Raw genomic sequence first — 144179 nt, 5'->3', positions numbered from 1 at the left:
TATGTCCTTTGCTCTGTTCTGAATATTAAAAATTGCTTACTTGAACAGCTTAATGCTGTCTGTAACGCCAACACAATGTCATTGAACTCAAACCAAGACAGGAAAGCAGCAAATAAAGAACTAAATCACAAGTCTCAAAAAAAACCCAAAGGAAATCTGGAAACTTATAATAATATTAAAGTTTATTTATTAGTGTCACAAGTAGGCTTGCATCAACTCTACAATGAAATTACTGTGAAAATCCCCTTGTCGCCAAACTCCAGCGCCTTTTTGGGTACACTGAGAGAGAATTTAGCACGGCCAATGCACCCTAACCAGCACGTCTTTCAGAGCACCCGGAGGAAACCCACGCAGACACGGGGGGAATGTGCGAACTCCACGCAGACAATGACCCAAGCCAGGAATTGAAGCCAGGTCCACCATCTGCCATGATGGGATTCGAACTCGAATCCCTGAATATTAGCTGAGTTTCTGGATTAATAGTCTGTTGATAATACCACTAGTCCAACACCTCCCTAATCGTCCTTGAGAAGGTACTGGTGAGCTGCCTTCTTGAACTGCTGCAGCCCCTGTGGTGTAGGTACACATGATGTGGAGATGCCGGCGTTGGACTGGGGTAAGCACAGTAAGAAGTCTCACAACACCAGGTTAAAGTCCAACAGGTTTATTTGGTAGCAAATACCATAAGCTTTCGGAGCGCTGCCCCTTCGTCAGATGGAGTGAAAATCTGTTCTCCAACAGTGCACAGAGACACAACATCAAGTTACAGAATACTAATTAGAATGCAAATCTCTACAGCCAGCCAGGTCTTAAAGGTACAGACAATGTGGGTGGAGGGAACATTAAACACAGGTTAAAGAGATGTGTATTGTCTCCAGACAGAACAGCTAGTGAGATTCTGCAAGATCAGGAGGCAAGCTGGGGGGGTTACTGATAATGTGACATAAATCCAACATCCCGGTTTAGGCCGTCCTCATGTAGGTACACCCACAGTGCTATTCGGGAAGGAGTTTCAGGAGTTTTACCTAATGACAGCGAAGGATCGGTGATATATTTTCAAGTCAGGATGGTGCGTGGCTTGGAGAGGAATTTGCAGATAGTAATGTTCTCATGCAGCTGCTCCTCGTCCTTCTGGATGGTAGAGATCGTGGCTTTAGTAGGCGCGGTTGAAGAAGCCTGGGCGAGTTGCTGCAGTGCAGCTTGATGGAGTCTGGGTGATAGTAGCTGTGGCATCCAGAAGCAAGTGTCCAGTTTGGGTCTCGCCCCTGAGGTTCACTTTGCCTTTCACTGGGCTGTGAGAAAGAGTACTGAGTGGAAACAAGAAAATCTCCATGTCAGAGTGAGCAATGCGGCCTATCTGGAACCTGTAGTCCTCCAGACCTGACCTGACCTGACCATCCCAGACAGACAAGGATGTGTAGGGATGTAGGAGTCCGGAGAATAACCCAAAGACCAATTGAAACAAGCACCCAGGTGAACGAATAAAGGACCTGTCATTGAAACTGGGAATCTTAGCCTTGGCCACCGCTATTCCTGCAGACTATCTCCAGGAAGCTCATTCAACTCCAGTGTCCCATGTTGTAATTGGGAACAAAGAATAGGAAAGTAAATTTGTGCTTCCTAAGTGGTGTGATTCGGATCAGAAGATGTCAGATAGTTAGCGACTACAACGTCTTTAAGGTTAAAGAGAAGAAAACCACGTCTGACCACGACTGAGTGCCGGCCCCCACGCTCCGGACAACATGCCATAACCTGCTACTTCACAGAATACTACAGTGCAGAAGAGGCCCTTCAGCCCATCGAGTCTGCACCGACGCATGGAAGGCCCTGACCTGCCCACCTAATCCCACTTGGCCCATAGCCTTGAATGTTCTGGCGTGACAAGTGCTCATCCAGGTACTTTTTAAAGGATGTGAGGCATCCCGCCTCCACCACCCTCCTAGGCAGTGCATTCCAGACCCCCACCACCCTCTGGGTAAAAACGTTTTTCCTCAAATCCCCCCTAAACCTCCCACCCCTCACTTTTAACTTGTGTCCCCTGGTGACTGACCCTTCACCAAAGGGGAACAGCTGCTCCCTATCCACCCTGTCCATGCCCCTCATAATCTTGAACACCTCAATCAGGTCGCCCCCTCAGTCTTCTCTGCTCCAGAGAAAACAACCCAAGCCTATCCAGCTTCTCTTCATAATTTAAATGTCCCATCCCAGGCAGCATCCTGGTGAATCTCTTCACTTGTTGGGTTGTGAATGTTGGGTGAGGATTGCAATAGCTTCAGGTGCAATGCCCCCTCCACAATAAATAGTTTGCAGCCGTTCACAGCCTGGGCCAGTGATGGGCAACCCGGGCCAGTGATGGGCAACCCAGGCTAGTGAGTGGGCCTCCTTCACCTCAGTGAGCTGCAAGGTTGAAATTGGGCTCATTCACTAACCGTGAATAAGATTAAATACATTTAATACACAGGGAGTATCTCTTCATGAGTTATAGAAAATGCTTCATCACTTATCCATTAGTACAACCATCATCAACTTCAAATGGTAAAAACAAAAGCAATATTTGCACTTTGGAAGCAAAAGGAGTGCATGGCTCTCGCAGCCAATATTGTGAGCAATCATCATCGAATCCCTACAGTGCAAAAGGAGGCCATTTGGCCCATTGAGTCTGCACCAACTCTCCGAGACAGCATCTTATCCAGGGTCACTCCCCTGCCCTATCCCCGAACGCTGCACATGTATCCAACTTACGCACCTTTGGGCACCAAGGGGCAATTTAGCACGGCCAATCCATCGAAACCTGCACATCTTTGGACTGTGGGAGGAAACCCACGCAGACACAGGGAGAATGTGCCAACTCCACACAGAGACTCACCCGAGATCGGAATTGAACTTGAGTGTCTGGCGCTGTGAGGCAACAGCGCTAACCACTGTGCCACCCGTGGCATACCAGCTTGGAAGGCCCTTTTTCAGCTTTACACTTCATGTTACAGTTAAGAAAGCCCACCAAAACCTTTACTTTCTCAGACGACTAAGGAAATTTGACATGTCAGCTACGACTCTCACCAACATTTACAGATGCACCATCCCCTACACTCTGGTGCCTGTTTGGGTCCACTAAGGGGGCAATTTACCACGGCCAAGGCACCTAACCAGCACATCTTTCGGACTGTGGGAGGAAACCGGAGCAACCGGAGGAAACCCACGCAGACACTGGGAGAACGTGCAAACTCCACACAGACAGTGACCCAAGCCGGGAATCGAACCCAGGTCCCTGGCACTGTGAGGCAGCAGTGCTAACCACTGTGCCACCCATAGTACGCACCTCTCTTCACTTGCCCTTGCTTTACGTGCAAATTACTTTAATGGTTAGAAAACAAAAAGCTACAAGGGTGGAAACAAGCGGAATCTGGCAGCTCTGTACGTGAGCAATGGTTAACACATGTGGGCCGCACTCAGATCCAGATGGGCTGCGTGTGCCCCCCCCTGTCCTCCCCCCAGGCCACTGGTTGTCCACCACTGATCTAGCCTCACTCACTCCCTCACTCTCCTCCCACCACCTGGCTGCTGATGCTACCAACCAGGCCGTGCCTTCCTAAGAGAGGAGAAGTGAAAAGTATAAAGAAAACTGAAGCTTACTGACACTGAGCCAAGCGTTTGAAGTTAAATTTGAGTCCGGTGTTTGAGGTGCCTTGGAAGATCCCATCGACCGGCCTGGGGGAAGTTAATTGTGTTTTAAGAATAAATAGCGAATTACAGCATAAAAATCTATATATTCATTTTGGGTTACAACATTAGTTGATCAATTGAAAGAGCACTGAAGGAAAGCTCATCAATTATAAATAAGAAGCTGACTGGATGGGAACATGTCTGGGGAATCACACAAATAGCACAGAACTTCACTGGCAAAAGGCATATTGTCTATTGTCAGATTATTGGAAGCCGCATCTGGAGACAGAGTCTGCCTCTGGTTGGAGATGCAGCAATAACACTATAGTCAAGAAAGCCCACCAACGCCTTTACTTTCTCAGACGGCTGAGGAAATTTGGCATGTCAGCTACGCCTCTCACCAGCATTTACAGATGCACCATCCCCTACACTCTGTTCGGGTACACTGAGGGAGAATTTAGCACGGCCGATGCACCCTAACCAGCACGTCCTTCAGACTGTGGGAGGAATCCGGAGCAGACACGGGGAGAACATGCAGACCTCACACAGACAGTGACCCAAGTCGGGAATCAAACCCGGGTCCCTGGTGCTGTGAGGCAGCAGTGCTAACCCACTGTGCCACCAGAATTCATCAATAGCTCCACTATTATTGTACCATACAACTACCAGAACTGTGGAAGACAAACGAGATGGATCTTGGTCTTTTATCATCTCAATATTCTCCATGTTCTTAATATGTAAAACATTCATTAACTGAGCTATTAATCCATTTTGTTTTCAACATGTAATATCTCCATTCATGTAACAGATAGAAGAGTGTGGTCGGATTTAATTCCATTTGTTTACCAGCATCTGCTAACAGTCATTTCTCCCTTTTGAGTTTCCTTATGTCTAAACCTTGGACGCCTAAAGGATACTGGTCACAGCACACAACCCAACAATGTTGTGTTTAAACCTCTCGCAACTGCCTCACATTCCTGTTTCTTCCTGAATCAAATGACACCCATTGTGGAAGTTGACACGAGTTTGATAAAAACTTCTAATTGCCTGGTCTGTTTCCGAGAATCATAGAATCCCTACAGTGCAGAAGGAGGCCATTCAGCCCATCCAATATGCACCGACAACAATCCCACCCAGGCGCCATCCCCACAATCCCACGTATTTACCCCGTTCCTGACACTAAGGGACAATTTAGCATGGCCACTCAGCCTAATCTACACATCTTTGGAGTATGGGAGGAAGCCGGAGCACCTGGAGGAAACCCACGCAGACATGGGGAGAACGTGCAGAGTACACACACAAGTGACGCAAACCAGGAATTAAACCCGGGTCCCTGACGCTGTGAGGCAGCAGTGCTCGCCACAATGTTTCTACATCATTGAATCATAGAATCCCTACAGTGCAGAAGAGGCCATTCAGCCCATCGCGTCTGCACCGACTCTCTGACAGGGTATGTTACCCAGGCCCTCTCCCCTGCCCTATCCCTGTAACCCCACACATCTAAGCTACCTAATCCAGCTAACCTGTACATCTTTCAACACCAAGGGGCAATTTAGCATAGCCAATCCACCTAACCCGCACATCTTTGGACTGTGGGAGGAAACCGGAGCACCCGGAGGAAACCCACGCAGACCACGGGGAGAACGTGCAGACTCCGCACAGACAGTGACCCAAGCCGGGAATCGAACCCGGGTCCCTGGCGTTGCGAGGCAGCAGTGCTAACCACTGTGCCGCCCACACGACCTTGGACATTCACTCAGCCCAAGCAGTGGGGATCCAGCACTTCTTAATGGAGGAGGGAGCGCCGGACAGTTGGTGAGCTCCTCAGGACCATCGGGGGGGGGGGAGTTTTCCCAGTCACCCTGTTGCTTTGAGAAGTGATGTATGCCGGAGAGGAGAGAGTGTGTGAAAAAGGTGGCCCTTGAGGGATATTAAATTTTTAAAAATCTAAACCCGTAGGTTAAAATTGAACAAACCGCGACTCTGCGAATGCTGACAATCGCACATTGCATTGTCAGGTCTGCAAACCTTGTTTTCCCCTTTCGCTAACAGAAAATAAGTGGCCAATAATCGGTTTTGAATAACTTGCGCACTGGTATGTGGCTGGGAATTAAATAGTAATTTTCCTATTGTTGTTGGTAATTACAGCCTCAATTATCACCAGGTACTCGCGAGCGGAGTTGGAACTCATAACCGGGTAATCGCTGCTCTGACTGGTACTGTAGAACTGAATGCTTTTGTTTATCGATTGATAGTAGAGAAATGTCGGGCACATACGACCAAGGATGACTCACCGCTGACCTAACTGTGCAAGTTAGAAGGCATTTAATAATGCTCAAATCTGGATTCCTGATTAGAGCGCAGCTTTACTGCGATTAAAATTTAATTAAGATGGGATGTTCCCTCCCATTACTGGACAGACAGGGATTAACCTGGATGTTTACTGTGAGAACTACCTGTTTGCCATTAAAAAAGCATCGACTTGACTAGCATATTTCCCTGAAGTAATAACAACCCTGCCTTTTAATATTCCTCCACCGCAGGTTACAGATGGGAACGACATCTTGTCCTTTGTCAAGAGCTAAGCAGAAACAGCGCGCTGTCGGGGAAGCAGAGGAAGAGGTTGCCTGCAGTCACGGCACTGGCCATCTCGAGGTAAGTCTTGCCTTTCTAGAGGGCAGAGAGTGCATCTCAGGACCACGAGGTCGCAACCACACTGCGACCTCAGGGACTGAACATCACTTCTGCCAGTTCTGTATCCCACGTCCTGTTTCATAGAATCCCGACAGTGCAGAAGGAGGTCACTTGACCCATCGAGTCTATCTCTATCACCCCATGCATTTACCCTAAGCTACTCCCCCTGACACTAAGGGGCAATTTGGCATGGCCAATCCACCTAACCCACACATCTTTTGGACTGTGGGAGGAAACTGGAGCACCCGGAGGAAACCCACACAGACACGGGGAGAACGTGCAAACTCCACACAGACAGTGACCCAACCTGGGTCCCTGGCGCTGTGAGGCAGCAATGGTGGCACAGTGGTTAGCACTGCTGCCTCACAGCGCCAGGGACCTGGGTTCGATTCCTGGCTTGGGTCACTGTCTATGCGGAGACTGCACATTCTCCCCATGTCTACATGGGTTTCCTCCGGGTGCTCCAGTTTCCTCCCACAGTCTGAAAGACGTGCTGGTTCGGTGCATTGACCATGCTAAATTCTCCCTCAGTGTGCCCGAACAGGCGCCAGAGTGTGGCGACTAGGAGATTTTCACAGTAACTTCATTGCCGTGTTAATGTAAGCCTGCTTGTGACTAATAAATAAACGGTTCGACCACCGTGCCACCCACAATTAGTGGGAAAGTTTTATCACCATCTAGAATGAAGAGAAACATAAATCTAATTTTCCTTCCAAGTCAAGTGTTGTTCAGAATGCGGTCATTGGTATTTCTTCAATTGGTTTGCCATGTCAGAGCCTACTGAATTTGAGAATTGACCATGCAGCGAACTTCAATCCCAAAATTCAGCCTCTTCTGCAGGGAGTGGTCAATGTTTCTTGAGGTACCGCTACTCCTTTCCCTCTTTTGGAGTCAAGAGCAGAAGATGCACTAACAGCTCACAGTTAATTGCTTGACCAGGTGGGTGGCACACAGACATCACATGCAAATCATAGAAACCCTACGGTGCAGAAGGAGGCCATTCGGCCCATCAAGTCTTCACCAACCACAACCCCACCCAGGCCCTATCCCCACAACCCCACATATTCACCCCACTAATCCTTCCAACCTACGCATCCCAGGACACTTAGGGGCAATTTAGCACGGCCAATGCACCTAACCCGCACATCTTTGGACTGTGGGAGGAAACCGGAGCACCCTGACGAAACCTACACAGACACGGGGAGGACGTGCAAACCCGCGCAGAAAGTGACCCAAGCTGGGAATTGAACCCAGAACCCTGGCTCTGTGAGGCAGCAGTGCTAACCACTGTGCCACCCCAGATGACGTGGAGAGTTTATTGTGAGAGTTGAACAGCTTTTTGAAGGAATTGGATTGAGGGATATTGGTTTCTGGAGTGATCCACGCACACATGCACGCGACATAGTTCCCTATACAGAAGGGCCAATGCCACATACAACAACCACCCTCCAGAACTGCTTACCAAGTGGCTGTCTTTTTTTTTATTCATTCGTGGGACATGGGCGTCACTGGCTGGCCAGCATTTATTGCCCATTCCCTAGTTGCCCGAGAGCAGTTGAGAGTCAACCACATTGCTATGGCTCTGGAGTCACATGTAGGCCAGACCAGGTAAGGACGGCAGATTTCCTTCCCTAAAGGACATTAGTGAACCAGATGGGTTTTTCCAACAATCGACAATGGTTTCATGGTCATCGGTAGATTCTTAATTCCAGATATTTTTTGATGAATTCAAATTCCACCATCTGCCGTGGCGGGATTCGAACCCGGGTCCCCAGAACACTAGCTGAGTTTCTGGATTAATAGCCTCACGATAATACCACGAGGCCATCGCCTCCCCCTTCTTCACGTAGGAATGCCCAGAGCTGCTGGACAATTGCAGGGTGGCATCATCAGATCCAAATACCACATTCCAGCAATGCCCATAGATAATCAGGAGCAGCCACCTTGGCTGATCATTTCTCTCCTCCTCCTCCCAGGGTTCCTGGAAGCAAATTGTACAACCCCCTGCCTGAGATCAATTAACTCAGCATAACCTGGGATCTTTCTGCCCTTCCATGGTTCAGCATCCGCCAAATAACCTCTGTGGGGAGACAGGCAACTTCAGCCGGCAACAAGCAGACAGCTGAGTGGCATAGAATCATAGCATTCCAACAGTGCAGGAGGAGGCCGTTCGGCCCATCGAGCCTGGTCAGCAACAATCCCACCCAGGTCCTGTCCTCGTAACACCTAATTACCCTGCCAATTCCCCTGACACCGAGGGGTAATTTACCATGGCCAATCCACCTAACCCGCACATCTTTGGACATTGAGGGGCAATTTACCATGGCCAATCCATCTAACCTGCACATCTTTGGACACTAAGGGGCAATTTAACATGGCCAATCAACCAAACCCGCACATCTTTGGACTGTGGGAGGAAACTGGAGGAAACCCATGCAGACACGGAGAATGTGCCAACTTCACACAGACAGTCATCCAAGGTCGGAATTGAACCCGGGTCCCTGGAGCTGTGAGGCAGCAGTGCCAACCATTGTGCCACTGTGCTGCCATGGCATACCAGCTTGGAAGGCCTTTTTCAGTTTTACACTTCATGCTCAATATGGTCTGATCTTTTCCTGGTGGCATCCGTTTAAAGGTTGCAAATGATGGACGAGTTCTTCTCATCGTGGGCGGCACAGTGGTTAGCACTGCTGCCTCACAGCGCCAGGGACCCGGGTTCGATTCCTGGCTTGGCCCCGTGTCTGCAGGGGTTTCCTCCGGGTGCTCCGGTTTCCTCTCACAGTCCAAAGATATGCAGGTTAGGTGGATTGGCCATGGTAAATTGCCCCTTGGTGTCGGGGGATAAGCAGAGTAAATACGCAGGGTTACGGGGATAAGCTGGGATTGTTGTCGGTGCAGACTCGATGGGCCGAATGGCCTCCCTCTGCACCAGAGGGACTCTACGATCCCACTCTGGTTTCCCAGTGATGGATCCTGTCCTGAATGCATTCCTTACGTTGAACAGTCCTGTTGCAGAGACGATATAGAACGGGAAGTCTAAATGGGAAAATAGTCGAGCTTGAACTAAACTTCCAGTATAAGGAACGCTTTCTCCAGGTTGCTGAGGAGCTAGTTTGTTGGAATAAACTGGAGCTCAGAGCATCGCAAAAATGTTGATGTTTCAAGTGAAAAATGAGAGATCTTTGAGCCGCAGTGCCATCATTCAACTTGATGCGTTTGGGTAGTGTTAATAGTCTCTGACTTCTTCCTTACAGGAATCATGCAAAGTTACTTGCGGGTGATTCATGGGGCAGAGTCTACTGTTGGTCTGTGGAAGGCTGAAATAATAACTGCGACGGGGAGATCGATGATGATGGATTCCATAAAGGCGAAAACTGCCTCCAGTGAAGAATATATTGGCTGAAGAAGCATCTGCTCCGAGAATTTCCCGCTGCGTGACTGAATTGGCAGACGTTCGGGGTAAAATATTCATTTGAACTGGCCCAGATGCAAAGTTTCGTCAATTGTACAATCATTTTTAAGCATTGGAATTTGTTAGCACCTTACTGGAAGTGAAGACTTTACGCACTGGAACATTTTACACGTACACAAGTTCACAGATCTTAGAGCGCACCGTCTTGCGGATTGGACTTCTCCGGGATGTAAGGCGGAGGAGAACAGTGCTGAGAATTCCTGACTTGACTTGTGGAATTCCCTGGCCTCCCGTTGCTGTGACACTGAAGGTGTCGCCAGTTGAACTCGCCACCAGTGTGGTCCTGCCTAGTGAGAATGCAGTTGGTGGCAACAGCCCTCGGGATAATACGGTGCATGTTGGTGCAACTCCATCTGAATGGACGTACATGCATTTTGGACCTTGAAGCTTAACAGGGACATGGTCCGCTGGGATATCACCCACTGGGACTGCGATGCATAGCATGTATATATGGATCAAAGGCAAAAGTTTAAGTAGAGCTACTAAGTTGTAAAGTAGCATTTTATCAGCTTCTGCACTCAGTTGCTTGTTGCGATTTAGACTTCACACTTAATTGTATTCCATAGAATCCCTACAGTGCAGAAGGAGGCCATTCGGCCCATTGAGTCTGCAAATCCGCACATATATACCCTACCAGTCCCCCCTGACAGTAAGTGGCAATATAACATGGCCAATCAACCTGACCCGCACATCTTTTAACTGTGGGAGGAAACCGGAGCACCCGGAGGAAATCCACGCAGACACGGGGAGAATGTGCAGATTCTGCACAGACAGTGACCCAAGCCGGGAATCGAACCCGGGTCCCTGGCGCTGAGAGGCAGCAGCGCTAACCACTGTGCCACCGTGCCGCCCTATCCCTGTAACCACACACATCTATAGCTAATCCATCTATTGTCGAACAGATGTATTGACAGGGAGGCTCATCTGGAGGGTGAGGAATTTATTTCACATTTTTAAGACAGTGAAGTTCCCTCCAGCTGTCGAAACAAATTCTATTTTTCCTTTGGCTGTTTTGGAGTGCGTCTTGGAGTGACATCAGTTCCTGTGCCGGCAGCCCACTGGGATCTGAAAATCAGCAGGATTAATCGTGTCCTCCAGGCATTCGTGTTAAAAGGCAAAATTTGCCAACGTTTGGGCCCACAGATTATGTAATAAAGTTCCCGATTCAGGAGAACAGATGTCCCCGTGGTAATATCGGACGTGGGGGCGGGAAGGACAATTATTCTGAGGAGAGATTTTATTCTGACCATCGGGATCGGCTAGGTATTTGAAATCAGGATTGTAATTGGTCAAAAAGCTTAATGAGTTAAAGTGCCAGATTCGCTTTTTTTTTTGCCACTGGAAGATGGGGTGGTGAGAATTTGGGAGTGTCACCGTGGATTTAATTTGTCCTCCCTCAATTTTATCATTTAGCAGTAAGGAGTATATCCAGCTGATGTTTCATTTGGCTCCTCCTCGCCAGCTATGGTCTTCAGGGAGATCGCACTCGTGTTTGTGTTCGTACCTCGATAGAATTCCATTGTCTGTAATCGTGTAAATACAGATGATCAAATAAAGTTTGGCGAAGCAGGAAGAGATTGCGAACACAAATTAGCTTTGTTCTTTTTCTCTTTGCAGATGTTGGGGTCTGTGGTTTTGGAGAGTACAGCATTTCTCTGTGATATGTGTTTTCAATTAGGGTTGTACATTAACCCGTAACAGTTTAATATAACAAAACATGGCCAAATGTCTCATTCCTCCCATCATTTAAGAATAGAATGAAAATTATTAGCACATGTTTTCAGAAAAAAGGACCATTCCACTGGCTTTTATTTTAATAGTCTATCTGATCCACTACTTTTATTAAGGGGTCTGCCCAGCTCTCATTCTGCTCTCTCTGACTTTGTGTACGTCACAAAGGGATTAGCCAGTTCATTGTGGGCCTGTACAATTCTCACAGGTTTGTAATGGGTCTGTCCAGTTCTCACTGCTTTAGAATAGATCTGTCCGGTTCTCACTGCTTTAGAATAGATCTGTCCAATTTTCACTGGTTTGGAATAGGTCTGTACAATTCTCACTGTTTTAGAATAGATCTGTACAATTCTCACTGCTTTGGAATAGATCCACACAATTTTCATTGCTTTATAAGTGGCCTGTGCCACGCTTATTCTGAGATGATAAGAAATAGGAGCAGACTTCTCTCTTGCACACATTCTCTCTTCCACCTTCTTCCGTCAGGAAAAAGATACAAAAGTCTGAGGTCGCGTACCAACTGACTCAAGAACAGCTTCTTCCCTGCTGCCATCAGACTTTTGAATGGTCCTACCTTATATTAAGTTGACCTTTCTCTACACCCTAGCTTATGACTGTAACATTATATTCTGCACCCTCTCCTTTTTTTCCTCCCCTGTGTACTCTATGAACTATACGCTTTGTCTGTATAGTGCGCAAGAAACAATACTTTTCACTGTACACTAATACATGTGACAATAATAAATCAAATCACATTACAATGTTCCTTTGACTTGATCGAGGGCCTCTCCAACTTTCACTCCATTGTATCCTCACTCTAGTTCATAAAGAATTTGTACTATTCTTCATAGAAACCCTACAATGCAGAAAGAGGCCATTTGGCCCATCGGGTCTGCACCAACCACAATCCCACCCAGACCCTATCCCCATATCCCTACATATTTTACCCACTAATCCTTCTAACCTACGCATCTCAGGACACTAAGGGGCAGTTTAGCATGGCCAATCAACCTAACCCACACATCTTTGGACTGTGGGAGGAAACCGGAGCACCCGGAGGAAACCCACGCAGACACGAGGAGGATGTGCAAACTCCACACAGACAGTGACCCAAGCTGGGAATCGAACCCAGGTCCCTGGAGCTGTGAAGCAGCAGTGCTAACCACTGTGCTACTGTGCCACCCATAAGTGTTAAGTGTTTGCCCAACTTTTATTTTAGTTTATACAGAATTGATGCCATTTCTACTCCATGTCATCAAAAAATGTGCTTCACTCTCACTCAGTTTTAGAAAGAGTACATCAAGTCTCTATTTCACTTTTGTCCGTGCTCTCTGCATCATATGTTCAGGAATGTGCTTGAATCATCCAATGTTTCATTATATTGTAACATAATTCAAGACTAAAGTTTATTTATTAGGTCATAAGTTGGCTTACATTAACACTGCAATGAAGTTACTGTGAAAATCCCCCAGTCGCCACACTCCGGCGCCTGTTCGGAGGGAGAATTTAGTGTGACCAATTCGCCTGACCAGCACGTCTTTCGGACTGCGGGAGGGAAACAGAGCACCCGGAGGAAACCCACGCAGACACGGGGAGAACGTGCAGACTCTACACAGACAGTGACCCGAGCTGGGAATCGAACCCGGGTCCCTGGCGCAGTGAGGCAGCAGTGCTAACCACTGTGCCACCGTGCCGCCCATAACAATAAGCATAACAATAGCATCGTATTGTCGATCTGAATTGATTGCTGAGACGTGGGCCGGAATTCTACCCCCCCAAAAAATTCTAAGTGTCAAATTTGCGTGAAAACTGGAGTAAATCCCGCTGTTTTTTTTTCCCAGTGGGAGTTTTGAAATGAATCTTCCACTGCAGAGTGCACTGGCGTGAATCATGCTGAAAATCTGTGGGTGGGAGCTATTCCTGTTGGAGAGGCTGGCCATGATGTGGAGATGCCGGCGTTGGACTGGGGTAAACACAGAGGTTTAACAACACCAGGTTAAACAGCAGAGCGCTGAGTGGGCCACTGCGCGTGCGCTGTTCTGACAGAGTGGAGATCAGCGCGTGCTCAGTGGCCCCTGTCTGCCAGCCTCCCGCTTGCTGGCCAGCCCCGCGACTCCCCCCAGCTCTCCGCACCCCCCCACGGCCCGATCCCTGGCCCACCGACCATGTCCGGGTCCGGCCACAACACCCCCTCCCCTCCCCAATCTCATCCCCTGTGATTTCCCTCCTCCCCCCCCACCCCACCGGCAGTCCCGAACCAACCCCCCCTCCCATGCAGTCCCGACCCCCCCCTCCCCCCACCCCCACCCCCTCAGCAGGCTGACCCACCCCACCTCGCCCCGGTGGCCAGGCCTGATCGCTGGTCTCCCTTCCCTCCCCCACCTATCCCTATGCAGAGTGGCAGTGGGATGCCCCACCCACACCGACTGCCCTGCCCCCTAGGCCCCACCCCCTTGGCACTGCCCATTGCCCGATGGGCAGTGACATGGTCGATGCAGGAAGGATATTTCCTCTGGCTGTGGGGGGGGGGGGGGGAGGGGCGATCGAAAACCAGGAGATGCAGTCTCAGAATAGACGATTGAGATGAGGAGGAAGTCCTTCACTCAGCGTGAGGTGAATCGTTACCTCAGCGGGCTGCGGAGTCACTGAATATATTCAAGACAAGAGATTGATAGATCTCAAGATATTAAAACTGTGAAGGGATATGGGGATAATGCGAATGGTGTTAAGACAGATCGACCATGATCTACATCAATGGCAGAGCAGGCTCGAGGGGCTGAATGGCCTACTCCTGCTCCTATTTCCTATGATCCAAGGGCCCTAAACTTAAGTTGAGACAGTTTGCCCTTGCTGAAGTGGTTGCCTCGGAGAATGGTTGCCTCATTAGACAGACAGATGTTACAGTTGTTACACCGGCGGGACTTTCTCATCCTGCTGCAATGAACGGAGATTTGGCTGGGTCTCCGACCTCGCTGGAGCAGGAGCGTGGCGTGAACGGCTGGTCAGATCACACCCTTCTACTTTCATCTCTGTCTTTATTCCTTTCCCGTTTGCCTCTGCCCATGTGGAGCTGAGGGTCTGTCTTCCCTGTGCAGAGTCTCATCAGTACCACCGGGACTGGTTGCCATCCCTCACTTTGTGTGTGGGGATTCCCGCGTGGAAGCGTTCCTCAAATCCAGCCATTTCCCAGGGGCAATCATTGAGAGAGCAAGACAATCGTCCAACAATTCCAGCCGAGTCCCCGTGATGAGTGACAACTCATCGAGGTTTCGATTGCTTTTCCTTCTCACGGCGGGGGGTGGTAAACACAGGAGCTCTTGTCCAAAACAGGACACTCGCAGATCCGGTAAAGGCATCAAATGGAACAGCACGAGATACTGGGAAAGAAGCATACCGGGAGGGGGAGCGAGGGAGACATAACGCAACAGCAGAATTCGACATTTCCCTGCTAATTCTTCGCAGGGTTTATAAAACATTGGAAAGGTGCCAAGTGTAAGAATTCATGCCACGAGGATGCAGCACTTTTATTTTGTGGGTCTTTGGATGAAGATTAAAAAGCAACAAACCTGAGATTATATTTAGAGTCATTGAGAAAACCTGGTGACATAAGAACAAAAGGGTGCGTCTGATTTGCATTATCATAGAAACCCAACAGTGCAGAAGAAGGCCATTCGGCCCATCGAGTCTGCACAATCCCACCCAGACCCTATCCCCGTAACCCCACATGTTTACCCCACGAATCCCTCTAACCTACGCGTCCCAGGACACTAAGGAATAATTTAGCACGGTCAATCAACCTAACCCGCACATCTTTGGGAGGAAACCGGAGCACCCGGAGGAAACCCACGCAGACACGGGGAGAATGTGCAAACTCCGCACGGACGGTGACTCAAGCTGGGATTCGAACCCGGGTCCCTGGAGCTGTGAGGCAGTAGTGCTAACCATTGTGTCACCCTGCTGCCACAATTGTGTCGGAAGGGCTGGACTGACAAGTTGGCCATTCCCTGACTCATGGCTTGAAGGGTCAAAGCTAAGGTGAAGGTGAGTTGGAAAAGCTGTAAGATTCCGGTGGCGAGTTCCAAAATTAGGGTGGGGGTGGGGTGGGTGGGGGGCGGGGAGGGGGGGGGGTGGTGGGGGGGGCAGTGTAAAGTGCACAGCCTGCTGTTAAAAATAGCAGAGGCTTGGCAGCTTGCGGGACTGTGCCACACGACATGTGTGTGTGTGTGTGTGTGAGCGCATGCCATCATTTGCCACACTCCCGCGTGTCAGAGATCAGGAAGCCACTCCTATCCAAGCTGTTTCTCTTTGCATGAACATGTCCCAGCTCGCTCATTAGTCGACTTAATTCACACCTTGCGGACCTGGAATTTAAAAATGCATCGGCTCCACAGTGCGGGGAAAAGAGGAAAACCAGGAAGCATGCACCTTCACACCTGCCATAAGCAATCGAGCTCTTGCCAAACCGAGACCACGAGAGCAATCAGCTGAACAGTGTGGCCAAACAATCCTAGCTTCATTGTTTGGAGTTTCCATTAAGTCACTGGAAAAGAAATCTCCACCAGTGTGCAAGGTCTGAGCTCAGGTAGAACAATGTCTTGTTCCTATCAAACTGCTAACATTGCACCCAATTAAGAATTTATTGATTAGTGTCACAAGTAGGCTTACATTAACACTGCAATGAAGTTTCTGTGAAAATCCCCCAGTCGCCGCACTCCGGCGCCTGTTCGGATACACTGAGGGAAAATTTAGCACGGCCAATGCACCCAACCCACATATCTTGGGACACTAAGGGGCAATTTAGCACGGCCAATCCACCTAACCGGCACATCTTTCTGACTTTGGGGGGAAACCGGAACACCCAGAGGAAACCCACGCAGACACGGGGAGAACGTGCAGACTCCGCACAGGCAGTGACCCAAGCTGGGAATCGAACCCGGGACCCTGGTGTTGTGAGGCAGCAGCGCTGAGCTTAGGGTGACACGGTGGCACAGTGGTTAGCTCTGCTGCCTCACAGCATAGCTAATCCCCCTAACCTCCACATAGGGTGGCACGGTGACACAATGTTAGCACTGCTGACTCACAGCGTCAGGGCCCCCGGTTTGATTCCCAGCTTGGGTCGCTGTCTGTGTGGAGTTTGCACGTTCTCCCCGTGTCCGCGTGGGTTTCCTCCGAGTGCTCCAGTTTCCTCCCACAGTCCAAAGATGTGTACGTTAGGTGGATTGACCTTGCTAAATTGCCCTTTAGTGTCCAAAGATGTGTAGGTTAGGGTTCGATTCCCGGCTTGGGTCACTGTCTGTGCAGAGTTTGCTTGTTCTCCCTGTGTCTTGGGTTTCCTCCGGGTGCTCCGGTTTCCTCCCACAGCCCATAGATGTGCGGGTTAGGCGAACTGACCGTGCTAAATTGCCCCTTAGTGTGCGGGGGACTAGCTAGGATAAATGCATGGGGTTATGGGGGATAGGGCTGGGTGGGATTGTGGTTGGTACAGACTCGATGGGCCGAATGGCCTCCTTCTGCACTGTCGAATTCTATGATCAATACCCATTTCTCCTCACCCGTCATTTCAGAAGAAGATTTGTGGCAAACCGCTCTTTGCAAATATCTCTGCAGACGAAGTTTTTAAAAAGTGTGAGCTTTTAAAAAGGCTGAGAGTCATGATCAGCAACACATGTTCGCGCAAATCATTTTGACGACTTTGAAGTTTACGAGGGAGCTGGGTTTCATTTTTATTTTTCGCAAGCTTGTGTTGACAAACTTAAAGAGTTTGCATTTTTGTCGAGCGTCTTATTCCACCAGGAAGGAATGTTGCAATGAAAGATAACCCGGCATCAACGTTCCTCACAAGATCTGCCGCAGATTATGGCGCGGCCCAGACATTAGCCGGGAACATGGAACCAACCAGGGAAGCTCGAGAATGTTTAACGCGACTGACGCCGTGACGAGGAGATGGAAAATGCCCAGCAGACCTGGGATCGTTTTTCCTTTGCGTTCGTCACGCTCAGCAAAAAAAAGTCATTGCAATCAAACACCAGAGAATATGTTTTCATTTCCTGCGAATGTGCCTGAAAATCTGGTTGTAATTTGGGCATCTGAGCAAGCAGAAACTCGAGTCAGAATCTCTGTAACTGGAGAGTTGGCCCTTTCACTCGAGGAGCTGAATTTGGCTGGAAGGTTGCTAGGCCCTTGACAAAACTGACTGGATTTCATGGAATCACTACAGTGCAGAAGGAGGCCATTCAGCCCATCGAGTCTGCACTGACATTCCAGCAGAGGATCCCACACAGGTTCTTCCCATAACCCCACATTTTTACCCCACAGACTTCCCCTGACCTACACCTCCCTGAACACTAAGGGGCAATTTAGCATGACCAATCCACCAAGCCTATACATCTTTGGCTACTAAGGGACAATTTAGCATGGCCAATCCACCTAACCTGCACATCTTGGGACATGAAGGGGCAATTTAGCGTGGCCAATCCACCTAACTCACACATCTTTGGACACTGAGGGGCAATTTAGCATGGCCAATCCACCCAACCTGCATATCTTTGGACTGTGGGTGGAAACTGGAGCACCCGGAGAAAACCCACGCAGACACGGGGAGAACGTACAGGCTCTGCACAGACAGTAACTCAAGCTGGGAATCAAACCGGGGACCCTGACGCTGTGAGGCAGCAGTACTAACATTGTGTCACTGTGCCACCCTATGTGCAGGTTAGGTGGATTGGCCATGCTAAATTGTCCCTTAGTGTCAGGGGGATTAGTAGGGTAAATATGTGGGGTAATGGGGAAAGGGCCTGGGTGGCATTGCTTGTTGGTGCAGGCTCGATGGGCCGAATGGCCTCCTTCTGTACCGTAGTGATTCTATTCTATTCTAAACATATGTCTGACTGGCACCCTTTTTATCTCCTGTTTGCATGTTCCCAATGACCGGCCTGAACTCCTCTTTTCAAATTCTTTTCCGTTGGATCTCAGAATGGTCCCTTTTTATCCCATTTGCATCTTCCCTGTCAAATACCCTTGTCCTCAGCTTGCCTTTCTCCTTTGCAATGAATCTAACTGCAACCACACTCAAGGCTTCCAGGATCTTTCCCTATTTTTAGTTGTCCTGCGTTACTTGCATCTGTTGATGACCCAAAACCACAGCAAGTAGTGTTTGCTTCCTAGTGGGACTCGAAATACACTGATTGAGAAAATAGCCTTGCGTTACACTGCAAAAAAAAAATCTCCTCTCTTTAACCACAAACATTTTCCCTGTTCCAATCTATTTTTGGATGATCAACATCTCCTGGAGTTCTAACGTCGCAGTTATATGGGTCTCTCTAATCAGTCCACAAGTTACACCCTCCTCTACATTACAACATCGTCCAATGGTATTTGTTCTGACTTCTGAGCAATTAAAAGCAGCAGTTTGAAAGAGGACAGGAGGTTTTTCCGAATCTGAATGATTCACTTTCGCTCACAGCTCAAGGACATGATACATTCAGGTTTCCCAGAACACAGAGCTAACATTCACCAGAGATGTGAGGACAAGTGTAGGACTCCTGCACATAGGGGACTGAGCAGTTAAAGACTTTCTCATTGTATGTGCACTTATGCCTGGGAAGGCGGTGGCCTAGTGGTATTATCGCTAGACTATTAATGCAGGGACTCAACTAATGTTCTGGGGACCTGGGTTCGAATCCTGCCATGGCCGATGGTGGAATTTGAACTCAATAAAAAATATCTAGGGTCAAGTGAGGCTGCAATAATCCCAGCTGAGGTCAACAGACCATTGTCCACCCCTTGCCTGCTCCAATTCCCGTGCAGGGGCAGGGTGGTAAACTTCTGGCACTAGAATCAAGAATCTACTGATGACAATGAAATGATTGTTGATTGCTGGAAAAACCCATCACTAATGTCCTTTAAGGAAGGAAATCTGCCATCCTTACCCGGCCTGGCCTACATGTGACTCCAGAGCCACGGCAATGTGGTTGACTCTCAACTGCCCTTGGGATATTAGGGATGGGCAATAAATGTTGGCCCAGCCAGCGACGCCCGTGTCCCACGAATGAATTTTAAAAATGTACATTTTCAGAATGTGACAGTACTCATTAGAAAATAAAGATACCACGTTACTTTAGTCTGCAAACGTCAGGTTTGTGTGATAGTAATTGAGATTTCAAACAGAGCTTGGGAGTCCCGCATAAGGTTACAATAAAGCCAGTAAGTAAATTACTGCAAGTAGGGCAATTGTTATAAAGTTATAGGGATATAACTGATAGAGTTATAGGTTTGGATGATTGTTCTCCTCTTAGCAACTAATGTTGTGGTGAAATTTGGTAAAGTTTAAAGTTAATTTATTATTGTAGGCTTACATTAACACTGCAATGAAGTTACTATGAAAATCCCCTAGCCGCCACACTCCGGCACCTGTTCGGGTACACTGAGGGAGAATTTAGCACGGCCAATGCACCCTAACCAGCATGTCTTTCGGACTGTGGGAGGAAACCGGAGCACCCAGAAGAAACCCACGCAGACATGGGGAGAACATGCAAACTCCGCATAGACGGTGACCCAAGCCGGGAATTGAACCCGGGTCCCTGGCACTGTGAGGCAGCAGTGCCAACCACTGTGCCACCGTGCCACCCCATACAGGATTGTAAGAGATTTAAATAACAGAGAAAGAGAACAGCTGTTCCCTTTGGCTAATGGTACAAATACTATAGGACACGGATTCAAGGTTTTGGGCATGAGATACATGGGTGGTGGCGGGGGGAGGGGGGTGGGGGTGGGGGTGGGGGCGTGGAATGTGAGGAAGTCTTTCCGCAGTGCGTGGTAATGACCTAAGGGCGGTGGAAGCAGAATCGATCCATGTTCTCAAAAGGACATTGGATGGACACTTGAGAGAAATAAACTTGATGGGCAGATTGGAGCTGGCTGGATTGCTCTGACAATGAGAGCCGGCATTGACCCGATGGGCCGAATAATGTCCTGCTGTACCAGGATAACTCCTTCACTCTGGCCCTGGACTTTTCATCGTGTGACTTCCCAGAATTAGCTACCCCACTCAGCCATCCTCATTGAGTCACACAGTGCAGAAAAGGCTCTTTGGCCCATCGAGCCTGCATCGACTATATCTACCACTAAAGGCGCGCTAATCCCATTTTCCTGCACTTGTCCCACATCCTTGAATGTTATGATATTTCAAGTGCTCATCCAAATTTTTTTAAAGGTTGTCAGGGTTTAAACGTTGTAAGAGTGGCATGCCTTATGAGGATAGGCTGAGGGAGCTCGGTCTTTTCTCCTTGGAGAGACGTAGGATGAGGAGACCTAATAGAGGTATATAAGATGTTGAGAGGCATAGATCGGGTGGACTCTCAGAGGCTTTTTCCCAGGGTGGAAATGGCTGCTACGAGAGGACACAGGTTTAAGGTGCTGGGGGGTAGGTACAGGGGAAATGTTAGGGGGAAGTTTTTCACACAGAGGGTGGTGGGCGAGTGGAATCGGCTGCTGTCAGTAGTGGTGGAGGCAAACTCAATAGGGTCTTTTAAGAGACTCCTGGATGAGTACATGGGACTTAATAGAATGGAGGGTTATAGGTAGGCCTAAAAGGTAGGGATATGTTCGGCACAACTTGTGGGGCTGAAGGGCCTGTTTTGTGCTGTAGTTTTCTATGTTTCTATGTTTCCAGCCTCCCCTACCTTCCCAGGCAGTGCATTCCAGATTCCCATCACCCTCTGAGTGAAAAAGTTTTTTCTCAAATCCCCTCTGAATCTCGGGGAATTTCACAGTAACTTCATTGCAGTGTTAATGTAAGCCTTACTTGTGACTAATAAATAAAAATGAAATGAATCTCCGGCCTCTTACCCTAAAACCATGCCCCCGAGTGATTGACCCCTCAACCAAGGGAACAGCTGCTCTCTACTCACCCAGTCCATTCTCTTCATAATCTTAAACACCTCAATCATGTCGCCCCTCTTTGCTCCAGAGAAAATAATCCAAGCCTATCCAGTCTCTCTCCCTACAGCTCAAATGCTCCATCTCAGGCAGCATCCTGGTGAACCTCCTCTGCAACCCCCCCCCGCCCCCCACTCCCATCACATCCTTCCCATAGTGAGCCAAACAGCCTTTCATTTTCCCTCCGTTATTTTTAAGATGAATACGTTGTAATGTTCTAAGAAAATGAGAAGGAGACGTTTTGTTAATGACTCTATAATTTGTTGTTTCCATGGGTTCTACGCCGCAGTGCCCTTAGAGATTAAAACTTTAATTCCCGGAGACTCCAGGCCTGGACTGGAGAGTTGGCAATCGTACATAAGAACATAAGAACATAAGAAATAGGAGCAGGAGTAGGCCATCTAGCCCCTCGAGCCTGCCCCGCCATTCAATAAGATCATGGCTGATCTGACGTGGATCAGTACCACTTACCCGCCTGATCCCCATAACCCTTAATTCCCTTACCGATCAGGAATCCATCCATCCGCGCTTTAAACATATTCAGCGAGGTAGCCTCCACCACCTCAGTGGGCAGAGAATTCCAGAGATTCACCACCCTCTGGGAGAAGAAGTTCCTCCTCAACTCTGTCTTAAACCGACCCCCCTTTATTTTGAGGCTGTGTCCTCTAGTTTTAACTTCCTTACTAAGTGGAAAGAATCTCTCCGCCTCCACCCTATCCAGCCCCCGCATTATCTTATAAGTCTCCATAAGATCCCCCCTCATCCTTCTAAACTCCAACGAGTACAAACCCAATCTCCTCAGCCTCTCCTCATAATCCAAACCCCTCATCTCCGGTATCAACCTGGTGAACCTTCTCTGCACTCCCTCCAATGCCAATATATCCTTCCTCATATAAGGGGACCAATACTGCACACAGTATTCCAGCTGCGGCCTCACCAATGCCCTGTACAGGTGCATCAAGACATCCCTGCTTTTATATTCTATCCCCCTCGCAATATAGGCCAACATCCCATTTGCCTTCTTGATCACCTGTTGTACCTGCAGACTGGGCTTTTGCGTCTCATGCACAAGGACCCCCAGGTCCCTTTGCACGGTAGCATGTTTTAATTTGTTTCCATTGAGATAGTAATCCCATTTGTTATTATTTCCTCCAAAGTGTATAACCTCGCATTTATCAACGTTATACTCCATTTGCCATATCCTCGCCCACTCACTCAGCCTGTCCAAATCTCTCTGCAGATCTTCTCCGTCCTCCACACGATTCACTTTTCCACTTATCTTTGTGTCGTCTGCAAACTTCGTTACCCTACACTCCGTCCCCTCCTCCAGATCATCTATATAAATGGTAAACAGTTGCGGCCCGAGTACCGATCCCTGCGGCACACCACTAGTTACCTTCCTCCAACCGGAAAAACACCCATTTATTCCGACTCTTTGCTTCCTGTCGGATAGCCAGTCCCCAATCCACTTTAACACACTACCCCCAACTCCGTGTGCCCTAATCTTCTTCAGTAGCCTTTTATGGGGCACCTTATCAAACGCCTTTTGGAAATCCAAAAACACCGCATCCACCGGTTCTCCTCCATCAACCGCCCTAGTCACATCTTCATAAAAATCCAACATGTTCGTCAAGCACGACTTTCCCCTCATGAATCCATGCTGCGTCTGATTGATCGAACCATTTCTATCCAGATGCCCTGCTATCTCCTCCTTAATAATGGATTCCAGCATTTTCCCTACTACAGACGTTAAGCTGACCGGCCTATAGTTACCCGCCTTTTGTCTCCTTCCTTTTTTAAACAGCGGCGTAACATTAGCCGTTTTCCAATCAACCGGCACTACCCCAGAATGCAACGAGTTTTGATAAATAATCACTAACGCATTCACTATTACCTCTGACATTTCTTTCAATACCCTGGGATGCATTCCATCCGGACCCGGGGACTTGTCCACCTTCAGTCCCATTAGTCTACCCAGCACTGCCTCTCTGGTAACATTAATCGTATTAAGTATTTCTCCTGCTGCCAACCCTCTATCGTTAATATTTGGCAAACTATTTGTGTCCTCCACCGTGAAGACCGACACAAAAAACTTATTTAAAGACTCAGCCATATCCTCATTTCCCACTATTAACTCCCCCCTCTCGTCCTCCAAGGGTCCAACATTCACTCTAGCCACTCTATTCCTTTTTATATATTTATAAAAACTTTTACTATCATTGTCTGAGAGGTTGGATAAAGCTGCTGAGAGGTTGGATAAAGCTGCTGGTTTAGAGTTTTTAAAGTTTATTAATCAGTGTCAAAAGTAGGCTTACATTAACACTGCAATGAAGTTGCTGTGAAAATCCCCTAGTCGCCACATTCTGGCGTCTGTTCGGGTACACTGAGGGAGAATTTAGCACGGCCAATGCACCTAGCCAGCACATCTTTCAGACCGTGGGAGGAAACTGGAGCATCCGGAGGCAACCCACGCAGACACGGGGAGAACGTGCAGACTCCACACGATGTGGAGATGCCGGTGTTTATTTGGTAGTAAGTTACTTTGCTACCAAATAAACCTGCTGGACTTTAACCTGGTGTTGTGAGACTTCTTAATGTGTTGACTCCACACAGCCAGTGACCCAAGCCGGGAATCGAACCCAGTTTCCCTGACGCTGTGAGGCAGCAGTGCTAACCACCGTGTCGCATCGTGGGATAGCAGGATTCATTACAGGAACAGCTGGTAGACAGTTGAAGGTGAAAGCTGTATTTGAGATAATGAAGGGAAAAAAATCACCACATTGCTGTGCCCTCGGCCCCGAGTTTCCAGGTGTGACGCAGAGTTAGAGACGGAACAAGTCTGCTTCACGTGGGGGAGAAAGCAGGAGGGAACACTTTCAAATTCTGAAAACCAGACGCAAAGAGATAAAGCACGTTCGTGATAAAGGGAGATGGAAATGAAGACAGACAAGAGAAAGTCAAAAAAAAGCTGCAGAATTTGGAAATATTGGCGTCGACAAAGGAGCTGCAAACACTCGGGTCGGTCCGTGTCTGAGAGCGAGGCACAAAAGTTACAGATTTCCCATTGAGTCTCTCTTCAGAACTATAAAAAAGAAATATTACAACAGAACAGTGTAGTGAATCATGTAGCACAGGAGGTGGCCACTCAGGCTATCATTCCCATGCTCGTTCTTTGGAAAAACTATTCAATTAGTTCTACTAACCCACTCCTACAGTAGAGCCCTGCAATTTATACAGGGTATTGTATGTTCTATCCAACTTTGCAAGCCAGTGCATTTTGGGATGGCAGAATTATAGAATCCCTGCAGTGCAGAAGGAGGCCATTCAGCCCATCGAATCTGCACCGGCCACAATCCCATCTGGGCCCTATCCCCATAACCTCATGTATTTACCCTAAGTAGTTCCCCTAAGACTAAGTGGCAATTTATCATGGCCAATTCACCTAACTCACACATCTTTGGACCGTGGGAAAAAAACGGAGCACCCGGAGGAAACCCACGCAGACATGGGGAGAATGTGCAAATTCCACACAGACGGTGACCCAAGTCGGGAATCGAACCTGGGTCCCTGGTGCTGTGAGGCAGCAGTGCTAACCACTGTGCCACCCAAAAATTTTTGCAGCACCCCATCAGGTATTTGAACCCCGGTCTCCCGCGTGACAGGCGAGTAGACTAACAACTATAGTGAGGAAGTGCAGGATCCACGTTTTCTTATTAGTTCGACTGTTACAGCAATAAAGAGCAGCTGCAATGTCAATCACCTCCTATATCTACCTGTGTGGAGTTGGTTTAGCTCAGTTGGCTGGACAGCTGGTTTGTGATGCGGAGCGATGCCAACAGCGTGGGTTCAATTCCCGTATCGGCTGAGATTATTCACAAAGGCCCAACCTTCTCAACCTTGTCCCTTGCCTGAGGTGTGGTGATCCTCAGGTCAAATCACCACCAAATTATCTCCCTCCCTTTCTCCTCCCCCCATAATCTAATAGAACATAGAACATAGAACATTACAGCGCAGAACAGGCCCTTCGGCCCACGATGTTGCACCGACCAGTTAAAAAAAAAACTGTGACCCTCCAACCTAAACCAATTTCTTTTCGTCCATGAACCTATCTACGGATCTCTTAAACGCCCCCAAACTAGGCGCATTTACTACTGATGCTGGCAGGGCATTCCAATCCCTCACCACCCTCTGGGTAAAGAACCTACCCCTGACATCGGTTCTATAACTACCCCCCCTCAATTTAAAGCCATGCCCCCTCGTGCTGGATTTCTCCATCAGAGGAAAAAGGCTATCACTATCCACCCTATCTAAACCTCTAATCATCTTATATGTTTCAATAAGATCCCCTCTTAGCCGCCGCCTTTCCAGCGAAAACAATCCCAAATCCCTCAGCCTCTCCTCATAGGATCTCCCCTCCATACCAGGCAACATCCTGGTAAACCTCCTCTGCACCCTCTCCAAAGCCTCCACATCCTTCCTGTAATGTGGGGACCAGAACTGCACACAGTACTCCAAGTGCGGCCGCACCAGAGTTGTGTACAGTTGCAACATAACGCTACGACTCCTAAATTCAATCCCCCTACCAATAAACGCCAAGACACCATATGCCTTCTTAACAACCTTATCTACTTGATTCCCAACTTTCAGGGATCTATGCACACATACACCTAGATCCCTCTGCTCCTCCACACTATTCAAAGTCCTCCCGTTAGCCCTATACTCAACACATCTGTTATTCCTACCAAAGTGAATTACCTCACACTTCTCCGCATTAAACTCCATCCGCCACCTCTCGGCCCAACTTTGCAACCTGTCTAAGTCTTCCTGCAAACTACGACACCCTTCCTCACTGTCTACCACACCACCGACTTTGGTGTCATCAGCAAATTTGCTAATCCACCCAACTATACCCTCATCCAGATCATTAATAAATATTACAAACAGCAGTGGCCCCAAAACAGATCCCTGAGGTACACCACTTGTAACCGCACTCCATGATGAATATTTACTATCAACCACCACCCTCTGTTTCCTATCCGCTAGCCAATTCCTGATCCAATTTCCTAGATCACCCCCAATCCCATACATCTGCATTTTCTGCAGAAGCCTACCATGGTGAACCTTATCAAACGCCTTACTAAAATCCATATATACCACGTCCACTGCCTTGCCCCCATCCACCTCCTTGGTCACTTTCTCAAAAAACTCAATAAGGTTAGTAAGGCACGACCTACCTGCCACAAAACCATGCTGACTATCACCTATCAATTCATTACTCTCCAAATAACTATAAATCCTATCCCTTATAATTTTTTCCAACATCTTGCCGACAACAGAAGTGAGACTCACCGGTCTATAATTCCCGGGGAAGTCTCTGTTCCCCTTCTTAAACAATGGGACAACATTCGCTAACCTCCAATCTTCTGGTACTATACCAGAGGCCAACGACGACCTGAAGATCAGAGCCAGAGGCTCTGCAATCACTTCTCTTGCCTCCCAGAGAATCCTTGGATAAATCCCATCCGGACCAGGGGATTTATCTATTTTCAGACCCTCCAGAATATCCTGCACATCCTCCTTATCAACTGTAATACTGTCTATTCTACTCCCTTGCAACCCAGTGTCCTCCTCAGCTATATTCATGTCCCCTTGCGTGAACACCGAAGAGAAATATTGGTTCAATGCTTCACCAATCTCCTCCGGTTCCACACATAACTTCCCTCTGCCATCTATAACTGGCCCTAAACTTGCCCTAACCAACCTTCTGTTCTTGACATACCTATAGAACGCCTTAGGATTCTCTTTAACCCTATCCGCCAAAGTCTTCTCATGTCCCCTTTTAGCCCTTCTAAGCTCGCTCTTCAACTCCCTCTTAGCCAATCTAAAGCTTTCTAGTGCACTACCCGAGTGCTCACGTCTCATCCGAACATAAGCCTCCTTTTTCTTTTTAACCAACAAAGAAACTTTTTTGGTGCACCACGGTTCCCTAGCCCTACCAATTCCTCCTTGCCTGACAGGGACATACCTATCACAGACTCGCAGTAGCTGCTCCTTGAAAAAACTCCACATGTCGGACGTTCCCAGTCCCTGTAATCTCCTAGTCCAACCTATGTTTCCTAATTCTCTCCTAATAGCCTCATAATTACCCTTCCCCCAGCTAAAACCACTGGCCCGAGGTTCATGCCTATCCCTTTCCATCACTAAGGTGAACGTAACCGAATTGTGGTCACTATCACCAAAATGCACACCAACTTCCAAGTCTAGCACCTGGTCTGGCTCATTTCCCAGCACCAGATCCAATATAGCCTCACCTCTAGTTGGCCTGTCTACATACTGAGTCAAAAAACCTTCCTGCACGCTTTGAACAAAAACTGACCCCTCTAACGAGCTAGAGCTATAACAATTCCAGTCAATATTAGTCAAGTTAAAATCCCCCATAACAATTGCCCTATTACTTTCACTCCTAAGCAGGATTGACTCCGCAATCCTTTCCTCAACCTCTCTAGAACTTTTAGGAGGTCTATAAAAGACTCCCAACAGGGTGACCTCTCCTCTCCTATTTCTAATCTCCGCCCATACTACCTCAACAGATAAGTCCTCATCAAACCTCCTCTCTGACACTGTGATACAATCTCTGACCAATAATGCTACCCCTCCCCCTCTTCTACCTCCTTCCCTACTTCGACTAAAACATTTGCCCTCCCTTTCAACCTATGGTCATCTGGGACTATGGTGACTTTACGACTTGTGTACTGGTTAATCTTGGAAGGTACCAAAAACATTTCTTCAGGTTTTTATCCAATTCCTTTATGTTGAATTTCCTTCCACCATCCTTCCTCGGAGTATTTTCTAGACCACAACAAGTTCATAAGATATAGGAGCAGAATTAGGCCATTCGGCCCATCGAGTCTGCTCCGCCATTTGATCATGGCTGATATTCTCCTCATCCCCATTTTCCTGCCTTCTCCCCATAACACTTCAACCCATTAAAAATCTGTCTAACTCTTCCTTACGTTGCTGTACATACTCTCAGCATTATGTGTAACCATCTCCTTTTATACAATTTCTGTGATGGGAACATCCACCCCATGAACGAAGAGGTCTACCTATTCTGTATTCTCTCTTCACAGGGAATACCTTGAAACTGCCCTCAGAATCACTCTTCAGTATCCCAGCAAAGGTCTCCCAGGAACATGGGAAGAAGTCTCACAACACCGGGTTTATTTGGAATCACGAATTTTTGGAGTGCTGCTACTTCAGGTGGCATCTCCACATCAGGAACATGGGAGCAAGAGTAGGCCATTTGGCCCCTCTAAACTATTTAGTTGTTCGATTAAGGCGGCACAGTGGTTAGCACTGCTGCCTCACAGCACCAGGGCCATGGGTTCAATTCTCTGTTTGGGTCACCGTCTGTGTGGAGTCTGCACGTTCTCCCCGTGGGTTTCCTCCGGGTGCTCTGGTTTCCTCCTACAGTCCGAAAGATGTGCTGGTTAGGTGGATTGGCCATGCTAAATTCTCCCTTGGTGTACCATGATGTGTTAGGGGGATTAGCGAGGTAAATACATAAGGTTTTGGGAATCGGGTCTGAGTGGAATGCTCTGTTGGAGAGTCGGTGTGGACACAATGGGCCAAATGGCCTCCTTCTGCACTGTAAGGATTCTATGATCTTCTATTCTATGCTGAGGTGAGGAGAAATTTCTTCACCCAGAGGGTGGTGAATGTGTTTAATTCACTCCCACAGAAAGTAGTTGAGGCCAAAATGTTGCGTGATTTCAAGAAGAAATTAGATATAGCTCTTGGGGCTAAAGAGATCGAGGGATATGGGGGGGAAGAGGAAGGATCTGGATATTGAATTCAATGATCAGCCATGATCAAAATGAATGGTGGAGCAGGCTGGAAGGGCTGAATGGCCTCCTCCTGCTTCTAGTTTCTATGTTTCTATTCTATTCTATTCCAATTAGATCATGTTTCTCAACTCCAGCTTTTGATTTTGTAAACCTGAATACTCATGCAAATCAAAAATCTATCGGTCTTGGTTTGGGAATTGACTATTGATCCTCAACCTCAATCATCCGCTCCTTTGGAGAGGGGGATCTCCAAATTCCCGCTCGCCTTTGGGTGAGGAAGAGCTTCCTGACATCACCCCTGAGTGACCGAGGTCACAGACTCACCGTCTGGACTCTTCCAGTGGAGAAAACAGTTCCTCGTTATTCTCCTTATCAACCACTATAATCATCTTAAGCGGTTCATATTGGAATGAAGAGAATGGGCACCACCTACTCCACAGGGACACTGGTGACTTGCCACATCCTGTGCAGGGAATGCGATTCCTGATTGAAGGGAGTGTACATGTGAGAATCAGCATCACTGACCTTTATCATTTCACAATACAGGGCCTGAAATTTACTCTCCCCCTTGGGTGGGGGGGGGGTGGGGGGGTGGGGGGGTGGGGGGGGGGGGGGGTGGGGGGGGGGGGGGGGAGAGGTTTGAGGTGGGGTGGACAGTGGGGGGTTCGGGGGGTGGAGGGGGGTGCAGTGTGAAATTGCAGGGATGGGATTCCCTCTGGAATCCTGCCCGCCCGGAGCTGGATGCGATTTTATGATGATGCGGCACAGTCTCGGATGGGAGACCTGCTCTTGCCCTTATTAAGGCGCCTAAGTGGCTACTTAATGGCCACTTTGGGGCCTTTTCCCCGCCTAGCCTCAATTTCCAGGGTGGCGGGCGTCAGATTACACAGGGTGGGAAATAGAAAACTTTGACATCCTTGATCTTGGGCAGAGGAGTAGGAGAAGTAGTGCCTTCTTCACACGCCCCCTTCTGTTTCCACTCAGTCCAAAGATGTGCAGATTAGGTGGATTGACCATGCTAAATTTCCCCTTAGTGTCCAAAGATGTGTAGGTTAGGTGGATTGGCCATGCTAAATTTCCCCTTAGTGTCCAAAGGTTTTCAGGTTAGGTGGATTGGCCACGCTAAATGCATGGGGTATTGGGGAAAGGGGGAGCGGGGGTTGAGCCTGGGTAGGATGCGGAGTCAGTGCAGGCTTGATGGGCCGAATGACCTCCTTTTGTCGTGTAGGGATTCTATGATTCTATGGCTGGAGGCACCTTCTCTTCATGGATTGGATACCTCCAGTCCAAAGATGTGCGGGTTAGGTTGAATGGCCAGGTTAAAAAAATTGCCCCTTAGAGTCCTGGGATGCGTAGGTTAGAGGGATTAGTGGGTAAAATATGTGGGGGTAGGGCCTGGGTGGGATTGTGGTCGGTGCAGACTCGATGGGCCGAATGGCCTCCTTCTGCACTGTAGGGTTTCTATGATTTCTATGATTCTATGAGATCACCCTCCCTTTCCCCTCCCCCCATAATCTAATTGCCCTCCCTTTCAACACCCTCCCCCCCTCCCCGCCCCATGGCATCCCCTACCCTCCACAGTACCCCCTGGCACTTGGCCTCACACTGGCGCCCCCTGCACTTAGTCACGGACAGAACACTGCAATACCTCTTCTGGCCACTGTACCTAGATGGGCTGGAGATTCCTTCCAAGTGTGGATGGCAGTCCAGTCTGTTGTCAGTCAACAGTCAATATGAGTGTAAAATGGCAGTGGGCTTGTTGAAGTTGGCAGGGATGCACTCCCTACCGACTAACATCCACCATCCAAAAGATTTATGTCCAGGGTATCAGAGTCAATTTACCCATAGCTGCCAGACTGGTCTGTGGCAGGTGGTGAGGGAACCAACAAGAGGGGAAACCATACTTAACCTCACCCTCAGCAACATGCCTGCCGCAGATGCATCTGTCCATGGTAGGAGTGATTATCGCACAGTGCTTGTGGAGAAGAAATCTCAGCTTGGTGATGGATATTAAAGTCCCCCACCCAGAGTACACTCTGTGTCCTTGCCACCCTCAGTGCTTCCTCCAGTGCTGCTCAACATGGAGGAATACTGATTCATCAGCTGAGAGGGGACGGTGCATGGTAAGCAACAGGAGGTTTCCTTGCCCAAGTTTGACCTGGTGCCATGAGACTTCATGAGGTCCAGATTCAATGTTGAGGATTCCCAGGGCAACTCCCTCCCGACTATATAACATCTCTGCCGGGTCTGTCCTGCTGATGAGACAAGAGCTACCCAGGAATGATGACAGTGGTGTCTGGGACACTATCTGTGAGGTCTGATTCCGTGAGAATGACTATGTCAGGGCTGGGTTTGACAGGGCTGGGTTTGCCGTTGTCTTTTCGGGTGCCTAGATCGATGCCAGGTGGTCCACCCGATTTCATTTCTTTGTGTTTTATTTTGGTCACAGTTGACTAGAACTGAGTGACTTGCTGGGCCTTTTCAGAGGGCAATTAAGAGTCAACCACATTGCTATGGGTCTGGAGTACCTTGTAGGCCGGACCAGGTAAGGATGGCAGATTTCCTTCCCTAAAGGGCATTGGTTAACCAAACTACACGGTGACCAGTATATTTTACAACCTCACTCGGGCAAGGCTCATAAAATCCCGCCTGAGGCCAACGGGGAATTCCGTTCTGCGAGCTGTGCCCAGACCGGAATCAGTAAAATTCCGGTTGGTGTGTCTGTTGGCATTGTCGGTGAGGGTGTGTGAGCCAGCAAATGTGGCTGAGAGAGTGTTGGCGGGAAAGTGTGTGGCATTGTGAGTTTTTAATTAACATCCTGACTCGGTGCCACAATCCTTACACTATGTGCATGTGAGTGTGTAGTGATAACTACCAATGCGACCATGTATGGACTGGCACCAGTTTGAGTCCAACATTGCTCACTGTATTTGTGTTATCAACTGGAGCCTTGTGACGTCTTGAGCTGAGAAACCCACAGGATGGAACCAAATGTCTTCGCCAACGTCATCATGGAAATAGAGAAATACTTCCTGACCGTTGGAACCAGCCCTGGATGGATAGAGGAAATACGCCATCTAAAAATTGACTGAAATATCCCATAAAAGTTGCATTTCGCTGCCTGGGATGGAACATTTAAGCTATGAAGAGAGGTTGGGGAGGTTTGGGTTGTTTTCATTGGAGCAGAGAGGACTGAGGGGGCGACCTGATCGAGGTGTACAAGATTATGAGGGGCATGGACAGAGTGGATAAGGAGCAGCTGTTCCCCTTAGTTGAAGAGTCAGTCACGAGGGGACATAGGTTCAAGGTGAGGGGCAGGAGGTTGAGGGGGGATGTGAGGAAAACCTTTTATACCCAGAAGGCCTGGAATGCGTTGCTTGGGAGGGTGGTGGGAGCGGGATGCCTCACATCCTTTAAAAAGTACCTGGATGAGAACTTGGCACGTCGTAACATTCAGGGCTATGGGCCAAGCGCTTGTAGATGGGATTAGGTGGGAGGTCAGATGTTTCTCGTGTGCCGGTGCAGGCTCGATGGGCCAAAGGGCCTCTTCTGCACTGTATGATGCTATGAGTTTCTATAAAGTCACGTCACGGAGAAGCCCCCAGTGCGAACTCTGATATAGTTCAAGCTGCTCCATCCAACCTGGTCTAACAATATTGGCAGTTTTATCTTTTTGTGTATTTGAGCATTCAAATACTCAGCGGATTACTTGAATTATTTGCGTGCAAGATGTTTGTGTGCAGACTTTTGTAAGAAATGCCAGCTGTAAGTATTTGTGTACGTGGGAAAAAAAAAGAATTGGAAGTTGATTTTCAATGCAACGCAATACTGCACGATAATAAACTGAAGTGACTTTGTGCTTTTACAAAATATGTAGCCTGCAGAATTTATGGGCAATCATTTCTACATACGTGAGAGAAAGAGAGAGAGCGAGAAAGGGAACATGATGTTACAGAGAACTCAAAACATTGTATTGAAAGATTTACTTCCTGCAATATCTCACTCACAAATGGCTCAGTGGTTAGCACTGCTGCCTCACAGCGCCAGGGACCCAAGTTCGATTCCCGGCTTGGGTCACTGTCTGTGTGGAGTCTGCGCGTTCTCCCCCCGTGTCTGCGTGGGTTTCCTCCGGGTGCTCCAGTTTCCTCCCACAGTCCGAAAGACGCGTTGGTTAGGTGCATTGGCCGTGCTAAATTCTCCCTCAGTGTGCCCAAACAGAGTGTGGTGACTAGGGGATTTTCACAGTAACTTCATTGCAGTGTTAATGTAAGCCTACTTGTGGCACTAATAAATTAAGATATGAGGAAGCCAAGCAGGAGAAGTGGAGATCGGGGCCACTGCTGGGGCAAAGGAAAGTGGGGATGCACAAGGGGCAAGAATTGGAGGAACTTAGTTTCAGGATAAAAGCAGATTACTGCGGATGCTGGAATCTGAAACCAAAAGAGAAAACGCTGGAAAATCTCAGCAGGTCTGGCAGCATCTGTAAGGAGAGAAAAGAGCTGACGTTTCGAGTCCAGGTGACCCTTTGCCAAAGTTTTGACAAAGGGTCATCTGGAATCGAAACGTCAGCTCTTTTCTCTCCTTAGAGATGCTGCCAGACCCGCTGAGATTTTCCAGCGTTTTCTCTTTTGGTTTTAGTTTCAGGATAGCTGTAGGACTGGAGGAGGCCACAGCAATCAGGAGTGGGAGTGAGGCCAATGAGGGGGGGGCATAGGAGAAAAGTGAGGATAAGCCTATTATAGAATCAGAGAATACAATGGCCCAACTTCAAGACTAATTGTGCCCTTCCCACCTCCCTTTTCTAACAGCATTCTCTTCCAATATAGACCTCAGATACAAATGATTATAATTGTTCAAATATTCTGTCCAAGTAAAAAAGAAAAGAAACAGTCCATACATTTCAGTTACACTGATATCTCCCAGGCCGAGTCTTGGGACGATAACAATCAATCTGTTTTCTAATGAATCGCAGTCTCTGCACACCACACCAGTTGATGTCTACAATCCCACCGATACCCAAGGATTTATAGTACAGCCAAGGTGTGATAGTTTCCTTTTTAAGTCATTATCTTAAGTGTTCTCAAATAAATGATGACGGATTATAAAAGCACCCAGCCTGGGAGATGTTGGGTGTGATTAAACACACACTTATGATTCCAGCGCAGACCTATCGGACTAAGTTATAACCCATTCAATCAAAATAACACTCACCCCACTCGACACTTTCACAGGAGAGACTCCATTTCCAATGAAAGCAGAATGTCTCAGATATCTGATTATTGGGTTTCTCCACTTACACACTGCTATTTGCTAAACTTTATTTATTAGTCACAACTAGGCTTACATTAACACTGCAATGAAGCTACTGTGAAATTCCCTTAGTTTGCTACACTCAGCACCTGTTTGGGTCAATGCACCCTAACCAGCACGTCTTTCAGAATGTGGGAGGAAACCGGAGCACCCGGAGGAAACCCACACAGACACGGGGAGAACGTGCAGACTCCGCACAGACAGTGACCCAAGCTGGGAATCGAACCCGGGTCCCTGGCGCTGTGAGGCAGCAGTGCTAACCACTGTGCCACCGTGCCGCCCCCACCCTAGAACCAAGGTATGTAGAATAGGTGCAGTATAATCGAAGGACTTTAACGTGTTTTGTACCCACGACAAATAGAAACATAGGAGCTTGAGGAGGCCATTTGGCCCTTCGAGCCTGCTCCGCCATTCACCACAATCATGGCTGATTGCCCAATTCAAAATGATAATGCAATATTTATAAACCTTTATCTATTAATAGATGCAGGGCAGTGCATTTGCTTTTCAAATATATCTGTATTGAATGGTATACGCTGTTGCCCCTCATTGCAAATAACTAAACTTGCTGAGTTTATTTTAGAAGCAAGAGTGTCATTGTAAATCCTATGTTCCAGAAAGAACTTGAATCTAGATATCACTTCTCACAACCCAAAGCACTTCACAGCTAATTGAGTACTCTCAATGTTTATTTGAGAAAGGATATACTGGCACTGGATGGGGTGCAGAGGAGATTCACTAGGTTGATTCCAGAGTTGAGAGGGTTGGCTTATGAGGAGAGACTGAGTAGACTGGGGCTATACTCATTGGAATTCAGAAGAATGAGGGGGGATCTGATAGAAACATATAAGATTATGAAGGGAATAGATAAGATAGAAGCAGGGAAGTTGTTTCCACTGGCGGGTGAAACTAGAACTAGGGGGCATAGCCTCAAAATAAGGAGAAGCAGATTTAGGACTGAGTTGAGGAACCTGTGGATTGTGAACCTGTGGAATTCCCTGCCCAGTGAAGCAGTTGAGGCTACCTCACTGAATGTTTTTAAGGCAAGGATAGATAAATTTTTGAACAGTAAAGGAATTAAGGGTTATGGTGAGCGGGCGGGTAAGTGGAGCTGAGTCCACAAAAAGATCAGCCATGATCTTATTGAATGGCAGAGCAGGCTCGAGGGGCCAGTTGGCCTACTCCTGCTCCTAGTTCTTATGTATTAGTGTCACAAGTAGGCTTACATTAACACTGCAATGAAGTTACTGTGAAAATCCCCGAGTCGCCACACTCTGGTCCCTGTTCGGGTACACTGAGGGAGAATTTAGCACGGCCAATGCACCTAACCAGCATGTCTTTCTGACTGTGGGAGGAAACTGGAGCTCCCAGAGGAAACCCACGCAGACACGGGGAGAACATGCACATCCCACCCAGACCGTCATCCAAGCCAGGAATCGAACCCGGGTCCCTGGCACTGTGAGGCAGCAGTGCTAACCACAGTGCCACCGTGCTGCCTCAGTGTTTTGATGTAGGGAAATATAGCACCCAATTTTTACAATAGTTTAGCCCATTACATTTCTAATTCAACTCGGTTACTAATGAAATGTATTAATGGGAGAAATAAAAAATGTGTGTGTGTCTGTGTGTGTGGGTATAAAATATTTATACAACGACCATCATACAATGCTTGTCACTTAACTGTCAGTCACTATCAACTGGTGCATTCTCACTGACAATGCCTCTGCCAATCAGAATCCACTTGCCAACCAATCAGCATTCTCTTCTCATATGCTATAAATTATTGTTCACTTTACATTTAGTATTCTTGCAAATCGTCCTGATGAGTTAAAGACGAAAAGCTTCAACAAAAGTTCTCTTTTTTTCAGCCATGGCAAAAACCTATCACTTTAATTCTTAAAGTTTCAAATGACCCAGCATCTCTCGGAGGAAGAAAGTTCTAGATTTCTACTGTACGTCTGCATGTGCTTATCATGGACTCATCACTCGGGACAGACACCTAGTGATAGAACTTGTCCTTTATGAGCCTCACCTTCATTCACTAAGAGACTTCTCGAGGAGCAGGATCTAATCCTTGCCTGAAATTCTCATCTAAAAACTCGATAATATTTTGAAAATGACATTAAAGTGAATAGCAATGATTCTTTCATTGCTGCAGTGAATTGATCAGAAGGAGAATTCCATTGGACCAGAGTTATCATAGATAGAATCATAGAATCCCCACAGTGCAGAAGGAGACCATTCAGTCTATCGAGTCTGCACCTACAGGAGCATCTTACCCACCATATCCCCTGAACCCATCGTATGTTCCGCACTAATCCCCTAAACTACACATCGTGGAACACTAAGTGGCAATTTAGCATGGCCAATCCACCTAACCCACACATCTTTGGACTGTGGGAGGAAACCGGAGCACCCGGAGGAAACCCACACAGACAGGGAGAGAATGTGCAGACTCCGCACAAGCAGTGACCCAAGGCCAGAATCGAACCCGGGTCCCTGGCGCTGTGAGGCAGCAGTGCAAACCACTGTGCCACCGTGCCTAGTTATGTAGACCCAAAGCTCTGGAATTCCCTCCCTAAACCTCTCCACCACTCAGCTGCTGATGGATACTCCTTAAAACCGACCACTTTGACACAGGGTCACCTCTTCCAATAATAATGTGAAGAGCCTTGATTTACACTTTGATGCGATTGGGGAGTCTCTGATCCCAAGATGACTTCCCACATATCCACTCCATCTTCACACTTTTGTGGCATCACTCAACTCTGGCCCCTTCAACCCACTTGCTGCTGAAACCCTCTTCCATATCTTCATTAACTCTCGACTTATGGGTGTCACAGTGGTTAGCAATGCTGCCTCACAGCACCAAGGACCAGCTCAGGTCACTGCCTATGTGGAGTTAGCGCGTTCTCCCCGTGCCTGCGTGGGTTTCCTCCGGGTGCTCCGGTTTCTTCCCACAGTCCAAAGATGTGCGGGTTAGGTGAACTGGCCATGCTAAATTGGCCGTTAGTGTCAGGGGGACTAGCAGGGTAAATAGGTGGGGTTATGGGGTTAGGGCCTGGGTGGGATTGTTGTTGGTGCAGGCTCGATGGGCCGAATGGCCTCCATCTGCGCTGTAGGGATCCAAGATTCTATTCTATGACTACTCAGTGCTCCTCTGGTTAGTATCTGTCACTGTACACAAATCAGTGCTTGTCCAAAACCCTGCTGCATGTATCTTAATTTGCATAAAAATTCCCATTCGCACGTCACCCGTCTACTTGCTGCCCTACACTTAGACTGACAATGCCTCGATTTTAAGATCCTCAGCCTTGTTTTCAGCTTCGTCCCACCTTATCTTAACTCCCGATAGCCCCACAGTTCTCTGGGATATGTGGGTTCCTCCAGTTCTGTACATCCCTGATTTGAATCGTGCCGCCATTGGCAGCCATGCCTTTATCTATCTGTGCCCAAAGCTCTAGAATTCCATCCCTAAACCTCTCCCCCACTCGACTGCTGATAGACACTCTGTAAAACCAACCACTTTGACACAGGTCACCTCTTCCAATAATAATGTGAAAAGCCTTGGGATGTTTTACTGTGTTAAATGAGCTACATCAATTTTTTCTTTGTTCTTTCATGGGATGTGGGTGTCGCTGGCTGGGCCACCATTTGTTGCCCGTCCCTCATTATTCTTGAACTGAATGTTTTGCTCGGCCATTTCAGAGGGCAGTTAAAAGTCAACCACATTGCTGTGGCTCTGGGGTCACATGTAGGCCAGACCAGGGTAAGAACAGCAGATTTCTTCCCTAAAGGGACATTAGCAAATCAAATGGGTTTTTCCAATCATCAATTATCGTCGTCATGGTCACCATTGCTGAGACTAGCTTTTATATTCCAGTATTAATAATTGAATTTAAATTCCACTAGTTGCCATGGTGGGATTTGAACGCAGGTCCTTAGTGCATATGTCTGGATTACTAGCCCAGTGCCAATGGTGCCATCATTTTTTCCGAATGCAAACTGCTCATAAAATCATTGAATCCCTGCATTGTAGAAGGAGTGTAGTAAGAAGTCTCACAACACCAGGTTAAAGTCCAACAGGTTTATTTGGTAGCAAATACCATAAGTATTGTAGAAGGAGGCCATTTAGCCCATCAAGTCTCCACCGTCCCTCCGACAGAACATCTTCCCCAGGCCCACCCAGACAGAACATCTTACCCAAGCCCATTCCCCGTCCTATCCCCGTAACCCCATACATTTACCCCACTAATCCCCCTAATCTACACATTTTTGAACATTAAGGGGTAATTTAGCATGGCCAATCCACCTAACCTGCATCGGGAAAAGAATGTCAAACAAGGTTCGAGTGGGGAGGCGGTGGTGTAGTGGTATTGTCACTGGGTTAGTAATCCAGAGACCCTTGGTAAGATCTGGGGACCCAGGTTCAAATCCCACCATGGCACATGGTGATATTGGAATTCGATAAAAATTTGGAATTTAAAAAAAAATTCTAATGACCATGAAACCATTGTCGATTGTCGGAAAAACCCATCTGGTTCATTAATGTCCTTTAGGGGAGGAAGTCTGCTGTCCTTACCCGGTCTGGCCTATATGACTCTAGATCCACCGCAGTGTGGTTTACTCTCAAATGCCCTCTGAAATGGAGGGCAGTTAGGGATGGGCAATAAATGATGAGCCAGCCAGCAACATCCCATAAATGATTTTGGGCGGCACGGTAGCACAGTGGTTAGCACTGCTGCTTCACAGCTCCAGGGACCTGGGTTCGATTCCCGGCTTGGGTCACTGTCTGTGTGGAGTTTGCACATTCTCCTCGTGTCTGCGTGGGTTTCCTCCGGGTGCTCCGGTTTCCTCCCACAGTCCAAAGATGTGCGGGTTAGGTTGATTGGCCACACTAAAAATTGCCCCTTAGTGTCCTGAGATGCGTAGGTTAGAGGGATTACTGGGTAAATATGTAGGGATATAGGGGTAGGGCCTGGGTGGGATTGTGGTCGGTGCAGACTCGATGGGCCGAATGGCCTCTTTCTGTACTGTAGGGTTTCTTTCTTCTTTCTTTCTTTCATGTGAGAACCAAAGCGACAGAGCAGTTTTGGGAAACTGCTGGATCCCTCCAAGCAGATTTATCGAACTAATATGGACCAGCAGACCAACTATCAAGAGTTTTATCTTCTGGTTACTCTTTAAGGAGGGCAAAACGTACAAATTAAAAGAAAAAATGACTTAAGAGAACTAAAGATAACAATTGGAGACATTTTCTGTTCTGAGGCATTCCATGTGGTAATCTAAGTGATAAAGCCATCTTCCGATTCGGCCATCTTGCTTGTACTCAAGCCTTCCTTCAAATTTTCCCATTCTTCCGGAGTTTCTACATGGCCCAACTCACTGAATAAATTCAAGATTGTCTCATTATTTTTCTAATTAAGTTGCCATTTATTAAGTATGATAATATGGGTATAGAATGAAGAGGTGCGATATAGTCTAACTGACCCACAGAACAATACACTGCCTGTTATTTTAATTTCAGCGTTTATTTCCCCTGCGCATTTTTATTTAAATGTTATTTAAGTTCAATTGAATTAGGCTACCTTTTATAAATCAGCCACAGATACCCAGAGACTGGACTGTCTGAATCTGAATTCATTAAACTGACGTGTAGCTCTGTTTGAAGAATGGTACTGGAGTTTTAAAACTAATCAGAATTTATTTTAACTAGATTGCTGGAACTCCCTAATTTGATTTGCTTCTGTTGCAGGGTGTTGGTTACATCTCGGTAGGTTTGATGAAATTTTTGTAGTCTTTAGCAGGTTAACTGTAAGTCATTATTACCGACTGAAACTATTTATAAATGTACAATAAAAGGGTGCATGTTAGATGCTGCCTCCGTGCATCAGTCTGCATACCGTTCTACCCAATACATAAGAACATAAGAACATAAGAAATAGGAGCAGGAGTAGGCCATCTAGCCCCTCGAGCCTGTCCCGCCATTCAATAAGATCATGGCTGATCTGATAGTGGTTTAGTTCCACTTACCCGGCCGCTCCCCATAACCCTTAATTCCCTTATTGATCAGAAATCTATCTACCTGTGACTTAAACATATTTAACAAGGTAGCCTCCACTGCTTCAATGGGCAGAGAATTCCAGAGATTCACTACCCTCTGAGAGAAGAAGTTCCTCCTCAACTCTGTCCTAAACTGACTCCCCCTTATTTTGAGGCTGTGTCCTCTAGTTCTTGTACTACACTGTTCTAGTACTACACTGAACCCCTAGAAACGGGCCATGTGTTCCCTAACATCACTGTGTGGACTGTGATGTGTTATTCCTCAAACAGGGAAGGCGAGGGCCAAGTGGTTTTATCGCTAGACTATTAATCCAGAAACTCAGCTAATGTTCTGGGGACCCGGGTTCAAATCCCGCCACGGCAGATTGTGGAATTTGAATTCAATAAAAAATATCTGGAATTAAGAATCTACTGATGACCCATGCAACCATTGTCGGAAAAACGCATCTGGTTCACTAATGTCCTTTAGGGGAGGAAATCTGCCGGCCTTACCCAGTCTGGCTTACATGTGACTCCAGAGCCACAGCAATGTGGTTGAATCTCAACTGCCCTCCAAGGGCAACGAGGGATGGGCAATAAATGCTGGCCAGCCAGCGACGCCCATGTCCCATGAATGAATAAAAAAACTATTCTGACACTTTGCCACCATAAGGGTTGATACTAAGATTTGTGTAAGAGAATTAGAAACAGTCCCACTCAGTCGAATCAAGGGTGTGCTTTGAATGCCACAGACTGTAAGTTGTCAAAGTGAGTTCTATACGAAGATGTTGACCCCAGGTCAACAGTTTGAAAGCAAAAGGTTTTTGTTAATAAGGGGAGCATTGAGAGATACCATTACATGTGAAGTTGCCTCCACTTTGTAATGTTTCTGTGCCAGTCCAGCTTAGTCTTTTAATCTGGCAAGTACGATTGTTAAGGATACAGTAGAAGGGTCCCGAAAATGTTACCATTGAATCCTTACACTGCCGAAGGAGGCCAACACTCTGAAAGGCATCTTACTCAGCACGCACCTTAGTGTCCCAAGATGTGCAGGTTAGGTGGATTGCCCATGCCAAGTTGTCCCTTAGTGTCCCAAAATATGCAGATTAGGTGGATTGGCTATGCTAAATTGCCTCTCAGTGTCCAAAGATGTGCAGGTTAGGCAGATTGACCATGCAAAATTGCCCCTTAGTGTCCCAAGATATGTAGCTTAGGTGGGTTGGCCAGGCTAAATTGCCCCTTAGTGTCCAAAGATGTGCAGGTTAGATGGATTGGCCATGCTAAATTCCCCCCAGTATCCTAAGAAATGCAGGTTGGGTGGATTGGTCATGCTAAATTGCCTCGTTGTGTCCAAAGATGTGCAGGTTAGGTGGATTGGCCATGGTAAATTACCTCTTAGTGTCCAAGGATGTGCAGGTTAGGCAGATTGGCCATGCTAAATTGCCTCCTAGCGTCCCAAGATATGTAAGTTAGGTGGATTGGCCATGCTAAATTGCCCCTTAGTGTCCAAAGATGTGCAGGTTAGGCAGATTGGCCATGCTAAATTGCCCCTTAGTGTCCAAAGATGTATAGGTTAGATGACATTGGCTATGGTAAATGTGTGGGATTAGGGGGCTAGGGCGTGAGCAAGATACTCTGTCGGAGAGTCGGTGCAGACTCGATGGGCCAAATGCCCTCCTCTGCACTGTAGGGATTCTATGATTCTATGAGACTACAATGCAGTAAATGTTTTTGGATAATTTTGAGATAATAAACAGTCAGGCGTATCTTCCATATCAGTTAACCTCAATCATAAGTGTACTGCCTACTAATCACACCCTGGTATCCATTGTTCTCTTCAATTACTGAGGAATGTGAGGTCTTTGCAATGAAATTCCTTTTTTTCCCACTTTTCCGACTCACAGTGCTCCAAGGTCAGGTCCAGAAGAGGCAGATTGCAGGGTGAGGTTTCCTGTACACTGCTTTGTCACTCTATCTTGTCCCAGCCACTGACTATCATTATGTCCTTTCTTACTCACACTGGCAATTAGCGGCAGGTTTGGCATGGGTTCACGCTACTCATTTGTGCCAAAGCAAATGGATTGAAACTGTTCAAACACTTAACTGAGAGAGAGAGCAGACTTCCGTCTGATCAGTCTCTGGTAAGTTTGAACCATGGGTTCCAGAGAGCTTAGTCTGAACTCTGAGATACTGCGTCACCCAGTTCCGTTAGTAACTCCTCGTGCTGGAGCCTTCTGCTATAGTTTAGAGTCCTTTTAAAGATTACTTATTCATTAGTGTCACAAGTAGGCTTACATTAACACCGCAATACTGTGAAGATCGGACAGACAAGAAAAACAGAAAGTCAAAAAACGAGCTGCAGGATTTGGAAATATTAGCGTCATAGAATGCCTACAGTGCAGAAGGAGGCCATTCAGCCCATCAAGTCTGCACCGACCACAATCCCACCCAAGCCCTATTCCTGTAACCCCACATATTCACCCTACTAATCCCCTAACACTAGGATCAATTTAGCATGGCCAATCAACCTAACCTGCACATCTTTGGACTGTGGGAGGAAACCGGAGCACCCGGAGGAAACCCACGCAGACACGGGGAGAATGTGCAAACTCCACGCAGACAGTCACCCAAGGCCGGAATTGAACCCGGGTCCCTGGTGCTGTGAGGCAGCAGTGCTAACCACTGTGCCACCGTGTCATCGAAGAAATGCTGGAAACACTCAGGCCGGTTAGCGTGTGAGAGCTAGGCGCACAAGCTATAGATTTCCCATTGAGCCTCTCTTCAGAACTATAAAAAAAATATTTGGACTGAATAGTGCAAGGTTAAAAAGTTTTAACATTTAATTTTTAGTGTCACAAGTAGGCTTACATTAACACCGCAATGAAGTTACTGTGAAAATCCCCTAGTCGCCATATTCCAGCACCTGTTCGGGTACACTGAGGGAGAATTTATCATGGTCAATGATGTATCCAAAGACATGTTGGTTAGGTGGATTGTCGTCGTAAATGCACAGGATTACGGGGGTAGGGTGGAGGGGAGGGCTGGAGTAAGATGCTCTTTCAGAGAGTTAGTGCAGACTCAGTGGGCTGAATGGCCTCATTCTCCACTGTAGGGATTCTATGATTCAATGGTTCTTTGAGTGAATTTTTATTAGCTCTCATTCATACAGCAATATTCTTGACAAAGGAAGTCATCGCACCATACCTGGCTAGCCAAACCTTCCAAACCACCCCTCAAATTCCTTACAGTCACTTTAACATCGCTGTATCCCGTTCCCTATCAGTAATCCATGTCGCCTTTTCTGAAAGGACCTGTCATAATTTATTGTGAAGGAGCACAGCTGTAAATACCAAGTTATAAGAGAATCCAGCAAAATATAAGATGCTATAAGATTAAAAAGAGTTATTTTCGGATGAGGTAGGGATTGATTTACTTCCGCAGACACACCCTCCTGTTCTCAAACACACTAGAGGTCAACTTATGGATGGCAAGGTGGCACAGTGGTTAGCACTGCTGCCTCACAACGCCAGGGACCCGGGTTCGATTCCCGGCTTGGGTCACTGTCTGTGTGGAGTTTGCACGTTCTCCCCATGGCTGCGTGGGTTTCCTCCGGATGCTCCGGTTTCCTCCCACAGTCCAAAAGACATGCTGGTTAGGGTGCATTGGCCGTGCTAAATTCTCCCTCAGTGTACCCGAACGGGCGCCAGAGTGTGGTGACTGGGGGATTTTCACAGTAACTTCATTGCGGTGTTAATGTATGTCTATTTGTGACACTTTAAAGCTTTAAAACTTAAAAAAAAAACTATGAGGCATTCCTGAGCAGGAATTGAAGAGCAGTGAATGATGAGGGCATTAGATTGACAACATGTAGGGTGGGCCCTCAATCATGTGGTAACCATGGGAACTTGTGTTGCTGCCATTTAGGCCCATGCTAGGAGCTAGGGTGGAGCATTCCCCCATTGAGAGCAAATGGAAGGAAATTCCACCCTTAAACATGCGACTGATAGTTGTTTGCCTCAGAAAATTACTTCACTGCTATCAACGTAGGCGTCAACTGATAGTGCGGAACTCAAAGGAAAAAGGTCAGAATGTGCAATCCTGACATGAAAAGGGAGATTAAAAGAATCTGCCCTCCCTCCCAGCAAAATAGGCCTTTCAAACTAATTCTCGGCAAAAGCAGCCAGCGTTGTCTCGGTTATTCTCTCAAAGGTTAAGGGCTTAAAATGTCAGGCTGAGACTGGAACTGAAGTTCATAAGTTAAGTAAAAAGCAAGACAGTAGAGCTGCACAACCTTCTGAAGTGGCCAGATCCACAAGCCATAGCCAATGTGCCACTTGCATACAATTACAGGAGTTTGTGAGCCCATGCACCATACCATAGACTCCGACAGTGCAGAAAAAGTCCATTCGGCCCATCAACTCTGCACCGACTCTCCGGAAGGGCATGATACCCAGGCCCCTACCCTCTGCCCTATCCTCGTAACCCTGTACATTTACTGTGGCTAACCCACGCAACCTGCACATCTTGGAACACTGAGGCGCAATTTAGCATGGTCAATCTACCTAATCTTTGGACACAACTGTGCAGCTCCACAGTTCCCTGAAGGTGGCAACTCAGGTGGACAAGGTGATCAAGAAGGCATGTGGCATGCTGGCTTTCATCGGTCAGGGCATTGAGTATAGGAATTGGAAAATCATGTTGCAGCTGTATAAGACTTTGGTTAGGCGGCATTTGGAGTATTGTGTACAATTCTGGTCGCCACACTACCGCAAGGATGTTGATACGTTGGAAAGGGTGCAGAAGAGATTTACCAGGATGTTGCCTGGTTTGGAGGATATGGACTATAAAGAAAGATTGAACAAACTTGGATTGTTTTCATTGGAGCGTCGGAGGATGAGGGGGGACCTGATAGAGGTTTACAAGATTATGACAGGCTTGGAGAGAGTGGATAGTCAGAGTCTTTTTCCCAGGGTCGAAGGATCAGTTACTCAGGGGCATAAGTCGAAAGTGAGAGAGGGGAAGTTTAAAAGAGATGTAAGGGGCAAGTTTTTCACACAGAGGCTGGTGAATGCCTGGAACGCGCTGCTGGAGGAGGTGGTGGAAGCAGATTCGATGACAACATCCAAGAGGCATCTGGACAGATACATGAATAGGCAGCGAATAGAGGGCTATGGACAAAATAGAGGCAAGAAAATGTTAGGTTAGAGAGGCATCTGTGTTGGCACGGACTTGGTGGGCTGAAGGGCCTGTTCCTGTGCTGCACTGTTCTGTGTTCTTTGTACTAAGGGGCAATTTAGCATGGCCAATCCACACAACCTACACATTTTGGGACACTCAGGGGCAATTTAGCATGGCCAATCCACCTAACCCGCACAAATTTGGACATCAAGGAGCAATTTAGCATTGCCAATCCACCTAACCTGCACATCTTTGGACACAAAGGGACAATTTAGCATGGCCAATCCACCTAACCTGCACAAATTTGGACATCAAGGAGCAATTTAGCATGGCCAATCCACCTAACCTGCACATCTTTGGATACTAAGTGGCAATTTAGCATGGCCAATCCACCTAACCAGCACATCTTTGGACACAAAGGGGCAATTTAGCATGGCCAACCCACCTAACCTGCACATCTTTGGACACTGAGGAACAATTTAGCAATGTGGTTGACTGTCAACTGGCCTCTGAACAAGGGCAACTAGGGATGGGCAATAAATGCTGGCCAGCCAGCGACGCCCATGTCTCACGGATGAATAAAACAAAACCCTTGACATACAATCCTGGACCTTGGAATGGGCCTGTTGGCAACACTCAGTCATCGCGAACGAACAGGTTAATGTTGTTCCTATAGTCGAAGGATGGAATGTCAAATGGTGTTTTCCTGCAGAGTTGGAACACCACTTCAAAGTGGCTCGGGACAGATGGTGACCAGCTGTGTGCACTTCCAGTCAAGAAATGGTAAGACGAACATGCAACAGAAAAAATAATATATGGGAACTTTGCAGTCAAACACACATGTGGCAAGGGATGGTTAAATACACCATCGAAATATTTCAGTAACTAATTCAATCCTGTTATGATTCCATTGTAAATTGGACACTTACATCATTCTTTGGATAGGCGGAAGAAGCTGGAATTGTTCCTTAGACCAGACAAGATTAAGCAGAGATTTCATAGAGATCTTTTAATCAAAAACGGCTGAGGGGAACTGTTTCCACTGGGTGAAGCAGTGGTCACATATTTGTGGCGATTGGCGAAACAACCAAAATGGCCTTGCAAAAACTCTATTTACCCAACGGGTTGTTAGTATTAGGAACGCACTGTCTGTTTGGGTGGTGGATATAGATTCAGTGGCGGCCTTCAAAAGACAATTGGATAAATGCTTGAAGCAGAAAACATTACAGGCCTATGGAGAACGAGTAAAGGAATGGAACTAACTGGATAGCTCTTTGAAGGAGCCAACCCCATACTGGATGGGCCGACTGGCCTCCTTCTGTGCTTTACTATTCTACTATTCTTTATCCTTGCCTCCAGCATCTGTCAGAATTACGAAAGTGACAGGATGTATTGTCACCGTGTAAACATGTTTGATTACCAGCGTACATGCATAGAGCAATTCGGGTGGCACAGTGGTTAACACTGCTGCCTCACAATGCCAGGGACCCGGGTTCAATTCCGGCCTTAGGTGACTGCGTGGACTTTGCACATTCTCCCCCTGCCTGCGTGGGTTTCCTCCGGGTGCTCCGGTTTCCTCCCACAGTCCATAGATGTGCAGGTTAGGTGGATTGGCGCTGCTAAATTGCCCTTTTAGTGTCCAAAAATGTGCAGGTTAGGTTAATTGGCCATACCAAATTTCCCCTTAGTGTCCAAAGATATGCAGTTTGGTGGATTGGCCATGCTAAATTTCCTCTTAGTATCTCAAGATGTGCAGTTAGGTGGATTGGCCGTGCTAAATTTCCCCTTATTGTCCCAAATTATGTAGGTTAGATGCATTTGCCATGGTAACTGTGCAGGGTTATGGGAGGGGGAAAATAGGCCTGGGTGGGATGCTCTTTCGGAGATGCAGACTTGATGGACCGAATAGCCTCATTCTGCACTGCAGGGATTCTGTGGAATGATGTTGAGTGATCCAGCTGAGGGTAATGCTGTCATTATGTCAGGTGGGCTAAGGTAAACCTGTAAATCCTGTTGCAGTGAGTGAGTTCCTGTGACACCTTCTGACATTCTGTACAATGGACATGACAAACCTGCTTGCGATCAATGTCCTTCCACTAGACACTTGGCTCCTGTATTTGCAGCAAAGATCACACAGCTTCTTGGGTTTTCCAACTTCCTTTCTTGTGACACATGTCCAGCACTCAACGATTCCATTAATGTATGTATCAATGGGAACTGTTGACTTGAACAATACAATTCTGTTAATCGCCAGCGAAAGAGCAAAGTTAGCAATGAATACGATTTAGTTCCAAAAATGCCAAGGGATATTGTAATGACTCGCTCGCAGGATTTTCTGCGCAACAATATTCCAGTCTGCTTTGTTAATTATAAAACCTGGGGGGCAATTTTACAGCCTTGGCACATCTGGCGCAGATTGCACCAATCCTGGACAATTGTGTGCAGGCCTAATAATGGGTTTCATTCCTGGCATCAAATGGTTTGCAATCGTCCCAGTCACTTTCTACTGGCACCGCCCAGAATGGGTGCGTGGCTGATTAGCATATTAAAGTAGCATTTAAATATGCATAGCCCATCCGATGCCGGATTTTCCCAGCTCCTGGGATCTTCCGATCCTTGGTCGGATCCTTGTGCACGATCCCGGCAAGAATCACTCCTGGACTTCACTAGTGGAGACCACACGTGATGGCCCCGCCGGGGGCTCGGAGGGCATTGAAGCCCCGGGCAGTCTGGGACATGGTGGGTGGTGCTCACCTGGCACTGCCCACCTGGCACACCAGCAGTGTCAGTTGGGCACTGCCGGTGTGCCAGTGGTAGTGCAAAGGGTGTGTGGCTTGAATGGGGGTGGGAACTGAGTGGGGGCTATGAGAAGGGGGCTATGCAAGGGGGGGATCATGAAGGTAGGGCTAGAAGGCAGGGAGGGGGTGTGAAGAGTGGGGCATGAAGCGGGGGGGGTGCATGTCAGAGGTCATGAAGGGGGATCCATTGGGAGGGCCCTGATGTGATCCGTGTCGGGGAGGGGATAGAGAAACATGTCACCGATGAATGGGGGGGTATCCCGATGACCGTGGGGGAGGTAGGGGGTCTCCCAGTGCACTGTGAGATTGGGTACCCTTTCAAAATGGCGCCTGATCATTTTGCAGCCGGACTCACCATCGTGTTTAAGTCCCGCCCCTCCCAGAATGAGTGCAAAACTCATCACTCTCCCTAAAAGAAGTGTGGGACGATTGAAGTCTTCTCCACACTGGCCCAGTATTCTCGCCGTTATGAGACTTGGTGATTTTTTGGGGAAAATTCCTCTTCTGATCTTCACTTCGTGTTATAGGGAATGTTTACTTCAAAGTACAGGTTCGAGTTGGCATGGGCCAGTTGGACCGCACAGCTCGGATTGGTGGGGGCTGTGTCTTTGGTTCTGTACAATGCATAAAGAGGCTGTAGTTCAGGTCTGGAGCCACTTAACACTCTAAGGTGAGAAGTTAATAGTCCCTGTACATTCAGTAGGGGCGGCAAGGTGGCACGGTGGTTAGCGCTGCTGCGTCACAGCGTCAGGGATCTGGGTTCGATTCCCGGCTTGGGTCACTGTCTGTGTGGAGTTTGTACGTTCTCCCCGTGTCTGCGTGGGTTTCCCCCAGATGCTCCGGTTTCCTCCCACAGCCTGGTCAGGTGCATTGGCCGTGCTAAATTCTCCCTCAGTGTACCCAAACAGGCACCGGAGTGTGGCGACTGGGGGATTTTCACAGCAACAGTGTTAATGTAAGCCTTCCTTATGACTCTAATAAATAAACTTTTAACTTTAGCTACTTGCTGCAGCACATCTGCAACTCAAAACATTACAAGAGTTTTTGTCAGCCTGTTGGACACTTATTACGAGTGAAATTCATCTCAGGAGGTGCGGTAAAAGGGACAACAATGAACTAACACCCAGGATTTACAACCCACCCAATTTCACTTCCAACTCTGACGAAGGGTCATCCAGACTCGAAACGTTGGTCCTATTCTCTCTCCACAAATGCTGACAGACCCGCTGAGATTTTCCGGTATTTTCTGTTTTTGTTTCAGATTCCAGCACCCGCAGTATTTTGCTTTTATCAATTTCATTTCTTGTCGACTTCAAGACCAATTTCAACATCTTTCGATAACAGCTTGGAACATGGCGGGACTTACAAGAGCAAGGATGTCATGTTGCAGCTTTATAAAACTTTGGTTAAGCCGCACTTACGAGTATTGCGTTCAATTCTGGTCGCCACATTACAGGAAGGATGGGGAGGCTTTGGAGAGGGTGCAGAAGAGATTTACCAGGATGCTGCCTGGATTAGAGGGTATGGGATATAAGGAGAGGCTGAACAAACTAGGGGTTGTTTTCTCTGGAGCGGCGGAGGCTGAGGGGAGACCTGATAGAAATCGATAGAATTATGAGAAGCATGGATGAGATTGACAGTCAGAATCTCTTTCCCAGAGTTGAAATGTCTAATACTAGGGGGCGCGCACTTAAGGTGAGAGGGGGAAGGTTCAAAGGAGATGTGAGGGGCAAGTTTTTTACACAGAGAGTGATCGGTGTCTGGAACGCGCTGCCAGGGGTGGTGGTGGAGGCAGATATGAAAGAGGCGTTTAAGGGGCTTTTAGATAAACAAATGAATATGCAAGCAATAGAGGGATAGGGACCAAGGGCAGGCAGAAGGGATTAGTTTAATTTGGCGTCATGTTCAGCACAACATCGTGGGCCGAAGGGCCTGTTCCTGTGCTGTACTGTTCTATGTTCTATGTTCTAAGGAAGAGGTAGGCAGATTTTTAATTTGTAAGGGTTTTGAAGGGTTATGGAGAATGGGCAGGAAAGTGGAGTTAAGGCCAAAGTGAGATCAGCCATGATTGTATGAAATGGTGGAGCAGGCTCGAGGGGCTGAATGGCCTACTCCTGCTCCTAGTTCTTATGGTTCTTATAAAGGGAATGCTAAGTGTCCTATACTCTCAATCGGGTGTGCACAGTGTCCCCTTTTCCCTGGTTAGAAACCAGGACAGATCTGGCAGTAAATTCAACTTGGCCAACTCTGTATTCCAGATTCCCGCCACCCTCTGAGCAAAAAGGTCTTTTTCTCAAATCCCCTCTGAATCTCCTGCCCCTTATCTTAAAACTATTCCCCCTTGGGATTGACCCTCAACCAAGGGGAATAGTTGCGAGGGAACTCCCTGTCCATACCCCTCATAATCTTATACACCTCAATCATGCCCCCCCCCGGCCTTCTCTGCTCCAAAGAAAACAACAGGAGCCTATCCAGCCTCTCCCTATAGCTCAAATGCTCCGTCCCAGGCAGCATCCTGGTGAACCTCCTCTGTACCTCCTCAAGTGCTATCACATCCTTCCTATAGTGAGGTAGCCAGTACTGCACACAGTACTCCAGCTGTGACCTAACCAACGCCCTGTACAACTCCGAGATCACCTCCTTGTTCTTGCATTCTCTGTACTCTGTACTCAGTCCCACATTAACCCGGTATCTGCCAGTCCCTTCTCAGGAGACTAAGGAAATTTGGCATGTCCGCTGCCACTGTCACCAACTTTTACAGCTGCACCATAGAAAGCACTCTTTCTGGTTGTGTCACAGCTTGGTATGGGCTCCTGCTCTGACAAAGACTGCAAGGAACTACAAAGGGTCATAAATGAAGTCCAGTCCATCACGCAAACCAGCCTCCCATCCACCGACTCCGTCTACACTTCCCGCTGTCTCGGCAAAGCAGCCAGCATAATTAAGGACCCCACGCACCCCGGACATACTCACTTCCACCTTCTTCCATCAGGAAAAAGATACAAAAGTCTGAGGTCACGTACCAACCGACTCAAGAACAGCTTCTTCCCTGCTGCTGTCAGACTTTTGAATAGACCTACCTCACGTTAAGTTGATCTTTCTCTGCACCTGAGCTGTAACACTACATTCTGCACTCTCTCTTTTCCTTCTCTATGAACGGTATGCTTTGTCTGTATAGTGCGCAAGAAACAATACTTTTCACTGTATACTAATACATGTGACTATAATATATCAAATCAAATCAAAAATCAAATCCCTTATACTACAGCGTGGATCCGAGGTATAAAGTTGGTTTCGTTTGTTGGAGCTTGTGCGATTATTCTGCAATTTTCAGAGTGAGAAGCGAAGCAGTACAGGAAAGACCCAGGTTCAGAGTGTGCTGGAATAACTCAATTCTAATTCTGTGGCAGTACAAGGACTGGAATTGGCACGGGGAGGAAACAGAAAAACCAGGTAAGGTTCCGGCTCCTGATGTTGGTCCAGAAGCTCATGTACAGGGAACGAGGGCTGGATGAGGCCCTGCTGTGATGCCTCCTGGGTGCACGGTGGCACAGTGGTTAGCACTGCTGCCTCACATAACCAGGGACCCGGGTTCGATTCCCGGCTTGGGTCACTGTCTGTGTGGAGTTTGCATGTTCTCCCCGTGTCTGCGTGGGTTTCCTCCGGGTGCTCCGGTTTCCTCCCACAGTCCGAATGATGTGCTGGTTAGGTGCATTGAATCATAGAAACCCTACTGTGCAGAAGGAGGCCATTCAGCCCATCGAGTCTGCACCGACAACAATCTCGCTTTGGGCTTACCCCCACTACCCCACACATTTACCCCACCAGTCCCTCTAACCTACACATCCCAAGACACTAAGGAGCAATTTAGAATGGCCGATCAACCTAATCCACACATCTTTGGACTGTGGGAGGAAACCGGAGCACCCGGAGGAAACCCACGCAGACACGAGGAGAATGTGCAAACTCCACACAGACAGTGACCCAAGCCGGGAATCGAACCCAGGTCCTTGGAGCTGTGAGGCAGCAGTGCTAACCACTGTGCCACTGTGCCGCCCATTGACCGTGCTAAATTCTCCCTCAGTATACCCGAACAGATGCCAGAGTGTGGCAACTAGGGGATTTTCACCGCAACTTCATTGCAGTGTTAATGTAAGCCTACTTGTGACACTAATAAATAAACTTTAAACTTAACTGCAGTCAAACATCTTGCCGACACTGATTGGAAAGTTTCAGAAATAAGCAATGGCTTTTTGGGAAAGAGACTGGGATGATGGAACTGTAGGTCATGATCCTTGGACTTGAAGAGTAGGAGAGAGAGAGAAGAAAAACATTAAGAAAGAGAGTTTTTTTAAAAAGACATTGTTATCTAGAATCCAAATATATTTGTACCCCTTCAAGTAAAGAATTATTAGGAGTTTAAGTATTTACTCCAATCTTTTCTTTCTCTTAATAATTTTTGCCTCTGTACTGCTACTAGGGAAGGCAATGGCTTAGTGGTATTATCGCTAGACTATTAATCCAGAAACTCACTAATGTTCCAGGGACCCAGGTTCAAATCCCACCATGGCAAAAGGTGGAATTTGAATTCAATAAAAAATATCTGGAATTAAGAATCTACTGATGACCATGAAACCATTGTCGATTGTCGGAAAAACCCATCTGGTTCCTTTAGGGAACATTAGAACTAGGAGTAGTAGTAGGCCATCTGGCCCCTCGAGCCTGCTCCGCCATTCAATAAGATCACGGCTGATCTTTTTGTGGACTCAGCTCCACTTACCCGCCCGCTCACCATAACCCTTAATTCCTTTACTGTTCAAAAATTTATCTATCCTTGCCTTAAAAACATTCAATGAGGTAGCCTCAACTGCTTCACTGGGCAGGGAATTCCACAGATTCACAACCCTTTGTGTGAAGAAGTTCCTCCTCAGCTCAGTCCTAAATCTGCTCCCCCTTATTCTGAGGCTATGCCCCCTAGTTCTAGTTTCACCCGCCAGTGGAAACAGCTTCCCTGCTTCTATCTTATCTATTCTGAAGTAGGCAATTTTCCAAAAGCCATATTGGCACCATTCATAACGTGCCTACAATGCAGAGGGGAACACCCAAAGAACAAAGAACAAAGAACAATACCCGGATGGATATTCGTTCAAACCCCCTCTGCACAGCTGAGAGACCTTTAAATTTCAAAGCCAACGAAAGATCCTTATTCTGCCCAGCAACAGCGCGAAGCTGCATTTTAAACCGGCCTTTGGCCAAGGAAGATCGGGATATCTGCGAGTCAAGACCGAGAGTGGGCTATATGGCATAACCAGACTATCAATAAAATATTACAGGAATAAAATGGCCAAGGCAGGCAAAGAAACTTAACAAACTAGGGTAAAAGGAATAAAAGATTAGATTAAATCTCCCTACACACAGCAGGACAAAATGACATTAACACCTAATCTCGCAAGCAGGGAACACACACACAAAACAATGAGGTCAATTCAGATTAGGGGACACATAGAGGGGATAATGGGAAACACATTAAAACACCGGGGCAAGAACAGGTAGTCCCATTAACACAAACACACACCATACAGATGCAAATTGACAAGCCTCCCAGAGAACTTCCTGACCCGACAGACCACTTTATACATATTGTAAAAATGCATAATCAAATGTTCCCGCTCGAATTTGGATCCCTATAAAGATCCAGAGCTGATGTGAAAGGATTGAGATCAACGTGGCCAAGCCACTGTTTCGGAGCTGGTTACGTTGGTTCTCCCTGGGTTCCCAGTAATTGTACAATAAAGAAAAACACTTTGAACGTTGCCTTGCGACTCGACTTCTTTGAATGCACGGGTACAAGGGATTTTTCCCTACAACAATTCCCTTCATAATCTTACATGTTTCTATAAGATCTCCCCTCATTCTTCTGAATTCCAATGAGTATAGCCCCAGTCTACTCAGTCTCTCCTCATAAGCCAACCCTCTCAACTCCGGAATCAACCTAGTGAATCTCCTCTGCATCCCCTCCAGTGCCAGTATATCCTTTCTCAAGTAAGGAGACCAAAACTGTACACAGTACTCCAGGTGTGGCCTCACCAGCACCTTATACAGCTGCAACATAATCTCGCTGTTTTTAAACTCCATCCCTCTAGCAATGAAGGACCAAATTCCATTTGCCTTCTTAATTACCTGCTGCACCTGCAAACCAACTCCTTGAGATTCCTGCACAAGGACACCTAGGTCCCTCAGCACAGCAGCATGCTGCAATTTTTTACCATTTAAATAATAGTCCATTTTGCTGTTATTCCTACCAAAATAGACGACCTCACATTTACCAACATTGTACTCCATCTGCCAGACCCCCGCCCACTCACTTAGATTATCTATATCCCTTTGCAGACTTTCAGCGTCCTCTGCACACTTTACTCTTCCACTCATCTTCGTGTCATCTGCGAATTTTGACACACTACACTTGGTCCCCAACTCCAAATCATCTATGTAAATTGTAAACAATTGTGGTCCCAACACTGATTCCTGAGGCACACCACTAGTCACTGATCGCCAACCAGAAAAACACCCATTTACCCCCACTTTTTGCTTTCTGTTAGTTAACCAATCCTCTATCCATGCTAATACATTACCCGTAATACCGTGCACCTTTATCTTATGTAGCAGTCTTTGGTGCGGCACCTTGTCAAATGCCTTCTGGAAATCCAGATACACCACATCCACAGGTTCCCCATTGTCCACTGCACATGTAATGTTCTCAAAGAATTCCACCAAATTACAGGCAGTCCCTGGGTTACGAACGCCCGACTTACGAACGCCCGTACCTACGTACCGACCTCCGTAAAGCCTATCATTTTAAAAATTTGAGTTACGTACAATGGTTCGTACTAACGAATGGGCGGACTCCATTGCATGACGCTCAAAACACTGTGTGTTTTCAGCGGGAAGAGTAATGGAGCATGTAAAAGGCTCTGTCCCGATGAAAGCGACAATTATCACTAAGCAACGCAGTGGTTTAATTATCAAAATGGAAAGGCTATTGGTAATTTAGTTAGAGGATCAAAATCAGCGTAACATTCCTGTTAGCCTTGGCTCGAAGCCTTTTCAGTGATTTAAAAGCTGCACGTGCAGCAAGTGAAGATGCTTGTGATGAAGAATTTGTTGCGAGTGGGGGTTGGTTCAAGCATTTCAGAGGGAGGGTAAATTTACACAATGTTAAAGCGCAAGGTGAAGCAGCGAGTGCCGTTGTCAGTGCTGCGAGAGAGTTTCCTGAAATGTTGGAAAAAATTATTGAGGAGGGAGGTTATGTGCCTGAGCAAATATTTAATGTAGACGAGACTGGCTTATTGTGGAAAAAAATGGCTGAAAGGACATACATTTCAAAAGAGGAAAAAACTCCTCCAGGGCACAAAGCATCCAAGGATAGGCTAACGTTATTGTTTGGTGGTAACGCATCCGGGGATTGCAAGCTTAAGCCAATGCTTGTGTATCGCTCCCTAAATCCGAGGGCACTTAGCCGAATCATCAAGGCAGCTCTTCCCGTTATTTGGAAGTCAAACACAAAGGCTTGGGTAACAAAAGCTCTCTTCGAAGATTGGTTCCTGAACTATTTTGTTCCTGCTGCTGAATGCTATTGCTTGGCCAAGAAGATTCCTTTCAAAATTCTCCTTGTGCTTGACAACGCCCCCGGACATCCAAGCATTTTAGATGACCTTCATCTCAATGTAAAGGTCGGCTTTTTACCACCCAACACCACATCACTACTTCAGCCAATGGATCAAGGGGTCATAGCCTCCTTTAAGGCTTACTATTTACGCCGGACCTTCTCACAAGCAGTCAGGGCTACCCAAGATGATGCAATGACCTTAAAGGAGTTCGGGAGGAATTACAGCATCTACGATGGCATCAAAAGCATTGCAGATTCTTGGGAGGAAGTGAAGACAACCAACATGAAAGGAGTGTGGAACAAATTGTGCCCCCAATTCGCACATGGTTTTAAGGGGTTTACAGCTGAGGACATCGCCGAAGCCAGGCAGGCTGTGGTTGATATTGGTAATAATCAACTGCAGTTAGACATCAATGAAGACGATGTCTTAGACTCGCTTGAATCCCATGCCGAAGAACTGACCAATGAGGACTTTATGGAGCTGGAGCAGCAGATGATAGCATTTGAGGAAGAAGCCAGGGATGTAGAAACCCCAGAACCCAAGACGTTTCTGACGAAGGAGTTAGCTGAAGCCTTTCGTCTCATTGAAGCAGGGATGGCAAAGTTAAAGGAGCAGGATCCTAATGCAGAGAGGCTCACCAAAGTTTACCGGATAGTTACCGACGGCCTCAGCTGCTACAAGGCCATTTATAATGAGAAAAAGAAAAACTCTGTTCAAGCCTCCCTTGATGTTTACTTTAAGAAATTACTTTAATGTTTTTTATATCTGCACACACACACACACACACACACACACATATATATATAAAAATAATCCAAGTTTTGTGTCATTTCCATTCATTATTATTATTATTACTGTATTATTATATTTAAGATGTTTTAGGTAAAATATATACTATATACTAAGACAAACATTTGACTAATTGACGCTAGATGTGAACCGTATGTAACTGTTCCGACTTACATACAAATTCGACTTACAGACAGACTTAAAAACGGAACTCGTTCGTAACCCGGGACTGCCATGACCTGTCCTTCACGAACCCATGCTGCGTCTTACCAATGGGACAATTTATATCCAGATGTCTCACTATTTCTTCCTTGAAGATAGGTTCAAGCATTTTCCCTACTACAGAAGTTAAGCTAACCGGCCTGTAGTTACCTGCCTTTTGTCTACCTCCTTTTTTAAACAGTGGCGTCACATTTGCTGTTTTCCAATCTGCGGAAACCACCCCAGAGTCCAGCGAATTTAGGTAAATTACCACGAGTGCATTTGCTATTTTTCCTGCCATCTCTTTTAGTACCCTGGGATGAATTCCATCAGGACCAGGAGACTTGTCTACCTTTAGCCCCATTAACTTGCCCAACACTACCTCTTTCGTGATAATGATAGTTTCTCGGAAGGAAACCATTGTCGGGAAAAGCTAATATCATTTAGGGAAAGAAATCTGCTGTCCTTACCCGGTCTGGCCTACATGTGACTCCAGGGCCACAGCTGCCCTTGGCGAACCAGGGATGGGCAATAAATGCTGGCCAGCCACTGATGCCCATATCCCACGAATGAATAATAAAATAAAACTACTTAACTTAGAATAACGAGCGATACCGGGATTTATTTTACTTCATGTGTCGACTGGCATAATGTTAAAACCTGAGGCGCAAGGACCAGTAAACATACTCAGTCATACCGATGCTAATTAATGCCTCTGTATAAATTCACAGGCACAGTTCACCGTACTGGCTAAAGGCCACTACAATGTATCTTTATAAAAAATTGCAGGATGACTTTTTTTTTAAAGGTAAGATTGCTTTGTAATTAGTTTTAAGGCAAATGATAATTAGGTTAGTTCAGTAAATGGCGCGACCGAGCTGCCATAAATTTCTCCATTAAATTATTTCCCGAGTTCCTGTCAATCTGACATTTGCGATTCCAGAGTCAAAGACTTATTGAATTAGGACAAGTACTACTGTCATCCTGAAGGTCATTTACTTCCTCATTTAGATATACGGCGATTATTTTCCACTCCAATGAACTGTGTTACAAACCAGTCAATTTAGTGTGTTCCAATATGCTGTACCTTACTGAGAGCCATTATCAGAATCCTCACAAGATCCCAAAATGGTTTTCACTAAGATAATATTCATTGCTAAACAACAGAAAAATCAAGGCACCGCTTAAAGTATTAAGCGGCAAGGAGATGTATCTATCTCTCTCTCTCCATCCCGCTCCTAATCCTGATCAATGTTCTTTGGAAATCATGAGTCCAGATTGCGGCAAGAATAACGGCATGCTTAACTGTGTCTTTATCCTCTCCTCTCCCCAAGGAAGGCGTCACTTGATTTAATAATGCACATTTTTCACCAGCCGCTCGCTTATTCTGAGGGTGAGGTGGGTGAAGGAAAGGCTTTGCGATGTTAGGCTTATACCTTCGTAGGATCATAGAATCCCGACAGTGCAGAAGGAGGCCATTTGGCCCATCAGGTCTGCAATCCCATCCAGGCCCTATCCCCGCAACCCCACATATTTATCCTGCTGGTCCCCCTGACAACAAGCTGCAATTTAGCATGGTCAATCAACCTAGCCCACACATCTTTGGAGTGTGGGAGGAAACTGGAGAACCCGGAGGAAACCCACGCAGACACGGGGGAAAATGTGCAGACTCCGCAGAGATAGTTACCCAAGCCGGGAATCGAACCCGGGTCCCTGGCGCTGTGAGGTAGCAGTGCTAACCACTGTGCCACCGCGCTGCCCAGCACCTTGTTGTCTATCCGATGCAAGTATATCCATACGAACTGGTTCGAGGTGAAGTTAATGTAAATTGGCCAGGAGAGGCTGAACTCTCTCTGCCTTTCTTTTTCTAAGTGTCATGGTGAGTTGTGCTCATTCAGCTCAAGGTTTGGATAGGCACACAGGCCAGTGTGGGCGACCGTCACATCATGGGGTAAGCCCCTCTTTACATTTCATCACACGCTTGAACTGAGCTCCCGCACCATACAGTTCAGACTGACATCAGGCAGATTGGAGCATGCCATTGAATGTCAGAGTATTTCTTTTTCTCTGCTGGCCTTTGTAATTAAACAGAAAAGTAACTTCACCTTTGAGTAGCTCCCAGGAAAGGGGAGGCTGACTGAGAGTATGGGTGAAAGAAAGCAGTGTTGGATCTCTGTTTCTAGCTGTGTTCCTGTTGAATTCACTATTGGAATGCCATGGAATCATAGAATCCCTACAATGCAGAAAGAGGCCATTCGGCCCATCGAGTATGCACCGACCCTCCAACAGAGCATCCCACCCAGAGCCTATCCCCGTAACCCCACATATTTACCCCACAGATATTCCTAACCTGCACATCTTTGGACACCAAGGGGCAATTTAGCATGGCCAATCCCCCTATCCTACACATGTTTAGACACTAAAGGGCAATTTAGCATGGCCAATCCACATAACCTACACATATTTAGACACTAAAGGGCAATTTCGCATGGCCAATCCACCTAACCTGCACATCTTTGGACATTAAGGGGCAACTTAGCATGGCCAACCCACCTAACCTACACATCTTTGGACATTAAGGGGCAATTTAGCATGGCCAATCCACCTAACCTGCACATCTTTGGACACTGGGGGGCAATTTGGCATGGCAGATAGTTAGGGTCTAGTCTAACTTCATATATCTTGGGGTTTCTAATCTCAAACCCTAACAGTGCTGGAGAATGTCCATGCGCAGGGTCCCTGCAGGATACTCAAAGACAAATGGGAAGACAGACGGACAAACTCCAGCATCCATGAAACCGATTCTTCCAACATCTCCACCCTGATTGCGTGACATCAACTCCGTTGGTCTGGATGCTGCCTCAGCATTCAAACCGGCATCCGAAACAAATCCTCATTTCCCAATTTAAGGATGATGTCCGATGTTGAGGAGGCGAGGGAAGAGGGCACTCTGACAAAAGGGCACAAATTGACATTGGCGCATGGGAGGATCTTCCTACGTTGACCGCACATCGTCCGACTAGCCACAGCGCAGTCAGACCACTCTGCAGAGGAGCGACGAAAACAAGAGAGAGAGCAGCACGCTGGCTCAAGAATTCCTCTCTCCCTCAGGGCACCCCCCATTGCACCAAGGCCTGTGATATGCCATGTCACCTGAGGGTACACAGATCATGAGGCCCGATGGATATCATCCTCATTTCAGAGACTAATGGCAACAGCGATGGTGGCATGATACGCACCCCCCTGTAGAGATTGGGAGAGCATGCTGGGTGCTGTTTACAGCCTCACTGACCAACGCACCACGACTGGGCCAAAGGAATCCCAGAATGGTGGGCCAGTATTTATACTGAGTCTGGCTGTACATTGACACAATTAGCTCTCCCTCTCTCCTCCAAAGCCTGGATTGCAATAGAAAAGAACAAAGAACAAAGGTAAGCACAGCACAGGAACAGATCCTTTGGCCCTCCAAGCCTGTGCAAATCATGATGCCCTAACTAAACCCCTTCTGCCCTTACTCAGTCCGTATCCCTCTATTCCCTCCCTATTCATGCACCCATCCAGATGTCTCTTAAATGTTGCTAACGTACCTGCTTCCACCACCTCTGGCAGCGCGTTCCAGGCACCCATCACGTGAAAAACGTCCCCCGCACATCTCCCTTAAACTTTCCCCTTCTCATCTTGAACCTGTGCCCCCTTGTACTTGACACTTCCACCCTGTCTGTGCCTCTCAAAATTTTATAGACCTCTATCAGGCCTCCCCTCAGCCTCTGTCTTTCCAGTGAAAACAATCCTAGTTTATTCAACCTCTCCTCATAGCCAACACCCTCGAGACCAGGCAACATCCTGGTAAATCTTCTTTGCACTTTCTCCAAAGCTTCCATGTCCTTCTGGTAGTGCAGTGACAAGAACGGCACACAATACTCCAAATGTGGCCTAACCAAGGTTTTATATAGCCTTATAAGGCAGCTTTGAAGTCCAGACAGCATCATTGGAAAAATTGCCCAGTGCTGTCCCATAGATCCTGGCCATTAGTCCAATTGCACTTTAAAAAAATACAGATTAACTGGCCATTAACCAGTCGATGCAAAATGGCTCCTGCATTCGCTTACTGAAAAACTGTAATTAATTGTTTGATTTAATTTGATTTGATTTGCTTTATTATTGTCACATGTATTAGCATACAGTGAAAAGTATTGCTTCTTACGTGCTTTACAGACAGAGCATACCGTTCATAGAGAAGGAGAGGAGAGAGTGCAGAATGTAGTGTTACAGTCATAGCTCGGGTGTAAAGAAAGATCAACTTAGTGTGAGGTAAATCCGTTTAAAAGTCTGACAGCAGCAGGGAAGAAGCTGTTCTTGATTCAGTTGGCACGTGTCCTCAGACTTTAGTACCTTTTTCCCCGACGGAAGAAGGTGGAAGAGAGTCGGTCCGGGGTGTGTGGGGTCCTTGATTATGCTGGCTGCTTTTCCAAGGCAGCGGGAAGTGTAGACAGAGTCAATGCATAAAGTGTTTTAAGATATATTAGTGTGAGATATTCAACAGAAATGTTTGTATTGAGTCATCAATTAAGAATGATATCTATATAATACTCGTCCAGTAACTGGAGGATAGCCATACAGTACAAGCCATCGGCTGCTGGGATATGTGTTCCTGCCTTTGAAAATTTGCAAAGTCCTTGATTAAACATTTAATTGCCTTGCACTTAAAAATTAATGAAAGCAATTACCATCTTTACAGAGATTTGATTTACAATGTGAATACAATTTACATATGTTGTCTGCAATAGAAACACAGAAAATAGGAGCAGGCGTAGGCCATTCGGCCCTTCAGGCCTGCTCCCCTATTCATGACGATCATGGCTGATCATCCAAATCCATCGCCTGTTCCATGGAATATGGTGCACATCAGAAGTATCTGAGCCTTCCGCCTCCTTGGGCCACCTTGGTGTTTACAGCGCAGTCTCAGCAGTCTTTCATTAGGAGTAACTTTCAGAAGGGCAGGAACTGGCACAGACTAGGAGAGACTAATGGCCTCTTTCTGTGCCGTAACCATGCTGCAAATTCTATGATTTGATTTTTTGAGTTGATTTGATTTATTATTGTCACATGTATTGGAGTATAGTGAAAAGTATTGTTTCTTGTGATTGTGGTGAACCATTGTTGGTTCCCACCAGGACTGCTGAGCCATGGTCTGGCCAGTACTATGAGTCTGTAGATATGTTACTGTTGGGGTTAGGGTTGGGCTGTTCTACCTGTTAATATAGTCCTATGGTACACCCCAGTTGGCTCCGCCTTCCGGGAGAGGTATAAAGGTCACTGCTCTGCCTGGTGACCCTTTAGTCTGGGATTGTATATTGTATATAGTAGCTCTGTTATTGTTGGTAATAAAAGCCTTTATTTCCCGGGTACATCCAGCCTCCCGTGTGATTTATCGCGCATCAATTTTATTACCAACAAAATTTTTTATTTTGACAAAAACAAAAGAAAACCATGGAGCAAATGCTGAAACCCGAGCGGCTTACATAAGAACATAAGAAATAGGAGCAGGAGTAGGCCATCTAGCCCCTCGAGCCTGCCCCGTTGCCTTACGTTGGATCCACGTGCGGCAGGAGCATCGAACACTTTCGACCATTGGTTGAAGTGTTTCCAAGATTACCTCGACGCCTCCACAGCGGTTCAAAACGACACCGACAGACTGCGGGTCCTCCACGCGAGGGTAAGCGACGCTGTATACTTAGCGATCCGTGAGGCCCAAGACTACAAAGGGGCCCTCGAGCTTCTCAAGAAGCGATACAACAAACCGCCGAATGAGATCCATGCTCGACACCTTCTAGCTACTCGACGGCGGCAGCCCGGCGAAACGACAGAACAGTACGTGTGTGAACTTCAGCAGCTAGCCAGAGCCTGCAACTGCAAGCCAGTGTCGGCGGCCCAGTATATGAGCGACCTAGTTCGAGATGCATTCGTGGCGGGAATCGGCTCGTCGTACATTCGCCTTCGGCTGCGAGAGCAAGGTAACCTCGACCTCACTAAAACCGCAGAATTAGCTGACGCTCTAGAAACGGCCTCCAAAAGTCTGGAGATGTACCCCGACGACCGCGTGGGGACATTGTGGCAGGTGCAGCCGCAGACTCCACTTTATTCAGCGGTCTCGAAAAACTGCGCGATTGCGTTTCCAGCCTCGGACCTGACGACAGCAGCAGCTCCAGGAGGCCCGCGGTGTTACTTCTGTGGGGGGGTGAAACACCCTCGGCAGCGATGTCCAGCTAAAGCGGTATTGTGCTCCGCCTGTGGCAAGAAGGGGCATTATTCCAAAGTATGCCGGACCAAACCACCCTCCAAACATAGCAGTGCGGCGTGTGATTCCCCGGAGCCGGTCTCCCTGTCTTCAGCGTCTGCGAGGTCTTCCACCACGTGTGATTCCAGAGTGACGCCATTCCTAACGACGGAGTCGCAAGACACGTGCGACCTGCAGGGGCCACCGTTTTTGGTGCCATCGACCACGTGCGACCTATGGGGGCAGCCATTTTGGTCGGCACCGACCACAAATGACCAGCAGGGGCCGTCATCAACCAGCTCAGCTGCCTGCAGTTGCACCCACGATCCAACAGTGGCATCAATCATCCTGGACCAGGCCAAGCCTCACAGACTCGACAAGTCCATGATGGACATACAGGTAAACGGACGCCAGATTTATTGTTTGTTTGACAGCGGGAGCACGGAGAGCTTCATTCACCCTGACACCGTGAAGCGGTGCGGTCTCCAGATTTGGACTGTCAAGCAGACAATTTCGATGGCGTCAAGGTCCCGGTCTGTCACCGTGCTAGGGAGCTGCGTGGTCAACCTGACGGTGCAGGGCACGGTTTACGAGAACTTCGGGCTCTTTGTGTTACCGCACCTTTGCGCGCCGATACTCCTAGGACTAGATTTTATGGTCCACCTGAAGAGTGTAACCGTGCAGTACGATGGGCCACTCCCTCCGCTTTCAGTGGGAGCACTGCAGCCTCTAAATTGCCCAAAGCGCTCCACATGTAGTCTCTCGACGCTCAGGATTACCCCACCCTCCCTATTCCAGAATCTCGTGCCAGGCTGCAAGCCCATCGCAACAAAGAGCAGGCGTTACAGCGCTGAGGATCGGATCTTCATTCGATCTGAAGTTCAGTGTCTCCTCAAGGAAGGGATCATCCAACCTAGCGCTAGTCCATGGAGAGCGCAAGTCGTGGTGGTTAAGAATTAAAGTCCAACATCCCTGGTGCCATTTTGGTACGTCCTGCTGAATGTTGGTCTCAAATCAGATTTACCAGCACTCTGTCCTAGACATAAGGTAGAAGACTGCTAAGAAAATGTGTCAAATATAAAAATAAATCCTGTTTACGATTAAAAAGTGAATCTCCCCGATTCCGGAGGCGGGCGAGGCTCGGAGAACAGCATTCTCCATTGGCCTTGAGTGGGATTGTATGAACCTCGGGCGGACATGCCTGTAAAATTCCGACCTTTAAGTGTTGAGGCAGTTTCTGTGAACTCACTGAAAGCACCAGGGGAGAAAGTCAGAATTTTACAATAAGCGGATTGTCAGAGGCCTTTTCCCAGCGTGGAAAGGTCAACTACAAGAGGGCACAAGTTCAAGGTGAAAGGGGGTAAGTTTAAGGGAGACGTGTGGGGAAACATTTCCACACTGAGGGTGGTGGGTGCCTGGAATGCACTGCCAGTGAAAGTGGTGAAGCAGGCACCTTAGCAATGTTCAAGCGTATCTTGATAGATGCATGAACGGGAGGTGAACCAAGAGATAGAAACCCATATGGGGAATAAGTAGTGGGTCTAAATAAGAATTAGGAATTGGTGCAAGCTTGGTGGGCTGAAGGGCCTGTTCCTGTGCTGCATTGTTCTTTGTTCTTTAAGAACCTAAGAACATAAGAACTAGGAGTAGGAGTAGGCCACTTGGCCCCTCGAACCTGCTCCGCCATTCAATAAGATCATGGCTGATCTTTTTGTGGACTCAGCTCCACTTACCCGCCCGCTCACCATAACCCTCAATTCCTTTACTGTTCAAAAATTTATCTATCCTTGCCTTAAAAACATTCAATGAGGTAGCCTCAACTGCTTCACTGGGCAGAGAATTCCACAGATTCACAACCCTTTGTGTGAAGAAGTTCCTCCTCAACTCAGTCCTAATTCTGCTTCCCCTTATTTTGAGGCCATGCCCCCTAGTTCTAATTTCACCTGCCAGTGGAAACAAGCCCCCTGCTTTTATCTTATTTATTCCCTTCATAATCTTATAATCCTTTCTCAAGTAAGGAGACTAAAACTGTACACAGTACTCCAGGTGTGGCTTTGTAAGCCTTACAAATATCTGACATTCTTACCTCCATTGCTGAAGATTTAATTTTAGACTGAAAACTTGAATGTGCATTCTTCTCAAAAAATGGTTGTGAAGAAGGTAGATTACTAGCCTTTATGCACGGTCTTTCATGACCTCAACATGAGCCAATGTGTGTCAAGGCTGATGAGCTACTCTCAATGGTATAGTCCAATTTTCCACAGATGTTCAAGATCCCACACTATAGAGTGAGCTAATAATCTTAACACTCAACAGGTCTGGCAGCATCGATAGAGAAACAGAGTTAATCGCTCAAATTCCTCCGCCCCACCCACCACGGGAATTGGAGCAGGCAAGGGGTGGACAATGGGGAGGTCCGTTGACCTCGGGCGGGATTTTCCAGCGAGACCGTAAAATCCCGCTGTGGTGGACCTCAGTTGTGCCTTTGTCCTATATGGACCACCGTTGTGTGTGTTTGTCATACCTGGGCACATCCCCTTCCAGTTTGGTTCCTCCCCTTGGCACCTAGTATAAAGGTGGCTGTCTCCTCCCCCTTGTTCAGTCCAGGTCGGTTATTTGTTGGGATCTGCTCCTGATTCTGTTGTGAATAAAAGCCTACACTTGTATTGGCACACCAGTAGTCTTTCGCCTTATTGATAGCGCATCACCCGCCCAATGTTTCGAGTCTGTACACACTTCTTTCTGAAAATGAGTCATACAGGCTCAAAACGTTGACTCTGCCTGACCTGCTAAGCTTTTCCAGCATTTTCTGTTTTTATTTCAGATTCCCAGCATCTGCAGTGTTTTGCTTTCAATCTAATAACCTGTTTTTTTTTAAGGAATATTCATAGCGGGTTTAGGGGAGGCGATGGCCTAGTGGTATGATCGCTAGACTATTAATCCAGAAGCTCAGCTGACGTTCTGGAGACCCGGGTTCGAATCCCACCACGGCAGATGGTGGAATTTGAATTGAATTTTAAAAAATCTGGAATTAAGAATCTACTGATGACCATGGAACCATTGTCGATTGTCGAAAAAACCCATCTGGTTCACTATTGTCCTTTAGAGATGGAAATCTGCCGTCCTTACCTGGTCTGGCCTACACGTGACTCCAGAGCCACAGCAATGTGGTTGACTCTCAACTGCCCTCTGAAATGGCCTATCGAGCCACTCAGTTCAAGGGCAACTAGGGATGGGCAATAAATGCTGGCCAGCCAGAGATGGCCATGTCCCACGAATGAATAAATGTACAATGATGGCCGTCAAAACCATTGTCGATTGTCGGAAAAACCCATTTGGTTCACTAATGCCCTTTAGGGAAGGAAATCTGCCATCCTTACCCGGTCTGACCTACATGTGGCTCCAGATCCACCATAATGTGGTTGACGCTTAACTGCCCTCTGAAATTGGCCGAGCAAGCAATCCAGTTCAAGGGCAATTAGGGATGGGCAATAAATGCTGGCCCAGCCAGCGACGCCCACATCCCCTGAATGAATAGAATCAAAAATATCGACCAGCATGCTTCTGCTTCTCTTCCAAATAGTGCCCTGGAATCTTTTGCAAACACAAAAAGGGCAGATGGGACTTTGGTCTCATCACAGTGTAGCACTCTCTCAGTACGACACAGAAATATCTGAAGACTCTGGGCTGGGACTTTAACTTGAGACATGAGTGGGGCTACCAGCTGCTTCTTCAGCTGAGAAAGCCTTCACCCACAGGACCATAGGAACAGGAGTAGGCCATTCAGCCCATCGAGCCTGCTTGGTCATTCCATAAGATCATGGCTGATCGGTGGCCTAACTCCATGTACCTTCCCTCGGCCCATGTCCTTTGATACCCCTGCTCAAAAAACAAAGAACAGTACAGCACAGGAACAGGCCCTTCAGCTCACCAAGTTTGCACTGATCATGTTGTCCTACCGAGACCAACCAACCGCCTGTATCCCTCTATACACCATCTATTCATGTGCCTATCCAGAAAAGTCTTAAATGTTGCTATCGTATCTGCCTCAACCACCTCATTAGGCAGCGCATTCCAGGCCCCCACCACCCTCTGTGTAAAAAACTTCCCCCGCACATCTCCACTGAACCTTTCCTCCCTTACCTTGAACTTGTGCCCTCTTGTAATTGTCATGTCTGCCCTGGGAAAAAGCTTCCAACTCTTCACCTTATCTATGCCCCTCATAATTTTATAAGCTTCTATCAGGTCACCCCCTCAGCCTCCGTCTTTCCAAGGAGAACAATCCGAGTTATTTCAATCTCTCCTCATAGCTAATTCCCTCCATAACTCAGGAAAAAAAAGTCTATCACAGACTTAAACCTAACAATTGAACCAGCATCCACCACCGTTTGAGGAAACCTCCCCACTCTCTGTGTGTAGAAGTGTTTTCTAACATCCCTCCTGAATGGCTTGGCCCTATTTTTTAGATTATGCCACCTGGTGCTAGAGCCTTCGACCAGTGGAAACAGTTTATCCTTACTCTCCCCGTCATAGAATAGAATCCCTACAGTGCAGAAGGAGGTCATTCGGGCCATCGAGTCTGCACTGGCAACAATCCCACCCAGCCCCTATCCCCCTTACCCCAAGTCCTTACCCTGCTAGTCCCCCTGACATGAATAGGCGGCACGGTGGCACAGTGGTTAGTACTGCTGCTTCACAGCGCCAGGAACCTGGGTTCGATTCCCGGCTTGGGTCACTGTCTGTGTGGAGTCCGCACATTCTCCCCGTGTCTGCGTGGGTTTCCTCCAGGTGCTCCGGTTTCCTCCCACATTCTGAAAGATGTGCTGGTTAGGGTGCATTGACCCAAACAGGCGCCAAGTAGGGGAATTGCACAGTAACTTCATTGCAGTGTTAATGTAAGCATTACTTGTGACTAATAAATAAACCTTAGACTTAAACATTTTTTTAGCAAGGCCAACAACCTAACCCACACATCTTTGGACTGTGGGAGGAAACTGGAGCAGCCGGAGGAAACCCACGCAGACATGGGGAGAACGTGCAAACTCCACACAGACAGTCACCCAAGCCGGGTCCTTCCCTGTAAATATTTAGTAGGCTTCTATCAGGTCACCCTTCAACCTTCTGAATTCAAGAGAATAAAGGCCTAATTTGTCTAATCTCTCCTCGTGGCTTAACCCCTGAGGTCCAGGCATCACCCGAACAAACAGATTGCAGGGGTATTTATACAGGAGGAAGACAACGCCAGAATCTGTGATTTCCTTTTGTAACTCGTTGATAAAAAAACTGCATTCTTTTCAGATGTCTATCTGTGACTAACATTGGCTCCAGTTGTTCGAAATCAGGCAGATTTTCCTTGGCACTTCTGACAGACGGGCTACGGCTAACAACTTCCACTTCATTTGAGTTTGTCCAGAAGGAAAGAAAGAATGCCAGTTTTCTCTTTAAATGAAAAGGACCCCACGTTTCTGCCTCTCGATTTTGGAGCCACCGCGGTTTTGAGAGAAGTCATATGGCAGCAAATAGCATTAAAAATTCAGCACCTCTGAAGTAACATCTGGCAAAGGAAGGTCCCATTCCCAATGGGGGAAACTGGTACCATGGAAACCGGAAAGAAAGAGCTCGAAAAAGAGTCAAAGTGCACCCAGCAGATTTGGAGGGAGAGAAATGGTTGAATATCATTGGACTTCCTATGTAAATTACTAAAAAAAAAATAATTTGCCTTTTCCCTCTACGATTCTTTTAATATAACGTATCTTGGCCATGTCTGCAAGGGCAAAAGTTGAACAGATTAGTACACACTGTGTGTCATTCTGCCTGTGTGAAAGTACTTCAACTTTTGTCAGCATTGTCAGATATAAGGCAGGCAGCCCTTATTCGGAACAAAAAAGACAGCCTCATTATTTTTGTCTATTCCAAATTGCTCAGTTTCAAGTCTCAAAGGAAGACGAACAAGTTCATAAACTCCTCCAGTACAGAAGGAGGCGATTTGGCCCATCGAGTCTGCCCCGACTCTCTGATGGAGTATTTTACTCAGGCCCTCTCACCCGTCCTATCCCCCACGCATTTACCATGGCACATTTGTCTAAACTACACATCTTTGGACACTAAGGGGCAATTTAGCATGGCCATTCCACCTAACCTGCGCATCTTTGGACACCAAGGGGCAACTTAGCATGGCCAATCCACCTAACCTACACATCTTTAGACATTAAGGGGCAATTTAACATGGCTAATCCCCCTAACCTGCACATCTTTGGACACTAAGGGGCAATTTAGTATGGCCATTCCACCTAACCTGCGCATCTTTGGACACCAAGGGGCAACTTAGCATGGCCAATCCACCTAACCTACACATCTTTAGACATTAAGGGGCAATTTAACATGGCTAATCCCCCTAACCTGCACATCTTTGGACACTAAGGGGCAATATAGCATGGTCAATCTACCTAACCTGCACATCTCTGGACACTAAGGGGCAATTTATCATGGCCAATCCACCCAACCTACACATCTTTGGACACTAAGGGGCAATTTAGCATGGCCAATCCACCTAACCTACACACCTTTGGACACTAAGGGGCAATTTAGCATGGCCAACCCACCTAACCTACACATCCTTGGACACTAAGGGGTAATTTAGCATGGCTAATCCCCCTAACCTGCACATCTTTGGACACTAAGGGGCAAATTAGCATGGCCAATCCACTTAACCCACACATCTTTGGACACTAAGGGACAATTTATCATGGCCAATCCACATAACCAAACATCTTTGGATCGTGGGAGGAAACTAGAGCACCCAGAGGAAACCCATGCAGATATAGGGAGAATGTGCCATCTCCACACAGATAGTCTCTCGAGGCCAGAGTTGAACCTGGGTCCCTGGCGCTGTGAGGCAGCAATGCTAACCACTGCGCCACATCATTCCCAAAGCCCATTGTGGCTGAGCGAGGAAAGAAATGATTTAAGAGTGTATGAAACAGGAGCAGGACTGGACTATACTCAGCCCCTCCAGACAGTCAATATAATCCTGCTTGATCTACCTCAGTTCCGCCCAGAAGGAACAACAAGAAAATGTGTGAAATGGCGAGTGTTGCTCTGTACTGGCTTTGTATGCCTAAAACTGGAACTCCAGTCTGGAGTTGCACCAGTCATTTCCAAGATTGGCTGGCTTTTCCTGCTTCTCCTCATATCTCTTGATTACCTGAAAGTCGAGAAAGCTATCTCTCCTGGCCTGGGAATATCTTCAACAATGGAGCATCGACAACCATCTGGGCGAGAAAATCCAAAGATTTGCATCCCTCTTTGTGAAGAACTCTTTCTTCATCTCGAAGAACAAAGAAGAGTACAGCACAGGAACAGGCCCTTCGGCCCTCCAAGCCCGTGCCGATCATAATGCCCTAAATAGACTAAAAACAAACCTCCTGCCCTTACTCGGTCCTTCCCTATTCATGTACCCATCCAGATGCTCTTAATGGTTGCTAATATGCCTGCTTCCCTCTGGCAGCGCATTCCAGGCACCCCCCCCCACTCTCTGCCTGAAAAACTTCCCCTGCACATCTCCCTCAAACTTTCCCCCTCTCACCTTGAACCTGTGACCCCTTGTAACTGACACTTCCACCCTGGGGAAAAAGCCTCTGACTCTCCACCCTGTTTATACCTCTCATAATTTTATAGACCTCTATCAGGTCTCCCCTCAGCCTCCATCTTTCCAGTGGAAGCAATCCTAGTTTATTCAACCTCTCCTCATAGCCAACACCCTCGAGACCAGGCAACATCCTGGTGGAATTTCTTTGCACTCTCTCCAAAGCTTCCACGTCCTTCTGGTAGCGTGGCAACCAGAATTGCATACGATACTCCAAATGCGAGCTAACCAAGGTTTTATGTAGCTGCAACATGGTTTGCCAACCCTTGTACACAATGCCCCAGCCGATGAAGGCAAGCATGCCATACGCCTTCTTAATCACCTTGGCCACCTGTGTTGCCACTTTTAGGGAAGTGTGAAACTGTACGCCCAGATCCCTCTCAACCCTACCCCTCATTCTGAGACTACATATGCACTCCCATCGCCTGCTCCGCCACCCCACATCCCCCACCCCCTCTTCTAAATTCCCCAGACAAGGGAAACAACCTTTCACCTTCACCCTTCACACCCCTGTGGAATCTTGTATGCTTCAATGAGGCCACCTGTCGTTCTACTAATCTCCACCGAATACAGGCCCGATTTACTCAACTTGCAATTCTGCGGCACCGTCCATCACCTCTGGCAGTCCTGAGGTGCTGCCCAGCTGGTGAGGTTTTTTTGAAGTGCTGTCACATCGGAATGCAGTCAAAAATGGCAGCCATTTTCCTCACAAGGCAAGGTGGGAAGTTGCACTTGGCACAGAGGTTTTAACATGTCTTGGCTGTGGCGTCACAGCATGGGAAAACGCCATTAAAGCTAACATGCCCACTGTAAATACTGTGGTCTATAAACGTGGCATTTTATTTGGCTTCTTTCAATCTTCCTCTTGGATGTGTGCTTGAAATACTTTTAAATTGGCACTCGAACAATCAGTTCGAGCTGACGTGATTTTGCCAATGTCATCATAGAATCCCTCCAGCGCAGAAGGAGGCAATTCGGCCCATCAAGCCTATACCGACCACAATCCCATCCAGGCCCTATTCCCATAATCCCCTCATATTTACCCTGCTAATCCCCCTGACACTAAGGTTAATTTAGCATGGCCAATCCACCTAACCCGCACAACCTTTAGAATGTGGGAGGAAACTAGGGCACCCGGAGGAAACCCACGCAGACACGGGGAGAATGTGCAAACTCCGCACAGACAGTGACCCGAGGCCGGAATCGAACCCGGGTCCCTGGTGCTGTGAGGCAGCAGTGCTAACCACTGTGCCACCGTGATGCCCATTATATTGGGTGATTGAGAAAAGCCCTGGACAAATGTCACCTTTAGATAGCCACAAATATTCTGTAACACTAATAGATGGGTTAAGAAGAGTTTGATCACAAAAGATTGAAAACAAAGAGCTGGTACAAACACAAGCACTTGAATCTCACCAGTAATTAGCAGATGTTCAACTCCTGTTGGCAGATGTCCATCCAGATACTCCTGGGTACAGGTCCCAGAGTGGCATGTACTCATTAGCTACTACAAGGGGTAAGTGACGGTGGTGTAGTGATAAGGTCATCCAAAGGCCCAGCAAAGAAAGAGGCAGAAACAATCTGGAAATGTAAAGCTGGTCCCAATAATAGTGACCATGAAATTGCTCATTGATTGTTGTAAAAACCCGTCTGGTGCACCAATGCCCTTTAGGGAAGAAACATAGAAACTAGAAGCAGGAGGAGGCCCTTCGAATCTGCTCCGCCATTCATTTTGATCATGGCTGATCATCAAATTCAATATCCTGATCCCTCCTTCCCCTCATGTCCCTTGTGGGGAGGCGATGGCCGAGTGGTATTATTGCTGGACTATTAATCCAGAAACTCAGCTAATATTCCAAGTTCGAACCTGCCACGGCAGATGATGGAATTTTAGGGCGGCATGGTGGCACAGCGCCGGGGACCCGGGTTCGATTCCCGGCTTGGGTCACTGTCTGTGTGTAGTTTGCACATTCTCCCCGTGTTTGCGTGGGTTTCCTCCGGTTTCTTCCCACAGTCCAAAGGTGTGCGGGTTAGGTGGATTGGCCATGCTAAATTGCCCTTAGTGTCAGGGGAACTAGCTAGGGTAAATGCATGGGGATAGGACCTGAGTGGGATAGTGGTCGGTGCAGACTTGATGGGCCGAATGGCCTCCTTGTGCACTGTAGTACTCTATGATCCCTTTAGCCTGAAGAGCTATATCTAATTTCTTCTTGAAATCACTGAACATTTTGGCCTCAACTACTTTCTGTGGTAGTGAATTCCACACATTCACCACCCTCTGGGTGAAGAAATTTCCCCTCAGTTGTAAAAGGTTTACTCCTTATCCTCAAACAAGCCTAGTTCTGGACTCCCCCCCACCATTGCGAACATTCTTTCTGAATCTACCCTGTCTAACCCCGTTAAAATTTTATAAGTTTCTATGAGTTCCCCTCTCACTCTTCTAAACTCCAAGGAAAAGAATCCTAGTCTGTCCTCATATGACAGACCAACCACCCCAGAAATCAGCCTGGTAAACCTTCGCTGCACTCCCTCTATAGCAAGGACATTCTTCCTCAGCTAAGGACACTAAAACTGCACACAATACTCCAGGCGTGGCCTCACCAACGCCCTGTACAATTGCAGTAAAACATCCCTATTCCTATACTCAAATCCTCTTGAAGGCCAACGTGCCATTTGCCAGGTGAAGGATATCTACAGTCCTGACGAGGTCTGACCTACATGTGACTCCAGGCCCACAGCAATGTGGTTGGCTTCTGGCTGCCCTCTGCAATGGCCCTAGGAAGCCACTCACTTCAAGGCCATGGGGGTGCAAGACCTTATAGTGTCAGCTTGGATCTTGTTCGTCTCCTTTGTGGGGATCGTGAATTGGAATCGATTGGATTTGAATTTGGTTTTTGGAGCAAGTAAGGAATGGATCTGTGTTTGCCTGGTCCACTCTGAACATTGGTTTAGTAACTTCAGGAATGGAATAAAAATTAAGAAGGGACACAAATGCTGAACCTTGCCAGTGACAACTACATCCCATGGAAGAGTAAAAGAAATGTTTTGTTGCCCTGGTGTTGGAGGACAAATGGGAGGTGATGGCCTAGTGGTATCATCGCTAAACTATTAATCCAGAAACTCAGCTAATGTTCTGGGGACCCGGGTTCGAATCCCGCCACGGCAGATGGTAGAATTTGAATTCAATAAAAGACATCTAGAATTAAGAACCTACTGACGACCATGAAACCATTGTTGGAAAAACCCATCTGGTTCACGAATGTCCTTTGGGGCAGGAAATCTGCGTCCTTTACCTGGTCTGGCCTACATGTGACTCCAGAGCCACAGCAGTGTAGTTGACTCTTAACTGCCCTCCAAGCGCAACTAGGAATGGGTAATAAATGCTGGCCCAGCCAGTGACGCCCATGTCCCATGAATGAATTTTTAAAAATGTGATCCCAATACTCCAGGTTGGAGAGGCACTTTGACAGGATTGTAGGTTTGAGGATTCAGTGTTGTGGCCCAGGTACTGGTGAAAAAAATCCTAATAAACCCCTACATTGGCTCTCTTGCCAATTAATGATGAGGAAATCCTCCAATCACAGAAAACATTGAGGAACTATTTGCTGCATTGAGGCAGGCGTACAATGAAACGCACAGCACTGCAGAGTGGGGGCCCCAGCCATACTGAGAGGTGGCTGTGAGAGCACCAATCAGAGCTTGGTTCTCGGGAGCAGTGGGGCGACTGGACCTGAGACCAGATAGCCAGCTGCAGCCAGGCAGCCAATCAGCCCTCAGCAACACCCGAGAGCTTAGGTCATGGAGGGGAGCAGCTACCGTGGCAACTCGACCCCTGGGCCAGGAGGGCTGGGCAGGCGAGGACAAGGCCTGCACTGGTGAGTGGGCCACCACGTCACCGGGGGGAGTGGGGGGGGGGGGATAGGGCATGACATCAAGGGGCTCCCCAGAAAAAGAGCCCCCAAAAGTGTAAGTCCGCCTCTGACCGACGCCATGGTACCCGGGCAGGATGAGGAAGACGTCATATGGAGATCATAGCGATCTACAAATCGCAGGATGGTGTTGCTTTTGCAAGTTGATGCGAATGTTCAGCTTTTGGCAAGTTTGGTTTAATGACAGCTGAAACGTAACCACTGTAACCAATATCACTTTGAATCATTCAGCAACACATTTCCTCGTTAGTATAGTGGTTAGTATCCCCGCCTATCACACGGGAGACCAAGGTTCAATTCCCCGACCGGGAGCTGCCAAGTTCCTTGACAGCGTGGCGGCAGCATCTGCTTGTGGGCGGCACGGTGTCACAGTGGTTAGCGCTGCTGCCTCACACTCCAAGGTACCTGGGTTCGATTCCCAGCTTGGGTCACTGTCTGTGCGGAGTCTGCACATTCTCCCCGTGTCTGCGTGGGTTTCCTCCGGGTGCTCCGGTTTCCTCCCACAGACTGAAAGATGTGTGGGTTAGGTTGATTAGCCATGCTAAATTGCCCATAGTATCCCAGGATGTGTACATTTAGAGGGATTAGCGGGGTAAATGTGTGGGGTCGTGGGGATAGGGCCTGGGGTGGGATTGTGGTTGGTGCAGACTCGATGGGCCGAATGGCCTATGGTGGTCTGTGGTGTGTTACTGAGCCTGCATAGGAGCTACTCACCCCCTGATCTCCTAGAGCCTATCCACCATCTACAAGGCACAAGCCAGGAGTGTGATGGAATATTCCCCACTTGCCTGGATGGGTGCAGCTCCAACAACACTCAAGAAGCTCAACACCATCCAGGAGAAAGCAGCCCGCTTGATTGGCACCACATCCACAAACATCTACTCACTCCATTATTAACGCACAGTAACAGCACCATCTACAAGATGCACTGCAGGAACTCACCTAGGATCCTTAGGCAGCGCCTCCCAAACCCACAACCACTTCTATCTAGAAGGACAAGAGCAGCAGATACCTGGTAACCTGCAAGTTCCCCTCCAAGCCACACATTGTCCTCTATGGCCATTCCTTCAGTGTCACTGGGTCAAAGTGCTGGAATGCCCTTCCTAACAGTGATGGAATGGTATTGGCTCCATTCACAGGTCCAGGCTAATGCCCCGGGGACATGTGTTCGAATCCCACTACAGCAGCTGGTGGGATTTAAAGTAAATGAACAAATCTGGAATATAAAACTCGTCTCAGTGACCATGGCAACAATAATTGATTGTTGTAAAAACCCATCTGGGTCACTGATGTCCCTTAGGGAAGGAAATCTGCCGTCTTTACCTGGTCTGGCCTACATGCGATGCTTGACTCTTAGCTGCCCTCTGAAATGGCCTAGCAATCCACTCAGTTGACGGGCAGTTGGGATTCACAATAAATGCTGGCCTTGCCAGCGATGCGCACATCCCATGACAGAACAAAAAGATGGACTACAGTGGTTCAAGAAGGTGGCTCACTACCACCTTCTCAAGGGTATTCAAGGATGGGCAATAAATGCTGGCCTTGCCAGCAATGCCTACATCCCATGGAAGAATAGAAAAGAAAAATAGCCTTCCATTTATCCACCCAACTCATCCCCCACCTACACACATATAGAGTGTCATTATATAGTAAAACATCATAGGAACATTATCAAGCAAAATTTAAGACAGATATGTATAGAGACACGCGCACACACTTGCATTCATGCTCGCTTGCCTATTTGTTCACCCACTCGAACTCGCACTCTGAAACAGAAAATAATTAATTTTTCCTCACAAAAGACCAATAATTCAAACCTTATTATAAGTATCCAGCCATTAAATTATTTCACCCGCTCTCACAAATGCGCATGCATCCTGATTTCTCTTCCCTAGGGCTTTCAGTGACGTGGGAAGATGTCCTAGGCCCCAGGCCTTAATTTGCCTAAAATTGATCTTAGCGTAACCGGGTGCTAGAAGACACAGTTTGATGGAGAAAGCTCGAGAGCTGAGCACCCATCCCCTATCTGGGGGCAGCGATGGAGAAAATTCCCCAGTGTGGACAGGCTGAGTCTCTCCGCTTGCGTAGTGTGGGAGTTTGGACTGATGTTGCTTGAGAGTGTGGATAAGATCATCCAATCGCCTTTACCACCGCGGTCTCCGGCTGCCCGCGCCGTACAGGTTTACGAACAAGTCCTTCAACAGGCCTGGGGAAAATCACAGCGAGGCCTCATCGGTCTCGCTGAAGCCACACAAATATGCACATTGCTTAATGTGCTCCATCCCTCATTAAGTCGGGTTCTGTCAGTGTTAAGTGTGCGTTTCCTGAAGCTCTTCCAGTTGGCGTTCATTGACCTTGGTTTGTGGAGAACAGGATCTTGGCATAGACCGTAGTGGGAGCCTGGGAGCTCGGAGTTGTGGGATTGCTTGGAGCACTTGGCTGTGTTGGCACAAGTTCCAGCTCAGCATACGTCAGACTGTCTTCCACAATTCTAGGCTGAGAGAGAGAGAGAGAGAGAGACATCATTACTAAAGACCTAAAACAATTTTTTAAAAAGAGGCTTCAATCGTTGACAAATAAGCCGGGGGCGACAAACATTTAGCGAGCTGTTACAATCTGGAATGCACTGCCTGGAAGCAGATTCAGTCACAACTTTCAAAGGGTAACTGCTCATACTCTCCCCAATTTATACAGATGCACCAGAGAAAGCATTCTTTCTGGATGTATCACAGCTTGGTATGGGCTCCTGCTCTGCCCAAGACCGCAAAAAGCTATAAAGGGTCGTGAATGAAGCCCAGTCCATCACGCAAACCAGCCTCTCATCCATTGACTCCATCTATACTTCCTGCTGCCTTGGAAAAGCAGCCAGCATAATTAAGGACCCCACGCACCCCGGGTATTCTCTCTTCCACCGGGAAAAAGGTACAAAAGTTTGAGATAACGTACCAACCGACTCAAGAGCAGCTTCTTCCCTGCTGCCATCAGACTTCTGAATTGTCCTATCGTATATTAAGCTGATCTTTCTCCACACCCTAGCTATGACTGTAACACTGCATTCTGCACCCTCTCCTTTCCTTCTCTATGAACGGTATGCTTTGTCTGTATAGCGCGCAAGAAACAATACTTTTCACTGTATCCCAATACATGTGACAATAATAAATCAAATCAAACGTTAATAAGACGGTAAATCATAGAACCATAGAGTCCCTACAGTGCAGAAAAAGGCCACTCGGCCCATCGAGTCTGCCTGGAAGCAGACAACGATCCCACCCAGGGAGAACGTGCAAATTCCACACAGACAGTGACCCGAGGCCGGAATTGAACCCGGGACCTTGGCACTGCGAGGCAGCAGCACTAACCACTGTGCCACCCACTTACAGAAGCCTTGCCTTTAGCAGTAGAGGCACAGGCTACGGACGTTATGCTAAACATTTCTAAGTTCTCAGTTTAGCCTCAGCTGGAGTATTATCTTCAGTCCGAAGCACTTCATTTTAGGGAGGATGTCAAGGCCCTCGAGAGTGTGCCTACGAAGGACGAAGGACTTCAGGTTGTGAGAGCGCCTAGAAAAGCTGTGGCCAGAGCGGGGAAGCTTAATCGATGTGTTCAAAATGATGGCAAGTTTTGAGAGAGTAGGTGGGAGAAAAAAATGTTTCCTCTGGAGAGAGAGGAAGGGAGTGGGAGTTAGTTTGCTAGCTCTTTCAAAGAGCTAGCACAGGAATGATGGGCCCATTGGCCTCCTTCTGTGCTGGAAGATCTGAAGCTGGTAACAATTATTGGTAAACATTCAGCACTCTTATGGCCAATATTTTAAAGTGCATTTAGATAGCTGGGAATTGTGTTAAATTCACACATACACAAGACCATAAGATATCGGAGCAGAAATAGGCCATTCGGCCCATTGCATCTGCTCTGCTATTCGATCAGGGCTGTTAAGCTTCTCAACCCCGTTCTCTCGCCTTTTCCCTGTAACCTTTGGTCCCCTTACCAATCAAGAACCTATCAATCTCTGTCTTAAATACACTCAATGACCTGGCCTCCTCAGTGGCAATGAATTCCACAGATTCACCACTCTCTGGCTGAAGAAATTCCTCCTCGTCTCGGTTCTAAAGGGTTGTCCCTTTACTCTGAGGCTGTGCCCTCGGATCCCAGTCTCTCCCACTAATGGAAACATCTTCCCCACGTCCACTCTATCCAGGCCTTTAAGTATTCAATGAGATTGGAATATGCCAATGGTACAAGTGGACGTTTTGCACACAGTGGCTGAACTAGAAAGATGTACATCTCTGAGCCACCAGAAGAACTAGCTTCGATCTCTGGTCTGAACAGAGTTTGCCGATCTCAGCCAGAGCATTGGTAGAGCCACAATTTGGCCTCAGCATTCCTGGGATACAGAGGGGAATAAATGTTATGTCACCACAGTCCCAGGGGCTGCTTCCCGCTTTGAGGGGGGAGAGAGCTGACTGGTGGTGATTTAACCTGAGGATCACCACACCTCAGGCGAGGGGCAAGGTTGAGAAGGCGGGGCCTTCATGAATAACCTCAGCCGGTGCAGGAATCGAACCCACGCTGTTGGCGTCGCTCTGCATCATGAACCAGCGACCTGAGCTAAACTGACACCAATAATCAGCTAGGGTTCCTGCTCCCTGACACTCCCCAGTGACTTTTACCTTGAGCGCATGGGGTAGATTTTGATTCAAAGACACTAGACATTAAGGTCGGACAGCTGATATATTTCCACTGTTGCACAAGATAAAAATCTGTCATCAGGTGAAACTGTGATGCCTGCACAGTCAAATAGCCCATGGGTACTAATTGTCAAAGTGTCTGCTCTGAAACCATGCACATGGACCAACATGCACAGAGAAATGTCGACAAATAGTATTTGAAATTGCACCTGGGAAGAAGGTTCACCAGATGTAATATTTCCTTTCAACTCACATACTTCTCATCACAATAAAAAAGCCCTATCTCAGCGCAAACGATCCTAATAATACGTTGTGAAGACCCGGAGATGATTTAAGTAATTAGAGTGTTTGTTAATGACATGCTTTGTTAGCAGTTCCAATCCCATTGCAAGTCTAACAGATTAAACAACCAGCCAAGGCAAGATTGTGGGATCAATGGGGTTACCATTGACTAGAAACTGAACTAGACTCACCATATAAATACCATGGCTACCAGAGCATTTAAGGGGATTGGAATACTGCAAGTAACTCACCTCCTAGCTCCCCAAAGTCTGTCCACCATCTACAAGGCACAAGTCAGGGGTGTGATGGAATAGTCGACACTTGTCCGGGTGGGTGCAGCTCCAACAACACTCGAGGGGTGTGACACCATCCAGGACAAAGCAGCCCCACTTGATTGGCATCTCCCTAAAGAACTTAGGTGAATTCCTGCAGTGCATCTTGCAGATGGTACACACTGCTGTCACTGCGCCTCAATGGTGGGGGAAGTGAATGTTTGTGGAAGGGATAGCAAGCAAGCAGGTTGCTTCGTCCCTGGGTGGTGTCCAGCTTCTTCAGTGTTGTTGGTGCCCTCTCTAACAGCACGATGGGCGTGCCTACACCACATGGACTGCAATGGTTCAAGGCGGTGGCTTGGCACCACCTTCTCAAGGCAATTAGGGGTGGGCAATAAATGTTGACCTAGCTAGAGGATGTTTTACAACCTTAGAAAGCATCATGTAAGTCCAGGTTGTTGCTTTTCTTCACTCTGAACCCAGACTTGACATTATGTTTCTTTCCAGTTTAGGCCTATATTCTCTGGAATGAGAGGAGATTAAATTGAGGTACACAAGATGATAAAAGGTATGGATAAAGCCGACGTGGAGCGGATGCTTCCTCTTGTGGAGCATTCTAGGACGAGAGGTCATAGTCTGAGGATAAAGGCTAGCAAATTTAAAACAGAGTTGAGGAGAAACTACTTCTCCCAAAGGGTTGTGAATCTGTGGAATTTGCTACCCCAAAGTGCGGTGGATGCTGGGACAGTGAGTAAATTAAGGAGGAGTTAGACAGATTTTTAATTGGTGATGGGTTGAAAGGTTATGGGGAGAAGGCAGGAAAATGGGTAAGGGGAGCATATCAGCCATGGCAGAGCAGACTCGATGGGCCGAATGGCCTAATTCTGCTCCTATATCTTATGAGCTGATGAAAAATGAGTGTGGCAATTTGGTTTAATGATCTCAGTGTTCTATCACAGGGTAGAGAATGTCAAGCCAAAAGAAAGCAAAAGGTACCATCAGAATGATTTGGGTACAGCTGTGTGTTTGGGTGAGTGGGAAAATATACTGAAGCATTTTAACTTTAATTTTTTTTTAATAAATGCCATCCACGCTTTTGAGTCGACTGTGATAATTAAAAAGCAATGCTCGGAAAATATGACCTGGATTCTTTTCAATCCCCACCTACCCAAAGCAACTGAAATTAATATCTGAAAATTCCACGATGGACCACAAATGCTCTTTAAACTAAATACTGCGGGATGCGGGAAAACAACTAAAAACACAAAGTATTGGAAATACTTGGCAGATCCGGCAGGGATTAGTGTGGGACATTTGTTGTTTGTAATATACATAAATGATCTGGAGGAAGAATTAGGTGGTCTGATCTGCGGATGACTCAAAAATTGGCGGAGTTGCAGATAGTGACAAGGAATTTGAAAGGATGCAGCAGGATATAGGAGGTGGCCATTTAGCCTGTTCCCCAATTCAGTCAGATCATAGCTGCTCGGACGCCATCTTTGCTCCATAAACCTTAACGCCCCGTGGTTAGCAAAACCTAACAATCTCAGATTTCAAATTAAAAATTGATCTTGCATCATTTGCCATTTGGGGAATCGGATAGAACTTAACTCATCATCTCACAATCGCTGGTTAATCACGATCCCATTGCGTCCATAATTATTGTGCTTAGAATCCTGGATTAGTCCCATAACGGGCACTGCAAGAAATCATACAATCCCTAAAATGCCGGAGGAGGCCATTAGGCCCATCGAGACTGCACCAACAACAATCCTACCCAGATCCTATCCCATAACCTCATGTATTTACCCTCGCTAGTCCCCCCTGATACTAAGGGGCAATTTAGCAATGGCCAATCAATCTAACCCATCTTTGGCATGTGGGAGGAAACTGGAGCACCCGGAGGAAACCCACGCAGACACAGGGAGAATGTCCAAACTCCACACAGACGGTGACCCAAGGCCAGGAATCAAACCCAGATCCCTGGTGCTGTGAGACAGTAGTGCTAACCACTGTGCCACCGTGCCGCCCTATATTGAGGAGCGCAAACTGACCTGTGACTAGTAGAACTGAAGAATGCATGGTTCTGTTTTTATTGATCCCAAGGTTTTAGTTAAACTTGTAGTCTGACTTTAATCACTATTTCCCTCCATGCAAACACTATAGTTAAGAAAGCCCGCCAACACCTCTACTTTCTCAGAAGACTATGGAAATTTGGCATGTTCGCTACGGCTCTCGCCAACGCCTACAGATGCACCATAGGAAGCATTCTTTCTGGTTGTATCACAGCTTGCTATGGCTCCTGCTCTGTCCAAGACTGCAAAAAACTACAAAGTGAAGGAAAGGAGAGGGTGCAGAATGTAATGTTTCATTCATAGCTCTACTTCCTCAGAAGACTAAGGAAATTTGGCAGGTCTGCCAAGACTCTCACCAATCTTTACAGATGCACCATAGAAAGCATTCTTTCCCAGTTGTATCACAGCTTGGTATGGCTCCTGCTCTGTCCAAAACCACAAGGAACCAAAAAAGGTCGTGAACAAAGCCCAGTCCATCACTCAAACCAGCCTCCCATTCACTGACTCTGTCTACACTTCCTGCTGCCTTGGAAAAACAGCCAACATAATTAAGGACCCTATGCACCCCGGATATTCTCTCTTCCACCTTCTTCCTTTAGGAAAAAGATATAAAAATCTGAGATCACGACTCAAGAACAGCTTCTTCCCTGCTGCCATCAGACTACCTCGTATTAAGTTGATCTTTCTCTACAATCTAGCTATGACTGTAACACTACATTCTGCACTCTCTCCTTTCCTTCTCTATGAACGGTATGCTTTGTCTTTATATTGCGCAAGAAACAATATTTTTTGCTGTATACTAATACATGTGACAATAATCAAATCAAATCAAACCTCCATTTCTGATCTTCGGTCCCACTCATAGCTGCTCGACAAGATAGATGCATCTCGGAGTAGTCTTGATCAATTACTCAAGGGGCAGGCTCACCCCAAGACCGGAAAATCCCGCCCAAGGTCAATGGACCTTTGCATGGCGTGCGCCCCCCCCTGCCCTCTACGATTCCTGTGGCGGGCGGGATGGGCAGATTCCGCCCAAGAGGTCAGTATCCTGGATCACACCAGGCGTAAGTACAGGCTCGCCACATCTCGGTAAAGGTTAGAAGTGACTGAGAACCATTGCGTGCCAAAGCAATGAGGTGTGTGTCGGTTATAGAGTCGTAGAGGTTTACAGCATGGAAACAGGACCTTCGGCCCCAACTTGTCCATGCTGCCCTTTATGTTTTAACCACTGAGTTAGTCCCAATTGCCCGCGTTTGTATCAGGGTCTGACACATAAAGGATTAACGTGGGACGGAGTATAGTACCGCCCACACAGTGATATAAGAGAACATATGACCTATACTTAAGGGGGCAGTGTAGCGTTGGACAGAGCTGTGTGTCGAAGCAAGCATGGAGACAGGTTTTAATTTGGACTTACACTGTACCTGTGTATATTGTTTCTCGTAGCTGATAAATATTTACCGTTGAACTGTCTGAAATAGGCCTACGGGACTATGCCCAACACCATTGGCTAGTCCTGTACAAAGTGGTAGCATCCAACTCAGTTAAAATACGCCATTAAAAATGTCAATGGAAACCCTCACTCAAATCCTATTCACTTCGACAGAGTCCAAGATCTCACTCCTTGATATCTTTCACTAACGGAGCTATATTGGAGCAATCTAACTTCAAGGTGTGGAAAGCTGCAGATGACAAGGGAAATATAATCCTTTATGCTGGTATCAATCCTTCCAAACATCTCTTTCCTTTGTTTGAAGTTTATTTGTCAGTGTCACAAGTAGGCTTACATTAACACTGCAATGAAGTTACTGTGAAAATCCCCTAGTCGCCACACGCCGGCGATTGTTCGGGTACACTGAGGGAGAATTTACCATAGCCAATGCGCTTAGCCAGCACGTCTTTCGGACTGTGGGAGGAAATCGGAGCACCCGGAGGAAACCCACGCAGACACGGGGAGAATGTGCAGACTCCACACAGACACCCGAGCCGGGAATCGAACCCGGGTCCCTGGCGCTGTGAGGCAGCAGTGCTAACCACTGTGCCACCGTTCTGCCCCTGGGGCTACGGCGATAAGGCCTTTTGTCGGCGCAGGCCTGATGGGGCCAAATGGCCTTCTTCTGCACTGTAGGGATTCGAAATTGTCCCTTAGTGTCAGGGGGATTAGCAGGGTAAATACATGGGGTTATGGCGATAGGGCCTGTTGTTGGTGCAGGCTCGATCGGCTGAATGGCCTCCTTCTGCGCTGTAGGGATTTTATAAATAGGTTCTCGCATTTTCCCTGATACTGAACATCGGAGAAGCAGCAGTTGTGATACATTGGCCATTTTGTGCTGGCGATGTGATCCAAGTTAAACATGCTTCTTCACCCGCTATGCCGAATATGTGTGCTCAATCCTGCTCTCACTTAATTACTGTTTATTTTATTCTGATTCCACCACGCTAAGTTTTTTCTTTCTGGACCTATGCTGCAGCTCTTAAAATAGTCCCAGTAAACCCCAACTCATGCAAATTTTAGCACATCAAGGTATGAAATCACATTCTCACGGTGTAGATTGAATTATCATAAAATTGCATTGTGTTCTATTGCAGATTATCTATTTATTCCTTATTTTATTATGAGTGGATATGAAAAACAATTCTGCGTTCCAGAATATAGGTCACCCCTGCGTGTGTGGTTGATATGTGGTTTTCATACATTTTTATGATGGCCTGATCGTAACTATAATTCAATAGAGCCAAAGAACGCTAAATAAATAATTGGATCTTGGAAAGCAATAACGACACAATAAAATTAGCAAGCTTATGATGAGTAAATTGTACACGGAGCGGTAGCAGCCCGGATTCTGTGTCTACCCACTGCTTGCTTCAACAATCTAAATATCTAAAAAATATATATACTGCGTAGAGAGTGGCAGATATTGACAGAACAAAATGCACACAATAATTCAAATACAAGCAAAAGAGATCAGGATGAAATGCAAGCAACCCACGGGGCTGCCAACTCTGGGGGCTGCCTTGCTTCCTGCTCTCAACTGCCTCTTTCCAATCAACCAGCACGCATAGAATCCCCACAGTGCAGAAGGAGGCCGTTCGGCCCATCGAGCCTACACCGACAGCAATCCCCCCCCCGCCACAGGCCCTATCCCCGTAACCTCACATATTTATCCTGCTAATCTCCCTGACACTAAGGGGCAATTTACCATGGCCAATCCATGTAACCTACATGTCTTTGGACACCAAGGGGCAATTTAGCATGGCCAATTCACCTAGTCTACACATCTTTGGACACTAAGGAGAAATGTAGCATGGCCAATCCACCTAACCTGCATTTCTTTGGACACTAAGGGGCAATTTATCATGGCCAATCCACCTAACCTGCACATCTTTGGACACTCAGGGACAATTTAGCATGGCTAGTCTACCTAACCTACACATCTTAGGACACTAAGGAGCAATTTAGCATGGCCAATCCACCTAACCTGCACATCTTTGGACGCTAGGAAGCAATTTAGCATGGCCAATCCACCTAACCTACACATCTTAGGACACTAAGGGGCAATTTAGCATGGCCAATTCAACTAACCTGCACATCTTTGGACTGTGGGAGGAAACCGGAGCACCCAGAGGAAACCCACGCAGACAGGGGAGAATGTGTAAACTCCACACAAACACTCCCCCCCCCCACCACCTGGCCACCCCCTCCCCTCCCTCACTATCTCTAATATTCTAATAACTAATAAAAGGGGTGGCACAGTGGTTAGCACTGCTGCCTCACGGCGCCAGGGACCCAGATTCGATTCCTAGCTTGGGTCACTGTCTGTGCAGAGTCTGCACGTTCTTCCTGTGTCTGCGTGGGTTTCCTCCGGGTGCTCCGGTTTCCTCCCACAGTCTGAAAGACGTGCGGGTTAGGTGCATTGGCCGTGCTAAATTCTCCCTCAGCGTATGCGAGCAGGCTTTGGAGCATGGCGACTGGGGGATTTTCACAGTAACTTCATTGCAGTGTTAATGTAAGCCTACTTGTGACTAATAAACTTTACTTTTCAGATGTTGCCAAAGGAAATGAATAAAAAAGCATCACTTTTTTTTTACATATTCCCCCTCGGGTTTTTTCATTGCCGTGTCCCAGGGATTAATCTCAAATTCCAAATGTCCTCAGTCGGTGTATCAGCAAGTGCATGTTTTAGCAATTACCTTGTTAAGCTAATTGCTTTATTAAGGCAGGTAATGGCTATTGGCTCAATTCCCAAATGCGTATAAACGGACACAGCTGGAACTGTTGGAGTAGAGTTAACCATAAAGGGGTTTGTATCTCTACTGAACTGGGTGTAGAATAAACTTGCTGAAGGTAAAAGACAAGCCACTTTTTATCCCCCCACCATATACAGCTATGGAATTTAACAGGCTTCAGTAAATTTCTTCTATCTGATCCAGTGAGCCAGCGTTATAGATACTTGCTGAAATTTCACTGCAATATTTTAGCTTTAAAAAGATTTGGAAGAAACTGTTACCCTCATATTTATATTTTCTGGCTCTATCAACCAAGGAACAAAGAGCTGCACAGTACAGGAACAGGCCCTTCGGCCCTCCAAACCTGCACTGATCATGATGCCTGCCTAAACTAAAACTGGATGCACTTACGGAGTCTGTATCCTTCTGTCCCCATCCTATTCATGTATTCATCTAGTTGCCCCTGCGCAACGTACCTGCGCCCACCGCCTCCCCGGGCAGCGCGTTCCAGACATTCACCACCCTCTGTGTAAAAAAACTTGCCTCGCACATCTCCTCTAAACTTTTCCCCACGCACCTTCAACCTATGTCCCCGCGTACTTGACTATTCTACCCTAGGAAAGAGCATCTGACTATCCACTCTGTCCATGCCACTCAATCTTGTGAACCTCTATCAGGTCAACCCTCAATCTCCGTCGCTCCCAGTGAGAACATACCAAGTTTCTCCAACCTCTCCTCCAGCCAAATATGAATTAAAGACTTCTGATTCTAATAAGACAAAGTTGCGTATCCACCCCACCGAGTCTTGTTCAGGACCCTACATGCCTCAACAAGACAACCCCTCAATCCTCCAAAAGACAGAGGCCCAACTAGTCCAATTTGTTTCCTGGTTAGATAACCCCTCAAGGCAGTGTGGCCTTCAGCTTTGTAGCATAAAATTTATCATGAATAGAGACAAAGTAAAAAAGGGTTTTTGGGTTAATAAGACATTCATGTTGAACTAACACTGCACTCATCTCAGGAATGACTTGGAGGTCTTGGACAATCGAGGGCTGATGTAAAGAGGGTCTTGTAAAGAGTGCAGATTAGGACTGAAATGTTGCAATATGCCTTTAAGGGAGAGCAGCACACCGTCACTTTAAGGGAAGTGTGTCACGTGCTCCAGACCCAAGTGAGGCTGGATCATATGAAACACTTCCCTTAAAGTGACCATGTGCTGCTACTCCTTAAAGGTACATTACCACACTAGGTATGGCTGCCTTTGCGGGGAGAAGAATCAGCCCACTCTCCAACAATGAACTCTCAACCCCAGCCCTCTTAAGTTTATCAAGATCACCTTTAAAACACGGCCAAAATAGTAAGAAACATCCACTGAAAGCTCACCAGAATGGACTTTGCATCCGGTTTCCTCAAGAACTTTTTCTTATTCGATGCGACTCTTCGCGGGACTGAAATAGAGGAGAGAAGCATGTTTTGTTAGTGTGGTCATCTGGAATTGTCTGAGCAGGCCATGATGAATGTCTAGATCATAATGGACTATCCCTCTCTCAAGCACATAGCTCAGTCCGGCATTCCAATTCACGGAACAGAACAGCTCGTAGTCTGGCTGGTTTGCAATTCCTCTTAATAACTAGGCCTCACTCCTGGCTTCTGCAGCCTGGTTCCTATGTACCGAGCTGTTTACCCTGTTTGGAAGATATTGTAGACGTAAATTATAGGGTGCGGGGATATAATGATTGGGAAAGAGTGGACCAAAATACAGAAAGGAAATGAAATGGTAAACGTAAAAGGAGAGATTTTACTTTTAATTTCAGAAAGGTTACATCGACTAACTTGTCACACCCTGCCTGAAGGCCACACTGCCTTGAGGGGTTATCTAACCAGGAAACAAATTGGACCAGTTGGGCCTCTGTCTTTTGGAGGATTGAGGGGTTGTCTTGTTGAGGCATGTGGGGTCCTGAACAAGACTTGGTAAGGTGGATGTGGAGGGGATGTCGTGGGAGGGATGGGAATGAGGGGACACAATTTGAGAGTTGGGGGGGGAGTGGATTTGATTTGATTTATTATTGTCACATGTATTAATATACATTGAAAAGTATTGTTCCTTGCATGCTATACAGACAAAGCATACCGTTCATAGAGAAGGAAAGGAGAGGGTGCAGAATGTAGTGTTACAGTCATAGCTCTACTTTTCTACTTTGTACCGTGTGACAAGTTAGTCGATGTAATCTTTCTGAATTTAAAAGTGAAATCTCTTCCCTTACATTTGACATTTCATTTCCTCTCTGTATTTTGGTTCACTCGTTCCCAATCATTATAACCCCGCGCCCTATAATTTACATCTGCAACATCTTCTAATCAGGGTGAGCAGCTCAGGACATGAGAACCAGGAGGCGAAGGAAATTTGGCATGTCCGCTACGACTCTCACCATCTTTTACAGATGCACCATAGAACGCATTCTTTCTGGTTGTATCACAGCTTGGTATGGCTCCTGCTCTGCCCAAGACCGCAAGGAACTACAAAGGGTCGTGAACGAAGCCCAGTCCATCACTCAAACCAGCCTCCCATCCATTGACTCTGTCTACACTACCCGCTGCCTCAGCAAAGCAGCCAGCATAATTAAGGACCCCACACACCCTGGACATTCTCTCTTCCACCTTCTTCCGTTGGGAAAAAGATACAAAAGTCTGAGGTCACGTACCAACCGACTCAAGAACAGCTTCTTCCCTGCTGCTGTCAGACTTTTGAATGGATCTACCTTATATTAAGGTGATCTCTCTCTACACCCTAGCTATGACTGTAACACTACATTCTGCACCCTCTCCTTTCCTTCTCTATGAACAGTATGCTTTGTCCGTATAGCGTGCAAGAAATAATAATTTTCATTATATACTAATACATACGACAGCAATTATTAAATCAAATCAAATCGCTAGCGTGTAGAGAAAGATCAGCTTAATATGACGTAGGCCCATTCAAAAGTCTGCCGGGTCCGAAGGATTGCCAAATCTGTAAGAGATTGAATGAAAGCATTGCTACAGAGATTAAAAGAGTTAGAGTTTTAAAAGCATAGACGAGGGTAAAAGATAGAATTAGAGGCTATGCTGGGCACAGCTTGCAAGAAGTCGTCAAGCTCCGGCGCCACCTTGGATCTCTCCTTCGGGATGGAGGTGGGAGGAATTTTTTCCCTCGTTGGGTCTTGAGTCTCTGGAACTCTCTTCCCCCAAGAGGTGGAGGCAAGGTCACTGAATGTTTTTTAGTAAGAAGTTTCACAACACCAGGTTAAAGTTCAACAGGTTTATTTGGAATCACGAGCTTTCGGAGCACTGTTCCTTCATCAGATGAGTCCTCACTCACCCGATGAAGGAGCAGCGCTCCGAAAGCTTGTGATTCCAAATAAACCTGTTGGACTATAACCTGGTCTTGCGAGACTTCTTACTGTGTCTGCCCCAGTCCAACGCCGGAATGCTTTTAAGACAGAGGGTAATAGAATCTTGGCTAACAAGGGAGCCAAACGTTATTGGGGGGTAGGTAGGAATGTGGGGTTGAGGTCACGATAAGATGAGCCATGATCTTAGCGAATGGCACAGCAGGCTCGAGGGGCTGAATGGCCTACTCCTCTTCCTAATTCATATGTTTAACTAAATCAATGGATATCAAAGCTTCTACCTCTAAAAGAGGGGATCTTGCAAGATTGACTCAATGTGAGATTTGGAGACACTGAGGAGTGGTTGTGTCAAAGTCAGGATGGAGGTAAATGAGGTGGGTTGGGGAGGGGGATGTCACAGCAGTGATGGGCAGAAGGGCCCAGAAGGGGTCACCCTCGGGCTGGCGCGTTGCCCATAAGATTGGGACAGGTTGGGGCAGGTGGAAGGGTGGCCAGAAGGGTTCCTCCACCGACGGGTTTTCGGAATGGGGCCCTGTAAAATTCTTCCCACCTTCTTTGATCTATTAAATACCTCCAGCATGTTCTGAGACGTTTAAAGCAAAATTAATTACTCGAAAGTCCTTTGGCAATTGACAAATTTTCAAAAGGAGTCTTTTAATAGGCGTTAGGTCCCTACTTTAAACATTTTAGACGTGTGACTGGATTGCCTGAAACGTGACTGAATAAATTGGTATAAATTGCACCTATTTTATGCCTGAAGTAAACTGGATCAAGTGCGCACCAATTTCTACTGTGCCCATACAGCAGTGAATTGAACAATATTACATTGATACTGATTGACACAAAACAAAATGTCCGTGAAACATAATCCATCATTTCCAGGATATATGTTAAAAATTCATTGTTGTGCTGATGAGAATAACAAAGTGTTTAATAATGGATGCATTATTGAGGAAATTACTCAAAACCTATAGACTATGCATGACAGTGATCGAAATACTGGGATGATTTGGACCAATGGACTAATTGATGAGTGATTGAATTGCTGTTTATTGTTGTCCCAATGCCATTATTTCTTTTGTTCATTCGTGGGTCAAGGGCGTCGCTGGCTGGCCAGCATTTGTTGCCCATCCTTAGTTGCTCTTGATTTGATTTATTATTGTCACATGTATTGACATACAGTGAAAAGTATTGTTTCTTGCGCGCTATACAGACAAAGCATACCGTTCATAGAGAAGGAAAGGAGAGAGTGCAGAATGTAGTGTCACAGCTAGGGTGTAGAGAAAAATAACTTGATATGGATCATTCAAATGTCTGATGATAGCAGGGAAGAAGATGTTCTTGAGACTTGAGAAAGTGGTGATGAGCTGCCTTCCTGAAACGCTGCAGTCATAGAGTAGAAAAAAAAATCATAGAATCTCTACAGTGCGGAAGGAGGCCATTCGGCCCATCGAGTCTACACCGACCACAATCCCACCCAGGCCCCATTCCCGTAGCCCCACACATTTACCCTGCTAATCCCCCTGACACTGGAGTCAATTTAGCATGGCCAATCAACCTATCCCGCACATCTTTGTGGGAGGAAACCAGAGCACCCGGAGGAAAGCCGCGCAGACACAGGGAGAAAGTGCAAACTCCACACAGATGGTGTGGAGGCCGGAATTGAGTTCGGGTCCCTGGCGCTGTGAGGCGGCAGTGTTAATCACTGGGCCACCGTGCCGCCCAGTCCACGTGCTGTGAGTTGACCCACAATGCTGTTAGGGAGGGAATCCCAGGATTTTGACTCGACCATTTCAGAGGAGAGTTGAGAGCCAACCACATTGCTGTGGCTCTGGAGTCACATGTAGGCCAGAGCAGGTAAGGATGGCAGATTTCCTTCCCTAAAGGACGCTAGTGAACCAGATGGGTTTTTCCGACAATTGGCAATGGTTTCATGGGCAACTAGGGATGGGTAATAATTGCTGGCCAGCCAGCAGTGCCCATGTTTTATAACTGAATAAAATAAAGGCAGATGGTGGAATTTGAATTCAGTCAAACAAAATCTGGAATTAAAAGTCTGATGATGACCATAAAACCATTGTTGATCATCACAAAAACTAATTTGGTTCACTAATGTCCTTTAGGGAAGGGAATCTGCCATCCTTATCCAGTCTGATCTACACATGACTCTAGACCCCACAGCAATGTGGGTAACTCTTAATTTCCCCTCTGAAATGGCCTAGCAAGTCACTGAATTCAAAGATAATTAGGGATGGGCAATAATATGAATCATTTTATATATTCCATATTTTAACCCTGGGTTCATGCAGAGTTAGGTCATGGGCAGGATTCAGTGGTTAGCACTACTGCCTCACAGCGTCAGGAACCCGGGCTCAATTCCGGCCTTGGGTCACTGTCTGTACGGAGTCTGCACGTTCTCCCTGTATCTGCGTGAGTTTCTTTTGGTTTTCTCCCACAGTCCAAAGATGTGCAGGTTAGGATTGGCCATTGCTAAATTGCCCCTTTAGTGTCAGGAGGATTAACAGGGTAAATACATGGGGTTACGGGGTTAGGATGGGATTGTTGTCAGTGCAGGTTCGATGGGCCGAATGATCTCCTCTGCACTGTCGGGATTCTATGATTCTATTGTTCGCCCAACCCCCGCCGCCAGCGAGTACAGAGAATTTGGCGCTCAGTCAAACATCCATTCACTGCAGCGGGTCTGGAGAATCCCAGCCATGGACGAGGTTGGAGGATTCTGGTTGCATTTGTCTCGGTTGGCACCAGGGCCACATATCACAAAATCTGCTACCTATTGACTAGTATTGGAAAGGCAGAGTGAGCCAATGTTAGTTGGTTATTGATGCCATTCCAGTGTGTGCGGCTTGCTCAAAGGTCAATGGGGCAGGATAGATAAGGGACTAGGTGGAGTCACAGTGGACCAACATTGGCTGTTCAAAGTATCGGGGAGGCTATCAGGGCCTACTGGCCTATACTGGCACGTGTTGCAGCTACAGTCACAGGCAGGTGCGAGCTCAAAGGTAGGAATTGCAGCGTTGCTATTGGAGATGCGCGGTTAGCTTTGCAAAAATGACATTGCGTTGGATGCTTCACTTGCCCTGCAGCAAAGCCCACAACAGATAAAGCCAAATCATTTTGTAAGGCCTGTTGTTTGGTGCTGCTCGGGGGCGGGATGGCGCCCGCTCAGTGCATGCACACTTCTGTTGTGTATCGTGTTGGATGCCAACTTTGTGAAGGGGTTCGCATGGGCACATCCAACATCTAGATGGAAGTACGCAGAGCAGGCAGATTAGGACATCAAATAACATTAACTGGTTGCCATTTTGGAGCATGACACTCCAGCTGCCACTCTCTCTTAAACTTGTACATTGAGCACCTGAAGGGTCACTACCCCTCCTACATATTTAGAGAGATCATTGGCCACTTGCAAGGAAAGGTGACGATACTCCATCGTTGACCTGCCTCCTTGGCTCCAGGGCTTTGGGCTATGCAGTGGGCCTGGGTCCCTGGAGCTGTGGGGCGGCAGTGCTAACCACTGTGCCACAATGTTGCCCATTTATTTTGAAGAGATTGATCTACGGAGATTTGATTTTGACAAGATGTGCAAAGATGTGTGGGTTAGGTGGATTGGCCATGCTAAATTGACCCCAGAGTCAGGGGATTAGCAGGGTAAATATGTGGGGTTATGGGGATCGGGCCTGGGTGGGATTGTGGTCAGTGCAGACTCGATGGGCTGAATGGCCTCCTTCTGCACTGTAGGGATTCTATGATTCTATAAGTGAATTCTATCAACTGTACAAAGCCAGAAAGCAGTGGTGACTTGACGAATTAAGAACTGGTTTGCATTATTTCACATAGCAGTCAAATCAGTTATGTTCTTATTAAATGGGGAAGCAGGCTCGAGGGGCCGAATGGCCTACTCCTGCCTTTTTCACATGTAACTGCCTGTAATCCCAGCAGTGACCAATGCTGAGGGTGGCGCTCTCGGGACAGCTGAAGAACCAGCCAATATATGCAGTCATCTTTCATTTCTGGTGCACTCGGCTACTTGCAGCTTAGTAATGGATGGATTCCGACTGATTTACGCTACAAGTGTCGAAGTGTTCACAGTTTCTAAAATCCTTTATAGTGAGCTACAGAATATCAATAGATTGTCAGACATTGGGCGGCATGGTGGCACAGTGGCACTGCCTCACAGCTCCAGGGACCTGAGTTCGATTCCCGGCTTGGGTGGAGTTTGCACGTTCTCCCCGTGTCTGCGTGGGTTTCCTCCGGGTGCTCCTGTTTTCTCCCACAAAGATGCGCGGGTTAAGTTGATTGGCCATGTTAAATTGACCCTTAGTGTCCCGGAATGCGTAGGTTAGAGGGATTAGCGGGGCAAATATGTGGGGTTACGTGGGTAGGGCATGCGTGGGATTGTTGATGGTGTAGACTCGATGGGCCGAATGGCTTTCTTCACTGTAGGGATTCTATGATCTATGGTTAAGTTGTGTGTAATCTATAGGAGGGTTACAATAGCCTCCAGTAGTAAACTGTACAATGTCTGAACAATGTAGAGATAGATGTGTGTGTATTGTATAAGATAGAAAGTATAATAACATGGAACATTTCAGTTTACAGAGAGGCTATCGTTTTTCTGTCGTAAAAGACTATAACGAACCCGAACAATGCAAAGCACGTAAGGGAAGTAAATAAAATACTGGCCATCATTAATTAGATTGCCACTAATTCATTAATAGCAGTGTCAGTGGGAGGGTTAGGCAGCTGCCAGTAATTACAAGCCGTCTCCATCAATCAATTCTTCAGCAGTCAAATGGCCTTTGTGTAGTTGTGCTGATTGATATCCTAAGTACCCCTTTATTACTGTTAACCGTGGAAGCGGGAATAGCTGAAATGCTGGAAAGGGCAGGGTTCGTTTTGCTTTTCCCAGAACACAGCTTCACGGTAACTCCATTGCAGTGTCAATGTAAGCTGACTTGTCACTAATAAATTGGCACAAACGCTTCATCTCAAAGTGTACACGGTTCTTCACAAAGCAATGGGAGGCGCAAGGATCGGGGGTGGGGCGGGGTGGAGGGAGAGGAGGTGCAGTTTATTGGAAGGTTTAATTGACCTCATCATAACTATAACAGCAGTTACACAAAGCTATACCATCCCCATCATGATAATTGAGTTTCTGCTTCTCTCTTTTTTAATTCATTTCATGGGACGTGGGCATTGCTGGCGAGGCCAATATTTATTGCCCATCCCTAATTGCCCTTGAGAAGGTGGTGATGAGCTGTCTTCTTGAGCCGCTGCAGTCCACCCCGCCCCACCGCCACTTTCAAGGCACCTCCACGCCTTCAAATTAAATCAACTAGGCTATGAGTGCTGTGCGCTGAAGGGGTGACACAGGTGCGCGTGAGACACCCTTCATTCGCAACATTGGATTGGACTAGAAAGACGGGATGACTGATACACATGACCTTGGCTCTATTCTACAGTTGGGTGATTTGATTTGGTGATGGGGATAGGATGGGATGGGATTGTTGTCAGTGCAGGTTCGATGGGCCGAATGGTGTCCACTGCCCGGTAGGGATTCTACGATTCTATTGTTCGCCCCAGCCCCGCCGCCAGCGAGTACGGAGAATTTGGCGCTCAGCCAAACCTCCATTCACTGCAGCGGGACTGGAGAATCCCAGCCGCGGCCGGGGTTGAAGGATTCTGTTGCATCTGTCTAGGGTGGCACCACATGTTGAGCGTGGTGATGAGGAACAGGTGCAAAACCATCCGAAGAAGTGGAAATCTGAGTGATGATCTAACCCAGAAAACATAGAACATAGAACATAGAACATTACAGCGCAGAACAGGCCCTTCGGCCCACGATGTTGCACCGACCAGTTAAAAAAAAAACTGTGACCCTCCAACCTAAACCAATTTCTTTTCGTCCATGAACCTATCTACGGATCTCTTAAACGCCCCCAAACTAGGCGCATTTACTACTGATGCTGGCAGGGCATTCCAATCCCTCACCACCCTCTGGGTAAAGAACCTACCCCTGACATCGGTTCTATAACTACCCCCCCTCAATTTAAAGCCATGCCCCCTCGTGCTGGATTTCTCCATCAGAGGAAAAAGGCTATCACTATCCACCCTATCTAAACCTCTAATCATCTTATATGTTTCAATAAGATCCCCTCTTAGCCGCCGCCTTTCCAGCGAAAACAATCCCAAATCCCTCAGCCTCTCCTCATAGGATCTCCCCTCCATACCAGGCAACATCCTGGTAAACCTCCTCTGCACCCTCTCCAAAGCCTCCACATCCTTCCTGTAATGTGGGGACCAGAACTGCACACAGTACTCCAAGTGCGGCCGCACCAGAGTTGTGTACAGTTGCAACATAACGCTACGACTCCTAAATTCAATCCCCCTACCAATAAACGCCAAGACACCATATGCCTTCTTAACAACCTTATCTACTTGATTCCCAAACTTTCAGGGATCTATGCACACATACACCTAGATCCCTCTGCTCCTCCACACTATTCAAAGTCCTCCCGTTAGCCCTATACTCAACACATCTGTTATTCCTACCAAAGTGAATTACCTCACACTTCTCCGCATTAAACTCCATCCGCCACCTCTCGGCCCAACTTTGCAACCTGTCTAAGTCTTCCTGCAAACTACGACACCCTTCCTCACTGTCTACCACACCACCGACTTTGGTGTCATCAGCAAATTTGCTAATCCACCCAACTATACCCTCATCCAGATCATTAATAAATATTACAAACAGCAGTGGCCCCAAAACAGATCCCTGAGGTACACCACTTGTAACCGCACTCCATGATGAATATTTACTATCAACCACCACCCTCTGTTTCCTATCCGCTAGCCAATTCCTGATCCAATTTCCTAGATCACCCCCAATCCCATACATCTGCATTTTCTGCAGAAGCCTACCATGGTGAACCTTATCAAACGCCTTACTAAAATCCGTATATACCACGTCCACTGCCTTGCCCCCATCCACCTCCTTGGTCACTTTCTCAAAAAACTCAATAAGGTTAGTAAGGCACGACCTACCTGCCACAAAACCATGCTGACTATCACCTATCAATTCATTACTCTCCAAATAACTATAAATCCTATCCCTTATAATTTTTTCCAACATCTTGCCGACAACAGAAGTGAGACTCACCGGTCTATAATTCCCGGGGAAGTCTCTGTTCCCCTTCTTAAACAATGGGACAACATTCGCTAACCTCCAATCTTCTGGTACTATACCAGAGGCCAACGACGACCTGAAGATCAGAGCCAGAGGCTCTGCAATCACTTCTCTTGCCTCCCAGAGAATCCTTGGATAAATCCCATCCGGACCAGGGGATTTATCTATTTTCAGACCCTCCAGAATATCCTGCACATCCTCCTTATCAACTGTAATACTGTCTATTCTACTCCCTTGCAACCCAGTGTCCTCCTCAGCTATATTCATGCCCCCTTGCGTGAACACCGAAGAGAAATATTGGTTCAATGCTTCACCAATCTCCTCCGGTTCCACACATAACTTCCCTCTGCCATCTATAACTGGCCCTAAACTTGCCCTAACCAACCTTCTGTTCTTGACATACCTATAGAACGCCTTAGGATTCTCTTTAACCCTATCCGCCAAAGTCTTCTCATGTCCCCTTTTAGCCCTTCTAAGCTCGCTCTTCAACTCCCTCTTAGCCAATCTAAAGCTTTCTAGTGCACTACCCGAGTGCTCACGTCTCATCCGAACATAAGCCTCCTTTTTCTTTTTAACCAACAAAGAAACTTTTTTGGTGCACCACGGTTCCCTAGCCCTACCAATTCCTCCTTGCCTGACAGGGACAGACCTATCACAGACTCGCAGTAGCTGCTCCTTGAAAAAACTCCACATGTCGGACGTTCCCAGTCCCTGTAATCTCCTAGTCCAACCTATGTTTCCTAATTCTCTCCTAATAGCCTCATAATTACCCTTCCCCCAGCTAAAACCACTGGCCCGAGGTTCATGCCTATCCCTTTCCATCACTAAGGTGAACGTAACCGAATTGTGGTCACTATCACCAAAATGCACACCAACTTCCAAGTCTAGCACCTGGTCTGGCTCATTTCCCAGCACCAGATCCAATATAGCCTCACCTCTAGTTGGCCTGTCTACATACTGAGTCAAAAAACCTTCCTGCACGCTTTGAACAAAAACTGACCCCTCTAACGAGCTAGAGCTATAACAATTCCAGTCAATATTAGTCAAGTTAAAATCCCCCATAACAATTGCCCTATTACTTTCACTCCTAAGCAGGATTGACTCCGCAATCCTTTCCTCAACCTCTCTAGAACTTTTAGGAGGTCTATAAAAGACTCCCAACAGGGTGACCTCTCCCCTCCTATTTCTAATCTCCGCCCATACTACCTCAACAGATAAGTCCTCATCAAACCTCCTCTCTGACACTGTGATACAATCTCTGACCAATAATGCTACCCCTCCCCCTCTTCTACCTCCTTCCCTACTTCGACTAAAACAGTACAGGGTCGAATGTGAAAAATGAGAGATAAGTTTATTCAAGTAGTGGTAAAATTGAAGTGTAAGGAATCAGAGTCCCCTCATGCAGTTACAATCTACAAACCTGCCAGTACATTCTGGGGGTGGAATCACCGATAATTTGTAAAATTCTGGATACGCCTGATGAAAATGGACTACTTTCAGAGCCCAGCTAAATGACAGACTGCAGATTTCTATCAGTGGAACAAAATTTACTGCGCTAAATACTTGAGAATAAATGCACAGATATAGCCTGATACTCCATGATCAGCATTTATCACATATCTGTCTCTTTAAAAATGGACACGCTGAAAATAAGTATTTGATGGGCATTTGTGTCGAATAAATGGAAAGAGTAAGTCATCCACTGCGATGAGTGCTTGTAAATACACTGTATAAAAAAAGTAGACTGCATTGGGATACCTTTGAACTTGTATAATGTTTGAAATGATACTTGAAAACTTGTACATCTGATGTGCCAAGTGTAATTTTACAGGATGTAAATTTTAAATTTAAACAAGTAGGCTTGCACATTCACGCTGCAATGAAGTTACTGTGAAAACCCCCTAGTCACCAAATTCCAGCGCCGATTTGATTTGATTTATTATTGTCACATGTATTAACATACAGTGGAAAGTATTGTTTCTTGTGCGCTATACAGACAAAGCATAGTGTCCATAGAGAAGGAAAGGAGAGAGTGCAGAATGTGGTGTTACAGTCATTGGTGGGGTGCGGAGAAAGATCAACTTAATGCGAGGTAAGTCCATTCAAAAGTCTGATGGCAGCAGGGAAGAAGCTGTTCTTGAGTCGGTTGGTACGTGTCCTCAAACTTTTGTGTCTTTTTCCCGACGGAAGAAGGTGGAAGAAAGAATGTCCTGGGGTCCACTGTGTTCGGGTACACTGAGGGAGAGTTTAGCATGGCCAATGCACCTAACTAGCACGTCTTTCAGGTGTGGGAGGAGACTGGAGGAAACCCACGCAGCCACGGGGGGAGAAGATGCAGACTCCACACAGACAATAACCCAAGCCGGGAATCGAATCCTGGTCCCTGGCGCGGTGAGGCAGCAGTGCTAACCACTGTGCCACCGCGTCGCCCCAAGCAAAATGGAAAGAGAGAGGTTAATACCAGTGGTCAGTCTGCATGTAGGATCCCAATGCCCATGAGTGTCGCAGGAGATCCCTTGTATAGTGCATCAGAAATGACCATAACTCCATGGAAGAAAACAATGAGGCTTTTGCTGGTCCCAATTTAAAGTTCAGTAGAGAGGTGACCCATAACTTTAATAATAGCATACCGTTATGTTACAGCATGAGATAGATATATCATTGAAGTACTCCCACAGATACCTCAGCAGATCCACACTGGCACAAGGAAACGGCGACTGGGTTTTGCCATCATTATTTTGATAAAAAACTGTTATCAGACCACCCCACCACCATGGACAAATTATGATTAGCAGACCATTCAATCCAGGAGCAAATAAATAACTGTCACTGAGAAAATAACAAAAATATAAATCATCTTCAAATGTCACGTTTCCCAGGGCAGTTGAGTAGACAGCCGTGTCAAGTAATACCTTTTCCGAAAAGATTGTGTCAAACCTCTGGAATAGGCTTGAATGTCTTACATTCACTCAATAGCCAACCAACATAGAGATCACACCATCTTTTTATTCATTCATGGGACATGGGTGTCGCTGGCTGGGCCAGCATTTATTGCCCATCCCTAGTTGCTCCTTGAGAAGGTGGTGATGAGCCGCCATCTTGAATCGCTGCAGTCCATGTGCTGTGGGTTGACCCAGAATGCCGTTAGGGAGGGAATTCCAGGATTTTGACCCAGCGACTGCGAAGGAACGGCGATATATTTCCAAGTCAGGATGGTGAGTGGCTTGGAAGGGAACTCTGCTTTCTAATGTTAAGGCTGATTTGCCTCAAACACGTGGCCAATGTTTACGTGTGAGAATGGACATATTTAACCAAAGGAGCCTCAATCGAATCAATTCCTCTTATTACCTGACCTTAAAACAGAAGGAGATTAACAGCTAAAGTTACTAAATTGTGACCAGAACAGAGAACACACCCTTTCGAAAAGAAGGGAAAAAACAGAGGACACCTCTTCTGCTCGCGTGACTGAGATAAGCTCACACAATTCAGGTCCAAAGATTAGCACTGGGAGCCATCCAACTAATTTGATAGTTAGTTGTTAAAAAGGACCTTGTTTTTCTATCTTGCCTGTCACATTTCCTGGATGTCCTAAACCATTTCAAAGACAATGAAGTACTTCTGGACCATCTACAAGATGCACTGCAGCAACTCAGCAAGGCTTCTTCGACAGCACCTTCCAAACCCGCAACCTCTACCAGCTAGAAGGACAAGGGCAGCAGACACATTGGGAACACCACCGTCTGCAAGTTCCCCTCCAAACCGGACACCACCCTGACTTGGAAATATATCGCCATCCCTTCACTATCATCAATTCAAAATCCTGGCACTTCCTCCCTAACAGCACAGTGGGTCGACCTACACCACATGGTCTGTAGTGGTTCAAGAAGGTGGATCACCACCATCTTATCAAAGGGCAATTAGCAATGGACAATAGATACTGGCCTAGCCAGTATTTATGGGCAGCATGGTGACACAGTGGTTAGCACTGTTACCTCACAGCGCCAGGGACCCACGGTCAATTCTAGCCTTGGGTGACTGTGTGGAGTTTGCACGTTCTCCCTGTGTCTGCGTGGGTTTCCTCCGGGTGTCCGGTTTCCTCCCACAATCCAAAGATGTGCAGGTTAGTTGATTGGCCATGCTAAATTGCCCAGAAAGTGTGGTTCAGGCGGATAAATATGTGAGGTTTCAGGGATAGGGTGTGAGATAGGGTGCTCTGTTGGAGAGTCAGTGCAGAAGCAGTGGGCCGAATGGCCTCCTTCTGCGCTGTAGAGATTCTGCGTGGGATTTTCCTCTCAGAGACTCGCCACAAAACCGGAAAATCCCTCCCAAGGTCAACGCATCATTGTCTGCCCCCCCACCCACTACGATGGCAGGTGGGACGGGAAGATTTCCCCTTCTAAGATTAGCCAGCAATGCCCACATCCAACGAACAAATCAAAGCATCAAAGTCAGTCATCATGCAAAGCAACTTTTCCTTCCTTAAAGGCGCTACATAAATGCAACTCGCTGTTGTGATGGAGAAACCAAAGGCCCAAAGAATCGACACCATTATTGTTTTACATTGAAACTTGTGTGAGATCAACTGAAACCTACTTTTAACCGGGATAGGTGGCGGAGGATCTTGTGCAGCAATCTTTTTCTTTTCTGATCTGGGTTGGAGGAGAGACATGCTCCCTATGCTCAGCACCGTTTCCCCTGAACTGTAAAACACAAAACTGTTATCCACATGGCTCATCTCATCATCCAATCTACAGACGGGAAGATAATACGCTTGGTTAGACCTCGTATCAATCAGGAAGTGGCATATTTGGCCGAGCATAATTTTTAACCTGTTCCCTCCGACTTCCACAGTTTATTTTGATTTGATTTATTATTGTCACGTGTATTGACATTCAATGAAAAGTATTGTTTCTTGCGCGCTATACAGACAAAGCATACCGTTCATAGAGAAGGAAACGAGAGAGTGCAGAATGTAGTGTTACAGTCATAGCTAGGGTGGAGAGAAAGATCAACTTAATGCAAGGTAAGTCCATTCAAAAGCCTGATGGCAGCAGGGAAGAAGCTGTTCTTGAGTCGGTTGGTACGTGACCTCAGACTTTTGTATCTTTTTCCCGACGGAAGAAGGTGGAAGAGAGAACGTCCGGGGTGTGAGGGGTCCTTAATTATGCTGGCTGCTTTTCCGAAGCAGCGGGAAGTGTAGACAGAGTCAATGGATGGGAGGCTGATTTGCGTGATGGATTGGGTTGGTGTACCCAATATCAACTGTGTTTCAAACAGGGGAGGGGATGGTCTAGTGGTATTATTGCTAGACTCTTAATTCATGAACTCAACTAATGTTCTGGGGACCCGGGTTTGAATCCCACCATAGCAGATGGTGGAATTTGAACTCAATAAAAAAAATATCTGGGTGGCATGATGGCACAGTGGTTAGCTTTGCTGCCTCACAGCGCCAGGGACCCGGGTTCGATTCCCGGCTTGGGTCACTGTCTGTGCAGTGTCTGCACATTCTCCCTGTGTCTGCGTGAGTTTCCTCCGGGTGCTCCGGTTTCCTCCCACAGTCCAAAAATGTACGGGTTAGGTGGAATGGCCATGATAAATTGGAGGGCTATGGGTCATGTGCAGGAAGATGGGTTTAGAAAGGGCACCTGGGTGTCTTTGGATCAGCATGGACAAGAAGGGCCAAATAGCCTCTTTATGTGCTCTGTCAGTTTGGTCGAGATAGACAATTGTAGCAGTGAGAGCATATATTCTTTACGACTGTATTCTTTAAAGCAGTGATGGGCAACCTCGGCTAGTGAGTGGCCGCATGAGTGGCCCTCCTTCATCTCAGTGGGCCGCAAGATTGAAATCGGCCTTGTTCACCAATCATGAATAAGATTAAATACATTTAACACACACTGAATATTTCATAACGAGTTATAGGAAATGCTTCATCATTTATATATCAACAGTACTATCAGCTTCAAATGGTAAAAATAAATATTTACACAGAGGGAGCGCATGGCTCTCGCTGTCAATGTTGTGAGCAAACAGCAGACACCTCACTTCACGTGGCCTTGACCCACTTGCGTATCACTTCAGTAGCAAAAGAAATACACAGGCGGGAACAAGTAGAATGTGCCAACCTTGTGCGTGGGTAACAGTCAACAAAATGTCTTGCGAGCTGCACTCAGAACCCTGATGGGCCCATGAGGCCTGAGGTTGCCTACTACTGCTTTAGGACCTATTCTTGACAGTGAGGAACACATCGCCACACAAATTTATATATATATATAAGTAATGGAAATAGCTACATGTCTGATAGGACTTCACATGGGTGGCACGGTAGCACAGTGGTTAGCACTGCTTCCTCACAGCGCCAGGGAGCCGGGTTCAATTCACGGCTTGGGTCACTATCTGTGTGGAAACTGCATGTTCTCCCCGTGTCTGCGTAGTCATAGCTAGGGTGCTCCGGTTTCCTCCCACAGTCCGAAAGACGTGCTGGTTAGGTGCGTTGGCCATGCTAAATTCTCCCTCAGTGTTACCCGAACAGGCACCGGAGTGTGGCGACTAGGGGATTTTCACAGTAACTTCATCACAGTGTTAATGTGAGCCTACTTGTGACAGTAATAAAATAAACCTTAAAACCCAATTTTGCAAGAAAAAGTTTTTACAAGTCCCTAATTTGCAAAAATTAATATCTATTCAAGCCAGAATGACTGTCTTAATGAAAACCAAAAAGCAATCAACATATCTTTATAATTACAACACTAATTTAGTTTCTGGATGCAGTCATTTATTCCTCAGAAGTCCACAATAAAAACCACAGTAATGGACTCAACTCTCTTAAATTTCTAAAAAACATTTATATTAAATACTTAAAGTGTCGATATTTAAAAATTCGAATGTGAATCCAGACTCAAGGCTGCCAACTATGTACCTGTTCTTGCAGTGAGTTTTTATCCAGACACTGGATGATAAAATTCCATGCTGTCCCTCTGTAATTTAAGTTGCAACATCGGATTGATCCAACATTTATGAAAACTGTCCTTTCCTCAAGTTCCATGGTGGTGTGTTCCAACCGGGGATTGAATTGGTTCAGTTCTTGCAAACCAACCCAATGCAGATAATGGCTGGTATTTTAGGACCTTGCCCGTCGGAGGCGGGAGAATTCCGTTCTGCGAGCCACGCCACTCTGATTCCAGGGCGAGCGTGGTGGTAAAATTCCGGCAATTCATTCTCAATCAGCAGTCCATCGATTGGAAATCCAATTGGAGTGCATCAACATAAGAATGTCGTCGACCATTAATTTCCCGCTTTGCCATTCGATTCAAATAGGTCATCGGAGAAGTGAACACCAACTCTATTTATCTGCCTTTCCTCCAAGTCCTTTGAAAGCCATACCCAATGAAACCTCTCCCTCCCAGTCTTGAAAGGTCCTATTAGTGCAGCACCTCCAGATTGTTACGGTGCAGGAGGCTATTCAGCCCATCGTGTCTGCGCCAGCTCTCTGAATGAGCAATTCATTAAGTGTCACTTCCCCCATTTCTCACTGTAGTCCTTCACATTCTTCCTTGATAACAGCCTCCTTCCATTTTGAATGCTTCGATTGAAGCTACCTCCACCACACTCTCGGGCAGTACACTCCAAACCTTAACCACTCAGTGCATGAAAAGGATTTTCCACACATTTCTTTCTTTTGCCAATTACTTTAAATCTGTGCCCTCTTTCTCAATCCTCCCAAGAGCGGGAACAGTTTCTCCCAATCTCCTCTGTCCAGCTCCCTCATTATTTTGAACATCTCCATCGAATCTCCTCTTTTCCCCAAGGAGATCAGTCCCAACCTCTCCAACCTATCCTCACAACTGAAGTTCCTCATTTCTAAAACCATTCTTGTGAATCTTTTCTGCACTCTCTCCAATGCCTTCACATCCTTCAATAATATTTTAGTAATTATAATTCACAATAATAGGTGAGCACATGATTGCATATTTAGGACAAAAACAGAAAATGCTGGAAAATCTCAGCGGGTCTGACAGCATCTGTGGGGAGAGAATAGAGCCAACGTTTCGAGTCCAGATGAGATGACCCTTCGTCAGAACTGTTTTTCTGACGAAAGGTCACCTTTACTCAAAACATTGGCTCTATTCCCTCCCCACAGATGCTGTCAGACCTGCTGAGATTTTCCAGCATTTTCTGTTTTTGTTTCAGATTCCAGCATCCGCAGTATTTTGCATATTTAGGAATTAGTTCCAAATTCCACAAGCTCCCTTTCCTTTATAAAAGATTTGATTTTTTTCCCCTGCACCTGTCTTGGCCACTCTGGGGAGGTGCTGGCTGGACTAGTAATCCAGACTCAGGGTAATGCTCTGGGGACCCGGGTTAGAATCCCACCATGGCAGATGGTGTAATTTGAATCCAATGAAAGTCAAATGATAACCATGAAATCATTGTCATGAAAACCCATCTGGTTCACTCCTGTCCCTTCAGGGAAGGAAACCTGCCGTTCTCACCTGGTCTGGCCTACATGTGACTCCAGACCCACAGCAATGTGGTTGACTCTCAACTCCCCTCTGAAATGGCCGAGCGAGCCAGGGCAATTAGGGATGGGCAATAAATGCAGGCTCGTCAGCGCCGCCCACATCCCATGAATGAATGAAAAGAAACTATAATTTTAGCTTTAGATATAGATAGATTCATACAGTGCAGAAGGAGGCCATTTGGCCCATCGAGACTGCACCGACCTTAATCCCACCCAGACCCTATCCCCATAACCCCATGCATTTACCCTAACTAGTTCCCGTGACACTAAGGGGCAATTTAGCACGGCCAATCCACCTAACCCGCACATCTTTGGACTGTGGGAGGAAACCGGAGCACCCGGAGAAAAAACCCACGCAGACATGGGAAGAATGTGCAAACTCCACACAGACAGTGTGGACAGTGACCCAAGCCGGGAATTGAACCCGGGTCCCTGGCTCTGTGAGGCAGCAGTGCTAACCGCAGTGCCACTGTGCTGGTGCAGAATATGTTTTCTTTGAAATCAGTCTGTTCTAACTGGTGTCACTGGGTCAATACTAGGCAGCTTTATATCGTTACTGCAGCAATATAATTGCTCTTAATTGCTAGTATGCTTGTTTTAATCTGAATTATACTATTCTCTTATTTTAGTAGTCCCTGGGGTTTTGCAGAGTAGGGTTTGATTGGATTGATTGACAAAGACAAAAAAAAATCAGGCGACTGGGTGGAGCGAGGCTTACACATTGAGAAATCAAGGGCAGTCTGCTGTTTGGGATCTTTAGAGAGATGTTGCTTTCTCTGCGTCTCTTTTTCTGGATTTGGAGACTGGGATGTGCCAGGAAATAAGTCTATTTATCAGAAATTCTGCTGTTTGGGGGTGGATCTTTCACTGGAGGTTGCTGTAAGAGAATGAGAAAGTTGTCTTTCCGGATCTCTGTCCAGAAGGTATCAAAAGGCTGGAAATCGAGCATCCACATGAGCATATCGGTTTTTGGTGCTAACTGGTTCTGAAAAAGGGAGTCATTTCAATGGACGTGTTGCTTACATTGGAACAATAGAGATTGCTACTTTATTTAAATATTATTTATTAGTGTCACATGTAGGCTTACACTAACACTGCCATGAGGTTACTGTGAAAATCCTCTAGTCGCCACACTCTGGTGCCTATTCAGGTACAATGAGGGGGAATTTAGCATGGCCAATGCACCTAACAAGCAAGGGCGGCACGGTAGCACAGTGGTTGGCACTGCTGCCACACAGCGCCAGGGACCCGGGTTCGATTCCCGGCTTGGGTCACTGTCTGTGCGGAGTTTGCACATTCTCCCCGTGTCTGTGTGGGTTTCCTCCGGGTGCTCCGGTTTCCTCCCACAATCCAAAGATGTGCGGGTTAGGTGGACTGGCCGTGCTAAATTGCCCCACAGTGTCAGGGGGATTAACAGGGTAAATATGAGGGGTTATGGGAATAGGGCCTGGGTGGGATCGTGCTCGGTGCAGACTCGATGGGCCGAATGACCTCCTTCTGCTACTGTAGAGATTCTATGATTCTTTTGGACTGTGGGAGGAAACCGGAGCACTCAGAGGAAACCCATGGAGACACGGGAAGAACGTGCAGCCTCCACACAGACAGTGACCCAAGCCGGGAATTGAACCCGGTCCTGGCGCTGTGAGGCAGCCATGCTAACCATTGTGCCACCGTGCCACCCTGTTAGGAATTGTACTTTGTCATGTTTAAGTATTTTAATTAGTAGAAGTTATGCAAATTTTGTTATATTCTAATTGTGTGTTCTTAAAAATAAAGTTTGTTTTAATAAAGGCTTCCTTGTGGGTCTCTGAGTCATAACTGGAGTGGAATATGTTATGCTCACTCTCATGCCAAAATCAAAAGAAAAGGTTAGGGTCTAGGCTAACTTCATAATATATCTTGGAATTTCTGATCTGGTCCCTAATAGAGGGGAGAGCAACAACTCTTATTCAGCACAGAATGGGCAAGAGTTTCAAGTTTTTAGGTGTCCAGATCACCAACCACCTGTCCTGGTCCCCTCATGCCGACGCTATAGTTAAGAAAGCCCACCAACGCCTCTACTTTCTCAGGAGGCTGAGGAAATTCAGCATGTCCGCTACAACTCTCACCAACGTTTACAGATGCACCATAGAAAGCAGCCTTTCTGGTTGTACCACAGCTTGGTCTGGGCTCCTGCTCTGACCAAGACCGCAAGAAACTATAAAAAGTTGTGAACGTAACCAAGTCCATCATAGAAACCAGCCTCCCATCCATTGACTCTGTCTACACTTCCCGCTGCCTTGGAAAAGCAGCCAGCAGAATCAAGGACCCCACGCACCCTGGACATACTGGCCGGAATTATACCGCCATGCCCACCCAAGAATCGTGGCAGGCGCAGCCCGCAGAACGGAGTTCTCTGTTGGCCTCGGGTGGGATTTTATGAGCCTTGCCCGAACAAAGTTGTAAAGTCTCTTCCATCTTCCTACGTCAGGAAAAATTTACAAAAGTCTGAGATCATGTACCAACTGACTTACATAGAACATAGAACATAGAACATTACAGCGCAGAACAGGCCCTTCGGCCCACGATGTTGCACCGACCAGTTAAAAAAAAAAACGGTGACCCTCCAACCTAAACCAATTTCTTTTCGTCCATGAACCTATCTACGGATCTCTTAAACGCCCCCAAACTAGGCGCATTTACTACTGATGCTGGCAGGGCATTCCAATCCCTCACCACCCTCTGGGTAAAGAACCTACCCCTGACATCGGTTCTATAACTACCCCCCCTCAATTTAAAGCCATGCCCCCTCGTGCTGGATTTCTCCATCAGAGGAAAAAGGCTATCACTATCCACCCTATCTAAACCTCTAATCATCTTATATGTTTCAATAAGATCCCCTCTTAGCCGCCGCCTTTCCAGCGAAAACAATCCCAAATCCCTCAGCCTCTCCTCATAGGATCTCCCCTCCATACCAGGCAACATCCTGGTAAACCTCCTCTGCACCCTCTCCAAAGCCTCCACATCCTTCCTGTAATGTGGGGACCAGAACTGCACACAGTACTCCAAGTGCGGCCGCACCAGAGTTGTGTACAGTTGCAACATAACGCTACGACTCCTAAATTCAATCCCCCTACCAATAAACGCCAAGACACCATATGCCTTCTTAACAACCTTATCTACTTGATTCCCAACTTTCAGGGATCTATGCACACATACACCTAGATCCCTCTGCTCCTCCACACTATTCAAAGTCCTCCCGTTAGCCCTATACTCAACACATCTGTTATTCCTACCAAAGTGAATTACCTCACACTTCTCCGCATTAAACTCCATCCGCCACCTCTCGGCCCAACTTTGCAACCTGTCTAAGTCTTCCTGCAAACTACGACACCCTTCCTCACTGTCTACCACACCACCGACTTTGGTGTCATCAGCAAATTTGCTAATCCACCCAACTATACCCTCATCCAGATCATTAATAAATATTACAAACAGCAGTGGCCCCAAAACAGATCCCTGAGGTACACCACTTGTAACCGCACTCCATGATGAATATGAATATGAATGACTTAAGAACAGCTTCTTCCCTGCTGCCATCAGACTATTGAATGGATCTACCATATAGTAAGCTGATTTTCCTCTTCACCCTAGCTATGACTCTAATACTACATTCTGCACCCTCTCCTTTCCTTCTCCCCCATGTACTCCATGAATGGTATGTTTTGTCTGTATAGCGTGCAAGAAACTATATTTTTCACTGTATCCCAATACAAAGAACAAAGAACAGTACAGCACAGGAACAGGCCCTTCGGCCCTCCAATCCTGCACCAATCACATTACCTAATCAACCTATCTAACCAACCGCTTATATCCCTCTATTCCCTGTTTGTTCATATACCTATCAAGATAAGTCTCAAATGTGGCTAACATATCTGCCTCAACCACCTCACTTGGCAGTGCATTCCAAGTCCCCACCACCCTCTGTGTAAAAATCTTCCCCCGCACATCTCACAGCTAACACCCTCCATACCAGGCAACATCCTGGTAAACATTTTTCTGCACTCTCTCCAAAGCATCCACATCCTTCTGGCAGTGCGGTGACCAGAATTGGACACAGTATTCCAAATGTGGCCCAATCAATATTTTATACAACTGTAACATAATTTGCCAACTTTTATACTCGATGCCCCGTCCGATGAAGGCGAGCATGCCTTATGCTTTCTGCGCCACCTTTTCCACCTGTGCTGCCACTTTTAAGGATCTGTGGGCCTGTACTCCTCGATCTCTCTGTGTGTCAATGCTCCTGATGGTTCTGCCATTTATTTTATAGCTCCCACCTGAATTGGGTTTACCAAAATACATCACCTCCCATTTGACTGGATTAAATTCCATCTGCTATTTCTCTGCCCAATTTTCCAGCCTATCTATATCCAGCTTTATTCTCTGACAACCTTCATCGCTATCCACAACTCCAGCAATCTTAGTATCATCCACAAACTTGTTAATCAAACCAGCTACCTTTTCTTCCAAGTCATTGATATATATTACAAACAGCATCCATGTGACAATAATAAACCAAATAAATTTGTGCTGTAATAATGAAGACACATCAATTTTTTTTGGACTGCATTTAAAAACTGTTGAGTTGGCAACGTAAGTGAAAAAATATTACATTTTCCACGACACAGCTCTCCACAAAATGATGTTAAAACAATACCTGCTATTGGGGCCTTTTGTCAAATATTTTCTCCCTGTAAAAAATAAATGCAAAAGCAATGAAGGGTTCTGTGCACATAAAGTGAAAGCAAATGATTTGCCTGATAAGGGAGACATGCGAAAGTGTCAACTTTATCTTTTGGATTATCACCTCTTGTTTTCTTCCTGTTTTTCAATGTCTGACAAATGATAATGGCTGCAAAAAGCATCACCGATATAATCCCCAGAGAACACACCAACGTTGCATAAAGATATAGATCTGAAAACAAGGCACAAACTGTTAACAGGATTCCCACAGTGCGAACTGCAACTATCAATTGCTGCGTTAGCAGGCAAACTAAAATGTATTCAGTTACTCGAGAATGGAATCAGTCTCTGTGTGATTTAGCAATATTTATTTTCTCTGATCTGAGTTTGCATTGAATTTGAGAGAAACCTGAACTATTTTGGATATAATAAACATTGAATCGACAACGACTCTCCGAAAGAGCATTGAAACCCAGGCCCTCCCCGCCGCCCTATCCACGTAACCCCATGTATTTACCCCACTAATCCCCCTGAACTACAAATCCTGATACACCAAGGGGCAACTTAGCATGGCCAATCCACCTAACCTACACATCTTTGGACATCAAGGGGGCAATTTAGCATGGCCAATCCACCTAACCTACGCATCTTTGGACACTAAGGGGCAATTTACCATGGCCAATCCACCTAACCTATACATCTTTGGACACCAAGGGGCAATTTAGCAGGCGCAATTTAGCATGGCCAATCCACCAAACCTGGCCCATCGAGTCTGCACCAACAACAATCCCACCCAGGCCCTATCCCCGTAACCCCATGTAACCCCTGCCAGTTCCCCTCACACTAAGAGGAAATTTACCATGCCAATACCAATCCATTTAACCCGCACATCTTTGGAGTGTAGGAGGAAACCGGAGCACCCGGAGGAAACCCATGCAGACACGGGGAGAACATGCAGACTCCACACAGACGGTGACCCTAGCCGGGAATTGAACCCGGGTCGCTGGCACTGTGAGGCAGCAGCACTAACCACTGTGCCACCGTGCCGCCCCATGAATCCTGGGAGTCGCTTTGCAATCTCCTTTAGGTGCCATGCTCTGGGCGGATGTTAGCAACCATGGATGACACTGGATTGGTCCATGATTGTAAGCTTTATAAGGCTCTGGTCAGACCTCATTTGGAATATTGTGAGCAATTTTGAGCCCCGAATCTAAGGAAGGATGTGCCAGCCTTGGAAAAGTCCAGAAGAGGTTCACAGAAATGATCCCGGGAATGAAAAGCTTGGTGTATGAGCAGTGGTTGAGGACTCTGGGTCTGTACTCGATGGAGTTTAGAAGGATGAGGGGGGATCTCATTGAAACTTACAGAATACTGAAAGGCCTGGATAGAGTGGACGTGGGGAAGATGTTTCCATTAGTCGGAGAGAATGGGATCCGAGGGCACAGCCTCAGAGTAAAGGGATGGCCCTTTAGAACTGAGATGAGGAATTTCTCCAGCCAGAGGGTGGCGAATCTGTGGAATTCATGGTTGCAGAAGGCTGTGGAGACCAGGTCATTGAGTGTATTTAAAACCGAGATAGATAGGTTCTTGATTAGTAAGGGGGTCAAAGGTTACGGGGAAAAGGTGGGAGAATGGGGTTTGACAAACCGATCAGCTGTGATCGAATGGCGGAGCAGACTCAATGGGCCGAATGGCCTAATTCTGCTCCAAATCTTATGGTTTTATGATTACGTTTGGAAAAGTAATGCAGTTGTTCCCTTTGCATTCTGTAACATGTTGACCAGGAATCTCTCCTGGTCTCACTGCTTGCTAGGAAGAATAGCGGAAGGATTTTGAGGCTGATTGATTTGGCCACATTATGGACGCATCTTCTTGGGTCATCAGGTCCTGGAGTGACTCCTGAACCCAGAGCTTCTGGCTGAGAGGTAGAGGTGCTACCCACTTTTCCACAAGACCTCCAATGGTTGTATCTTGTCTTGTGGACAAACTCCTTATTGATCTATACTGCTGTACAAAAGATAAATTAGGAAAAAGAATCCCCTCAAATATCTCTCTTTGCCACCCCCTTTCTAATTTTCAGTTCTGGAAGTTTAGGTGGATTGGTCATGCGAAATTACCCCTGAATGTCAGGGGGATTAGCAGGGTAAATATGTGGGCTTACTGGGCTTGGGTGGGATTGTTGTTGGTATGGGCTCGATGGGCTGAATGGCCTTCTTCTGCACTGTAGGATTCTATGATTCTATATGGTGGTGCAAGTCATCTCAGGTCCAAGTCTAATCTTCAGAGAACATTCCCCAACTGAAGTTTTTCCTGCACCCTACCCCCCACCCTCCCCAACCCCACCCCCCACACTCTGTTAATCTGGACTGACACGGACATTTACCTCCAAATATTCTCCGTTCTTCCTTGGGATTCTTGGAAATCAACATGGTGGAAGTTTCTGGAAATGGATCTGCAAGCGAAAAAAAAATGATGTTGTTCAGTAGTGCTGCTTTGCAGAACCTTTTGTCTATTCTTACTATGTAACTACAGGAGTTAAGATTTTGTGTATCACCAATGCCCCACAAGGATGTGTTCTCAGTCCCTTACTATACTCCTTATACACTTATGACTGTGCGGCCAAATTCCCCTCCAACTCGAGTTTCAAGTTTGCTGACGACACCACCGTAGATGGGTCAGAGTGCAGGAAAGAGATAGAGAATCTGGCGTAATGATGCTATGATAATAATCTCTCCTTCAATGTCAGTAAAACGAAGGAGATAGTCATCGACTTCAGGAAGTGTAGTGGAGGATAGGCCCCTGTACACATCAACAGTGATGAAGTGGAGATGGTCGAAAGCTTCAGGTTTCTCGATGTTCAGCTCACCAACAACCTGTCCTGATCCCTGCACGCAACTGCTGTAGTAAAGACCACCAACGCCTCTACTTTCTTAGAAGACTAAGGAAATTTGGCACTAGGGCTCTCACCAATTGTTACAGATGCACCACTGAAAACATTCTTTCTGGACATATCACAGCTTGGTATGGCTCCTGCTCTGACCAAGACTGCAAGAACTGACAAAGTGTTGTGAATGTAGCCCAATCCATCACGCAAACCAGCCTCCCATCCATTGACTCCATCTATACTTCCCGCTACCTTGGAAAATGGGCGGCACGGTAGCACAGTGGTTAGCACTGCTGCTTCACAGCTCCAGGGACCAGGGTTCAATTCCCGGCTTGGGGTCACTGTCTGTGTGGAGTTTGCACCTTCTCCTCGTGTCTGCGTGGGTTTCCTCCGGGTGCTCCGGTTTCCTCCCACAGTCCAAAGATGTGCGGGTTAGGTTGATTGGCCATGCTAAAAAATTACCCCTTAGTGTCCTGAGATGCGTAGGTTAGAGGGATTAGTGGGTAAAATATGTAGGGATATGGGGGTAGGGCCTGGGTGGGATTGGGGTGGGTGCAGACTCGATGGGCCGAATGGCCTCTTTCTGTACTGCAGGGTTTCTATGATTCTATGAAAAGCAGCCAGCATAATTAAGGACCCCACACACCCCGGAGATACTCTTTTCCACCTTCTTCCATCAGGAAAAAGATAAAAAAGTCCGAGGTCACGCACCAACCGACTCAAGAACAGCTTCTCCCTTGCTGCCATCAGACCTTTGAATGGACCTACCTCATATTAAGCTGATCTTTCTTACACCCTCTCTGTAATTGCAACACGACATTCTACACTCTCTCCTTTCCTTCTCTCCTATGTATTCTATGAATGGTATGTTTGGTCTATATAGTGCGCAAGAAACTATACTTTTCACTGTATCCCAATACACGTGACAATAATAAATCAAATCAAAAAATATTTAGTTGGTGAGGTGATGTTTCTTTATTATAATGTTTCTTTTTTGCAAATCGTCTCCAGAAACTCAGGGAATGCACTGCAGACCACAACGTTTGACCCGCAAGGTTTATTGATCTTAATTTTGGCGTTGGACTTTTATTTCCAAGGTCACACCAGGGTCCATCGAATCGGCAATGCTGTCTCTTGAAATTTACAGTTTGATGCAGTTAAGCTCGCACACTGTCACTGACTAAATGTTGAAAGGTTCAAGTGCAGTTTGCAAGATGATGTGTTCAGTTTGTCAACTCTGGCTGGATCCCTGAATGTTTTCCTCAAGTGAACATCCGGCTCCAACCACAATGTTCTTCAAAACGTTTTCCCATCTCCAATGCTTTTCTTCCCTCGCAGCAGTGTCCAGGAAATTAATATTCGACTTGCTGAGACTCTTAAGAGTCCTGGAAGTTGGGCTATCCTATGATGCATAGATAATACTGCCCATAAAAAGGATCAATTGGGATTAATGTTCCGGCGGCACGGTAGCACAGTGGTTAGCACTGCTGCCTCACAGCACCTGTGACCCAGGTTCGATTCCAGCCCTTGGGTCACTGTCTGTGCGGAGTCTGCACATTCTCCCCGTGTTTGCGTGGGTTTCCTCCGGGTGCTCCGGTTTCCTCCCACAGTCCAAAGATGTGCAGGTTAGGTGGATTGGCCATGTCAAATTGACCCTAATGTCAGGGGGAGTAGCAGGGTAAATGACAGTTACGGGAATAGGACCTGGGTGGGATTGTGGTCGGTACAGACTCGATGGGCTGAATGGCCTCCTTCTGCACTGTAGGGATTCTATGATTCTATGGGTGAAATTGGGAAGATGCACCAATATGTTTTAAAGTTTATTTATTAGTCACAAGTAGGCTTACATTAACACTGCAATGAAGTTACTGTGAAAATCCCCTAGTTGCCACACTCCGGCGCCTGTTCGGGTACGCTGAGGGAGAATTTCGCATGGCTGATGCACCTAAACAGCACGTCTTTTGGATTGTGGGTTGAAACTGGAGCACCCGGAGGAAACCCATGCTGACACAGGGAGAACATGTAGACTCCGCATAGACAGTGACCCAAGCCGGGAATCGAACCTGGGTCCCTGGCACCATGAGGCAGCAGTGCTAACCAAATTGCGCTGGTTAGGTTACACTGGAGATTTTCGCTAAAATTAATAAATGAACGCAATTTGAAGAATCTTCCAGAACCAGCACAAATTGGCTGAATCTTGCATCTTTGACCAGAGGGTATAGCCAGCCTTATGGGCATTGTCTGATTCAAACTGAATTTCGAAGTAGCCCTGGAACCCAGGCACGATATTGATGGAGAGAGGCCCCTCCGCCGTGATCGAAGAATTAAACAAACTCCAGCTCAATGCACTGCAGCAAATCAGACAAACGTAACCTCACATCCGTTATGATCCAAGGTGAACAGCGAGGGATTTGGTCGAGTGGAGGGTGGGAATGGAGTTCAAACTGGAGATTTGTCCAATACGGCAGATGGGAGATCAGGAAATAGTGGTGTACACAGTCCAAAGGCCCATCCAGAAACCACACAGACTTGCCTGCTAACCCAGAAGGCCATAGGTGGACAAAAGAGGCTCTTGGGAGCAAAATGGAGATTTATTATCCAATAGCAAACTGCTTGGATGAGAGGTTGTCGCGTGTTGAGCTCTCATCCCAACCACTCATCAAGCCAATGAAGAATAATGGTTTATTTTGAATATGCATGTTGAGGACTGATAAAAACAGTGTCGACAGTGAGATCTTCCTTTGCCCATTCCTTGAATGAATGGAGCAACTGGAAGATGACATGACGTTGACGAATATGAGACCAGTCTCCGAACCCAGAACCAGGGGTCACAGTCTGAGGATTCGGGGTAGGCCATTTAGGACGGAGATGAGGAGACATTTCTTCCCCCAAAGAATGTTGAGCCTGTGGAATTCATTACCACAGAAAGTAGTTGATGCCAAAACATTGAATCTATTCAAGAGGCGGGCAGATGTAGCACTTGGGGCGAATGGATCAAAGGTTATGGGGAGAAAGCAGGATCAGCCTATTGAGTTGGACGATCAGCCATGTTCGTAATGAATGGTGGAGCTCGAAAGGCCAAATGGCCTCCTCCTGCTGCTATCTTCGATGTTTTTATGTTTCCACCACCTTACTGGGGTTGGATGGAGGATTGTTGAATTGACTCCAGATGTGAATAGCAGCTTGGAGGCACCAATGTAGAATCTTATGTGGCCATCCTCAGTGGCTTCTGAGGGAGTGTAGCCTAACTTAGAATCATAGAATCTCTACACTGCAGAAGGAGGACATTTGGCCCATCGAGTCTACACCCACAACAATCCCCATAACCCCATGTATTGACCCTGCTAATCCCTGTGACACTAAGGCTGGAATTCTCTCATCCTGCCCGTCACGGGAATTCTGCGGACTGGGGGTGGGGGGGACCATGTAAAGGTCCATTGAAGACGGTTTTCAGGCGAGCGCGGCCAGAGAATCCCGCCCTCAGGGTCAATTTAGCATGGTCAATCAACCTAGCCTGCACAACTCTGGGAGGAAACCGGAGCACCCAGAGGAAACCCTCGCAGACATGGGGAGAATGTGCAGACTGCGCAAAGACAGTGACCTGAGGCCGGAATTGAACCTAGGCCCTGGTGCTGTGAAGCAGCAGTGTTAACCACTGTGCCACCGCGCTGCCCTAACTTCCAACAAACTACAGAGAGACAGAGGCACTGAAGTGTGCAGCGTTGACAAGTGAGGGAATGAAACCATTCAGGCATTTGGACGATCGAGCAACAATGGAGGAGAAGTTTGATATGTTACCTATCGAAGCTAATGGATAAGAAGAAATCTTCTTGATGTTGACCATGTGGAACAAGACATGGACCACAGATATCTTTGGAATGTAAGCAAAGTAATCACGTAGCAGTTGCTGCAAATCAGAAGGCTGAGCTAAATTAAAGCAAGAAACCTGGATTTATATAGTAACTGTCATGGCCTCAGAATATCTCAAAGCACTAAGTATTTTCGAGGTGTCGTTATTATTGTAATGCATGGAACTTTAAAATTAGCATTGTGAAGTAAGGCATCAATATATATCGGCACAGATTGGGTACCACTATTGATAGAAAGAGCAAACCTTCTATTTAAGTTGAATGTTATTTATAATGACTGAAAATTCTCACACTGAGGCAGCTGAAAAATAATCCTGGGAACTCAAGTCTGTTCCCGATGTTCTAGGTGTGCTTTGCTTTTCTGCAAACCACTGTGCCACCATGCTGCCCATTGTAGCTAGATTTTGCAAACCTTCTCATTCCCGAGACCATTCTGTTCAACCTCATCCTTCAAAACATATAAACATATGGATTAGGAGCAGGAGTAGGCCACTCGGCCCCTTGAGCCTGCTGCCCCATTCAATAAGATCATGGCTGATCTGATTGTAACTTCAACCCCACTTTCCTGCCGACCCCTAATAACCTTTCACCCCCTTGCTAGTCAAGAATCTATCCAGCTCTGCCTTAAAGATATTCAAGGACTCTGCTTCCATTTCCTTTTGAGGAAGAGAGTTCCAGAGAATATCTCTGTCTTAAATGGGTGACTCTTTATTTTCAAACAGTGGCCCGCTGGTTCTAAATTCTCCTACAAGAGGAAACACCCTTTCCACATCCACTCTGTCGAGACCCTCTCAGGATCTTAAAGGTTTCAATCAAGTTGCCTCTTACTCTTCTGAACTCTAGTGGATACGAACCTAACTTCTTCGACCTTTCCTCATAAGCTAACCGGCTCATTCCTGTATTAGTTTAGTAAACCTACACCAAACAGCACAGAGATTCCGACAATGCTAATATGCAATTCGACCCAAAAGGGGGGAAATCATCTTACCTTCAAAGCGTGTCCAAGTTTCACTTCTACTCCCCGAGATCAGCATGGTCGTTGTCTCTGCAACCCGCACTGTTAACAAGTTCAAAGGAAAATAACCACATGATTTTTGTGTCCTTTTCATCAAATGCAAAGGTTTAAACATGACAGACACTCTTTAGTTTATGTTAAAGACCTCATGTCCAACAATACACCCTTCCTCACTTTCCACAGAATAGTTTGACATAGCGAGCGAGAGTTTGTAACTGCTAGTCCTTTTCCAGCATCGCTCACCTTCGAGGGTTCATTGTGTTACGACATGGAGGTGATGTTTCCTCAGCGTGATTTTGGAACCTCCCCACAAAGGGATAGACCTCACCTCGTAATCTTAAGTAAGTGTGCGTGAGATAGTCGGAAGTTTTGGTTTTGGGTAAATTAAAGCAGGATCAGTCACTCTCTATCATGAACAATTAATAGGTTATTTTTTAACAACTGGTGACAACCTTATTAAAACAATTAACAAACTGAATAAACTCCTCAATAGAATGCTGTTCCAATTACAAGACCCATTCAGGAACAATGAAATAAATCATTACAGAATATAGTCACTCTCAAATATTAGAATACCAGTTGGAAGTATGAACTTTCTTCTGATGCTTTGGTCTGGAATATTTTCTGTGTTGCCCTCTCCTTCTATTTAAAGTTTAAAAGTTTAAAGTTTATTTATTAGTGTCACAACTAGGCTTACATTCACACTGTAATGAAGTTACTGTGAAAATCCCCTAGTCGCCACACTCCGGTGCCTATTCAGGTACAATGAGGGGGAATTTAGCATGGCCAATGCACCTAACAAGCAAGGGCGGCACGGTGGCACAGTGGTTAGCACATTTTAACCTTATATATGCAACAATTGGAATTACCATCGCTGAATTCCCCCCACTATCAACATCCTTTGGGATCATCTTTGACCAGAAACTGAATTGGATGGGCCATTTAAATACTGTGGTTACAAGAGTTTGATTTGATTTGATTTATTATTGTCACATGTATTAGCATACAGTGAAGAGTATTGTTTCTTGTGCGCTATACAGACAAAGCATACCGTACATAGAGAAGGAAAGGAGAGGGTGCGGAATGTAGTGTTACAGTCATAGCTAGGGTGTAGAGAAAGATCAGCTTAGTGCAAGGTCGGTCCATTCAAAAGTCTGATGGCAGCAGGGAAAAAGCTGTTCTTGAGTCGGTTGGTACGGGACCTTAGGCTTTTGTATCTTTTTCCAGACGGAAGAAGGTAGAAGAGAGTATGTCCGGGGTGAAGCCTTAATTATGGTGGAAGAGTAGGACAGAGGCTGGGAATCCTGCAGTGAGTAACTCCTGACTCCCCAAACCCTGTCCACCATTTACAAAGTGCAAGTCAGGAGTGTGATGGAATACTCCCCACTTGCCTGGATGAGTGCAGCTCCAACAACACTCAAGAAGCTCAACACCATCCAGGACGAAGCTGCCCGCTTGATTGCTACCACTTCCACAAACATTCAGTCCCTTCACCACTGGTGCACAAGAGTGTGAACCATCTATAAGATGCACTGCAGCAACTCACCAAGGCTCCTTCACCAGCACCTTCCAAACCCGTGACTGCCACCACTGGAAGGAGAGGGGCGGCAGACACACGGGAACATTACCACCTGCAAGTTCCCCTCAAAGTCACTCACCATCCTGACTTGGAAACATATCGCCGTACCTTTACTGTTGCTCGGCCAAAATCCTGGAATGCCCTTCTTAATAGCACAGTGGCTGTAACTATACCACATGGTTCAAGAAGGTAGCTCACTACCACCTTCTCAAGGGCAATTAGGGATGGGCAATAAATGCCCTCATCCCAGGAAGGAATAAAAATGGATTTGCGACTTCAATTATATCAGACACCAATCTAGATATTGAAGAGGAACCCCCTGACCTCATTATCCTTGTTTCCTGTCCTCAAATACTGCTCACAATTGTAGACAATGGAACCCTGGCAGGACAAGTTCAGCTGAAAATGATTTGTCTACCATTTCTCACTCGTTTTACCCAACCTTCTTAAATCCCAAAACACTTGGTCCTATAATGCAGCAGTTTTCAGACTGGGAGCAACACTACCTCTTACTGCCAGCAAAAACCTGCTCATCATGGGGAGGAAATAGCATAATAATATTGTCGCTGGACTAGCAATCCAGGGTATTCCTCTGGGGACTCAAGTTCGAATCCCACCACGGCAGATGATGAAATTTGCAATCAATAAAAATCTGGAATCATAAGTCTAAAACGAACCATTGATATGACTTGATTTATTATTGTCACATGTATTAGTATACAGTGAAAAGTACTGTTTCTTGCACACTGTACAGAGAAAGCATACCGTTCATAGAGAAGGAATGGAGAGAGTGCCGAATGTAGTATTACAGTCATAGCTAGGGTGTAGAGAAAGATCAATTTGAAGCGAGGTCGGTCCATTCAAATGCCTGACAGCAGCAGGGAAGAAGCTGTTCTTGAGTCGGTTGGTACATGACCTCAGGCTTTTGTATCTTTTTCCCGACAGAAGAAGGTGAAAGAGAGAATGTCCGGGTGCGTGGAGTCCTTAATTATGCTGGCTGCTTTTCCGAGGTAGCAGGAAGTATAGACAATGTCAATGGATGGGAGGCTGGCTTGAGTGACTGGGCTTTGTTCACGACACTTTGTAGTTTCTTGCGGTCTTGGACAGAGCAGGAGCCGTACCAAGCTGTGATACAATGCTTTCTATAATGCATCTGTAGAATTTAGTGAGAGTTGTACTGGATATGCCAAATTTCCTTGGTCTTCTGAGAAAGTAGAGGTGTGGTGGGCTTTCTTAACTATAGTGTCGGCTTGAGGGGACCAGGACAGGTTGTTGGTTAACTGGACACCTAAAAACTCTCGATTATTTCTACTTTGTCCCATTGTCGATTGTCGGAAAAACCCATCTGGTTTACTAATGTATTTTAGGGAAGGAAATCTGCCATCCTTACCTGGTCTGGCCTAAATGTGACTCCAGATCCACAGCAATGTGGCTGAGTCTCAAAAGCCCTCAGGGATGGGCAATAAATGCTGGCCCAGCCTGCGACGCACACAAACCATGACCAAATAAAAGAAAAAGGTATCAGGGCAGTCTCTTTCTGTATGTGGCACAGGCTTGGCCTATTTCTCACTCCTGTGCCAAGGTGATTACCCAGCTCATCTGCAACTTTATCTGGAGGTCAAAAATGGACCCTGTTCACAGGGACTTGATGTCCAAGCCTCTCAACAAGGAGGGAAAATGTCATTCTCATCCTGGTGGCCACCTTTGTGGGTGGCTGCATCAAGCCATGCATAGACTAGACCCTCATTGCACAAACGCCAAGTGTTGAGGGCCCACCTGTCCCCTGTGTCATGAAGGATTAGTCTGGCCACTTTGCCGTGGGATGCTCCGAACAGTTGGATCACCAGCCCTTGTTGAATCCCTACAGTGCAGAAGGAGGCCATTTGGCCAATCGAGTCTGTACCGACCACATCCCACCCAGGCCCTATTTCCGTAACCTGCTAATTCCCCTGACACTAGGGTCAATTTAGCATGGCCGATCAACCTGACCCGCACATCTTTGGGCAATGGGAGCAAAGCAGGGCACCCGGAGGAAATCCACGCAGACACGAGGAGAATGTGCAAACTCCGCACAGATAGTGACCCGAGGCCGGAATCGAACCCGGGTCTCTGGCGCTGTGAGGCAGCAGTGCTAACCACTGTGCTGCCCACACTTTATACAGAAAAACACCTTGGACCAAAAGAAAATCAGGCAGTGGCCTACATGTAAAGTCCTAGAGTCCATACAGAAAAGGGGAGGTTTCCTAAGCAGACTGCCCCATCACAAGAACTTCCAATCAAATGCTAAAAGATTGCTTGGCTGGTGGTAGGCCCTCCCACCAGATTCTTCCTACACCCTCGGAGGCTCACCCCCTCTGCAAGCTGCCCTTGAGCTGGGAAGAGACTATTGTCTACCACTTCCTGCGTCCTTGCAAAGAAGCTCGAGAGGGATATGCAGTGGTACTTGAGGTTCATCCTGAGGAGCACTGTGATGCTCCATGGGTTAGTCCCAGGACGGACACCAGGATAAACATCAACTATGGTAGAAGGTCTTCAACCCGATGAAAAATGCTCCTTAGTCTGCCTGAAACCTAGTGATCTTCCAGTGCAGAGAGTTGTCCCCGACCGAGTATTGAAGGCTGACACAACCAAAATCTAGGATTACGTGCTGAGGGATGCACTGTAGCTTGGGACAGCTGCCGCAGAGGCAAAATGTGGGAAGGCTGCTGTTTAAAACCATTCAGCCACAAAGGGGAGGAGAATTGAATAGGATCATAGAGTGGAATTTTACGACCTCATTTCGGGCGAGGCTTATAAAATCTCGCCTGAGGCCAACGGAGAATTCCGTTCTGTGAAGCGGTAAAATTCCAGCCATAGAATCCTACAGTGCAGAAGGAGGCCATTTGGCCCATCGAGTCTGCACCTGTCACAATCCCACCCAGGCCCTATCTCCATAACCCCATGCATTTACCCTAGCTTATCGCCCCTGGCACTAAGAGGCAATTTAGCATGGCCAATCCACCTAACCCGCATGTCTTTCGGACTGTGGGAGGAAACCGGAGCACCCGGAGGAAACCCACGCAGACACGGGGAGAACATGCAAACTCCACACAGACAGTGACCCAAGCCGGGAATCGAACCTGGGTCCTTGGCGCTGTGAGGCGGCAGTGCTAACCACTGTGCCACCGTGTTGGTCTCAAACCCCCTTGGACTGTATGACTGACACAGAATACACTGAGAACACAGGAGTATTGAAAAAATACTGAGGGGCCTCAGTGAGGAACAAGGTGTACGAAGGATAGTTGAATTATATTGCACTGTTTCAATCTGTAATATTTTGTATCCCTGTTGTGGAATGTATCTTGTAATCATGAAGAGAATTACAATTGTATAGAGGAACCGAGGAATGGAATACACTGTATGGAGACAAGTCACATTTTTGGCCCTTACTGTAATTTTTAAGTTGAAATGTTTTAAATACTTAAATACTTAATTTTTTTTGAATAAAGCATAGAATCCCTACAGTGCAGAAGGAGGCCATTTGGCCCTTCAAGTCTGCACTGACCGCAATCCCACCCGGCCCTATCCACGTAACCGCATGCATTTACCCTAGCTAGTCCCCTTGACACTAAGGGACAATTTAGCATGGCCAATCCACCTAACCCCCACATCTTTAGACTGTGGGAGGAAACCGGAGCACCCGGAGGAAACCCACGCAGACACGGGGAGAACGTGCAAACTCCACACAGACAGTGACCCAAGCCGGGAATCGAACCCGAGTCCCTGGCGCTGTGAGACAGCAGTTCTAACCACTGGACCACCATGCCGCATATTTTTGAAAAAAACTTTTCAGTCGAGAAACTCGCTGCAAATATTGATTACATTTTTTGGAGGTTCTTTCTTTATAATTTTTACTCAAGATGATTTTGTCTTCTGCATCTCAAGCTACTGCTGTAGGCTCCCGTCTCTTGCGCATAGCATTGCCATTTGTCTATACTTCAGGATGGATTCACAAAAGTGATGAGAATACAAACAGAAAATCCTCCAGGTCTGTGCTATCCCCCACAGCCTTGGCTTCTGTCTTATTGATTTGGGGGAAAAGTGGTAATGTTACTAGCCTAATAACCCAGAGTTGCTAGCTAATGCTTTGGGAATGAGTTAAAATCACCATAGCAACCGGTGGAATTTTAAATTCACCAATCTAGAATTGAAAGTTAGTCTCAGTAATTATGAACATAGAACATAGAACAGTACAACACAGAACAGGCCCTTCGGCCCACGATGTTGTGCCGAGCTTTATCTGAAACCGAGATCAAGCTATCCCACTCCCTATCATCCTGGTGTGCTCCATGTGCCTATCCAATAACCGCTTAAATGTTCCTAAAGTGTCTGACTCCACTATCACAGCAGGCAGTCCATTCCATACCCCATGAAGCTATCATTAATTGCCATAAAATGTCCTTGAGGGAAGGAAATTCACCATCTTTACCCAATCTGGCCAACATGTGACTTCAGATCCACAGTAACGTGATCAACTCTTAATGACCCTCTGAAATGGGCGAACAAGCCACTCAGTTCAAGGGCAATTAAGGATGGGCAATAAATGCTGGCCTTGCCAGCAATGCCTATGAATCATACAATCCCTACAGTGCAGAAGGAGGCCATTTGGACCATCGAGCCTGCACTGACAGCAATCCCATCCAAGCCCTATCACCGTAGCCCTACTGTTAGACCCCTGAAGATAAGGGGAAATTTAGCGTGGCCAATCCACTGAACCTGCACATCTTTGGACTGCGGGAGGAAACCAGAGCACCCGGAGGAAACCCACGCAGACATAGAATCATAGAATCATAGAAACCCTACAGTGCAGAAGGAGGCCATTCAGCCCATCGAGTCTGCACCGACCACAATCCCACCCAGGCCCTACCCCCACATATTTACCCGCTAATCCCTCTAACCTACGCATCTCAGGACTCTAAGGGGCAATTTTTAACCTGGCCAATCAACCTAACCCGCACATCTTTGGACTGTGGGAGGAAACCGGAGCACCCGGAGGAAACCCACGCAGACACGAGGAGAATGTGCAAACTCCACACAGACAGTGACCCGAGCCGGGAATCGAACCCGGGACCCTGGAGCTGTGAAGCAGCAGTGCTAACCACTGTACTACCGTGCCGCCCTCACGGGGAGAACGTGCAGACTCCACACAGACTGTCACCCAAGGCCAGAATCGAACCCAGATCCTTGGCACTGTGAGGCAGCAGTGCTAACCACTGTGCCACCAGATGAATAAATATTTAAAAAGAGCCAAAAAGCTCTAAAAATCATATTGCAGACATTGGAATTTTAGTCCCATTTCTTATGAAGTTTCACAGTCTTCTCTGTCACATAACTTTGCATTGATCTGACAATTAGCCACCTTCCTCTATCATAGAATCCCTACAGTGCAGGAGGAGGCCATTCGGCCCATTGAGTCTGCACCGATCACAATCCCACCCAGGCCCTACATATTTACCCTACTAATCCCCTTGACACTAGGGTCAATTTAGCAATGGCCAATTAACCTAACCTGCGCATCTTTGGAGTGTGGGAGGAAACCGGAACACTCGGAGGAAACCCACGCAGACACGGGGAGAACGTGCAAATTCCACACAGACAGTGACCCGAGGTCGGAATCGAACCCGGGTCCCTGGCGCTGTGAGGCAGCAGTGCTAACCACTGTGCCATCGTGTCGCCCCATCATGTGGGAACACTGCAGCACTGTGAGCCACTCGACACATTGCCACTTCAACTAATCAGGCTGTTATATTAAAAAAAAACCTGGTTTGATCCTTACCTTGTTGAAGGCATTCCCTTCCTCTCGAGTGGCTCATTTGTAATATTTTGTTTAATGGGTGACTGGGGATATGTATCATATTCTATATGTTGACAGATGTTCTCGTCGCAGTTGTCTCATGTTGCAGAGTCAGATGTACTGACCCTTCCCTTTTGGATTGTTATGGGGTGAAATTTGAGGCAGTGTTTAAAAATGAGTACTGCTCGCTGAATGATAGACGGCTGGGTATCACGTGCTTTCAGCCTGTGAGTCTAGCGCTCCTTTCCCAGGCTTCCCGAGTATCAGCAAGGTTACAGAAAGTCTTTGCAGAATCTGGAAATGGAAGTGAATTTGGAGCTGGATCAGCAACCTAAGCTGAAAATGAATAGTTCCAGTCCAGAGCCAAGACACAACTAAAGTTTTTGTTTTTTTGGTTTTCAAGTCTCTCTCTCAAATCTTGGAAAACATCTTGAGAGTTTTCCTTTTAAAAAAAACACTAGAATGGTGTTTACAAGATGTGAGCTTTCAGATGCCAATGTGGCTTAATGAAGGCAACATGTTAGCTGTTGAATTCCTGCCAGAAATGTCACGGCCACTGGAAAGTTGAGACGAAACACTGGTGGAAGAATTAAGAGTTTACCACAAGAGGACTGAGTAAGAGAGAGAGAGAGAGGGGATAGAATATTACTGCAGCTAGGCTCCCCCCCGCACAACCGTCGCCAAACTCCTTCATTTTAATAATTTGAAAGGCTCTTCAACAAACACAAAATTAGTGTCAACCCAGAACAACATGCTACAATACAATGAAGCAACCCCCCGCCCCCCGACAACTTTAAAACAAAACCATAATTACAGGGACCATTGTGGGCAGTCATCGAGTGAGGCTTGGCTGGAGTGAAGGATCATGGGAAAGTCTGGATTGAGAAGTTGCCATGCTAGGCCTGAGACAAGAGCTGGAATTGTGACAAGAATTGTACAAAAAAGAATAATAGTTTTCCTTCAGAATGGGTCTTTATGACAATCGACAATGGTTTCATGGTCATCCGTGGATTCTGAAGAGAATGCAGTTATTCCTAAATGTAAAATGTAGCAAACATGACATAGATGACATAATTAAAGACCCCACGCACCCCGGACATTCTCTCTTCCACTTTTTTCCATCGGGAAAAAGGTGCAAAAGTCTGAGGTCACGTACCAACCGACTCAAGAACGGTTTCTTCCCTGCTGCCATCTTTTGAATGGACCTATCTCGCACTAAGTTGATCTTTCTCTACACCCTAGCTATGACTGTAACACCACATTCTGCACTCTCTCTTTTCCCTTCTCTGTGAACGGTATGCTTTGTCTGTATAGCGCGCCAGAAACAAGACTTTTCAAAGGCCGGGAGCAGATTTAGGACTGGGTTGAGGTGGAACTTCTTCACACAAAGGGTTGTGAATCTGTGGAATTCCCTGCCCAGTGAAGCAGTTGAGGCTACCTCATTGAATGTTTTTAAGGCAAGGATAGATACATTTTTGAACAGTAAAGGAATTAAGGGTTATGGTGAGCGGGCGGGTAAGTGGAGCTGAGTCCACGAAAAGATCAGTCATGATCTTATTGAATAGTGGAGCAGGCTCGAGGGGCCAGATGGACTACTCCTGCTCCTAGTTCTTATGTTCCTATGATCATATACTAATACATGTGACAATAATAAATCAAATCAAAGCATTTTTCCTTACCTCTATGGTTGCTATGCTGAGAAGGTCGCATCAACATACTGCCACTTGTGTTTGACTAGGGCCATCACGGTGGCACAATGGTTACCACTGCTGCCTCACAGCGCCAGGGACATGGGTTTGATTCCCGGCTTGGGTCACTGTCTGTGTGCAGTTTGCACATCCTCGTCATGTCTGCGTGGGTTTCCTCCGGGTGCTCCGGTTTCCTCCCACAGTCCTAAGATGTGCTGGTTAGGTGCATTGGCCATTATAAATTCTTCCTCAGTGTACCTGAACAGGAGTGTGGCGACTAGGGGATTTTCACAGTAACTTCATCGCAGTGTTAATATAAGCCTACTTGTGACGAATAAATAAACTTTGTGAGGTATAATTATGTGGGAAATTTATTTTTTAAGTTACGATTACAGAGCAGTTCAATTGTTTTTAACTTTACGAGTCGGAGAGCATCCAACCATGTTATTTGCACCATTAAGCAATACTACTCAAGCGATCAATGCAAGGCTTAGTTTTACCTTTCACTTCTGTGGTGTTGTCTCCATTAGATATCGATAGCCACTTCCTGTTCAAGTTTGCAATTTCCTGAACTTTGCATCGGTAGTGCCCTTCATCGCTGTTCTGAAACTCGTTGATAATCAAAACATAAACCTTGGCGGGGCCATGTTCGAAGAACTGAAGCTCACAATGGTGCTCTCTGCAGTTGCGGAAAGCTTGCACGTGGCCTGTCCGGTTCAGCCGCAGGATCCTTTGATTGTCATACAAGGAGTTTGAGAAGAGCCAGACCAGAGACAAGTAACTGTTCTTCCTCTTCAGTTGAGATATGCGGCAGAAGAGAGTGCCCCGTTGTCCCTCGGTGAACTCCACCACAGGCCCGGGGGTCACAATCACCTTCAAGGCCTCACAGATATCTACAGCCAGGAAGCAAAAAGAAAAATACACGATAATATACCCTGTGAATGTTACACTGCTACACGCCGCCAATATTGCTCAATTCACAAGAATGAACCATGGAATGAAGAGCTTGTTGTATGAGCGGCACGGTAGCACAGTTGTTAGCACTGCTGCTTCACAGCTCCAGGGACCTGGGTTCGATTCCCGGCTTGGGTCACTGTGATTCTATGATTGTGCCTTGTCAATGGAGCTCAGGCTTTCGGGAGTCAAGCGGTGAGTTACTCAACACAACTTTAAAAAACTGTGTGGAGTTTGCACATTCTCCTCGTGTCTGCGTGGGTTTCCTCCGGGAGCTCCGGTTTCCTCCCACAATCCAAAGATGTGTGGGTTAGGTTGATTGGCTATGCGAAAATTGCCCCTTAGAGTCCTGGGATGCGTAGGTTAGAGGGATTAGTGGGTAAAATATATGGGGGTAGGGCCTGGGTGGGATTGTGGTCGGTGCAGACTCGATGGGCCGAATGGCCTCTTTCTGTACTGTAGGGTTTCTATGATGAGGAACAGTTGAGGACTCTGGGTCTGTACTCGTTGGAGTTTAGAAGGATGAGGGGGGATCTTATTGAAACTTACAGGATACTGCGAGGCCCGGATAGAGTGGACGTGGAGAGGATGTCTCCACCGGTAGGAAAAACTAGAACCAGAGGGCACAACCTCAGGCTAAAGGGACGATCCTTTAAACAGAGATGAGGAGGAATTTCTTCAGCCAGAGAGTGGTGAATCTGTGGAACTCTTTGCCGCAGAAGGCTGTGGAGGCCAGCTCATTGAGAATCTTTAAGACAGAAATAGATAGATTCTTGATTAATAAGAGGATCAGGGGTTTTGGGGAAAAGGCAGGTGGGGGATGAGAAAAATATCAGCCATGATTGAATGGCAGAGCAGACTCGATGGGCCGAGTGGCCTAATTCTGCTCCTATGTCTTATGGCATAATTAATTATAAATTATTTTGTTTTAACAGCATTTTACTGTCAGCCCATCTAACCTCAAGGTTCTTTCATTACTGAAAATCAGAGTTCAAGAAATTTGTTGCCATTTTGGCAAATGATCTTGGGAGTCTTTGGGAGGGCCGTAGAATTATAATTTTTAACCTTTTTTCTCTCCCAGGAGCTGCCTTCATTGGTGTAAAACTTAATTTTACAAAGGTGCCCTGCCCCAAATGAAAAACAGTTCAGACCAGTACCCTTATCTCCCCGTTTTACTGATGTTCCATTTTAAAGTCTACAAGACCAGTTCACACCAGTATTCTTACTGCCCCATTAAGATTGTTTTCGCTGGAGTTCAGATGAATGAGGGAGGATCTCATAGAGACTTATAAAATTCTAACAGGACTAGAGAGGGTAGATGCAGGAAGGATGTTCCTGATGGTGGGGGAGCCCAGAACCAGGGGTCACAGTCTGAGGATACAGGGTAGACCATTTAGGACGGAGATGAGGAGACGTTTCTTCACCCAAAGAGTGGCGCGCCTGTGGAATTCATTACCACAGGAAGTAGTTGATGCCAAAACATTGAATGTATTCAAGAGGCGGCTGGATATAGCACTTGGGGCGAATGGGGTCAAAGGTTATGGGGAGAAAGCAAGATTAGCCTATTGAGTTGGACGACCAGCCATGATGGTGATGAATGTCGGAGCAGGCTCGAAGGGCCAAATGGCCTCCTCCTGCTCCTATCTTTTATTTTTCTATGTTTCTATGTTTTACTGGTAATTTAAAGTATACAAGACCAGTTCAGACCAGTATTCTTATTTCCCTTTTTAAAATTCTTTCATGGGATGTGGGCGTCGCTGGCTGGCCAGCATTTATTGCCCATCTCTAATTGCCCCGTGAATTGAGTGGCTTGCTAGGCCATTTCAGAGGGGAATTTATGCATCGGCTCCATTGCTGTGGCTCTGGGGTCACATGTAGCTGCTCGTCCCAGGTGAGGCAAGGACGGCAGATTTCCTTCCCTAAAGGAACATTAGTGAACCAGATGGGTTTTTACGACAATTCACAACGGTTTCATGGTCTTAATTAGACTTTTATTTACAGATTTTTAAATTGAACTCAAATTTCACAATTTCCCGTGCTCTCCATGTTTGGACAGGTATGGGATGGGTGGGGGCGATCTCTCTCAGCCTCACCAAATGTTTGAAGACCACGAAGAACTCCCCCTCTTTTTTTCAATCATTCATGGGGCATGGGCGTCGCTGGCTGACCAGCATTTATTGCCCATCCCTCGTTGTCCTTGAATTGAGTGGCTTGCTAGGCCATTTCAGAGGGCAACCACATTGCTGTGGCTCTGGTGTCACGTGTAGGCCAGACCGGGTAAGGATGGCAGATTTCCTTCTCTAAAGGACATTAGTGAACCAGATGGGTTTTTCCGACAATGGTTTCATGGTCATCAGTAGATTCTTAATTCCAGAATTTTTTTATTGAATTCAAATTCCACCATCTGCCGTGGCGGGATTCGAACCCGTGTTCCTAGAACATTAACTGAATTTCTGGATTAACAGTCTAGCAATAATACCACCAAGCCATCGCCTCCCCTCTTCCAGATTGGTAAGAGTGGCAAAGTCAACCTTATCAAGGTAAAGCGAGACAGATAATGAATGTTGAATCACTCCGTAGAAGGTACGGTAGTCTCGCATCTTAACCATCGTAGGAAATCCTGACTATTACCTTAATTACATTCTCCAGTTAGAAACATAGAAAATAGGCGCAGGAGGAGGCCATTCGGCCCTTCGAGCCTGCTCCACCATTCAATCTGATCACGGGTGATCATGCACTTCCAGTATCCCACTCCTGCTTTCCCTTCATACTGTCACGTCACAGGGGTTAACCCTCTGTACCTTGTGTCGTGACCTGCTTCAATTATTTGGGAAAGGTTTTAGCTGTTCTTAATTAACGTTAGAAGTTCATTAACATAAAAGCCTGACACTCGTTTTAAGTGAATAATTGACGAGGTATTTTATTTAGATAACCAGGAACTTTAACTGATCCAGTAACGTTTGAATTTAAGGAAGTTTTTGACTGAAATGCTGTTCAAATAATACAAGGAATATTCATTACTAAAACAGTAATAATCGAAACTTATTCACTCTCAAAATAAACTATATACAACCAGGTTTGCTGGCGTTTGGAAGTTTTGGAGTCCCTTGGTAGTTGTCCACTGTCTGTAAGCGCTGTCTGATTTGGTACTTTCTGTTGGTTAGAGGGTGATTTATCTTAAGCCCTGTCTGAAGCTGGCAGAGTAAAGAACTAGCTGCTCCAGTTGATTTAACTTCCCTTAACTGCCTTTAACTGCTTCAGGCGCTCGGGCCCTGCTTCTGGTTGAACTGCACTGAAGGCAGTTGAGCTACTTTTTATAATCCTAATGACTCCAAAGGGCTCGGTGGATTGGCCGCGCTAAATTGACCCTAGTGTCAGGGGGATTAGCAGGGTAAAAATGTGGGGTTATGGGAGTAGGGCCTGGTTGGGATTGTGGTTGGTGCAGACTTGATAGGCCGAATGGCCTCCTTCTGCACTGTAGGGATTCTATGGACGTTAAAAACATTCCTGTACTCAGATTGGCCTGAGGTCGCCAACCATAGTAAGTTCAAATCTGATAGGTCCCCTTTAACTGAGTGTTTTCTTTGAACTCATAGGCTGGCAGAATGCAAAAAACCTGCAGAGCCGGTTACCAAGACAACCCTGAGGCTTGGTCCTTTTGAAACAAATATTGCCACTTAAATTCTATATATACTCTGCATCTAAACATCTCAGCATTGAACAAAAGCAGCTTTTAGAGGCACCAGTTTTTAAAGGGATCACACATTGTTGTTTCCTCTTTAGTGTTTTACATTCTTTATAGACATTCCGTACATCTTTATAAACTCAACTTCACAACAATACCCCTTGATCCCTTTAGCCACAAGGGCCACATCCAGTTCCCTCTTGAACATATCGAATGAATTGGCCCCAACAGCTTTCTGTGGTAGAGAATTCCACAGGTTCACAACTCTCTGAGTGAAGATGTTCTTCCTCATCTCAGTCCTGAATGGCTTACCCCTTATTTTTAGACTGTGACCCCTAATTCTGGACTTTCCCCCAACATCGGGAACATTCTTCCCGCATCTAGCCTGTCCAGTCCCATCAGGATTTTATATGTTTCTATGAGATCCCCTCTCATTCTTCTAAATTCCAGTGAGTACAAGTCCAGTCGATCCAGTCTCTCTTCGTGTGACAGTCCTGCCATTCCAGGAATCAGCCTGGTGAACCTCCGCTGGACTCCCTCAATAGCAAGAATGTCCTTCCTCAGGCCAAAACCGCACACAATACTCAAGGTGTGGCCTCAACAAGGCCCTGTTCCGTATTAATGACATTTTGCCATGACATTGGCATTTTAATGACATATTCAAAAATATCTCAAAAGGCGCAAATGATTCAACTTCAAAACATAAGTTTGAACATCTGTTTTCAGTTCTTCAACAGAGTTTCAGCTTTTTTATCTGTTATCTTTTCATCTAATAATAAAATTGTCACATAATTTAGGTTGCAACTTGTGGCTGAACATCTCGGATTTAAATACTTGTTTGAAGGTCCTTTAATTGAGGAAATCTCCATCTTGCTAAATGGTATCAGTTATAGGACATAAAACAGAAAACATGAAAACAATTAGCACACCCTGTAATGTTTGGCTTCAATTATTGGAAAATGTAACTCATTTTCTTAAAATTAAACTTAGGGTTTGGAGTGACACAGTGTACTAACACATTGTCCTTTCATCCATCAGAGCTCAGTCAAAGCTTATCCAGATTAATAGGCTCATTCCTGGGTCAGAACATGCTTCCAGCTGCTAACTCCTGGATACCGGTTGGCAGGATTGCTCAGACTGGTCCCACGAGTGAAGGAGTGAATACAATCAAGCCTGTTCTTTGGAAACTGGGGTTAAGGCACAAATGGCACAGTGGGTTAGCACTGCTGCCTCACAGCGCCAGGGACCCGGGTTCGATTCCCGGCTTGGGTCACTGCCTGTGCGGAGTCTGCACGTTCTCCCCGTGTCTGCGTGGGTTTCCTCCGGGAGCTCCGGTTCCCTCCCACAATCGAAAAGACGTGCTGGTTAGGTTCATTGGCCATGCTAAATTCTCCCTCAGTGTACCCGAACAGACGCCGGAGTGTGGTGACTAGAGAGTTTTCGCAGTAACTTCATTGCAGTGTTAATGTAAGCCGACTTGTGACACGAATAAATAAACTTTAAACTTAACCTACACATCTTTGAATACTAAGGGGCAATTTAGCATGGCCAATCCCCCTAATCTGCACAACTTTGGACACTAAGGGGCAATTTAGCATGGACATGGGGAGAACGTGCAAACTCCACACACAGAGTCACCTGAGACCGGGAATTGAACCTGAGTCTCTGGCGCTGTGAGGCAGCAATGCCAACCACTGTGCCACCATGCCGTCCCCGAACCGTGCGGCCCACTCTCTAGCCGAGGATGCCTGTATCACTGTTGTGGAAGTGGAGATGCAGTAATGCAGTCGAGGTTCAGCTTCTGTCAGTTTTCTAAGGGACAGTTTCGATGTCATGAGCAACATTTGAGTATGTTTTCAGTCTGAAGGAGTCCGGATGTGACAGGTGTCACCACAATAGGAATGACTGTGGTCAGGGAATTAAGCAGTAGAACGTTTTTATGACATAAAATTCCACGCTTTTTACGTCATAAGACCATAACATATAGGAGCAGAATTAGGCCATTTGGCCCATCGAGTCTGCTCCGCCATTCGATCATGGCTGATATGATTCTCATCCCCATTTCCCTGCCTTCTCCCTTCTCCTTATTGATCAAGAACCTATCTATCTCTGTCTTAAAGACACTCAATGACCTGGCCCCCACAGCCCTCTGTGGCAATGAGTTTCACAAATTCACCACTCTCTGGCTGAAGAAATTCCTCCTCATCTCAGTTTTAAAGGAGCGTCCCTTCACTCTGAGGTTGTGTCCTCGAGTTCTAATCTCTCCCACTAATGGAAACATCTTCTCCATGTCCACTCTATCCAGGCCTCTCAGCATTCTGTAAGTTTCAATTAGATCCCCCCACCCCCCATTCTTCTTAACTCCAAGTATATACCCAGACTCCTCAACCGCTGCTCATATGACAAACCCTTCATTCCTGGGGTCATTCTTGTGAACCTCCTCTGGACCCCCTCCAAGGTCAGCAACATTAGGTATGGGGCCCAAAACTCACAATATTCCAAATGGGGTCTGACCAGAGTCTTATACAAGCTCAGCAGTACATCCCTGCTCTTGTATTCTAACCCTTTCGAAATGACGGGGGAGAGAGGTGAGGAGGAGAGTTGGGGGGAAAAGAGTGGGGGAGGTGACGAGAGAGGGGGGAAGGGAGTAGGGGAACGGGGGGAGTGGGGAAAGAGGGGGCAGAACCATCAAATTTGCCTTGTCATTGCCGATCATTGTTGTCTACCATTTGATGGTCAGTAATCACGGTCCATTTCCAAAACGATTCAGAACCATACACCCCCATGGCTAACCCCAAATTAGGTTGTCATGGTCAACGTTGCTCCTGAAGAGTTGACGAGTTTACTCCAGTGAAGAAATCCAACAAACCTTTTCAGTGCAGCAGGGCAAAACATTTCAAACGATCACTGAAATGCTTGTGAATGCGCATGCCATTCATAATTACAAAAACCCAACAGCTGCCACTTTACAATCAACAATCTCAGACTGAACTTTGCATATATCCTCTACAAAGTCTTGTGCCTACCTGTTTGGCACTCGAAGGCTTTTTGTGTGGTTACAGCTGGTGATATGTTCTTGCTGCTGTCGTTGCAAGTTAATATCCAATTCATTCAGCCCTAAGTTATAGAGTTCCCTCCCTAAACCCCTCTGGCTGGAATTTTACCGGCCCCGCCCGCCACAGGAATCAGAGCGGGTGAAGGGTCGGAGCTTTGGAAAAGGTTCATTGATCTTGGGCGAGGTTTTATGATTTCGGGACGAGCAAGGCCGTAAAATCCCGCCCTTTGTCCCCCTTTCCTCTCATTGAATCCCTACAGTGCAGGAGGCCATTTGGCCCATCGAGCCTGCACCGACAACAATCCCACCCAGGCCCTATCCCATAACCCCACTTATTTACCCTGCCAATCCTCTTGACACTAAGGGGCAATTTACCATGGCCAATTAACCTAACCCGCACATCTTTGGACTGTGGGGGGAAACCGGAGCACCTGAAGGAAACCCATGCAGACATGGGGAGAACGTGCAAACTCCACACAGATACTCACCCGAGGCCAGAATTGAACCTCTGTCCCTGGCGCTGTGAGGCAGCAGTGCTAACCACTGTGCCACCTTGAAGTAACTCCTTAAAACTTGACCAAGGTTTTGGTCACGTATCCTAACCTCTTTTGGTTTGGTGTCAATTTTTTGCTTGATTACATTCCTGTGAAGCGCCTTGTGACTTTCTACGATGTTAAAAGTGTGATAGAAATGCAAGTTGTTCTAAAAGGAATCTCTTCATAAATTAGTGATGCTAGCTTACAAGCCAACATAAGAAATCCATGTGACCGAGTGAGAAGCCATATTCTTGTGGAACAAGTAGTTGTGTGTCGATTTAAAGTATTTCCACCTCAGGGGGGAAAGAATGGCTAAATTCCGCTCATGGGGAGGTGATGGCCTAGTGGTATTATCACAAGACTATTAATGCAGAAACTCAGCTAATGTTCTGGGGACCCGGGTTCGAATCCCGCCACGGCAGATGGTGGGATTTGAATTCAATAAAAAATATCTGGAATTAAATGTCTAAGGATGACCATGAAACCATTGTCGGAAAAGCCCATCTGGTTCACTAATGTCCCTTTAGGGAAGGAAATCTGCCGTCCTTACCTGGTCTGGCCTACATGTGACTCCAGAGCCACAGCAATGGACTCGGGCAACTAGGGATGGGCAATAAATGCTGGTCAGCCAGCGACGCCCATGTCCTACAACTGAATTTAAAAAAAAATACATTTGAAGATAGTGGTCTGCGACTGACGGGATAACAAGGGCGCCCTCGGTTCAACAAGGTTGGCCTCTTGGAGTATGATTGCCTGCCCAATCAGGGAGCCTAATCTGTAAGAGGAATGTCAGGGCTAATGGCACTCCAGATTCTGACTCTGTACCCGAAGCACTCTTAGGAGTGGAGATAAGTTTGTAAATAAAGGATATCTGGTAAAAGGACACCAGCCTCTGAGGAGTTATTACAACCTCATTCCAGCTCCACATAGGTTGCAATACACATGAGTGTCAAAGACTCACTTACGCTGCCCAAGATCAAGTTGAACAGGATTTTTCAAATAGCCTACTGCTCTACTTTTCCTGACTTTAGACCAAGCTAACATTTGAATCCTTTGTTTTTGCCAATGCCAATCTTTAAACTAGTGCGACTAATTTGATCTATTTGGTCAAATAATTCAGCAAAGCCAACAAAATCAATGGAAAGATTATTTTTTTCTATTCAGTTGTGGGATGTGGGCATCACTGCCTTTGCCCATCCCTTATTGCCCTCAAACTGAATGGCTCACTTGGCCATTTCAGAGGGCAGTTGAGAGTTAACCACATTCTTTAAGTTTAATGGTGTGTACACAAATAATTGTGCCAGTGAGCACTGAGGCAGGCCTTCCATCCAGCCTGCCTCCTCACCCAGCTACCTCCAGACTTGCTATGGAGCTGCCCCATCTGACGGGCGGCATGGTGGCACTGCTGTCTCACAGTGCCAGGGACCCGGGTTCGATTCCCAGCTTGGGTCACTGTCTGTGTGAAGTCTGGTCGTTCTCCCCGTGTCTGCGTGGGTTTCCTTTGGGTGCTCCAGTTTCCTCCCACAGTCCGAAAGACACGCTGGTTAGGTGGATTGGCCGTGCTAAATTCTTCCTCAGTGTACCCGAACAGGCGTCGGAGTGTGGCGACTAGGGGATTTTCACAGTAACTTCATTGCAGCGTTAATGTAGGTCTACTTGTGACACTAATAAATAAGCTTCAAAAACTTTTAAAAAACTTTAAAACAAACATTACTTGGTGTAATGCGAGATCATGTGGCGCAGTGAGGTAGCATCCCTGCCTCTGAGCCAGAAGCTTCAGGTTCGAGTCCCACCCCAGGACTTGATGTCCAAACAGATTGAGTGTCAACCTGCAAATCCTTTCAAACACGCCAATGGCTGGCGGTAAGAGCGGGAGAGACTCCTGGTCAGTCACCCTTGATGTGGAGTGACGCCCCTCAAGATATAAGCCCCTGGCGACAGACTAGCGACCCGTTCCGGGAATGACTAGCTTTGGAAACAGATGAAAGTCTGCCTTGGTGCGCCACTAGGTGCGAGAAGAGAATTGGACTCAGTGTAATACTATATTCACGTGCAGTATTAGCTCCCTGATGCACTATCAATAAGGCGAAAGACTACCGATATGCCAATATAAGTGTAGGCTTTTATTCACAACAGAATCAGGAGCAGATCCCAACAATTAACCGACCTGGACTGAACAAGGGGGAGGAGACAGCCACCTTTATACTAGGTGCTGAGGGGAGGAACCAAACTGGAAGGGGATGTGTCCAGGTATGACAAACACACACAACGGTGGTCCATATAGGACAAAGGCACAACTGAGGTCCACCACACTCCCTTTCCAAGAAATATAGGTCAATTGACAGCACATTTATCCGAATTGCCTCAATTTCCAAACATCATCCAACCTTAGGTGACAATTGTTCTGACCCTAATTATAACCAAATAAGTTCAATTCTTCATTGATGCTTGGGGGAAAGTTGTTCCACCGCCATTCAGCTAATTCCCTATGGATGTTCCCTCTGCACCGTCGCCTTGTTGTGGAATTTTGTCATCCTAATGTTCGAGTGTAGAACACTCGATGTTGACAGTTCCACCCTCCTGCTGGCAAAATTTGCTCTGTTTATACGGGCTTCAAAAGTAGGAGCCAAAATAAGTAGCCGTGCCAGAGGGACAGGCTGTGTTGGCACGGGCAGTGCTTGCTAAATTCCTCACTATTTTCCTTTCCCTCTTCTTTCATCAGGCAGTGAAAGTCTCGAGACCACTTGGTTGGTGATGCAGGCTAATGGAGACAGTCAGACTTCCCGATACCCATGCTTCTGGGGATGAGGGTGGTCTAATTTCATGTGCAGAACGCACAATGGTGGTTGCATATCATCGAGTGCCCTAACGGCTTTCAGGGTGAGACTGCCTAGCGGAGGAGCTCTCGCACAAGTCGGAGTTGGTGCTGGTTGCAGTATAACTCCAATCTAGTTTTTTAAAAGTTTATTTGTCAGTGTCACAAGCAGGCTTACATTAACACTGCAATGAAGTTACTGTGAAAATCCCCTTGTCGCCACACTCCGGTGCCTGTTCGGGTACACTGAGGGAGAATTTAGCATGACCAATGCATCTAATCAACACGTCTTTTGGACTGTGGGAGGAAACCGGAGCACCGGGAGGAAACCCACGCAGACATGGGGAGAATGTGCAGACTTTGCACAGACAGTGACCCAAGCCGGGAATCGAACCTGGGTCCCTGGCTGTAATAAGTCATAGGATCATAGAAACCCTACAGTGCAGAAAGAGGCCATTTGGCCCATCGAGTCTGCACCGACCACAATCCCACCCAGGCCCTACCCCTATATCCCTACATATTTACCCACTAATCCCTCTAACCTACGCATCTCAGGATACTAAGGGACAATTTTAGCACGGCCAATCAACCTAACCTACACATCTTTGGACAGTGGGAGGAAACTGGAGCACCCGGAGGAAACCCACGCAGACAAGAGGAGAATGTGCAAACTCCACACAGACAGTGACCCAAGCCGGGAATCAAACCCAGGTCCCTGGAGCTGTGAAGCAGCAGTACTAACCACTGTGCTACCGTGCCGCTCTTTCCTTGGAGTCCTCGGAGGCAGAAGCCCCTTCACCAAAATCCGTTTAGTTGTAAGTCTGACAACAGCATACAGAGCGCTTTCAGTTAACAGTCCGCACTCGGAGTGCCAGAGGAACTGACACTCCTGGTTAAATACAAAGCAAGAGGCTCCCTGATTGGCCCATCAATTTGGCCCTTAATCAGGGAGTTCATATTCTAACAGGCCCACCTCAATTGCCTGATTAAAGTCATTACCCTGGCGCTGTGAGGCAGCAGTGCTAACCACTGTGCCACCCTACTGTGCAACTGCAACTTAAAGCTGTCCAGACTGGATCACCGTGGCATCTTGAAGAGATCGTTCTGTCTTGTTGGTGTAACAGAAGCTGCCACCCTCAGCTTTCCGGCTTAGTGTTGCATTAGTGCTTTGCATCTGCATTGAAACTTGCATGCACTGAGTTCCAGTGTCACTACACGCTTCAGTCTAGGCACTGAGTTCCATCTTTAGAGCTTAATGATTGGGAAAATGCAGGCTGGAATACAAACTACGTTTGGAGATTCTGGTTTACCCATCAATTCCTACTTTCTCCAAAAGATTTATTGTTTCCGATTAAAAAGTCACCACTGCAACATTTTAAACAAAGTTAGCGGATTACAAATGCCAGCGGTGATGAGTACAGTATTCACAACAATGCACAATATCTGCAACAGACAGAAACCTTCAAATTGCGTGAATTCTTGAAGGGGAGAAACAATTGTAGGAGCATGGGGAAATGGTAAGGGAGTAAGACTAATTGGACGGCACTGTGGCACAGTGGTTAGCACTGCTGCCTCACAGCGCCAGGGGACCCGGGTTCGATTCCGGCCTGGGGTGTCTGTTTGAGTGGAGTTTGCACGTTCTCCCCGTGTCTGTGTGGGTTTCCTCTGGATGCTCCGGTTTCCTCCCATGGTCCAAAGATGTGCGGGTTAGGTGGATTGGCCATGCTGAACTGCCCCCTAGTGTCCAAAGATGTGCAGATTAGGTGGATTGGCCATGCTGAATTGTCCCTTAGTGTCCAAGAATGTGCAAGTTAGGAGGATTGGCCGTGCTGAATTGTCCCTTAGTCTCCAAAACATGCGTAGGTTCGGGGGATGGGCCACGGTAAATGCGCAGGGATACGGGGATAGGGCAGAGGGGGTGAGCCTGGGTAAGGTGCCCTTTCAGAGAGTGGGTGCAGACGCGATGGGCCGCATGGCCTCCTTCGGCAATGTAGGGATTCTATGGTTCTAACTCTTTCAAAGAATACAAGGGGGCAAACCGGTGCTGTATCATTCTGTCAACGAGCAGTTGTGAATGTACAGTACAGCCTCCAGACAGCGAGACACTCTGGGTGTTCCACAGCTCAAGTCTGCTGGCTGGAGGGCCATTTCCTTTCTCAGAGCTCACTATTAAGTCATGCTGCATCATCGAACATAAACTGGCACAAATCAGCATAGTTTTGATTGCATGCAATGCAAAACAAATGTTGGAGGCAGAGCTGAAGTGGGGCTTCAAACTGCCCAGTAAGGATTTCCTTGAAGCTGTCGGGAGACAGGACCAGGTGAAAGTCTTCAAGGTTTTGGCTGTTAAAAATATACTTTCCAACTAGTGTCTGCCCACCCCCCCCCCCCCCACCCCCCACTCCCCCACCCCCTGAACCCCCTTGCCATTTTCACGTGGGGAACATAAGCAAGCCTGCTGGATGAATTCCTGTGGAGACTGTGATGGTGCGTGACTCGGACTGGAGTAATATTGCTCAACATTACTTGATTGATAACGGAGCGAGCTAGGATGGGAGGGTGAAGGGAAACTGAGGCACTAACACATGCCACCATACTGCCAACTACCCATCAAGCAGTGGCCATCCAGTCTCCCCTCACCCTTCCCCCGCCCCCCTTCCCAGTCAGCAATCCCTGTCAACTGGCCATCGAAGGCCGGTGATGGGCCAAAAAAGCTTATTGAACAATTTATCAAGGCGGTGGGGGAAAAGGTCAAAGATTTGGCTGGGTGAAACTTCCTCTCTTGCCTGGGGTAAAATCTATGCCAAATCTATCTCAGTTTAATTTAAAAAAATAAGTCTCGACATAAAAAGTAACACTGCAGCATTTTCAGACTGGGCCCTGACTGCTTCATCAAATCCCTACAGTGCAGGAGAGGCCATTTGGCCCATCGAGTCTGCACCAACTCTTTGACAGAGTATCTTATCCAGGTCCTCTCCCCTGCCCTATCCCTGTAACCCCACACATTTACCATGGCCAATCCACCTAACCTTCACATCTTTGGACACTAAGGGGCAATTTAGCATGGCCAATCCACCTAACCTACACATCTTTGGACACTAAGGGGCAATTTAGCATGGCCAATCCACCTAACCTGCACATCTTTGGACACTAAGGGATAATTTAGCATGGTTAATCCTTCTAACCTACACATCTTTGGACACTAAGAACAATTTAGCATGGTTAATCCATCCAATCTACGCTTCTTTTAGATACTAAGGGACAATTTAGCATAGCTAATCCACTAACCTGCACATTAGGGCAGCATGGTGTTACAGTGGTTAGCACTGCTGCCTCACAGCGCTAAGGGCCCAGGTTTGATTCCTGGCTTGGGTCATTGTCTGTGCGGAATCTGCATGTTCTCCCCATGTTTGCGTGGGTTTCCTCTGAAAGACGTGCTGGTTAGGTGCTAAATTCTCCCTCAGTGTACACGAACAGGCGCCAGAGTGTGGCGACTAGGGGATTTTCACAGTAACTTCATTGCAGTGTTAATGTAAGCCTACTTGCGACACTAATGAAAGAAACTTTTAAAACTTCTTTTCTTGGGACACTACGGGACAATGTGCCATGGCTAATTCACTTAACCTACACATCTTTGGAGCTTTAGACAGCATTGCACCAGTGTTTATAACTTGTCTGGCAAGATTGTAAAAAGATTACACATCCTCCTCTCTCTCTGGGTGAAAGTCTCGAACATGGAAAGCAGTCGGTGTAAGAGAGAGAGAGATACTAAAAAGGCACAGTCTTACCTGCAGTCAGCAGTTCTGTCAGTAACACCACCACCCCGAGGATCTTCATCCTTCAGACGAACCAGCTGCTGAGACTGACCAGATCCACCGTGCAGCGCTCTGACATGTTATTGAATCAGGCAGTGAGCTGAGTGAGCTCCCTGCTCCTTAACCTCCTCCCCACTTACAGAATCCAACCTTCTGTTTTCTGTCTCCTGCTGCGGGGAACGCCACTTCCTTCAGTGTATGCAAGCGAGTATGGAATTTCTTAAAGTCTGGCTTTACAATGGAACATAAACATTATTGTCAGTGGGTCTAGCACAGATGGAAGACACACACACACAAGGCGGCAATGAGAGAGACTGATTAACAGGAAGAAAAGTTGCCCAGAGTTTTAAAAACTTTCCAGTGAGTGCCTGCAGCAGCAGTGGGAAGCTCAGACTGCTTGCAAGCAGGAACAGATCCGTCTGTTTAGCTGCTCCCTGTACAGCTCTAGATTTTCAATGGTTGGGGGTGTGTGTGTGTGTGTTAGGGGAGGGGGCTGGATTTGGACTGTGGCTGAGATCCAGAGCTGGTTACGTGACCAATTTCACAGACATTCCTATTCGGAGAGAATCAGCTTCTATATAATTACTTCATTGTGACCTCATGGGGTGCAACAGAATCTCTCTCTCTTTCTCCCTCTCCCAAACAAGGGGTTTGTTTTTTTTTGATTGAACTTATTTCCTCCGGCAGATTGCAAAATAAAGAAACAGCAGTTTTGAACATGACTTTCCCCTTCCCACCCGCCCCCCCAACCCCCTTTCCACCCCCCAACACACACACACACACACACACTTACCCAGTTGGAGCCAGCTGACACATGTACTGCAATAGTCTGTCAGTGTCTTGTTTGCAAATCCCAGTGTCTGTGCCGATCTCTTTTGGAACCTCTGACTGATGTGATCCTGAGTACCCTCAGGGCTGAGTGAGGGGCCACCAGGACAAACGTGTGACTGACCGATTTAAAGGTTACATTAGCATATCAGCACAGTTCCCATTGACATGTTATTTGGCTTCACGTCAGTGGGACGTCCTGTGAAAGCCAAGCAACTTTTTAGTTTGGACTTAGAGAATCCCTGCAGTGCAGAAGGTGGGCCATTCAGCCCATTGAACCTGCACCGACTCTCTGAAAGAGCAACCCACCCAGGCCCACTTCCCTGCCCGATTCCGTAACCCGGCGCATTTGCAATGGCCAATCCACCTAACCTATCCATCTTTGGACACTAAAGGGCAATTTAGCACAGCCAATCCACCTAACCTGCACATCTTTGGACACTAAGGGGCAATTTAGCATGACCAATCCACCTAACGTACACATCTTTGGACAATAAGGGGCAATTTAACATGGCCAATTCACCTAACCTACACATCTTTGGACACTAAAGGGCAATTTAGCATGGCCAATTCACCTAACGTACACATCGTTGGTCACTAAGGGGCAATTTAACATGGCCAATTCACCTAACCTACACATCTTTGGACACTAAAGGGCAATTTAGCATGGCCAATTCACCTAACGTACACATCGTTGGTCACTAAGGGGCAATTTAGCATGGCCAATCCACCTAACCTTCAAATCTTTGACAATAAGGGGCAATTTAGCATGGCCAGTCCTCCTAACCTGCACATCTTTGGAGTGTGGAAGGAAACTGGAGCACCTGGAGGAAACTCTTGCAGACACAGGGGGAGCATGCAGACTCTGCACAGATAGTCACCCAAGGCTGGAATTGAACCCGAGTCGCTGGCGCTTTGTGGCAGCAGCGCTAACCACTGTGCCACCCTCGAATGGTTTCATGCAAAGTAAGGGTTAATGGGACTGGGAAACAAATACATACTGGTGATGTAAAGAGACGCATGACCTGAGACTAGTGAAAGCTGTGGACTGGATAGAGACCTGT

At 46.8% G+C, this 144179-nt stretch overlaps 2 protein-coding genes across 3 annotated transcripts in view; one reads left to right on the top strand and one right to left on the bottom strand.

The window, feature by feature from the left end:
* The window catches only part of wdfy4 (WDFY family member 4), a 245621-nt gene extending 234208 nt beyond the window's left edge, over nt 1-11413 (top strand). The window contains exons 48-49 of the mRNA XM_078199280.1: nt 6204-6315; nt 9609-11413. Coding sequence (XP_078055406.1) covers nt 6204-6315; nt 9609-9675 — 179 coding nt within the window. The 3' untranslated portion in view covers nt 9676-11413. The remainder of the gene's footprint in view (nt 1-6203; nt 6316-9608) is intronic.
* A 63920-nt stretch (nt 11414-75333) lies between these two features.
* vstm4a (V-set and transmembrane domain containing 4a) lies at nt 75334-143204 on the bottom strand. Of its 2 annotated transcripts, XM_078199317.1 has the most exons (10): nt 143081-143204; nt 142261-142518; nt 127928-128320; nt 118301-118369; nt 112943-113011; nt 110684-110791; nt 110534-110567; nt 101907-102013; nt 88101-88165; nt 75334-77672 (listed from the first exon to the last, which is right to left on the bottom strand). In XM_078199317.1, exons 2-10 carry the CDS (start codon nt 142307-142309, stop codon nt 77523-77525), a joined length of 1044 nt encoding a protein of 347 aa, XP_078055443.1. In that variant the 5' UTR covers nt 142310-142518; nt 143081-143204; the 3' UTR covers nt 75334-77522. The 2 variants fall into 2 exon arrangements, with proteins under 2 accessions (XP_078055443.1, XP_078055442.1); XM_078199316.1 differs by lacking the exon at nt 143081-143204 and having other exon boundaries at nt 142261-142744.
* Nucleotides 143205-144179: the final 975 nt, after the last annotated feature.

Source organism: Mustelus asterias, chromosome 28 (assembly GCF_964213995.1).
Source record: "Mustelus asterias chromosome 28, sMusAst1.hap1.1, whole genome shotgun sequence".
Classification (NCBI taxonomy): Eukaryota; Metazoa; Chordata; class Chondrichthyes; order Carcharhiniformes; family Triakidae; genus Mustelus; species Mustelus asterias.
This window is presented reverse-complemented; position numbering and strand designations above follow the sequence as displayed.

What these genes read in the sequence shown, in the direction of transcription:
- vstm4a (XM_078199317.1), bottom strand. Translation starts at nt 142,309, where the DNA reads ATGAAGATCCTCGGGGTGGTGGTGTTACTGACAGAACTGCTGACTGCA. An exon ending in ACAAAAGGCCCCAATAGCAG is followed by an intron (nt 102,014 to 110,533) that starts GTATTGTTTTAA and finishes TGTGTTTTACAG; the next exon opens with TTCAGGGGAAACGGTGCTGA. An exon ending in GCCACCTATCCCGGTTAAAA is followed by an intron (nt 88,166 to 101,906) that starts GTAGGTTTCAGT and finishes CCTCTATTTCAG; the next exon opens with TCCCGCGAAGAGTCGCATCG.